Source organism: Mauremys mutica, chromosome 6, assembly GCF_020497125.1.
Source record: "Mauremys mutica isolate MM-2020 ecotype Southern chromosome 6, ASM2049712v1, whole genome shotgun sequence".
Lineage (NCBI taxonomy): Eukaryota > Metazoa > Chordata > Testudines > Geoemydidae > Mauremys > Mauremys mutica.
In genome coordinates, this window is record NC_059077.1 from 125063228 (window position 1) to 125207406 (window position 144179).

General features: G+C 48.3%; 1 protein-coding gene, 1 long non-coding RNA gene and 1 pseudogene across 2 annotated transcripts; 2 read left to right on the top strand and 1 right to left on the bottom strand.

Moving 5' to 3' along the window:
• Nucleotides 1-2775: 2775 nt before the first annotated feature.
• Nucleotides 2776-43016, bottom strand: LOC123372263 (zinc finger MYM-type protein 1-like). The gene is made up of 3 exons (XM_045020268.1): nt 42958-43016; nt 38333-39859; nt 2776-2781 (listed from the first exon to the last, which is right to left on the bottom strand). The coding sequence occupies exons 2-3, from the start codon at nt 39839-39841 to the stop codon at nt 2776-2778; spliced, it is 1515 nt and encodes a 504-aa protein (XP_044876203.1). The 5' UTR covers nt 39842-39859; nt 42958-43016.
• Nucleotides 43017-58571: 15555 nt separating this feature from the next.
• LOC123372264 lies at nt 58572-59480 on the top strand (annotated as a pseudogene).
• A 64261-nt stretch (nt 59481-123741) lies between these two features.
• Nucleotides 123742-128759, top strand: LOC123372359. The gene is made up of 4 exons (XR_006580237.1): nt 123742-124325; nt 125550-125660; nt 126936-127016; nt 128509-128759. It is a non-coding gene; the product is annotated as an uncharacterized LOC123372359 (long non-coding RNA).
• The last annotated feature ends 15420 nt before the right edge of the window (nt 128760-144179 follow it).

The following is a 144179-nucleotide window of genomic DNA, read 5'->3' on the forward strand; positions in this document are numbered from 1 at the left end:
AACCTCAACCACCTGCATCTCCGAACCTTGGACCTTCCATCAGCCTTATCAGATGGCACTTCATACAAATGAAGCTCTTTTCAGGTACCTGTTCCAGGATAAGGTACATTCCACAGCTTCCACATCCAATCAGCTTCATTGTCGCTTCCCTTCCTGGGGTCTCTACCACTGCTGCCTCGGTAGCTGTCACAGCCTCCCACCTAAATGCCTGTCAAGGAGAAAAAGGGAAAACACACACACAAAACAAAACCAGAACACCACATACTCCCTTCCCCACACTCCCCTGACAAACTCCCACTCCAACTCCCCTGTGCCCACCTATGTTTGTGACTCCTGGACTCCTGCCCTGCTGGCTGACTCCTCTTCTGCCTTTATAAGCCCCATAATCAGGGCTCTGCTGTGATCAAAGGCTCGGCTATTCTCAGAGCACACTGCCCCCTACCAGTCCCTGCAAACTAAAACACACACACACACACACACACACACACATACCACTCTCCTGGTTTTGGGAGGGGAACAGGAGAAAGGACAAACGAAGCAAGAGACGACGAGAAAGGAGGGAGGGAGGCAGGGAGGGACGAGGAAAAGGTGAAACAAAAAGGACAAACCCTAATGTCCCCAGTGATTCTAAGGGACAAAATCTCAGGTGCGGAATAAAATTCTGCCTCCTTAAGCTCGTGTTTTCCTTGCCTAGTATTCAACTGTCACCAGATGGATCAGACTGAAAAGGTTTCAAACCTCGAGGAGGCTCTTACCTTCTAAACAGGGACATCTGTTTTCTAGTAAAATCACTAAAAGGAAGGAGAAAACTCGAAAGAGGTTCCTCCTGGCGCTCCCGTACGTGAACCCGAATACTCTCTTAGTCCTCAAAGCAACACCTCGAGAAGGAGACTTGCTAAAGCAAAGCCACGGGAGTCTCTGAGGTTTCCCTGGCCCCTCGCTGCTGTCCTGCCTGGCTGATGTCAGCATCTCTCTGTGAGGTCACCACCTCCCCACCACCATTGACCAACAGCCTGAGGTCCTGCAAAAGGCCTTTGTGATGTCACTGCCACACCTCTGCCTTGCTGTGCTAATGTCCTGCCCCTGGCCAGGCACTTTGGAGGTTTGTGCTACTTCCTGTGGATCACCCCACTCAAAGAGTGTTCATTCTAGGAAGCAAGCCAGCTAGACAGTAAAACATCAGACGCTGCTCCCAATGCGGCACTCAGTTTTTCAGAAATTAGTCAACTTGATGGCCAGAAGAGATCATTAGAGCATCTAATCTGAGCCCCTGCATATCACAGGCCTCCTGTATGACACAATAGCTTCTTTTGGGGCAAACACATTCCAGAATTCTCCGGTTCTCCATATGAACCCAACAACCAGCGCACACAGGTCCAGAAGTGGGCAATCTCTCCTATGGTCACTAGATGGCGATGCAGCCTGGCACTTTCCCATTCATGCGATGATCCGACCTTTTGGTTAACCAATCTGGCCCTGGTCCCAATTCGATGGGATAAAGGGGGTTCCGCTCTCTTTGTGAGCGATCGTTTGATGCAGGGGATCTTCTGCTGGTGTTATTCCTTGTGGAAAAGTACAAATTGCAAAACTTTTTAGTCATCCCTGCTAGGACCCCGTCAAAACTGTTCGAATTGGGCCCCGCACATCCTAAAGCCAGCCCTGCCTGTACCATCACTCCCCTGCAGCTACACTGGTGCTGTATCTGGCTGTGGCAAGCAGTACAGCTCACTGGACATGTACCCCACGATTCGTAGCGCCACCACTCGCTGCGTTGCTCAGTGCTTGGTAGCAGACATTGTTCTGCTGCTTCAAACCCTACAGGTGGCTGAAGTGGGCGAAACTGCAAATGGGACACTGAGCAGACTCCTTAGTGGGCCATCAAGCAGGCTAGGCAGAACTGACACCAATTTGTCTGGGGTGTTCCCTGGAAGCATAACACAAGTTTGAAATACAGACAGTATAAAGCCAATATTCATAACATCAACGACAAAAATGATACACATAAACAGATAGCATAATTCTAATCAGCCAATCATAACCTCTCCATAGACCCCTTACACGACGACCTTTATGCAATATTGGCTGCAAATCTAGAATAGTGGTCGCAACGGTGATCTATACAGTTACAGTTTATGTCAATAACATCACAGGAGGTAACACGGCATCAGTGAGCCTGATAATGGAATACAGCCTCCAGTTTTGGTGTCCTCATTTGAAAAAGATGTTGTGAAATTGGAGCTGGGGCAGCAAAGAGCCACCAAATGTTCTGAGGGCTGGAGAAAAATGCCTTCTAGTGAGCTATTGAAAGAGCTCAACCTGTTTAACTTATCAAAAGAAGATTGAAAGATAACTTCATTGAAGTGTTGAAGTGCCTTAATGGAGAGAACATATTGGGCATTAAAGGGCTCTTTAATGTAGCAGAGAATTATTATTATTATGCTTCCCCACTGCAGAACTCCAGTTTTAGGCTGTGCAAGAAGCCAGAGCAGGCATGAGGGTTTCACCCATAGTTTTAATAGAGCTCCCGCTGCTTAACTTTGCTCTTCATTCATATCTCCTCAGTTAATATACAGTGACCCAGTGTGAACATAATCTTACTGATTTCAACAAGAATGCTGGTTCTTGAACGTAATCAGAGTTCATTCCTAGTTTGTAGTTTTTATTTACTTCTTATAAATAGCCTAGCTCCTGGCTTAGTTATGTAAAAGTAGGTAGACAGGTAGACACTAGAGAGACGGATTATTTTTCAATGGGGCTAGATAGAGAGAGACATGGTTATGTCTGGGGTTAGAGAGACAGAAGCACGTCATTAGACAGACACAGGAGAAAGGAAGGATGGTCCAGAGGTTATCGCACTCGACTAAGACTTGAGGGGTCTGAGTTTAAGTTCTGCCTTCACTGCAGACTTCCTTTGCGACCTTGAGCAAATCACTTGGGGCCAGATTTTTTAAAGGGATTTCAGTTCCTAATTCCCATTGAAACCAATTCAGGCCTCAGATCAGGAACAGGGGCTGTCTTACAGTCCTCTGCAAAGAATAGCATCTTGACAACGGCTTCACTGTTGTGATGCACTTTTAACCTGTTTCTATGCACATTCCGAGGTGCGTCCCTGCTGCGGGGCCTGTGTACATTGCAGGTAACAGCGTGACCCCTCCCTACCACCTCAGAAGGCCCCTCCCATCACTTTTGCAATTTGTACTTTTCCACAAGGAATAACACCAGCAGAAGATCCCCTGCATCAAACGATCGCTCACAAGGAGAGCGGAACCACCTTTATCCCATCGAATTGGGACCAGGGCCAGATTGGTTAACCAAAACGTCGGATCATCGCATGAATGGGAAAGTGCCAGGCTGCATCACCATCTAGTGACCATAGGAGAGATTGCCCAGTTCTGGACCTGTGTGCGCTGGTTGTTGGGTTCATATGGAGAACCGGAGAATTCTGGAATGTGTTTGCCCTAAAAGAAGCTATTGTGTCATACAGGAGGCCTGTGATATGCAGGGCGCCAGATTAGATGCTCTAATGATCTCTTCTGGCCATCAAGTTGACTAATTTCTGAAAAGCTGAGTGGTGCATTGGGAGCAGCGTCTGATGTTTTCCTGTCTAGCCGGCTTGCTTCCTAGAATGAACACTCCTTGAGTGGGGTGATCCACAGGAAGTAGCACAAACCTCCAAAGTGCCTGGCCAGGGGCAGGACATTAGCACAGCAAGGGAGGGGTGTGGCAGTGACATCACAAAGGCATTTTGCAGGACCTCAGGCTATTGGTCAAAGGTGGTGGGGAGGTGGTGACCTCACAGAGAGATGCTGACATCAGCCAGGCAGGACAGCAGCGAGGGGCCAGGGAAACCTCAGAGACTCCCGTGGCTTTGCTTCAGCAAGTCTCCTTCTCCAGGTCTCTCTTTGAGGACTAAGAGAGTATTCGGGTTCACGTACGGGAGCGCCAGGAGGAACCTCTTTCGAGTTTTCTCCTTCCTTTTAGTGATTTTACTAGAAAACAGATGTCCCTGTTTAGAAGGTAAGAGCCTCCTCGAGGTTTGAAACCTGTTCAGTCTGATCCATCTGGTGACAGTTGAATTCTAGGCAAGGAAAACACGAGCTTAAAGAGGCAGAATTTTATTCCGCACTTGAGATTTTGTCCCTTAGAATCACTGGGGACATTAGGGTTTGTCCTTTTTGTTTCACCTTTTCCTTCGTCCCTCCCTCCCTCCGTCTCTCCTTTCTCCTCGTCTCTTGCTTCGTTTGTCCTTTCTCCTGTTCCCCTCCCAACACCAGGAGAGTGGTGTGTGTGTGTGTGTGTGTGTGTGTGTGTGTGTGTGTGTGTGTGTGTGTGTGTGTGTTAGTTTGCAGGGACTGGTAGGGGGCAGTGTGCTCTGAGAATAGCCGAGCCTTTGATCACAGCAGAGCCCTGATTATGGGGCCTATAAAGGCAGACGAGGAGTCAGCCAGCAGGACAGGAGTCCAGGAGTCACAAACATAGGTGGGCACAGGGGAGTTTGAGTGGGAGTTTGTCAGGGGAGTGTGGGGAAGGGAGTATGTGGTGTTCTGGTTTTGTTTTGTGTGTGTGTTTTCCCTTTTTTTCCTTGACAGGCATTTAGGTGGGAGGCTGTGACAGCTACCGAGGCAGCAGTGGTAGAGACCCCAGGAAGGGAAGCGACAATGAAGCTGATTGGATGTGGAAGCTGTGGAATGTACCTTATCCTGGAACAGGTACCTGAAAAGAGCTTCATTTGTATGAAGTGCCACCTGATAATGCTGATGGAAGGTCCAAGGTTCGGAGATGCAGGTGGAAACTCTGGTTGAGGTTTGAAGGGGATTTGAGCAGATGGCTGGGGGGAAGGAGAGAGGAGGCTGAAGGGAAAAGTGAAGACTCGCAGATACAATCCGGACTGGAGAACTCTGAGGGGAGGCTGCTGGGTGAGGAAAGTGGCCCGTGGAAGCATGTGACTATGAGAACCAGGTGGAGGACAAGATCTGTGGATGAGGGGAAAGCAGTGGACATGTTATTCCTTGACTTTAGCAAAGCTTTTGATACAGTCTCCCACAGTATTCTTGCCAGCAAGTTAAAGAAGAATGGGCTGGATGAATGGACTATAAGGTGGCTAGAAAGCTGGCTAGATTGTCGGGCTCAACCCGTGGTTATCAATGGCTCCATGTCTAGTTGGCAGCTGGTATTAAGCGGAGTGCCCCAGGGGTCTGTCCTGGGGCCGGTTTTGTTCAATCTCTTCATTAATGATCTGGAGGATGGCGTGGATTGCATCCTCAGCAAGTTTGAAGATGACACTAAACTAGGAGGAGTGGTAGATACACTGGAGGGTAGGGGTAGGCTACAGAGTGACCTAGACAAATTGGAGGATTGGGCCAAAAGAAATCTGATGAGCTTCAACAAGGACAAGTGCAGAGTCCTGCACTTAGGACAGAATAATGCCATGCATTGATAGAGACTAGGGACCGAATGGCTAGACAGTAGTTCTGCAGAAAAGCACCTAGGGGTTACAGTGGACAAGAAGCTGGATATGAGTCAACAGTGTGAACCTCGTTGCCAAGGCTAATGGCATTTTGGGCAGTATAAGCAGGGGCATTGCCAGCAGATCGAGGGACGTGAAAAAATTGGAAAGAGTCCAGCGGAGGGCAACAAAAATGATTAGGGGGCTGGAGCACATGACTTATGAGGAGAGGCTGAGGGAACTGGGATTGTTTAGTCTGCAGAAGAGAAGAATAAGGGGGGATTTAATAGCTGCTTTCAACTACCTGAAAGGGGGTTCCAAAGAGGATGGATCGAGACTGTTCTCAGTGGTAGCAGATGACAGAACAAGGAGCAATGGTCTCAAGTTGCAGTGGGGGAGGTTTAGGTTGGATATTAGGAAAAACTGTTTCACTAGGAGGATGGTGAAGCGCTGGAATGGGTTACCTAGGGAGGTGGTGGAATCTCCATCCTTAGAGGTTTTTAAGGCGCAGCTTGACAAAGCCCTGGCTGGGATGATTTAGTTGGGGATGGTCCTATCTGAGCAGGGGGTTGGACTAGATACCTCCTGAGGACTCTTCCAACCCTAATCTTCTATGATTGTAAGTAGAAATTACCACATCCAATGTAGAAGTCAAACTCAAGCAGCTTAATGGGACTAAATCAGGGGGCCCAGATAATCTTCATCCAAGAATATTAAAGGAACTTGCATATGAAATTGCAAGCCCAATAGCACGGAAAGGAAGGATGGTCCAGAGGTTATCGCACTCAACTAAGACTTGAGGGGTCTGAGTTTAAATTCTGCCTTCACTGCAGACTTCCTTTGCGACCTTGAGCAAAACACTTAGGGCCAGATTTTTTAAAGGGATTTCAGTTCCTAATTCCCATTGAAATCAATTCAGGCCTCAGATCAGGAACAGGGGCTGTCTTACAGTCCTCTGCACAGAATAGCATATGACAACGGCTTCACTGTTGTGATGCACTTTTAACCTGTTTCTATGCACATTCCGAGGTGCGTCCCTGCTGCGGGGCCTGTGTACATTGCAGGTAACAGCGTGACCCCTCCCTACCACCTCAGAAGGCCCCTCCCATCACTTTTGCAATTTGTACTTTTCCACAAGGAATAACACCAGCAGAAGATCCCCTGCATCAAACGATCGCTCACAAGGAGAGCGGAACCCCCTTTATCCCATCGAATTGGGACCAGGGCCAGATTGGTTAACCAAAAGGTTGGATCATCGCATGAATGGGAAAGAGCCTGGCTGCATCGCCATCTAGTGACCATAGGAGAGATTGCCCACTTCTGGACCTGTGTGCGCTGGTTGTTGGGTTCATATGGAGAACCGGAGAATTCTGGAATGTGTTTTCCCCAAAAGAAGCTATTGTGTCATACAGGAGGCCTGTGATTTGCAGGTGGTCAGATTAGATGCTCTAATGATCTCTTCTGGCCTCAAGTTGACTAATTTCTGAAAAACGGAGTGGCGCATTGGGAGCAGCGTCTGATGTTTTACTGTCTAGCCGGCTTGCTTCCTAGAATGAACACTCCTTGAGTGGGGTGATCCACAGGAAGTAGCACAAACCTCCAAAGTGCCTGGCCAGGGACAGGACATTAGCTCAGCAAGGGAGGGGTGTGGCAGTGACATCACAAAGTCATTTTGCAGGACCTCAGGCTATTGGTCAAAGGTGGTGGGGAGGTGGTGACCTCACAGAGAGATGCTGACATCAGCCAGGCAGGACAGGGGCGAGGGGCCAGGGAAACCTCAGAGACTCCCGTGGCTTTGCTTCAGCAAGTCTCCTTCTCGAGGTGTTTCTTTGAGGACTAAGAGAGTATTCAGGTTCACGTACGGGAGCGCCAGGAGGAACCTCTTTCGAGTTTTTTCCTTCCTTTTAGTGATTTTACTAGAAAACAGATGTCCCTGTTTAGAAGGTAAGAGCCTCCTCGAGGTTTGAAACCTGTTCAGTCTGATCCATCTGGTGAGAGTTGAATTCTAGGCAAGGAAAACACGAGCTTAAGGAGGCAGAATTTTATTCCGCACCTGAGATTTTGTCCCTTTGAATCACTGGGGACATTAATCATAGAATCATAGAATTCAAGATCAGAAGGGACCATTATGATCTAGTCTGACCTCCTGCAAGATGCAGGCCACATAAGCCGATCCACCCACTCCTTTAGCAAGCGACCCCTGCCCCATGCTTCGGAGGAAGGCGAAAAACCTCCAGGGCCACTGCCAATCTACCCTGGAGGAAAATTCCTTCCCGACCCCAAATATGGCGGTCAGCTGAACCCCGAGCATGCGGGCAAGACTCTCCAGCCATACCCTCTGAAAATAGGTTAAGAATATCATATCATTGACCCATTGTACTATTTACCAGTGTGGCACTTAATTGACCTATTGACTAAGCCCGTTATCCTATCATACCATCTCCTCCATAAACTTATCTAGCTTAATCTTAAAGTCATGGAGGTCCTTCGCCCCCACTATTTCCCTCGGTAGGCTGTTCCAGTATTGCACTCCCCTGATGGTTAGAAACCTTTGTCTAATTTCAAGCCTAAATTTCCTGACTGACAATTTATATCCGTTTGTCCTCGTGTCCACATTAGCACTGAGCTGAAATAATTCCTCTCCTTCCCTGGTATTTATCCCTCTGATATATTTAAAGAGTGCAATCATATCTCCTCTTATCCTTCTTTTGGTTAAGGAAAACAAACCGAGCTCCTCAAGTCTCCTTTCATACGACAGGCTTTCCATTCCTCGGATCATTCTAGTGGCCCTTATTTGTACCCGTTCCAGTTTGAATTCATCCTTCTTAAACATGGGAGACCAAAACTGCACACAATACTCCAAATGAGGTCTCACCAACACCTTATATAACGGGACTAGCACCTCCTTATCTCTACTAGAAATACCTCGCCTAATGCATCCCAAGACCGCATTAGCTTTTTTAACGGCCACATCACATTGCCTACTCATAATCATCCTACGATCAACCAAGACTCCTTGGTCCTTCTCCTCCTCCGTTACTTCCAACTGGTGTGTCCCTAGCTTATAACTAAAATTCTTATTAGTCATCCCTAAATGCATAACCTTACACTTCTCACTATTGAATTTCATCCTGTTACTAATACTCCATTTACAAGGTCATCCAAATCTCCCTGGAGGATATCCCGATCCTTTTCGGAGTTGGCAATACCTCCCAACTTGGTGTCATCCGCAAACTTTATCAGCCCACTCCTACTCTTGGTTCCCAGGTCAGCAATAAATAGATTGAATAAAATCGGACCCAAAACCGAACCTTGAGGAACTCCACCGTTAACCCCCCTCCAACCCGACAGTTCCCCCTTCAGTACTACCCTCTGCAGTCTCCCCTTTAACCAGCTCCTTATCCACCTCTGGATTTTCATTTCGATCCCCATCTTTTCCAATTTAACCAGTAATTCCTCCTGCGGTACCGTACCAAACGCCTTACTGAAATCCAGATATATTAGATCCACCGCATTTCCCTTGTCTAAAAAATCTGTTACTTTCTCAAAGAAGGAGATCAGGTTGGTTTGGCACGATCTACCTTTTGTAAATCCATGCTGTAATCTATCCCAGTTGCCATTGGCCTCATGCTCCATAACCACTCTCTCTTTTAAAATTTTTTCCATGATTTTGCATACTACAGATGTTAAACTAACTGGCCTGTAGTTACCCGGGTCACTCTTTTCCCCCTTCTTGAATATAGGAACTACATTAGCTAATCTCCAGTCAAACGGTACAATCCCCGAATTTAGGGATTTATTAAAAATCATCGCTAACGGGCTAGCAATATCACTCGCCAATTCCCTTAATATTCTAGGATGAAGATTATCCGGGCCCCCCGATTTACTTCCGTTAAGCTGTTCAAATTTGGCTTCTACCTCAGATACCGTAATGTCTACCCCCATATCTTCATTCCCATCAGTCCCTCTATCACTATTCCTTAGCCCTTCATTAGCCTCATTAAAGACCGAGGCAAAATATTCGTTCAGATATTGTGCCATTCCAAGATTATCCCTAATCTCCACTCCGTTTAAAGCTTTAAGCGGTCCCACTTCTTCTTTCTTAGTTTTCTTCCTATATATATGGCTAAAACAACTTTTGCTATTGGTTTTAATCCCCTTCGCTAGGTCCATCTCCACCCGTCACTTTGCCTTTCTCACTGCTTCCCTACATCCCCTGACCTCAATAAGGTAGGTTTCTTTGCTGATCCCTCCCATTTTCCACTCCTGGTACGCTTTCAGTTTTTTCTTAATGACCCCTCTAAGACGCTTGCTCATCCAGCTCTGTCTAAAACTGCTACCTACAAGCCGTTTTCCCTTTCTCGGGATACATGCCTCTGACAACTCCTGCAACTTCAACCTGAAGTAACCCCAGGCGACATTAGGGTTTGTCCTTTTTGTTTCACCTTTTCCTTCGTCCATCCCTCCCTCCCTCCCTCCTTTCTCGTCGTCTCTTGCTTCGTTTGTCCTGTCTCCTGTTCCCCTCCCAACACCAGGAGAGTGGTGTGTGTGTGTGTGTGTGTGTGTGTGTGTGTGTGTGTGTGTGTGTGTGTGTGTGTGTGTGTGTGTGTTAGTTTGCAGGGACTGGTAGTGGGCAGTGTACTCTGAGAATAGCCGAGCCTTTGATCACAGCAGAACCCTGATTATGGGGCCTATAAAGGCAGACGAGGAGTCAGCCAGCAGGACAGGAGTCCAGGAGTCACAAACATAGGTGGGCACAGGGGAGTTTGAGTGGGAGTTTGTCAGGGGAGTGTGGGGAAGGGAGTATGTGGTGTTCTGGTTTTGTTTTGTGTGTGTGTTTTCCCTTTTTCTCCTTGACAGGCATTTAGGTGGGAGGCTGTGACAGCTACAGAGGCAGCAGTGATAGAGACCCCAGGAAGGGAAGCGACAATGAAGCTGATTGGATGTGGAAGCTGTGGAATGTACCTTATCCTGGAACAGGTACCTGAAAAGAGCTTCATTTGTATGAAGTGCCACCTGATAAGGCTGATGGAAGATCCAAGGTTTGGAGATGCAGGTGGAAACTCTGGTTGAGGTTTGAAGGGGATTTGAGCAGATGGCTGGGGGGAAGGAGAGAGGAGGCTGAAGGGAAAAGTGAAGACTCGCAGATACAAGCCGGACTGGAAAACTCTGAGGGGAGGCTGCTGGGTGAGGAAAGTGGCCCGTGGAAGCATGTGACTATGAGAACCAGGTGGAGGACAAGATCTGTGGATGAGTGGAAAGCAGTGGACATGTTATTTCTTTACTTTAGCAAAGCTTTTGATACAGTCTCCCACAGTATTCTTGCCAGCAAGTTAAAGAAGTATGGGCTGGATGAATGGACTATAAGGTGGCTAGAAAGCTGGCTAGATTGTTGGGCTCAACCCGTGGTGATCAATGGCTCCATGTCTAGTTGGCAGCTGGTATTAAGCGGAGTGCCCCAAGGGTCGGTCCTGGGGCCGGTTTTGTTCAATATCTTCATTAATGATCTGGAGGATGGCGTGGATTGCACCCTCAGCAAGTTTGAAGATGACACTAAACTAGGAGGAGTTGAATATACACTGGAGGGTAGGGGTAGGATACAGAGTGACCTAGATAAATTGGAGGATTGGGCCAAAAGAAATCTGATGAGCTTCAACAAGGACAAGTGCAGAGTCCTGCACTTAGGACAGAATAATGCCATGCATTGATACAGACTAGGGACCGAATGGCTAGACAGCAGTTCTGCAGAAAAGCACCTAGGGGTTACAGTGGACAAGAAGCTGGATATGAGTCAACAGTGTGAACCTTGTTGCCAAGGCTAATGGCATTTTGGGCTGTATAAGCAGGGGCATTGCCAGCAGATCGAGGGACGTGAACAAATTGGAAAGAGTCCAGCGGAGGGCAACAAAAATGATTAGGGGGCTGGAGCACATGACTTATGAGGAGAGGCTGAGGGAACTGCGATTGTTTAGTCTGCAGAAGAGAAGAATGAGGGGGGATTTGATAGCTGCTTTCAACTACCTGAAAGGGGGTTCCAAAGAGGATGGATCTAGACTGTTCTCAGTGGTAGCAGATGACAGAACAAGGAGCAATGGTCTCAAGTTGCAGTGGGGGAGGTTTAGGTTGCATATTAGTGTGGAAACAGGGATAGAATTAATAAGGATTTGAAGGGGATCTTAATGCATGTCAGTCAGTTAGCAAGAGTTAGCCCAGGTGTAACCCTAATGACGTGAGACTTCTAGAAGCAAGGATAGTGTGAAGCAAAGGGAAAGAACTGTGTAAAAAGTTATTATGACCTTGTAACTGATAACCAAATTTGCAGCCTGGTGTCTTCTAGGAGTGAGAAAACAAGATAGCAGAATGGCTTATGTATGGCTCCAGTATGAAACTGCAGAAAAACCTGAGTGTCTCTGGATTAAATTTAGAAATATGAACTACAAGGGTAATGTCGTGGTGGGAGTCTGCTACAGACCACCGGACCAGAGGGATGAGGTGGACGAGGCTTTCTTCCACCAACTAACAGAAGTTGCTAGATCACAGGCCCTCGTTCTCATGGGTGACTTTAATCACCCCGATATCTGCTGGGAGAGCAATACAGCAGTGCACAGACAATCTAGGAAGTTTCTGGAAAGTGTAGGGGACAATTTCCTGGTGCAAGTGCTGGAGGAACCAACTAGGGGAAAAGCTCTTCTTGACCTGCTGCTCACAAACAGGGAAGAAATAGTAGAGGAAGCAATAGTGGATGGGAACCTGGGAGGCAGTGACCATGAGATGGTCGAGTTCAGGATCCTGACACAAGTAAAAAGGAAAAGCAGTAGAACAGAGACCCTGGACTTCAGAAAAGCAGACTTCGACTCCCTCAGGGAACTGATGGGCAAGGTCCCCTGGGAGAATAACATGACGGGGAAAGGAGTCGAGGAAAGCTGGCTGTATTTCAAAGAAACCTTATTGAGGTTGCAGGAACAAACCATCCCGATGTGTAGGAAGAAAAGTAAATATGGCAGGCGACCAGCTTGGCTTAACAGTGAAATCCTTGCTCGTCTTAAACACAAAAGAACAGCTTACAAGAAGTGGAAGATTGGACAAATAACCAGGGAGGAGTATAAAACTATTGCTCAGGCATGCAGGAGTGAAATTAGGAAGGCCAAATCACACTTGGAGTTGCAGCTAGCCGGAGATGTTAGGAGTAACAAGAAGGGTTTCTTTAGGTATGTTAGCAACAGGAAGAAAGTCAAGGAAAGAGTGGGCCCCTTGCTGAATGAGGGAGGGAACCTAGTGACAGAGGATGTGGAGAAAGCTAGTGTACCCCTTGCTTTTTTTGCCTCTGTCTTCACAGACAAGGTCAGCTCCCAGACAGCTGCACTCTGCAGCACGGTATGGGGAGGAGGTGACCAGCTCTCTGTGGAGAAAGAAGTAGTTCGGGGCTATTTAGGAAAGCTGGACGAGCACAAGTCCATGGGGCCGGATGCGCTGCATCCGAGGGTGCTAAAGCAGTTGGCCGATGAGATTGCAGAGCCATTGGCCATTATCTTTGAAAAATCATGGCGATCGGGGGAGGTCCCGGATGACTGGAAAAAAACTAATGTAGTGCCCATCTTTAAAAAAGGGAAGAAGGAAGATCCAGGGAACTACAGGCCAGTCAGTCTCACCTCAGTCCCTGGAAAAATCATGGAACAGGTCCTCAAGGAATCAATCCTGAACACTTAAAGGAGGGGAAAGTGATCAGGAACAGTCAGCATGGATTCACCAAGGGCACGTCATGCCTGACTAACCTAATTGCCTTCTATGGCGAGATAACCGGCTCTGTGGATGAGGGGAAAGCAGTGGATGTACTATTTCTGGACTTTAGCAAAGCTTTTGATACAGTCTCCCACAGTATTCTTGCCAGCAAGTTAAAGAAGTCTGGGCTGGATGAATGGACGGTAAGGTGGATAGAAAACTGGCTAGATGGTCGGGCTCAACGGGTAGTGAGTCTAGTTGGCAGCCGGTATCAAGTGGAGTGCCCCAAGGGTCGGTGCTGGGGCCGGTTTTATTCAATATCTTCATTAACGATCTGGAGGATGGTGTGGACTGCACCCTTAGCAAGTTTGCAGATGACACTAAACTGGGAGGAGTGGTTGATACGCTGGAGGGTAGGGCTAGGATACAGAGGGACCTAGACAAATTAGAGGATTGGGCCAAAAGAAATATGATGAGGTTCAACAAGGACAAGTGCAGAGTCCTGCACTTAGGACGGAAGAATCCCATGCACTGCTACAGACTAGGGACCGAATGGCTGGGCAGCAGTTCTGCAGAAAAGGACCTAGGGGTTACGGTGGACGAAAAGGTGAATATGAGTCAACAGTGTGCCCTTGTTGCCAAGAAGGCTAATGGCATTTTGGGTTGTATAAGTAGGGGCATTTCCAGCAGATCGAGGGATGTGATCATTCCCGTCTATTCAGCACTGGTGAGGCCTCATTTGGAGTACTGTGTCCAGTTTTGGGCCCCACACTACAAGAAGGATGTGGATAAATTGGAGAGAGTCCAGCGGAGGGCAACAAAAATGATTAGGGGGCTGGAGCACATGACTTATGAGGAGAGGCTGAGGGAACTGGGATTGTTTAGTCTGCAGAAGAGAAGAATGAGGGGGGATTTGATAGCTGCTTTCAACTACCTGAAAGAGGGTTCCAAAGAGGATGGATCTAGACTGTTCTCAGTGGTAGCAGATGACAGAACAAGGAGTAATGGTCTCAAGTTGCAGAGGGGGAGGTTTAGGCTGGATATTAGGAAAAACTTTTTCATTAGTAGGGTGGTGAAGAACTGGAATGGGTAACCTAGGGAGGTAGTGGAATCTCCTTCCTTAGAGGTTTTTAAGGTCAGGCTTGACAAAGCCCTGGCTGGGATGATTTAGTTGGGTTTGGTCCTGCTTTGAGCAGGGGGTTGGACTAGATGACCTCCTGAGGTCCCTTCCAACCCTGAGATTCTATGATTCTATGATAAACAAAATGAAGTTGTTGCTCTTTATTGTCTGTATTATTGCTAGTTATTGTCTGTAACAAAAGTATAAAGGCTTGCTGTAACTGTTTACCAGTTGAGAGACCTGTCCGGGACTGGGGAAACCCTGTGTCCTATGGCACTCTCTCCCTCCATTGTAATTACTGGAGAAATAATAAAGTATTTGATTTTGCTGCACCCAAAAGAAAAAGAGAGAACTGAGTTTTTCTCTGACATTAGGAAAAACTATTTCACTAGGTGGATGGTGAAGCCCTGGAATCGGTTACCTAGGGAGGTGGTGGAATCTATATCCTTAGAGGTTTTTAAGGCCCAGCTTGACAAAGCCCTGGCTGGGATGATTTAGTTGGGGTTGGTCCTACCTGAGCAGGGGGTTGGACTAGATACCTCCTGAGGACTCTTCCAACCCTAATCTTCTATGATTGTAAGTAGAAATTACCACATCCAATGTAGAAATCAAACTCAAGCAGCTTAATGGGACTAAATCAGGGGGTCCAGATAATCTTCATCCAAGAATACGAAAGGAACTTGCATATGAAATTGCAAGCCCAATAGCACAGAAAGGAAGGATGGTCCAGAGGTTATCGCACTCGACTAAGACTTGAGGGGTCTGAGTTTAAGTTCTGCCTTCACTGCAGACTTCCTTTGCGACCTTGAGCAAAACACTTAGGGCCAGATTTTTTAAAGGGATTTCAGTTCCTAATTCCCATTGAAATCAATTCAGGCCTCAGATTAGGAACAGGGGCTGTCTTACAGTCCTCTGCACAGAATAGCATCTTGACAACGGCTTCACTGTTGTGATGCACTTTTAACCTGTTTCTATGCACAGTCCGAGGTGCGTCCCTGCTGCGGGGCCTGTGTACATTGCAGGTAACAGCGTGACCCCTCCCTACCACCTCAGAAGGCCCCTCCCATCAGTTTTGCAATTTGTACTTTTCCACAAGGAATAACACCAGCAGAAGATCCCCTGCATCAAACGATCGCTCCCAAGGAGAGCGGAACCCCCTTTATCCCATCGAATTGGGACCAGGGCCAGATTGGTTAACCAAAAGGTCGGATCATCGCATGAATGGGAAAGTGCCAGGCTGCATCGCCATCTAGTGACCATAGGAGAGATTGCCCACTTCTGGACCTGTGTGCGCTGGTTGTTGGGTTCATATGGAGAACCGGAGAATTCTGGAATCTGTTTGCCCCAAAAGAAGCTATTGTGTCATACAGGAGGCCTGTGATATGCAGGGGGTCAGATTAGATGCTCTAATGATCTCTTCTGGCCATCAAGTTGACTAATTTCTGAAAAACTGAGTGGCGCATTGGGAGCAGCTTCTGATGTTTTACTGTTCAGCCGGCTTGCTTCCTAGAATGAACACTCCTTGAGTTGGGTGATCCACTGGAAGTAGCTCAAACCTCCAAAGTGCCTGGCCAGGGGCAGGACATTAGCACAGCAAGGGAGGGGTGTGGCAGTGACATCACAAAGGCCTTTTGCAGGACCTCAGGCTATTGGTCAAAGGTGGTGGGGAGGTGGTGACCTCACAGAGAGATGCTGTTGGAAAATCATAGTGCTAATGAAGCCTTTCCGTATTAGGCCTGAGTAAACCAAAGTTATGTTATGCTTGTCCAAACTGTGTTGGAAAGCTTACAGAACTCATTAGACTGAAGGCCGTGTATCTACCTAAGTCAGCTATTTTGCTTATCAGTTTTGTTTGGCTCCCCAAGTATATGTTGGCTCCCCAAAAGTATGCAGCTGTGTTCCCATGTAAGTCTCCAAAGTATTTAGTACAAAGGGTCAATAGATGTATCCTGTCTCCCCCTTATCGTAATAAATGTATCCTCAACAGCTGTGCCCTTCAGAATGACAAATGTATCCTCAACAGCTGTATGTATCTTGTGTCCCCCACAAAATGATATATGTATCCTGCGTACCCAATTATCCCCTAACAGATACATATACAGGTTCTACAGGTCAACCAAATGACGTAAACGAACGTAGGCTAAGTTGTTTGTTACTGGGTATAAAGGTATGCCCATCTGGCCATGTAAGGTGTGCCTCTCTTCTGGCACTAGCCGATCAGAGCACCCGCTCAGCTGACCAATCAATAAAGGGTGTGGTACTCGTCTTCCTGTCTCCGTGCCTCCTTGGAGTAATTAGGTAAGCTCCAGGGGGAAACGAGCCCTTTTGGCTAACAAATGGCGACCCAGATGGGACTTCTCTCCCTGTAGGGGGCGCTGACCGGCGGTCGAGGACGACTCTGGAGAGTGGCCACCTCGGGCTGTTGGTTTGCTCGAGCTCCGAGTCGCCGCAATCGACCGGGACGGCTGCGCCCCCTCTATAGAGAACTCCAACCGACACGGAGACAAGACGGTACCAGAAGAGGGGAGTCCACCTGCCGGACGCGGCCACTCCGGGCGTGGTAAGTGCGTTACCTCCTGGGTTTTGAGGATTAATGCCCCCGAAGTGCGGGTTGGACCTTAGGCTCCTAACAGGTTTTTGGTTAAGATACCTAGGTACAGCCACGGCTAATGAATAATTCTGTTAACTCCACTAGTTCGGGGGCCGTGCCGAACGACTATGGGAATGTGACTACTACGCTGTTGTTTTTATTCCTGGTAGGGGTACTTTTGTTTTTCGTTATATTGATGTACTGGAAGCCGAAACTGTGATAACCGGGTCTAGGAGTGTGTGAACCCATCTTCTCTCCCCCCCTTTCGTTTCTGTGTGGGCTACTGACAGTCTGATCATCTCACTGGACGCAATCAGAGTAAGCGGCACCGTCTCCCAGAGACTAGCCGACGCTCTTTGCTGAAGGGAGGTGTAGGAGAGTCGTGGTCTTCATCGTTAGTCTCTCCTGTATGAGTGCCCTGTAGGGAGAGATCCTTAGTTTACGAGCCGCTAGCGCGGACAGGGCACCCTCTCTGCGTGTGTAAGTAGAAAATGGGTAAGGGACAGTTTAAACATTCCACCTCACCCCCTAAGGGTACCCCAGCATATTATATGTACGTACATTATGGTCCTAAAACCTGCAGGTATTTAGAGAATTGGAATCTTCACACGCGTGAAGATCCATCTAAACAATGCCCATTAGAAGGTATCTTCAATCTAAATAAGATTATATCTCAGAGGAGCTTTTAATCACCAAAGAAAAGCCTCTGACATAGTAGGAGTAATTTGTCTAGGAACGGGTTAATTTGAAATTCAGCTTGTCCCAGAGATAAAGGGAAAGCTGCTCTATGTACAAGGTCAAAATCAATGCAGACTATGCTAAGTATAAAGAAAAACTGCTTTCAGCCCCAGCTGGCTGTGGAAAAATAGAGACAGGCAAACCAAAGGCAGTACAAGTTACAGAACTGAGATTACATTTGCAAAGCTTAACTGTTCGGTGAGATCCAACAGTCTGACTTTGTGACGGATGCCGGTGTTGGTGTGGCTTGGTGACACTGGAGAAGCCACAGGTAGCTGACCTGGACTGGAATCTCTGAAAGAGACACCGCAGGAGATTCCAGGGTGTAAAAGAACAGCCTTCCAAAGAGCGGAAGCATGTTGGAAATTCTGAACAAGCTGTATACAGGATAATCTCCCGTCCACCTATTCCCCTTTTCTGAATGTTATATACAGACGTGGCCAGTCTGGATATGTGTAAGTATGGGGCATTCATATTTTTTTATGAGTGATGTGGAAGCGTTCCCAACACTCTCCATTGTTGTTTTATTATTTGTAATGAAGCTTTAAAATTTGGTTATATGGTGTGTTTTCTCTATCCTCCCACAACGTCCTGCAGTGTCAGTCTGATCACCTGACATGAGGGATAAATTGGTAACAGAAATTTGTCACAGTTTGGTGAGCAATAGAAAATGGGGGAGCCCTGCAGAATTTACACCATCTATTTGTTTTACCCTTGTTATTTTATGTTTGTTCTGTTTGGTACTGTTGGTGTTATATGTTAAGGATTGCATAATTAAAGGTGTGCCCACTCTCAGCTGCAGTAAGTCTGAGAACTGGAGAAGGGTTTAGCATTCCTCTCTCCACCCTGGTTGACCAGGAAGGGTGGCAGGTGAAAGGATCTACCCCCAGTCGTAGCAGGACTGGGCAATAGAGTAGTTGGAGAAAAGGAAAAAAAATGTGTATTTGATAACTAGAATTGAGCAATTAAGAGCATAGATCATGAACCAGGCAGCAACTCAAACCTGCGCCAGGCCAAGTTGCAGGCCTTGAGACAGGACTTCCAGTTACAAAAGGAAGCCCTGGCTAAGCAAGTACCAGTCCTTCAGGGACTTGTTAAAATTTAACCAGTTGTGCTCAGCATACGCTGTAACAGCAGTGTGTTTGCTACAAGAGGAAATTAAATAGTTAAACGCCAGTGGGCCATGTGTTTTGCCCAGGTGGCGAGCCTCACACGGGAGGACTCGGGTAGTCTTGTGAATAAAATGTTTTAGGGAAAAGACCAGAAGGGTGGGGGCAGAAGCCCATGAAAGGGACGGTTCAGAGAGAGAGAGAGAGAGAGAGAGAGAGAGAGAGAGAGAGAGAAGAAAAAAAGGGATCGGGCCCAGGCGGGCAGGCAACAGACAGAGAGCTTGGAAAACAGGTTGGAAACTTTTGAAGGTGTAGTGGAAGGAAGGAGTAAGTATAAGCATAAGCATGGGGATTTCAAATACTCAGGAGGATATTTGGAATGGTGATTTAAGGGAGATAAGCAAGTGATTTAAGGGAAGAGCAAGTGATTTAAAGGAGAGTGAGGAGTTAACTCTGTAGTTGCTGGAGGGAACAGCAGTTGAACTTTGTAAAAATGCTAAAAAGAAAAGTTTTTGGTATCTTTAAAATGTTTGTAAATAAATTCAGCCAAAGAAATTATTAGATTGCAATCATTTGGCTATAAACAATTTTGTTAAATTAGCTGAAGAATGTATACAGTGCTATGTAAATGAAAATTTATTAGGCTCTAAGGCACTATAAGTGGTGATTTTTTTTCAGTGTTTAAAAGCAGGAGTTAAAAGTAAATAGCAAACCAGAAAGCATCTGTATTAATGCAAATTATCTAACTGATAAGGTAGCGGCCATTGAAATCTGGGCTGTCTATGAAACACATATAAGAAAATATGGGGTAATTCCCCTGTTTTGCCTGAAATCAACAAGGGTATTTGTATATTTTAAGCAATGATTGACTGCCCAGAAGGGGTAGACCTTTGTTTTTGTCTTTCAGATAATCAAAGAAAACTAATGCCAGCTAAACAGCATACAACATACCATGATTTACTGGCAGAGTAAAAATTATGTTTTATGTTCTATGTTCTGTCTTGTGGTGTTTGTCTCGTGGCCAGAATTGTTGTGTTTAATATTTTCATGGGATGGTCTGATTTGAAATCAAGCGGAAGTGTTGGATTGAAATGCAGATACTTGTTTTGTTCAACTTAGAATACAAAGTGTTTGGATACATCAGAAAAATGTGATCTATTAAAGTCTAATATATTTTCTTAAGTAAGAGAAAGAAACTACATTGGCCAAATCTTTTAATTGAAAATTGTTGTTAAAATTTGCATACTAACAGTCTTTGGAAGCACGGACATGAAAAGTTAACCCACTCCCCATATTGTGCATGGCATCCTTCTGGCTACCTCAAACTTCTAGCCAGAGGGCTGGGGATGGTGGGAAGCTATTGGACTAGAGGTTGTATTGAATGAACTCATCAAAGTGGGTGTGCTTGTCCTGGCTTGTTGTTCCAAAGCTCTGTAATAAGGTTATTTTCGTGAAAGGGTATATGTGGCATACATTAAATACTAAGACTAATGTACTGTATTACAGCAATGTGTATGTGTTCATTGTTAACAAAAGGTGTATAAGTAAAAAGTAAAAGTTTCCTTTGTAGGTTAAAAAAGAAGCCAGAAAGAGGAAAAGGAAAAAGAACGAGTTAACTGAGAAAAACTTTAATTAGCAAGCTCAGTCCAAAAAAAAAAAAAAAAAAAAAAAAGATGCACTGACTTCCTTCAAGGACACTGTTCACAGTTAAAACTTGGCTAACAACCAGAAAAGGGAGGCTTGAATATACCCAACCAGCTGTACAATCTGCAAAGACACTAATGCAATGTGTTAGGTTTCCTTTTTACACAGGTAAAGACGCACTACCCGAAGACCCTAGCAGCCCTGCGACTCCATGGAACCTGGAGACCGGATCAATGTATAGGTCCACCAGCGAAAGACTGCTTTGGCTCCACGCTGGAAAGGCCCTTATTGAGTCCTGCTGATTACCAACACCGCTGTAAAGTGCCAAAGACTGACTGCTTGGACCCATGATTCTCACTGCAAAAAGACCCGTCCACATCAGGAGAACTCTCCTACTGATGATTAGCCTATTCCTTCTTCTAGCTCCACTGTGCCTTCTGGACAGCAGGGAAAAACGACAAGGTGACGTGCTAGGAACCTCTCCCTTGTCCGCTGACAGACCTACTGTGCCTTTGAACTTTTCTAGAAGAATCAAAAACCATTACAGGGTGATGTGCTGATAATCTCTCCCCTGGAGAATGCTAAACTACAATTGTTTCGGGAAAGGAGAAGGAACACTCACTCCACTGACATTGCCAAAGTCCAGGAATTCCTGACTAAAAAGGACATTGAGAACTGATCCTGGTGAAGAAACAAAAATTCTACACTGGCAGGAAAAATTTGTGAGACCCCTGCTTGGGAATGTGGTATTAATTGTATTTTGGGGTTTATTCTACAGGCTGCGCCCTGTGTTTTGGATAAATCCTTCAGTATGTATTGCCCTCCCTAATTGGATTTTAAATGACATTGCCTTTATCCAGTTTTCAGATCACTTTTACATACCCAGATTGCTCACAAGGGACTGCCATTAGATTAGCACAACAAAGAGCCTGGGTTATTTCCTCTGGAAAAAGGGGGAATGGACCTGATCCTTGTGGGCTGGGGCCAATAGTATAGCAGTCATTTGAAATATTTTTTTAAAGCTGAGAATATGATAAAAAATTGGGCCAACTAGAAAAGGCCACTAGCCTTATTTTTAAAGCTCAGCTATCCCAAGTACAGGCTGGAGCTGGTGAGTTACATGTCATTTCCACCCTTAGTTCTATGACCCAGAAGTTACTGACAGAGATGGTGCTGAATATCACTGAGGCTGGGAAGGCATTGCAGTGGGATCTAGTATGTTTAGAAATTCAGGATTTCCTGAATGACCAGCTGATGGCCATTCAGAGTGATCTTGAGCACCAGACTTGGCCCACTGCCCTTACAGACACATCAGAAGTACCATCTGATCTGTGGTCATGGAGACATACTTGGACACTTTCTAAATGGAAGTGTGAACATTTACAGTGCTCCTTCCAAGCATTTTGGACCGGTTAGGGTGGGTGTGGGCTCCCACATACCAAACCCTGCTGGGTCCTTGGGAAGGATGAGTGTGGAACTAAATACCCCCTCATTAACCCCAGCTCCCTAGAGCTTAATTGCTTTTTGGCCTCAAAGTGTGAGAAAACTCAGCCAAAAGGTTTGGTGAGTATTCTCAAAGGGGGGAGTTGCTGGAAAATCATAGTGCTAATGAAGCCTTTCCGTATTAGGCCTGAGTAAACCAAAGTTATGTTATGCTTGTCCAAACTGTGTTGGAAAGCTTACAGAACTCATTAGATTGAAGGCCGTGTATCTACCTAAGTCAGCTATTTCGCTTATCAGTTTTGTTAGGCTCCCCAAGTATATGTTGGCTCCCCAAAAGTATGCAGCTGTGTTCCCATGTAAGTCTCCAAAGTATTTAGTACAAAGGGTCAATAGATGTATCCTGTCTCCCCCTTATTGTAATAAATGTATCCTCAACAGCTGAGCCCTTCAGAATGACAAATGTATCCTCAACAGCTGTATGTATCTTGTGTCCCCCACAAAATGATATATGTATCCTGCGTACCCAATTATCCCCTAACAGATACATATACAGGTTCTACAGGTCAACCAAATGACGTAAACGAACGTAGGCTAAGTTGTTTGTTACTGGGTATAAAGGTAGGCCCATCTGGCCATATAAGGTGTGTCTCTCTTCTGGCACTAGCCGATCAGAGCACCCGCTCAGCTGACCGATCAATAAAGGGTGTGGTACTCGTCTTCCTGTCTCCGTGCCTCCTTGGAGTAATTAGGTAAGCTCCAGGGGGAAACGAGCCCTTTTGGCTAACAATGCTGAATCAGCCAGGCAGGACAGGGGCGAGGGGCCAGGGAAACCTGAGAGACTCCCGTGGCTTTGCTTCAGCAAGTCTCCTTCTCGAGGTGTTTCTTTGAGGACTAAGAGAGTATTCGGGTTCACGTACGGGAGCGCCAGGAGGAACCTCTTTCGAGTTTTCTCCTTCCTTTTAGTGATTTTACTAGAAAACAGATGTCCCTGTTTAGAAGGTAAGAGCCTCCTCGAGGTTTGAAACCTGTTCAGTCTGATCCATCTGGTGAGAGTTGAATTCTAGGCAGGGAAAACACGAGCTTAAGGAGGCAGAATTTTATTCCGCACCTGAGATTTTGTTCCTTAGAATCACTGGGGACATTAGGGTTTTTCCTTTTTGTTTCACCTTTTCCTCCGTCCATCCCTCCCTCCCTCCCTTTATTCTCGTCGTCTCTTGCTTCGTTTGTCCTTTCTCCTGTTCCCCTCCCAACACCAGGAGAGTGGTGTGTGTGTGTGTGTGTGTGTGTGTGTGTGTGTGTGTGTGTGTGTGTGTGTGTGTGTGTGTGTGTTAGTTTGCAGGGACTGGTAGTGGGCAGTGTGCTCTGAGAATAGCCGAGCCTTTGATCACAGCAGAGCCCTGATTATGGGACCTATAAAGGCAGACGAGGAGTCAGCCAGCAGGACAGGAGTCCAGGAGTCACAAACATAGGTGGGCACAGGGGAGTTTGAGTGGGAGTTTGTCAGGGGAGTGTGGGGAAGGGAGTAGGTGTTCTGGTTTTGTTTTGTGTGTGTGTTTTCCCTTTTTCTCCTTGACAGGCATTTAGGTGGGAGGCTGTGACAGCTACAGAGGCAGCAGTGGTAGAGACCCCAGGAAGGGACGCGACAATGAAGCTGATTGGATGTGGAAGCTGTGGAATGTACCTTATCCTGGAACAGGTACCTGAAAAGAGCTTCATTTCTATGAAGTGCCACCTGATAAGGCTGACGGAAGATCCAAGGTTCGGAGATGCAGGTGGAAACTCTGGTTGAGGTTTGAAGGGGATTTGAGCAGATGGCTGGGGGGAAGGAGAGAGGAAGCTGAAGGGAAAAGTGAAGACTCGCAGATACAAGCTGGACTGGAGAACTCTGAGGGGAGGCTGCTGGGTGAGGAAAGTGGCCCGTGGAAGCATGTGACTATGAGAACCAGGTGGAGGACAAGATCTGTGGATGAGGGGAAAGCAGTGGACATGTTATTCCTTGACTTTAGCAAAGCTTTTGATACAGTCTCCCACAGTATTCTTGCCAGCAAGTTAAAGAAGTATGGGCTGGATGAATGGACTATAAGGTGGCTAGAAAGCTGGCTAGATTGTCGGGCTCAACCCGTGGTGATCAATGGCTCCATGTCTAGTTGGCAGCTGGTATCAAGCGGAGTGCTCCAGGGGTCGGTCCAGGGGCCGGTTTTGTTCAATCTCTTCATTAATGATCTGGAAGATGGCGTGGATTGCACCCTCAGCAAGTTTGAAGATGACACTAAACTAGGAGGAGTGGTATATACACTGGAGGGTAGGGGTAGGATACAGAGTGACCTAGACAAATTGGAGGATTGGGCCAAAAGAAATCTGATGAGCTTCAACAAGGACAAGTGCAGAGTCCTGCACTTAGGACAGAATAATGCCATGCATTGATACAGACTAGGGACCGAATGGCTAGACAGCAGTTCTGCAGAAAAGCACCTAGGGGTTACAGTGGACAAGAAGCTGGATCTGAGTCAACAGTGTGAACCTTGTTGCCAAGGCTAATGGCATTTTGGGCTGTATAAGCAGGGGCATTGCCAGCAGATCGAGGGACGTGAACAAATTGGAAAGAGTCCAGCGGAGGGCAAGAAAAATGATTAGGGGGCTGGAGCACATGACTTATGAGGAGAGGCTGAGGGAACTGCGATTGTTTAGTCTGCAGAAGAGAAGAACGACGGGGGATTTGATAGCTGCTTTCAACTACCTGAAAGGGGGTTCCAAAGAGGATGGAGCTAGACTGTTCTCAGTGGTAGCAGATGACAGAACAAGGAGCAATGGTCTCAAGTTGCAGTGGGGGAGGTTTAGGTTGGATATTAGGAAAAACTATTTCACTAGGAGGATGGTGAAGCACTGGAATGGGTTACCTAGGGAGGTGGTGGAATCTCCATCCTTAGAGGTTTTTAAGGCCCAGCTTGACAAAGCCCTGGCTGGGATGATTTAGTTGGGGTTGGTCCTACCTGAGCAGGGGGTTGGACTAGAAACCTCCTGAGGACTCTTCCAACCCTAATCTTCTATGATTGTAAGTAGAAATTACCACATCCAATGTAGAAGTAAAATTCAAGCAGCTTAATGGGACTAAATCAGGGGGCCCAGATAATCTTCATCCAAGAATATGAAAGGAACTTGCATATGAAATTGCAAGCCCAATAGCACGGAAAGGAAGGATGGTCCAGAGGTTATCGCACTCGACTAAGACTTGAGGGGTCTGAGTTTAAGTTCTGCCTTCACTGCAGACTTCCTTTGCAAGCTTGAGCAAATCACTTAGGGCCAGATTTTTTAAAGGGATTTCAGTTCCTAATTCCCATTGAAATCAATTCAGGCCTCAGATCAGGAACAGGGGCTGTCTTACAGTCCTCTGCACAGAATAGCATCTTGACAACGGCTTCACTGTTGTGATGCACTTTTAACCTGTTTCTATGCACATTCCGAGGTGCGTCCCTGCTGCGGGGCCTGTGTACATTGCAGGTAACAGCGTGACCCCTCCCTACCACCTCAGAAGGCCCCTCCCATCACTTTTGCAATTTGTACTTTTCCACAAGGAATAACACCAGCAGAAGATCCCCTGCATCAAACGATCGCTCCCAAGGAGAGCGGAACCCCCTTTATCCCATCGAATTGGGACCAGGGCCAGATTGGTTAACCAAAAGGTCGGATCATCGCATGAATGGGAAAGTGCCAGGCTGCATCGCCATCTAGTGACCATAGGAGAGATTGCCCACTTCTGGACCTGTGTGCACTGGTTGTTGGGTTCATATGGAGAACCGGAGAATTCTGGAATGTGTTTGCCCCAAAAGAAGCTATCGTGTCATACAGGAGGCCTGTGATATGCAGGGGGTCAGATTAGATGCTCTAATGATCTCTTCTGGCCATCAAGTTGACTAATTTCTGAAAAACTGAGTGCCGCATTGGGAGCAGTGTCTGATGTTTTACTGTCTAGCCGGATTGCTTCCTAGAATGAACACTCTTTGAGTGGGGTGATCCACAGGAAGTAGCACAAACCTCCAAAGTGCCTGGCCAGGGGCAGGACATTAGCACAGCAAGGGAGGGGTGTGGCAGTGACATCACAAAGTCCTTTTGCAGGACCTCAGGCTATTGGTCAAAGGTGGTGGGGAGGTGGTGACCTCACAGAGAGATGCTGACATCAGGCAGGCAGGACAGGGGCGAGGGGCCAGGGAAACCTCAGAGACTCCCGTGGCTTTGCTTCAGCAAGTCTCCTTCTCGAGGTGTTGCTTTGAGGACTAAGAGAGTATTCGGGTTCACGTACGGGAGCGCCAGGAGGAACCTCTTTCAAGTTTTCTCCTTCCTTTTAGTGATTTTACTAGAAAACAGATGTCCCTGTTTAGAAGGTAAGAGCCTCCTCGAGGTTTGAAACCTGTTCAGTCTGATCCATCTGGTGACCGTTGAATTCTAGGCAAGGAAAACACGAGCTTAAGGAGGCAGAATTTTATTCCGCACCTGAGATTTTGTCCCTTAGAATCACTGGGGACATTAGGGTTTGTCCTTTTTGTTTCACCTTTTCCTTCGTCCCTCCCTCCCTCGCTCCTTTCTCGTCGTCTCTTGCTTTGTTTGTCCTTTCTCCTGTTCCCCTCCCAACACAAGGAGAGTGGTGTGTGTGTTTGTGTGTGTGTGTGTGTTAGTTTGCAGTGACTGGTAGTGGGCAGTGTGCTCTGAGAATAGCCGAGCCTTTGATCGCAGCAGAGCCCTGATTATGGGGCCTATAAAGGCAGACGAGGAGTCAGCCAGCAGGACAGGAGTCCAGGAGTCACAAGCATAGGTGGGCACAGGGGAGTTTGAGTGGGAGTTTGTCAGGGGAGTGTGGGGAAGGGAGTATGTGGTGTTCTGTTTTTGTTTTGTGTGTGTGTGTTTCCCTTTTTCTCCTTGACAGGCATTTAGGTGGGAGGCTGTGACAGCTACAGAGACAGCAGTGGTAGAGACCCCAGGAAGGGAAGCGACAATGAAGCTGATTGGATGTGGAAGCTGTGGAATGTACCTTATCCTGGAACAGGTACCTGAAAAGAGCTTCATTTGTATGAAGTGCCACCTGATAAGGCTGATGGAAGGTCCAAGGTTCGGAGATGCAGGTGGAAACTCTGGTTGAGGTTTGAAGGGGATTTGAGCAGATTGCTGGTGGGAAGGAGAGAGGAGGCTGAAGGGAAAAGTGAAGACTCGCAGATACAAGCCGGACTGGAGAACTCTGAGGGGAGGCTGCTGGGTGAGGAAAGTGGCCCGTGGAAGCATGTGACTATGAGAACCAGGTGGAGGACAAGATCTGTGGATGAGGGGAAAGCAGTGGACATCTTATTCCTTGACTTTAGCAAAGCTTTTGATACAGTCTCCCACAGTATTCTTGCCAGCAAGTTAAAGAAGTATGGGCTGGATGAATGGACTATAAGGTTGCTAGAAAGCTGGCTAGATTGTCAGGCTCAACACGTGGTGATCAATGGCTCCATGTCTAGTTGGCAGCTGGTATCAAGCGGAGTGCCCCAGGGGTCGGTCCTGGGGCCGGTTTTGTTCAATCTCTTCATTAATGATCTGGAGGATGGCGTGGATTGCACCCTCAGCAAGTTTGAAGATGACACTAAACTAGGAGGAGTGGTATATACACTGGAGGGTAGGGGTAGGATACAGAGTGACCTAGACAAATTGGAGGATTGGGCCAAAAGAAATCTGATGAGCTTCAACAAGGACAAGTGCAGAGTCCTGCACTTAGGACAGAATAATGCCATGCATTGATAGAGACTAGGGACCGAATGGCTAGACAGCAGTTCTGCAGAAAAGCACCTAGGGGTTACAGTGGACAAGAAGCTGGATCTGAGTCAACAGTGTGAACCTTGTTGCCAAGGCTAATGGCATTTTGGGCTGTATAAGCAGGGGCATTGCCAGCAGATCGAGGGACGTGAACAAATTGGAAAGAGTCCAGCGGAGGGCAAGAAAAATGATTAGGGGGCTGGAGCACATGACTTATGAGGAGAGGCTGAGGGAACTGCGATTGTTTAGTCTGCAGAAGAGAAGAACGACGGGGGATTTGATAGCTGCTTTCAACTACCTGAAAGGGGGTTCCAAAGAGGATGGAGCTAGACTGTTCTCAGTGGTAGCAGATGACAGAACAAGGAGCAATGGTCTCAAGTTGCAGTGGGGGAGGTTTAGGTTGGATATTAGGAAAAACTATTTCACTAGGAGGATGGTGAAGCACTGGAATGGGTTACCTAGGGAGGTGGTGGAATCTCCATCCTTAGAGGTTTTTAAGGCCCAGCTTGACAAAGCCCTGGCTGGGATGATTTAGTTGGGGTTGGTCCTACCTGAGCAGGGGGTTGGACTAGAAACCTAATGAGGACTCTTCCAACCCTAATCTTCTATGATTCTAAGTAGAAATTACCACATCCAATGTAGAAGTCAAACTCAAGCAGCTTAATGGGACTAAATCAGGGGACCCAGATAATCTTCATCCAAGAATATGAAAGGAACTTGCATATGAAATTGCAAGCCCAATAGCACGGAAAGGAAGGATGGTCCAGAGGTTATTGCACTCGACTAAGACTTGAGGGGTCTGAGTTTAAGTTCTGCCTTTGCGACCTTGAGCAAATCACTTAGGGCCAGATTTTTTAAAGGGATTTCAGTTCCTAATTCCCATTGAAATCAATTCAGGCCTCAGATCAGGAACAGGGGCTGTCTTACAGTCCTCTGCACAGAATAGCATCTTGACAACGGCTTCACTGTTGTGATGCACTTTTAACCTGTTTCTATGCACATTCCGAGGTGCGTCCCTGCTGCGGGGCCTGTGTACATTGCAGGTAACAGCGTGACCCCTCCCTACCACCTCAGAAGGCCCCTCCCATCACTTTTGCAATTTGTACTTTTCCACAAGGAATAACACCAGCAGAAGATCCCCTGCATCAAACGATCGCTCCCAAGGAGAGCGGAACCCCCTTTATCCCATCGAATTGGGACCAGGGCCAGATTGGTTAACCAAAAGGTCAGATCATCGCATGAATGGGAAAGTGCCAGGCTGCATCGCCATCTAGTGACCATAGGAGAGATTGCCCACTTCTGGACCTGTGTGCGCTGGTTGTTGGGTTCATATGGAGAACCGGAGAATTCTGGAATCTGTTTGCCCCAAAAGAAGCTATCGTGTCATACAGGAGGCCTGTGATATGCAGGGGGTCAGATTAGATGCTCTAATGATCTCTTCTGGCCATCAAGTTGACTAATTTCTGAAAAACTGAGTGTAGCATTGGGAGCAGCGTCTGATGTTTTACTGTCTAGCCGGCTTGCTTCCTAGAATGAACACTCCTTGAGTGGGGTGATCCACAGGAAGTAGCTCAAACCTCCAAAGTGCCTGGCCAGGGGCAGGACATTAGCACAGCAAGGGAGGGGTGTGGCAGTGACATCACAAAGGCCTTTTGCAGGACCTCAGGCTATTGGTCAAAGGTGGTGGGGAGGTGGTGACCTCACAGAGAGATGCTGACATCAGCCAGGCAGGACAGGGGCGAGGGGCCAGGGAAACCTCAGAGACTCCCGCGGCTTTGCTTCAGCAAGTCTCCTTCTCCAGGTGTTGCTTTGAGGACTAAGAGAGTATTCGGGTTCACGTACGGGAGCGCCAGGAGGAACCTCTTTCGAGTTTTCTCCTTCCTTTTAGTGATTTTACTAGAAAACAGATGTCCCTGTTTAGAAGGTAAGAGCCTCCTCGAGGTTTGAAACCTGTTCAGTCTGATCCATCTGGTGACCGTTGAATTCTAGGCAAGGAAAACACGAGCTTAAGGAGGCAGAATTTTATTCCGCACCTGAGATTTTGTCCCTTAGAATCACTGGGGACATTAGGGTTTGTCCTTTTTGTTTCACCTTTTCCTTCGTCCCTCCCTACCTCCCTCCCTCCTTTCTCGTCGTCTCTTGCTTCGTTTGTCCTTTCTCCTGTTCCCCTCCCAACACCAGGAGAGTGGTGTGTGTGTGTGTGTGTGTGTGTGTTAGTTTGCAGGGACGGGTAGTGGGCAGTGTGCTCTGAGAATAGCCGAGCCTTTGATCACAGCAGAGCCCTGATTATGGGGCCTATAAAGGCAGACGAGGAGTCAGCCAGCAGGACAGGAGTCCAGGAGTCACAAACATAGGTGGGCACGGGGGAGTTTGAGTAGGAGTTTGCCAGGGGAGTGTGCGGCTCCTTGTACAGGAACCAACTCCGGGGCTGGTGCTACAGGCACCAACTTTCCAATGTGCTGGGTGTGCTCACTACTCAGCTACAGGCCCTGCCCCCACTCCACCCCTTCGCCCCCCCCTTCCCTGAGCCTGCAGTGCCCACGCTCCATTCCCCCCGTCCCCGCCCCTGAGTGTCTTGCATAGCATGAGCAGCTGATCGGGAGTGCGAGGAGGGGGGGGTGCTGATTAGTGTGGCTTCCCATGGGTGGGAGGCACTGGGAGCAGGGGCTGGGAGCTGATGATTCTTTAGCAATGTATATTGGTAAATTCTGGCTCTTTCTCAGGCTCAGGTTGGCCACTCCTGGTCTAGATAATACTTCATCCTGCCTTGAGTGCAGGGGACTGGACTAGCTACCTCTCAAGGTCCCTTCCAGTTCTGTGATTCTATGAACCAAAGGCCAGAGATGAGCAGAATCAAAGAAGTCACTCTGGGGATTCTCCCTGTCATTGTCCCCAAGGCAGCTCTCTCAGGTTAACTAAGTTATTTGATGCTCCAGCCTTTACACAGTCTCTCCTGGGAGTGCCCCTTTCATGGGCTGGGCCTAGTTTTAGCTTTGGGGAAGCGTGACCCTGGGCGCTCTCAGACTGGGCCTTCTTGCCTCAGCACACCTTGTTTCTTTCTGTGGCTCCCCAGTGAGTCCAAATGAGTTGATACTCCTCATACAGACTGTGAACATAAGAATGTGTTTTGTGTTTAGACTTTATTGAATGCTTGTAAGTTGCTGCCTGAGTTAACATCTGACTAGTGCATTGTGAGCCTCTGTGGCTCTGTAAATCACCAAACAGGAGAGAGACTTTACCTATGTGAAGTGCTGATTGGCAACAGAATGCATTACACCCTGCCTGGCAGGAAAGGTCCATCAACACCAGAGAGACTATTATGGGATGTTAACAAAGACACAAGACTGTTGTTGTGCTCTTCACTTCCCAGTAGCTAAGTTTCCTGCTCAGAGCACATGGTAGGAAGGGGATGAAAAACCCCATAGAGAACGAACTGATTGTCTGTATGCTGCCTGGACTCGGGGGGGGGGGGGGGCAAAGTTTCTAGGCATAAGCAAGAGATCCCCAGCTGCTTAGCCTGGGTTAGTCCTAAAGAATATGTAGAGCTTGCTTATTACAGAAGCTTCTATTACCTTTGAAATTTAAGACTGCAACTCATCTGCATCTATAGGATTACCTGCTTTAACTTTGTTAACAACTCTCGTTTCCTTTTAAATAAGTCTTAATACAGGTTATGACAGGACAGGCTACAAGTGTCTTTGTTGGAAGATCTAAGATTTAATTGACCTAAGGAAGTGACGGGTCCTTTGGGACTGGCAGTAACTTGAACATTGCTGTGATTCATGCTGTAAGGCAGTGGTTCTCAACCAGGGCCCCCCTGGGGGGCCGTGAGCAGCTTTCAGGGGGCTGCTAAGCAAAGCCGGCATTAGACTCCCTGAGTCCCAGGGCAGAAAGCTGAAGTCCCAGCGCATGGGGCTGAAGTCCAGGGCCCTGAGCCCCATCACCAGGGCTGAAGCCAAAGCCTAAGCAATGTAGCTTTGCGGGGGCCCCTGTGGCATGGGGCCGCAGGCAGTTGCCCTGCTTGCTACCCCTAACGCCAGGCCTGGATTTTATATGCAGAAAACCAGTTATTGTGCCCACATGGGCAGTGGAGTTTTTATAGCGTGTGTGGGGGTGGGAGGTGGGGAGGCTCAGAAAGTAAAAGGTTGGGAACCCCTGGAGTAAGGGACCACCTGTCACAAAGGTGAGCTCACCTGTGTGGTGAGATATATGGGATCACCCAAGAGGACTGTCTGTGATTCCATGTTAATGCTGTTACAATGCCTGAAGTGTTTACACTGGATACTTGGTTGGTGAAATCTCCATACAGACCTCACACCCAATTTGGGGTTTGTGCCCTGCTTCTCACCAGTCTGCCTGAGGCTGGTGCTAGTGCTCTCGAGTCACTGAAGACAGTGTTACAGAGAGAGGAGCTGTGACTTCCCCAAGGTCACCAAACAGGTCCATGACAGAGCCAGGAACAGATCCTGTTAACTCCCGAGCCCCGTCACTCGCAGCTTGGAAAGGTCCCCAGTGCACACTGTAGGAAGAGCTGTGCAGAGATTGCAAATGAGCTGCTCTGCCAAGACAGCCTGCACATCCATGGACAAACCACCTCGCTGGGGGTGTGTCCCCTGGGTCAGGAGAAGTCAGTGTCCAGTCCTGTGGGGCTGTGCTCCTGGCTCATACCTCCAGCACTCACTGCTGCCCCTCCGTTACCAGCTGCACCATTCAGTCAGCCTCAGGCCTCAGGGAGGTCACAGCCCCTCTCCCGACCCCAAACCTTAAACTGGGACATGGTGCACCAGTGCCAGAGTGCACTAGTGTAAATTCTGTCTACACTAAGGGTTTGCACCAGTGCCTAAAACAGCAGTGTGGTAGAGACCTTCAGAAACAGCAGTACGGTGGCACTAGAACCTATTTCTAGCTCGGTCACAGACAGCCTGGGTGACCTTGGACACGTCAATGTTTCTCCTCCCAACTTTAGTCTCTTTATCCAACTGCCCACTCACTGGGGTCTCCTCTCTCTCCAGAGCTGCTCACCACTAAAATCTGTGTGGGTGTCCCCAGAGCTAAGGCAGTTCAGCTCTGGAACAGTCTTACAAGGGGGCTGGGGAGTCTCTTTCCCTGGAAGTTTTTAAGAACAAATAGGACAAAGCTCTGTCAGAGATGATCTACATATACTTGGTCCTGCCTCAGCAGAGAAAGCTGGACTTGATGACATCTTGAGGTCCTATCTAGCCCTACATTTCTAGGATGCTATGCAATATATACATATAAAAACACAACATACAGAATAAAACTCACCACAACATAATGTCAGGCAAATTCAGGGGGCAAAAAAACACAACCTACACTTCACAGCATAAAATGACAATACGAAGGAAAATAAAGCAACACGATGCGAACTATGACATCCTAGGACAAAAGTACACAATGGAAAACAAGCTGAGGCAAAACAATTCATCATAAAACTGCTACACAACATGGTGCCATCACAGTTCCAAATGGCACCATGCAAAACAGCTCAGCGTAGAACATGACGCAGCACAAAAGAGAATTATTTCAATGTAGGCCTGGAAGGGATGTGGGGAAGTCATCTACTCCAGCCCGCTGTGTTGAGGCAGAACGAAGTATCCCTAGACATTCGCAGACTGGCGTATCGCTAACCTGGTCTTAAAAACCTCCAATGAAGGAAATTCCACAGCCTCCCTTGGAAGCCAATGCAAGGCAAACACAAACCAAAACAATGCTGTACACACACACGCTGGGCTTGCGGTTAAGGGGGAGGCAAGAATTGAAACAATCTGGATTCAGTTCCCAGTTTTGCCGCAAATTCTCCACGCAAACTTGTTACACACAGGTGGCTGGCCCGTACCACTGACTTGGGCCCACACGGCTCAGGCTGTGGGGCTGTTTAATTGTCATGTAGAAGTTCCGGCTTGGGCTGCAGCCCAAGGTCTGGCACACTCCCACCTCGCAGGGTCCTAAGGTGAAAAGAGACAAATTCATATTACAATTAAGGCACAAATATTCAACAGCGAGGTTGATTCACCACAGGAACAAGCTACCAAGGAAAGTGGTGGATTCTCTGTCTCGTGACGTCATTTCATGAAGACTAGATGCCTTTCTGGAATGTGTTTACCTCAAAAGTAGCTAGTGTGTCATACAGGAGGCCTGTGATATGCAGGGGTCAGATTAGATGCTCTAATGGTCTCTTCTGGCAATAAAGTCGACTAATTTCTTTAAAACTGAATGTACCATTGGGAGCAGCAGCGTCTGATGTTTCCTGTCTAGCCGGCTTGCCTCCTAGAACGAATGCTCCTTGAGTGGGGTGATCCACAGGGAGTAGCTCAAACCTCCAAAGTGCCTGGCCAGGGGCAGGACATTAGCCCAGCAAGGGAGGGGTGTGGCAGTGACATCACAAAGGCCTTTTGCAGGACCTCAGACTATTGGCCAAAGGTGGTGGGGAGGTGGTGACCTCACAAAGAGATGCTGACATCAGCCAAGCAGGACAGGGGCGAGGGGCCAGGGAAACCTCAGATACCCTGTGGCTTTGCTTCAGCAAGTCTCCTTCTCGAGGTCTCTCTTTGAGGACTGGGGGAATATTGGGGTTCACGTACCTGAGCGCCAGGAGGAACCTCTGTCGAGTTTTCTCCTTCCCTTTTAGTGATTTTACTGGAAAAGAGCCGACCCTGTTTAGAAGGTAAGAGCCTCCTCGAGGTTTGAAACTGTTCAGTCTGATCCATCTGGTGACAGTTGAATTCATGGAAAAATTGATCTTAAGGAGGCAGAATTTTATTCCAAACCTGGGATCTTGTCCCTTAGAATCACTGAGGACATTAGGGTTTGTCCTTTTTGTTTCACCTTTTCTCCATCCATCCCTCCTTTCTCTTCCTCTCTTGCTTCTTTTGTCCTTTCTCCTGTTCCCCTCCTAACACCAGCAGAGGGTGTGTGTGTGTGTGTTTGTGTGTGTGTGTGTGTGTGTGTGTTGCGGGGGAGTGCTCGGCAGCTCTCACTGTGGGAGGTCCACCCAAAACGGTGGAGCTGCAGTAGTGCTGGGGCAGTGATCCCCGCCAGTGACCTGGGCCATCCTTTGAGCTCTCTGGTGAGACCTCTCAGCCTCCCATCCTCAGTCTCTACCCTGATTATCTGAGCAGGGGGTTAATGACAGGGAGGAGACTCAAGGCCTTTTTGTTCTCTTTTAAGACCAAGTAAATAAGTCATAACCACTTATATGTTTGATGGATTTTGCTGCTTCTCTGCATTAATTGTCTCTGAGCAGTTCATGATTCTCTCTAACTTTGCAGTTCTCCTAAAATACTGGATGAATTATTACTGTGCATACTTGTTCCTCTGGAGCTCATATGAGAGCACTTTCTTGAGGTTATTCAATGTATGTAATTCAAAATCCGATGGCTAATTTGACAATCAGGGCTCTGGGGGTCCTATTCCCAATTCTGCCATTGACTGGCTGTGTGACCTAAGACAAGTCAGTTCTCCTTTCTCAGCCTGAGCGTCTCCCTCTTTCAAGTAGGGGTAATAATGATCCGCTCCTACCTACCTCAACACACTCACTCTTCCCCAACACACACACACACACTGTCTCTCCCCACACACAAACAGTCTCCACACTGCAGCTGAAAAGCAGCTGGCAATCTAGTAGGATGACCCTGGAACAATGGGATAGAGAAACCTGCATCACTGAAAGTGCAGCCACAAAGACACCACACACCAGCTTCCCCTAGCTGGCAAGTATCACACCTCCACAGAAAGATCCCTATGGTATCGTAGGCCAGCTTCCTAAGGCCTCAGCCTCAACCACTTAACATAGGGGCCTGTCTACACTCTGGTTCTGTTCTCACTGAAGGATCATTTCCAATTGTTCGCTCAGACCAGCTTGCCCAGCACCCTCACTGCTGTGCAGCTCTATATGTGTGGCCATGGCTGAAAAGCAAGAATTCCTGCCCATTTCCCTTCTGGCTGGAGCATGGTTTGTGGTTAATGATGTTGCTGTAGATTGTTGGCTTCCTGCCTTGGCAATTCAGACAGTCCCTTTTCCCAACATATCTCCAGCACATCAGTCCCTGGCTGGGTCTCCTGGGCAGTGGAAAACATCCCTTGTTTGGTGCTGCCAAGGGGATCGTGCAGAACTGAGATGTCTCTCGGTTTGGATCAAAGGGGAATGTTGGATGGAATATATCACACAACCGTCCCTGCTCCGCAGAGCCCCATGGGGAGAATGTAGAGAAGGGGGAGTCATTTCTCCCCTGCACTCCCAGAAGAGTTGCTAGGACTCCTTCCTGCCAGCTACTCACCCCTGGCTTCATCCTTAGCTCCTAGGATCTTTCTGCTCCAAAGGCTCCATAGTCCTGGGGTGGGGAGGGTGTCACTGCACAGTCTGAAACACAAGGGAGGTTTCTGGAATTGAAGGAAGGAGCAGAAAACGGAGAGGAAAGAAACAGAGAGAAAAAGCCTCGTCTCTCGCCCCTCCCCCTGCCTCCCCCATCAAGAAATGTTACCAAGGACCAGCGTTAGGGGAAATGGTGCCCTGGGCAAAACTTGTACTTTGGCAAAGTTCTTGGTTCAGGCTTGTAGCAGTGATGGAATAAACTGCAAGTTCAAATCAAGTCTCTGGAGAACATCCACAACTGGGATGGGCCATTCAGTCTTTGTACAGTGCAGGGGGTTAATGACAGGGAGGAGACTCAAGGCCTTTTTGTTCTCTTTTAAGACCAAGTAAATAAGTCATAACCACTTATATGTTTGATGGATTTTGCTGCTTCTCTGCATTAATGAGGCAAGTATGAAGCCTCATTCAAAGACCACAGTCAATCAATGCAGTCAATCAATGCGGTTGTAGATAAATCTCTGCATTATGCATTTTTGTATAACTTGTATATGACTTTGTATTGAACCTTGGTAATATGTTATAGAGGGCCCCTAAGGTAGTGTAATTAAGGTAAAAGAAAAGTGTCTTTTTGCTAGTAGTAGAATAAGATCTCCCCCCCACTTGGTAATCAACTGCCCTGTTGAATGAATGAGGTGTGACTGAGCAAGGCGTGGAGGGCAGTACCTCCAGACAGCTGCAATCCTTGGAGATGGTGTGAAATTGGAGTTGAGGCAGCAAAGAGCCACCAAATGTTCTGAGGGCTGGAGAAAAATGCCTTCTAGTGAGCTATTGAAAGAGCTCAACCTGTTTAGCTTATCAAAAGAAGATTGAAAGGTGACTTCATTGAAATGTTGAAGTGCCTTAATGGAGAGAAAAGATTGGCTATTAAAGGGCTCTTTAATGTAGCAGAGAAAGGCATAAAAAAACCCAATGGCTGGAAGGTGAAAAGAGACAAATTCATATTACAATTAAGGCACAAATATTCAACAGTGAGGATCATTTACCACAGGAACAAGCTACCTAGGAAAGTGGTGGATTCTCCGTCTCGTGACGTCATTTCATGAAGACTAGATGCCTTTCTTGAATGTGTTTACCCCCAAAGTAGCTAGTGTGTCATACAGGAGGCCTGTGATATCCAGGGGTCAGATTAGATGCTCTAAGGGTCTCTTCTGGCAATAAACTCGACTAATTTCTTTAAAACTGAGTGTAGCATTGGGAGCAGCAGCGTCTGATGTTTTCCTGTCTAGCCGGCTTGCTTCCTAGAACGAATGCTCCTTGAGTGGGGTGATCCACAGGGAGTAGCTCAAACCTTCAAAGTGCCTGGCCAGGGGCAGGGCATTAGCCCAGCAAGGGAGGGGTGTGGCAGTGACATCACAAAGGCCTTTTGCAGGGGCTCAGACCATAGGCGGCAGGTTTGTATAATTTTTGGTGGGGCCCAGAATGGGTGTAATCTCCCCCCCACCCCCGCCCTGTAAGATGATATATATATTTTATTAAATAGTGTAAAAATGGATTGGAAGCCATAAGCGTTTAAGTTTCTTTTTATTGCATAATATCACTATAATAAAAAATTATTTAACTAAGAATATCAGTAATTAATACTCTTTTGAATATGGAAACGACCATACACTGTTTATTAAATAATCCTCAAAACAAATACTTTCTAAAATTGCAACAAATATAGCCCCTTCTTTTGTGATGTGCTTTAGGAGGCAGCAAACACTTTTTGTCGTTGTTTGGTTCTTGAAATGAAGTCATCCAGGAGACTTGCAATGTCCAATTCAGAGGTAAAGTTTTTATGAACGTGCAGAAATGTCAAGTGATTTAGACGTTCTTGGCTCATTGTTGTTCGCAAATAATTTTTCAGTCGGCGCAAGCAACTGAATGATCGCTCAGCGGTGCAGGTTGTAGTCGGAATTGTGTAGAATAATTTCAGGAGAATTGTAACTTCTGACAGCAGGTCACTTAAGCCTTCATTTTGTTTTAGAAATTGCTTCACTTCACTCACTGAAGTGAGCTGGCAATTTCTCAATCTGCAAATATCACTCAACATTTCTAAATGAAGAAATAGTTTCTCCATGTTGATGTCACCATGGAATGCTTCACTTATTTGGACAATGTCCTGTTTTGAGCCATTTGCTGCCTCAGTTATAAGCTTCTCCAATTTTACTGCGAATGTAAAGCTTTCTGTTGAAAACCTCTGTTCAATTGCAACTTTGCAAGCATCAATGATCTCAACATATTTTTTATGAAAATAATCTTTAGGGTCACTGAAGGTGTGAGGAAGGCTTCCATGGTCGAGCCATCTTGGAGGTTTGCGTTTTCTTGGGAGTGTAGGCTCATCTAAATAAAGATTTCTTGCCTTCTCTACCGTTGTTTCCCAAAAGCGATTGTATGATGAGTCAGCACGCATCCCACTCAACACCTCTTGCAATAGGCCAACTTTCTTCATAACGCTTGTCAATGACACATTTGGGCTTTGAATTTGTGCATTAGCTTCTTCTACCGGACCCATGGCTTTCACAAGAACTGTTAGTATAAAGTATGTTGAAAAAGATTGAAGTTGCTTTGAGAATCCACTACATTTTAAGCCAAATTCATCAGAAGAGTAACTAAGTTCATCTAGGCAGTTCATCATGGCCTTGTAGTTTTGGAGCAGTGATTTAATGCTACTAATCCTTAGTGTCCATCTTGTTGGGCACAATGGTCGTAAAGAAGGTTCTCCTTCACTCTGAAACTCTCTGAATGCTGCCATACGTTTTGGTGACTCCCTGAAGGCATTGATGAGATCTTTCACCATAAAAAACATATAACGACACTCTTGAATATTATGCAGGGCATCCTGCGTGGCAAGGTTAAGAGAATGTGCAGCACAATGCACAAATTCTGCTCTCGGCTCTCGTTCCTTCACTCTGGCTTGGACCCCAGTAAATTTGCCAGACACATTACTGGCTCCGTCGTAACACTGCCCCCGGCAATCAGAAAAGGGCAAATCACACCTGAGAAGTGTATCTTCCACAATTTTGAAAAGAGAAGCAGCATCCATTGTGTCAGTTTGGTAAAACCCAATAAACTCCTCATAAATCTCCCAGTCTTCACTAGAAAAGAACCTTAAAGAAAAACTTACTTGTTCTTTTCTTGACAAATCGGTAGTCTCATCCATTACAATGGCATAAAACTTAGAAGCCTTTATCTTTTGCACAATTTTTCTTAGCGCCATCATTGCCATCATTTCGATTATTTCATTAATAACCTCATGTGATATCCACTTGTATTTTGTGCGATTGAGCCACTGTCTCAGTTCCTCAGAATCTGTACTGCGTAGCAACAAGAGCTGCATCAAATTTGAATCACTGTCATTATGTCCACGTAGTGCTATTCCTTGTTGAGCTAGGTACTGAACACTGGTAAAAATGTTGTGCAGTGCAATCCTAGCTGACTGCGATTCTTTTCTGTAACTGGCTGACACTAGTGCAGAAACATTTACCTGTGATTGCAGAGCAGCATATTTCATTACTGCTTCCTTGTGACAGGAGGATTTTTCGTGTGATGTAAAACCACGCAATGCATGTTTCCAATTTTGAAATCCAGATGAAATAAATGTTGGTTCAGCCTTCGTAGAAAATATTAAGATCTTCTTTTCAGAACAGTTTTTGCAGACTGAGCAAAAAGCTCTGTTTAATTTGATATTGTACTCCAACCACTTAAATCTTGATAGCCAAGATTGCTGAAAACTCCTTTTCTTATCATCTTGTGGATTTGCCACTTCTTTCTTTTGTATAACTTCAGTTTCAAAGCTGGGTGTTGAACTCAGGCCATCACTTGATGAATTACCCTTTTCTTCTTTTTCTCTGGGTAACTTTATTAAGAATTTATCCATTGTTGATCATTAATGGTCCTACAAATCAAGAATTTGTTGTTGGGATAAAATGAAGCTACAACACGTCGGTGCCACAAGATTACAAGGGTCAATTAAAAGTAGAAAGTCAGAAGTAGCACTTGCCTGCTTCAATATATTATACTTTGTTGTACCTGTTGTGATGAAGTGGGAATGTTCTTAATGTTTTCTCTGAATACTGTGTGAGTGCCTCAGTTTCCCCCGCAAGGTGCCAACTGAAGGTGTTGGGATAAAGAAATCAGGTGGCCTCCTGGTCTGGAAGAGACACAAAGGCCAGAGGAGGGGCTAGAGGGACTGTCAGTTTGGAGCTGGCTGGGGAAAGAGAGAGGCACCCAGAACTTGGGCTGGGTTCTGACTGAGGGGTCCTGTTTTCTGTACCTACAAGCTCTGTTTTAGACTGTGTTCCTGTCATCTAATAAGCCTCCTGTATTACCAACTGACTGAGAGTCACGTCTGACTGTGGAGTTGGGGTGCAGGACCCTCTAGCTTACCTAGGAGCCCCACCTGTGCGGACAGCGCATGCTGAATGCTCCGAGGTCAGACCCAGGAAGGTGTAAGCTTCTTGCCCTGGAGACAGTATGCTCAGAGAGAGGAGGCTCCCCCAGAGTCCTGACTGTCTTTGTATGGAGTAGTTCTAGAGCAGGGGTCACCAACCTTTCAGCAGTGGTGTGCTGAGTTTTCATGCATACGCTTTAATTTAAGGTTTCATGTGCCAGTAATCATAGATTATTAGGGTTTGAAGGGATCTCAGGAGGTTATCTAGTCCAATCCCCTGCTTATGGCAGGACCAATCCCCCAATGGCCCCCTCAAGGATTGAACTCACAACCCTCTGTTTAGCAGGCTAATGATCAAACCACTAAACTACGACCCCAACCCTCCCCCCAATACATTTGACTGTTTTTAGAAGGTATCTCTATAAGTCTATAATATATAACAACTACTGTTGTATGTAAAGTAAACAAGGCTTTCAAAATGTTTCAGAAGCTATATTTAAAATTAAATTAAAATGCAGATCTTATTAGTTTACTGTGATCCTTGCCTTTGCTTTTCCTTGTTGAGTTTTCCAATGTCTGGTGGCACCTATTTAGATACTTTAAGTTGCACACAGGCTTCTGAGTTATAATTTGATAACTGGCTGGCAGGAGGTCAGAGGCTGGAACCCCAGATTGGCAGCTGCGGTGAGTGGAGTTGGTGGCTGGTAGGGCTGAGCAGGGCAGGGGGCCTGCGCTGAAACTCCAACTGGAAGCAAGGTGAGTGGGGTTGCGGGATCTCTGGCTAGTAAGGGCCAGCAGAGGGAACCCCAGAACGAGGTTGGGCTGAGCAGCTCAGCCTGCACCACATGCCATGAAAAATCAGCTTGCGGCCAACCCCTGTTCTAGAGCATCCCAGCATCCTCTTCTACACCATGCGCTTCCCGAAAGTCTGCACAGGGCACTGACTCTCCCTCCTCTCTGGCCTTTGTCTTTTTTCCAGGCATTAGGAGGCCACCTGATCTCTTTGTTCTCCAACACCTTCAGTTGGCACCTTGCAGGAGAGTGGCCCAGGCCATCAGTTGCCTGGAGGCAGGGTTGCAGCCCTTCTCTGTGCAGACACCATCACACTGGCCCTCTAGGGCTTTACAACAATCACACCCCTTTATCCCACCATCTAGAGCCTTAAGAAATACATTGGGGAAACTGAGGCACACAGACAGTATTCAGAGAAAACACCTGTATACGACCAGTTACATACTTTGAAGGGTGTAAAATAATCAAATATTGTGCTAAATACAATGATACTCCAAACAGCTTCAGTTGGCACCTTGCAGGAGAGTGGCCCAGGCCATCAGTTGCCTGGAGACAGGGTGTTGGCCATTCTCTGTGCAGACAGCATCACACTGGCCCTCTAGGGCTTTACAACAATCACACCCCCTTATCCCACCATCTAGAGCCTTAAGAAATACATTGGGGAAACTGAGGCACACAGACAGTATTCAGAGAAAACACCTGTATACGACCAGTTACATACTTTGAAGGGTGTAAAATAATCAAATATTGTGCTAAATACAATGATACTCCAAACAGCTTCAGTTGGCACCTTGCAGGAGAGTGGCCCAGGCCATCAGTTGCCTGGAGACAGGGTGTTGGCCATTCTCTGTGCAGACAGCATCACACTGGCCCTCTAGGGCTTTACAACAATCACACCCCCTTATCCCACCATCTAGAGCCTTAAGAAATGCATTGGGGAAACTGAGGCACACAGACAGTATTCAGAGAAAACACCTGTATACGACCAGTTACATACTTTGAAGGGTGTAAAATAATCAAATATTGTGCTAAATACAATGATACTCCAAACTGACCACCAAATTTAAGTTGCATGTTTTTCCCCTCAGGTGAGGGTTCTGGGGTGGGGCTGGGGATGAGGGGTTCACAGTGCAGGAGCGTGCTCGGTGCTGGGGGTGCAGGCTTTGGGGTGAGGCAGGGCTGAGGATGAGGAACTTGGGGTGCAGACAGGCTGCCCCAGGGCTAGGGCCAGAGAGGACTCCCCATCACCACCACTGGCAGCAGCAAGCTCCAGGGGAGGGACCCCTCCTCTCCCCCCTGCCCCCCACAGCACACTCACTCTGCACCACAGTCACTGCATATGTTCCTTCCTAGGGCCCCTCAGGTCCAGAAAGCCCACTCACCTCCCCTGTGATGGGTACTAGGGGGTGGGGGTTGCCATCACAGGTAGCCTTCCATGTTGCTGCCCCTCACCATAACTTCACTGTGGATGGGGCTGCCCCTTGCCCAGCATGGGGCAGAAGTGGGGTCTGCATGGTGATGGCTATGGGGCAGGGGAGCAGGGTGTCATAAAATTCACCCAAGCCCCAGCTGCTCAGGTAGGTCTATGAATCCCCCTCCCCCATCTGCCCTGTGGTGGGTGGATGCTGGAGGGGAGGGGCACTGCCTTCACATATGGCTTCCTGCCTCCCTGACCCCTGCTGCAGCCTGCAGCCCCTCACCATAGCTTCAGTGGGGGGGGGGCGGTGGGAGGGGATGGCATGGGGCTGCCCCTTCCCCAGCGTTGGGCAGGAGTGGGGGCTGGGGGGCGAATCATAGGGTCAAACACTCACGGAAGCCCAGGACCTGCTCAGGTGGGTGAGGTCAGTCTCCGAGTCCTGGCCGGAAGTGCCCTTTGCATCTCCTGCAGGTAGGGGGAGGGGAGGGGAGGGCTGCCGAGCATGGCACAGCCCCCTCCCCCTCCCCCGGCCACTCCGGCCAGTGCTCCAGCAAGCAACAGCAGCCAGCAGCAGCAGAGGCAACAGGCAAGGCAAGGGAGAGAGACATGCCTGCGTTTAAGCCTCCAGCCTCCGGGGTGGGGTGGGGTGGGGTAGAGGAGAGGGCTGCCACCAGCACGGCGGGCCCCCCTCCCCCTCCCCCTCCCCCTCACTCGGAGATGGTACAGTCGAGACACACAGACGCAGCTGCCTGCGTTCAAGCAGTTAAGCTCTCTGGGGCCGGGCGGGGAGGGGAGGGGAGGGGAGGGGAGGGGGGAAGCTCTCCAGCCCTGGCGGCGGCGGCGGCGGCAGCGAACATTGATGGGGCAGAGCCCCTGCTTGGGATTTATTCATGGGGCTAAAGCCCCAGAGCCCCATGTAAGTCAGCGCCTATGGATGCAGGGACGGGACGGAGGGGACGAAGGGGGCAGGGACGGATGGACAGAGGGGACGGGACAGAGGACAAGGATGGAGAGACGCAGGGAAGGGAGTGAAGGATGGACGGAGGGGGAGGGTGACCAGATCGCAAGCGTGAACTATCAGGCCAGGTGCGCAGCCCCGTTGGGAGCCAGAGGCACACTGGTCCGCCTGGCCGTGTGCTACCAGCGTGCCCTTTCCTATGTGCCCTAAGGCATTCCTATGTTATTCCATAACATTCCTATGTGCCATAACATTCTTATGTGCTGAATAAGAGCACATAACATTCCTATGTTCCCCTCCCAACACCAGGAGGGGTGTGTGTGTGTGCCCTTTCCTATTCTTATGTGCTGATCAGTACTGTGGTAGCAGAACTGAAACTGAAAAGGTAGCAGGCAGGACTATGCACAAAGAGAAAAGGGATGTAGACCTGCCCTTTGTACCCTGCAGGACCTGTGGTCACAGGCCCTTCCTAATTTGGGGGGAACCAAGGAATATAAAAAGTAATCTCTTGTAAATTGAACCAATGTTGTCTGACTGCTAGAGTTGGAATCTTGATACTAATTTTTCCTAATGATTGTAAGTTATTTACAGTCACCGGGCTGGCCTTTGAGGACTGACAGATCACAGCCAGAAGCTCTTTGATTTTTGGGAAGGCCCCAGATCATTTTGCAGCTGGAGTGGGCAGCACCACTCAGGCTACCGTTGATACACTAGGACCATCACAAGTTCTTCTGCTGAGCATCCAGCATGACGTTTGACCACAAAAAGGGGCAGACAAATAGAAGAGGCAATATAGTATGTAGTGGGCTCAGGGATGAGAACAAGGGACTAATCCTAGCGTTGACACTGGCTCCCACTGTGGCCCTGGTCAAGTCACATAGGCCAAAATTTCCATACTTGAGTGCCTATAGTTATGTACCTAAATCATTGACTTTAATAGGGTATTAGAGCAGTGGAAGCTACTCCAGCCATTGATCTTTTCCCATTTTGCATACTGAGGAGGGAGAATGCTTCCTTGTGTCCCCCCTGGCAAGGATTCCCAGCACCCACGAGTTACTCATGTGGGTATTGAACATAAAATTTTCCCCATGCAAAAATACATTTTGTTTTCAAGCAATCCAAGGACTTAGTTGACACGGAGAATTTTTTTAGAAAAAGGGCAAAATAGCTTGACATTTCAAAAGAAATCACTGTTTAATTTTCTTTATAGTTCAAACATTATTTTAAAGGAGTTGAACTCAGATGTTCCTGAGGTTTAACAATGACTTGTATACATAGCTCCCAGAATGGAACCTGTGCAAACAAAAAATAAACAATAATAGTGTCTTTTAAATTCACTGTATTTTTAAAGACACACAGAGGAGAATCAGCCAGGCTGATTCATTGTATTTTCCCTGTGCTGATGAAGGAATTAGAGACAATAACAGAGCTTGACAAAACCAGCTAAAGCCACCAAACCAACTGGAGGGTTAAATCTATCAATCAGCAGTAAATATGAAATATAGGGGGGTGGGATCAGGGCAATGCCCTGGGGAGAAGCCCAGAGAACTCCTCTTCCCCAAATGTCAGAAGAGGAAAGGTGCTGGGATTTTTATCAGAATGCCCTCCCTGAGTCCTATTTAGAGATTCAGGTTCTTTAACATTATAGCTGTCCCAAGTTTGCATAGTGTAATGCTTGAATTTACATGAAGAGAAAGTAGAGAGTAAGTAGTAAAGTTCTTCCAATTTTAAACTAGATGTATATTAAATCTGTGCTAATTAATCAGATGCATAAAGAGTATTTAAGACAACAGCTCAGCCCCTCTCACCCACCCTCTCTCCATCACCATTGTCAACTTTCTCTGGATGTGTTTTTATGGATAAACTGAACTGATCTGACTGGCTGAATCAAACAATAAGTTGTTCTAAACGAATCACGATGCTTCAGGTCAATAACTGTTTGGGAAACATCTGTTACTTTACTGCTTCAACATTCAGCTGAGAAAATTATTAGATATATATTCTGATAATTTGAACAGAAAAAAAATCATCGTAACAGAACATTGAGAGAGGATCAAAGCCTTAGGTTTTGAAAATAAATATCACACGTCAACATTTTTTCCACAAATGCTTCGGCAGCGGGAGACCATTATCCTAAGATAACATTCTCCAGCAGAGAGATGATCTCTTAATTAGAGCAATATTTAAACTACTTTAGGATGCTTGATATAAATCCTGCAAACTGATTCATTGATACTTTTACTAAGATGAATTTTGATATCATGGGATGAAATCCTGGCCCTATTGTAGTTTATAGAACGAGGAGTACTCGTGTCACCTTAGAGACTAACACATTTATTTGGGCTTAAGCTTTCATGGGCTAAAACCCACTTCATCAGATGCATGCAGTGGAAAATACAGTAAGAAGATATATATACAGAGAACATGAAAAAATGGGGGTTGCCATACCAACTCTAACAAGATTAATCAATTAAGGTGGGATATTATCAGCAGGAGAAAAAAAACTTTTTGTAGTGATAATCAGGATAGCAAACAGTTGACAAGAAGGTGTGAGTAACACTAGGGGAAAAATTAGCATGGGGAAATTTTTTTGGAAAAGTTATTTTGTTGAAGAATTGCGACTTTTAGGTCTGTAATCAAGCGTCCAGGGAGGTTGAAGTGTTCTCCGACTGGTTTTTGAATGTTATAATTCTTGACGTCTGATTTGTGTCCTTTTATTCTTTTATGTAGAGACTGTCTGGGTTGGCCAATGTATATGGCAGAGGGGCATTGCTGGCACATGATGGCATATATCACGTTGGTAGATGTGCAGGTGAAGGAGCCCCTGATAGTGGGGCTGATGTGATTAGGTCCTATGATGGTGTCCCCTGAATAGATATGTGGACTGAGTTGACAACTGGCTTTGTTGCAAGGATAGGTTCCTTGGTTATTATTGTTGTTGTGTGGTGTGTGCTTGCTTCAGGTTGGGGGGCTGTCTGTAAGCGAGGACTGTCCTGTCTCCCAAGGTCTGTGAGAGTGAGGGATCATCCTTCAGGATAGGTTGTAGATCCTTGATGATGCGCTGGAGAGGTTTTAGTTGGGGGCTGAAGGTGACGGCTAGTGGCGTTCTGTTATTTTCTTTGTTGGGCCTGTCCTGTGGTAGGTCACTTCAGGGTACTCTTCTGGCTCTGGAACACCTGGCATTGGCCACTGTCGGTAGACAGAATACTGGGCTAGATGGACCTTTGGTCTGACCCGGTATGGCCGTTCTTATGTTCTTATACTTGGGGAAAATGACTAGCAACCTGGCTACCATGGCATGAGCTACCTTTGACAACTGATTGCCTCCTTATTACCAGAACATCATTACAGAAAGGAAGCTTGTAATGAAACAGGGCCAGATGTGGATAGCCGGGATAGCCTCCTGCTGTGCTCATTTGGGTTTGTACTGTAGTACGGTGCAGTGTTTCTTTACAAAGGGCAATTGTTTGCTACTTTCCTTAGTAGGGACTAGGTGAAAATAAGATGAAAAATTCCAGTTTTTTGTTGGATATTGTTTATCTGCTCCTTGCACATTCAGGGTAATAGCTTAGAACTTTCACTGAAACTGAAGTTGCATAAAATGAGTTTTGTTTTAATACAGTTTAATTTAATTACTTTCAATTCTCTGATAAACACAGCATTGAGTGGTGAAAAAGGGACTGTCACAAAGATAAGAATGGCAATAAAATATATACTGAAAACAACAGATGAGTAAGAGCTTCATTGTTTAAACAGTACATAGAAAGAAAAAACTATTATATATTAAGAAAAAAATAGGGAAATTAACAAACCAAAAAACCCTTCATTTAACGTTACTTACGTTTGCTTTCATCAATAAAATAAACCATAAAATAATTAGGAAATACAAAGTCAAGATTTTCAAAAACGATTAAAAGGTTACGAAATTTTACGTTCTCTTGTTAGCAAATGTCCAAATAAGTGTTGCCCTGGGCACCCTTAATTCAGTCCTCTTGTGCATTTCCATGATGGTGCAGACTTTCATTACCTGATCCCAGGAAGAAGATCAGCAGGAAGAAATGGAATAAGAGGAAAGAGAAGATGAGAAAAGAGGAAAGGAGGAAGAGGGAAGCCCAAAAGGACAAATTTCAAACACCCGCAGCGAGTCACAGATTCATAAATTCCAAGGCCAAAAGGAACCACTCTGGTCTGACTTTCTATTTAACATCGGCCATTGAATTTCCCTGAAAATAATTCCCACAGAAATTAAAGCAGATTGTTTAGAAAATCACACAATCTTGATTTTTTTTAAAAAAGGCCAGTTGTGGAGGATCCAGCACAACCCTCGGTGAATGGCTCCAAACCCTGAGGTTAAAAATGCGCGCTTTCTCTCTAGTGTGAATTGGTCTAGGCTTCAACTTTCAGCCATTGTCTGCTCTTAACCTTTATCTGCTAAAGTGAAGAGCTCATTAGTAAATATTTCTTCCCTTAGGCTCACCTTCCCTTAGGCTCTTTGAATGAGCTCCTGTACTCTATCAGCACAAGGAGGGTTTTCTAATCCTTTCATCATTCATGTGGCTCTTCTGTGAACCCTGTCCAATGTGAGAGCATCTGTCTCAAACTGTGGACACCAGAAGTGGACACAATTTTCCAGGAGTGGTTGCACCAGTGCTCAGTACACAAATATGGAACCTCTCTATTTCTACTTGAGATTCTGCTCTTTGTATGGCTCCAAGAGTCACATTTGCCCCTTTGGCCACTGGGAACTCATGGGGAGCTGATTATCCCCCATGACCCCAAGTCTTTTTCAGAGTTGGTGGTTCCCAGGTTTGAATCCTCTATCTTGTACACAGAGCCTATATTTTGTCTTACTTTCTACACAGGTGATGACTTCTTTCGACAAAATCTAAACACAGAAATGAAAAAAACTCATAAAGTATCTCCTCCCCACCAATCCCCTTGGTCCTCACAGAGAGACAGCAAAGATGGAGGCTTGCTGCAACCAGGCTACAGGGGTCTCCGAGCTTCCCCCTGCCCCATCCCTGTCCTGCCTGGCTGTTGTCAAGGGAGCTCTGTGAGGTCACATCCGCCTCATCGTCTTTGCCCAATAGGCTGAATTCCTGCCAAAGGCCTTTGTGAAGTCACTGCCACACTCACCTTTCCCTTGCAGGCCTGATGTCTGCCCCTGGCCAGCCCGGTTCGATGTTTGAGTTGCACCCCAAGATCTCCCCACTTGGTCATTATTGATTCTGGGGAGCAAGCAGGCTACCCAGTAAAACAGCAGAGTCTGTTCCTCACCCCACAATGAGTTTTTCACAGAGGTGTCAGTTGAGAAACAATTTGATGGCCTAATCCGGCCTCTGTTTCTCAGGCTATGAAATTTCACACACTTAGCACCATATTAAGCCCAATCGCTTGTAGGAATTCACTAAAAGGCACCTTCCAGAATGACAACAAGTTGTGATGTGAGGATAGCTGGAAACAGAGAATCCACCTTTCCCCTAGGTAATTTGTTCCAGTGGCTAGTGTCTCTCACTGTCAAAAATGTGTGCCTTACATTTCATTTGAATTTCTCAGGCTTCAGCTGACAGCCATTGGTTCTTGTTGTGCCTTTCTTGGCTAGATTGAATTAGCCCTGCCCCATGAAATCCGATCTCCCCGTCCTGCTGGGAGCCCCTCAGGCAGGAGCACCCCAGTAGGTGCCGCCTAGCTGTTTGTCTTCTGGATTTGGGACAGGACTTCCCCTGTATGGATGCTCTCCGTAGGGATATCAGATACACCTCCAGAGGCAGTGCAGAAGCAAGTGCACTGCATCAGCCTGTCATTGGGATCAGGGCTTTGGCCTTGGCAGCTTCTGCTTCAGCCACATCTCTGGGTGCCCAGGCTCAGGGCTTCTGACCCCTGTGGCCACCTCCACATTTGGGAATGTCTTGTAGTTTCAGAACGGTTGGTGGCTCCTTCCCTCCAAGCCCAGGTCTGAAGGCAGGACGGCAGTGAGGGTGGCAATGCTGTGACTCTCCTACAACAACCTTTGAACTCTTCCACTCTTCCATTTTGGTGGGGAAGCCCACCAAACAACATCTCATTGAGATGGACGTGTTCCCAGGGAATGTCTCAATTACAAGGAATCAACATTTCCCAGCTGAAATAAATATTTTGCTGGAAAACGTTCTTTTTTTTTTCTTTCAAAAGGACTTTTGGCTTCAGATTTTTTTTTTTTAGACTGTGGCTTTTCTGTTTTGTGGCACACAAGCAGACAAGTTAGAGAAAACATAAAATATTCTTGCTGAAAGTTTGCAATATCTTGTCAATTTTTTTATTAAGACCAGAACAATAGCACATAAGAACCCAAAAATCAGAGGGAGAGAACATAGGCTACTGCCTATAACAGAGAGGCACTACTCACTGGGTACCTGCTGACTGACTGGTGCTAAGTCCCAAGTTTGTTCTGCCTTACTGAGCTGCCTAGCATGCAAGCACGTACAGAAACGCTGCCCAACATGTAACATCACAGTATTCAATTTTAACACAACTGCAAATACATCAGAGCATCAACATTTTCTGTTTTACAAGGTCTCTCCTTTTTTGGAACCCTTGTTTCTAAAAAAGCCATGCGAGACTTGAATCAAATTTCAGTGACTAATTATCATGTGTGTGGCATCATCATTAATGCGTGTTCTATGTAGTTAGGTTATTGTCTTCTTTAGGAAATTTGGGGAAACAGGAGCCCTGGGAAACCCTGTTCCCCTCCTCCCCTCATACACACTGCACATTTGCTGCTACCTGGTGCTGGCTGAGCAGTAGCATTGTGACATCAGAGAGGATCCACCACTCAGCACCCGTCCCTCCAGTTCATTTGCATACTTGCGGAGAATGAATAGCAACCTGGCTACCATGGCAAGAGCTACCTTTGATGACTGATTGCCCCCTTATTACCAGAGCATCATTACAGAAAGGAAGTTTGTAAAGAAACAGGGCCAGATGTGGATTGCCGCGATAGCCTCCTGCTGTGCTCATTTGAGTTTGTACTGTAGTAGGGTGCAGTGTTTCTTTACAAAGGGCAATTGTTTGCTACTTTCCTTAGTAAGGACTAGGTGAAAATAAGATGAAAAATTCCAGCTCTTTTTCTTGGATATTGTTTATCTGCTCCTTGCACATTCAGGGTTATAGCTTAGAACTTTAGCGGAAACTGAAGTTGCATAAAATGAGTTTTGTTTTAATACAGTTTAATTTAATTACTTTCAATTCTCTGATAAACACAGGATTGAGTGGTGAAAAAGGGACCTTCACAAAGATAAGAATGGCAATAAAATATATATTGAAAAGAACAGATGAGTAAGAGCTTCATTGTTTAAACAATACATAGAAAGAAAAAACTATTATATATTAAGAAAAAAATAAGGAAAGTAACAAACCAAAAACCCCTTCATTTAACGTTACTTAAGTTTGCTTTCATTAATAAAATAAACCATAAAATAATTAGGAAAAGAAAGTCAGGATTTTCAAAAACGATTAAAAGGTTACGAAATTTTTACGCTTCAGCTGACAGCCATTGGTTCTTGTTGTGCCATTTTTGGCTAGATCGAATTAGCCCTGCCCCGTGAAATCTGAACTCCCTGTCCTGCTGGACCCCCCAACCAGGAGAACCCAGTAGGGGCCTCCTAGCTGTTTCTCTGCCCGGCTGGGGGCAGGACTTCCTCTCCGTGGGGATATCAGACGCACTTGCAGAGGCAATGCAGAAGTGAGTGTGCTGCATCAGCCCGGTGTTGGGCTCAGGGCTTTGGCCTTGGCAGCTTCTGCTCCAGTCACATCTCTGGGTGCCCGGACTCAGAGCTTCTGGCCCCCTGTGGCTGCAGCCAGTGCTGGGACACTGGGCTCAGGACTTTCATGCCCTTCCCAACTCCTGACGGCACTCTGGGTACCTGGGCTCAGGGCTTCTGCCTGGCATCTGAAGTGAGAGCTCTGGGCTTCCCTTGCAGTTCCTTCTGGGGCTCAGGGGTCCATTTCTCTGAATGCCCCGAAAATGGTAGGAGCCGAGCTGTTCCCAAGTAATAGGTAGGAGCTGAGGTGCTACAACATGAAACCTCTCTGAGGCTCTTATCTGCTCCACAGGGACGCCTGTCTTCTCACTCAATTAGCAGTGGGAAAGGGGAAAATCCCAAGGAGGCTCCTCCTCGCGCTCACAGGCTGTCAGGGGCAGAGAATTCACCCCAAGGCCATGCTTATGAGTCTGTATCATAACACGCATGCACAACAGCACTGCACAAAGTTTATAAACGTCACCTTAACTCTGATGGTTCCTAACGTTTAAAGGCCCCCAGGGGTGCAACTTGGAGCTGGGGTACCGCTGAGCTCTCTGTCTCCCCAGCCTGGGCTCCCTCTCACACTGCTGCTGGGAGAAGATGCAGCTCGTTCCCGTCCCTGCACTCACACAAACCTTTGCACAGGCAGGGACACACCCAGCTGCAGGGACCAGGAAGCTTCTCCCCAGCTCCCCAGCCTAGGTCCCCAGTGCTGCAGCGTCTTGCCCTGGCCAAAAGCCTGACGGGATCACTTTATTACCCAGTCTGCTCCTCCCTCCAAGTGGAGAGGATCATGCACCAGTCTCTGGTCCTGAGCAGGTGCCCCAAGCACATCTAGCAAAACGAAGAGTTTTAGGGGGAAATAGAACACACATTGATTAACTATGCAAAGATAGGCTTGAAGGGATTGTAAGCAATGAGCGCACAGCTCAATGCAGGTTACCCAAGAACTGAACCAAAAGAACCCTCTGCTTTGGCCTCAGCGGCAGATCTGGGACGGTGAGAGCTGAATTCCAGACTCACTTTCCTGCTCAGCCGCAGCTCTTTCCCCCAGGTCTCTCCCCTCGCCGGCAGGCTCCGGCTCAGCGGCTGGCTCCAGCCACCGCAAAGAGTCCGAACCCTCCCTGCCCCCCAGAGCTGGGCACAAAGGGGGCTAATGCAGATCTCTCCCCCATACAGACCCGGCTGGGGCAGCAGCAGCAGCAGCCCAGGCACCCACCGGCCCCCCAGCAGCTCCCACACTCCAAATGCCCTGCACCGCACACACCCGCCGGCCTCACAGCTCCTCCCCACCCTCCCATGGTCTCATGGGCTCATAGACTCATAGACTCGAAGGTCAGAAGGGACCATAATGATCATCTAGTCCCACCTCCTTCACAACGCAGGCCACACAATCTCACCCATCCACTTCTATAGCAAACCCCTAACCTATGTCTGACTTACTGAACTCCTCAAATTGTGCTTTGAAGACCTCAAGCTGCAGAGAATCCTCTAGCAAGTGACCAGTGCCCCATGCTGCAGAGGAAGGCGAGAAACCTCCAGGGCCTCTGCCAATCTGCCCTGGAGGAAAATTCCTTCCCGACCCCAAAGATGCTGATCACTTAAACCCTTAGCATGTGGGCAAGACTCACCAGCCAGCACCCACGAGAGAATTCTCTGCAGTAACTCACATCCCAACCCATCTAACATCCCATCCAGACCACTGGGCATACTTACCTGCTGAGAAACAAAGATCAATTGCCAAATTCATTGCCAAGATTAGGCTAGCCCATCATACCATCCCCTCCATAAATGTATTAAGCGTAGTCTTGAAGCCAGATATGTCTTTTGCCCCCAATACTCCCCTTGGAAGGCAAGTCTAAACTCCCTAGTGTCCACTTGATAGCCACTGGTTCTTCTTCTTCTGCACAGCATCGCTCGTGGAGAACAAGGACCTGCACATCTACAGTCGTACTCTATCTTTGTTTCAAGAATGAAAACAAACTAGCGCCTCAGAGGACCGGAACGGATTTCAGCTGATGGACAGCTTTGCTCAGTGTTTGTACATTTTAACAGGAATATATTGAAAGATTAAATTCATTTCACGTCCCCGTTCAGCGGAACTCCTGAACATACAGGAGATGGATATGAAAATATAGGTCAATTAAAAAAGAGGACATGTAAGAGAGCAGCTGGACTTGAACCAGAAACCTCTCGATCTGCCCTCAAATGCACCACCACTGAGTTCCCTGAGGCAGCTGAGTGTTGGAGCCAGTGATCTTGAAGAGTATGAAGGGGACACTTATTTCAAAGAGCTTCTCTTCCATTCCCAGACATGAGTGGTTTTAAAAATGGAGTTTCATTACATTTTCTATGTGCATGTAAACACCACAGCTTGCACAATCCCCACAACTGCTCAGTCTCACCAGAGCACAATAACTTTGGAGGCCCCACACCCAGCTACCCAGCTCTGCGGTCTTTAACCTCTTCAGCAGTTCTCCAATGCCTTAAAGCCACAGGGCACAGCATGGAATTTGATCCCATTAATCCTAAATCAATTTGGATGAAAAATCTTTGCAAAAATATTTCATTTTCCAAACCAAAAGCATCTCCCGTTTGTGGCGTCCCCTTAAACTGTCTCTTCGCACACAAAGAGGAGACACTTCAATTTGGAAACGAGATAAGATGCTTCAGTCAGGGTAAGCAGTTGCTCCCCTTCATGATTGAAAGATCATAAAATGCCAGTAAAATTGACTTTCAGCCCTTACACAGCAGACCCCACTGACGGCATCTCCCCGGGGCCGGGTGGAGCCAGCTCACCTTATCAAACCTTCCCATACCCGGGGGAACGGGAAAGTGCCAGGCTGCAGCGCCACCTAGCGGCCACAGGACAAATCGCCGGCTGCTGCACCTGTGGGCACTGGGAGTTCGCTTAACATGGAAAGCTGCCTAATGCAAGTTGGCAAAACGGGGGTCTGCTGCACTACATCATCATCTGCAATGACTCAACCCGATAGGACACCTCCTGTGCTACGCTGCTACTAGTGACCCTCTCAAACAGGTCCCCACAGCTCCCCAGCCTCCCCCCACCAGGAGGCAGCTAGGAGAGGCTTGTTACACTGCTCTACAGCCAAAATGCTTCTGAAATAAATGGAGTCCAACTTTACTAATTCTGGGTCACTGAGAACGAAAATGATGCTTAAAATTCTTGATTGGCTCTAGTTTTCAAGATATGCTATTGAGTCAGTATTTATGACCCTTGACTTGGGAATGGCGGAGGATAAGTGAGTTATAAAGGGACGGGATCTCAATTTAAACCAGTAATGACTAAAATACATCTTTGACTGGATCTATGAATAAATCTATGAATGGCTTTGGACAGTACTTGCTTTTTAGGCAAAACAATGAAGGATACAATCTGAAGCTGGTATTGCCTCATACATGATATGAATTGCATCATGTTATTCCTAGAAGTCATGGATGATGCAATCATAACGAAGCTGAACCAATTGCCCTATATCAGCTCTAGAAATCATACAGTGTCTTGCTCTCTTATTTGTCAGTGTTTGATTTTGCAAAACATCTTTAGCCAAAGTGAGCAGAGATGCCTCGTACTTGTGTGAACAGTGCAGATAACTTGTGCTATGTTTGTGGTGAAGTGACTTTTGCATCACAAAAGTGCAGTATAAACACTATGGTTAAGAAAGCCTATCACTTTTCTTTTGGCTGCAAAATTGGAGATCAGGTGTGTGTTGGAAGCAATGAGTGTGGCAATCTCAGTGAACCGACGGAGGGTGACGGTGGTCAGAGAGAGACAACGGAAGGTTAAAGGGGCACCGATGGGCATAACGATGATGATTGTGTTGTATTTCATTCCTTAGATCTGGTGCCAGCGCCCGTCCCTTTAGCCTTATAGTTTACCAAGAGTAAAACTAAATATCTGTTGAGATACAAGGGAGAGTCTGTGTCCATTCCTGCTAGCTGCACAGGGGTTTGACGTTGCTGCTTTCAATCCTCCGGCTCTGCCGAGACAAGGAACAATTCAGGCGGTCACTGAACTGAAGGAGGGAGACGATTTTCTGACAGGGAGGGATGGCTCCTCTTAAAGGTGTTTGGCAGGCAGCCTCCTTCCCAGGTCTGTCCCGACAACACCCAGTTGAAAAGGGACTCTCCCCAGCCCTCCTCAGCCCGGTGAAAATGAGCGAGTGAGTGAGCATGGGGGAGAGCGAGCGACGGAGGGAGATGGATTGAGCGGGCTGGGACCTCGGTGAAGGGGCAGGATGAGGGTGTTCAGTTTTGTTGGGTCAGAAAGTTGGCAACCTCAGATCCAGGGGAAACAACTCAAACACCCAACGAGTCTGGCCAGGGGCAGGACATCAGCTTTGAGGGGAGGGGTGGGTGTGGCAGTGACATCACAAAGGCATTTTGCAGGAACTCGGCCTATTGGGCAAAGGTGTTGGGGAGGGGGTGACCTCACAGAGAGACCCCAACATCAGCCGGGCAGGACAGAGGTGCAGGGCCAGGCCAGTCTCTGAGACCTCCTGGCTTTGCTGCCGCAAGTCTCCTTCGCGAGGTCTCTCCTCGAGGGCTGAGAGAGAATTAGGATTCAGAGTTGTGAGCATGAGGAGGAACCTCTGTGGAGTTTTCTCCTTTCCTACCAATGATTGTGCCGAAAACAAACTTCCCTTTGAGAAGGTAAGAGGCTCAGAGAGGTTTGGAACCTGTTCCGTATGATCCACCTGGTGCAGGCAGCATTCTAGGCCCAGACATCACTGGCTTCAGGTGGCAGAATTTGATTTCCTACCTAGGGTTTGATGGTTGGAATCCCTGGGGACATTAGGGTTTGTCCTTTTTGGTTTCCCTTTTCCTCTTTCCTCCCTCCTTTCGCCTCTTGCTTCTTTTTTCCCTTTTCCCAGCTTCCCTCCCTCTAACAAGGAGGGACGTGTTAGCCAAAAGGGCCCGTTCTCCCCGGAGCTTACCCAATTACACCAAGGAGGCACGGAAGACCAGGAAGACGAGTACCATTAGCTTTATTGATCGATCAGCTGAGCGGGTGTCCTCGTCTCGGCTAATGCCCGAGAGAGTCACACCTTACATGGCCAGAGGGGCTTACCTTTATACCCCGAAACAAACAACCTTGTTGACGTCTTATTTGCGTTACTTGGCTGACCCTATAGGTCCTGTAAATGTATCTATAGGGAATATTGAAGTACATAGAATACATATATCAATCAAAAAGGAACAAGATATGCATAACTGTCACAGATACATCCATCATGATAAGGGTGCAGCTGTACGGATACATTTATCATTGTAAGGAAGACATAAGATATCTGCTTTGACCTCCTATCCTATCATACTAACTACTTTTGGCTTCATGCATGAGAAGATGACCCATTAGGCTAACTGCTTTTGGCCATAAGCATAAAAAGGACAGCTGCACATATGTTACGCCAAGCGTGGGCCTAGCTGATAAGCATGAACTAGTACAAACCAAGCATAAACTGATAATAGCTGACACAGGCTTTTCTCTCTGCTTGCATTTTAAGGCCTTGATTTTACTTATGCTAAGGGCCTTGATTCTACCTATGCTAAGGGCCTAGTCTTGCTAACAGGCTTGTATTGGCCTATTTTTCTAACAGACGTGTCTGGAGTGCGGGCAGGGGAGGGGTATTGCTCTCATTGCAGAGGTCCTCACCAAGAGGTGGGGCTGGATCTGAGAGTGATCCCGTCTGATGGTGACCTGGGCTGTCCTTTGGGACATCTGGTGAGACCTCTCAGCCTCCCGGCCCTCAGAGTCTCAGTTCTGATTGGCTGAGCAGGGGGCTATCGACACCAAGGAGACTCAGGTCCTTTTGGTCTTTTTACAAATCAGGCAAAGAAGTCACAACCAATCCAATGTACGGGATTAATCTTGCTGCTTCTCTCCATTAATTGTCTCTTAGCAGGTGATGATTTCCTCTAATGTTCTAGGTCTTCTAAAATCCTTGCTGAATAATTACTATGAACCACTGTTGGTCTGTAGCTCACTTGAGAGCACTTTATTCTGATCAGTCAACGTATGAAATTCAAGATATGAGAGAGAGGTTGAAAGTCAGGAGCAGTGTTTCCTCTAATTTGTTATGTCCGTGTGCGGAATGAATTTTGTTGTGTGCACCAATACGGAGGTGAGGTGTGACACCTCACCTGTCTATTGGTGCTCATTCCAAACTTCATTCTGCACATGGATGGTGTGTGACGGGGTGAGGCTGAAGGGTTAGGAGTGTGGAGGGGGGCTCAGGAAGGGCAGAGGTTGGGGTGCCAGGGCTCCGGCTGGGGGTGCAGTCTCTGGGGTGGGGTTGGGGATGAGAGGCTCAGGGCTGGAGCAAAGGGTTGGGGTGCAGGGGTGTGAGGGCTCCGGCTAGGGATGCGGGCTCTGGGTTGGGGCTGGGAATAAGGGGCTTGGGGTGCAGGTTGCCCCAGGGAGAGAGAACTCCCCCGCAGCTCTCTCTCACCACAGCAGATCAGGGTCAGGTGAGAGGGCACCTGTCTCCTGGCCACAGCAGCGCTGGTGGGGCTGGGCTGGGTCGGGTTGGGGCAGCGGGAGGGAACAGGATTTATTTTTCCTAAGTCAAAAGGGGGAAGGGAAGGCGTTATGCTCAGTTTTTACCTTATAAACTTAAGTCCTGTCTAACCCACAGGACACTTTGGGAATAAGATACCATGTTTTGTGGTGACATCACAAGAGCAGAGGATGTGAGAACTACAGCAACAGAGATGGCAGGGAGGTTAGAATCAGATTGTTTCAAATGCTGACATTTAACAGCAACGCTTAGCTAACACAATGGAGAAAGGAATTCTCTGCTAAAGATTCAACCTGACGCGATATATCGATCCCCGAAGGCGTGCCCGTCGACTCCGGAATGCCACCAGGGCGAGCGGCGGTAGTGGAGTCGACAGCGGGGGCTGCGGACGTCGATCCCGCGCCGTGACAAGGGGAGGTAAGTCGAAATAAGATACTTCGACTTCAGCTCCTCTAATCCCGTAGCTGAAGTTTTGTCTCTCTCCTCGGCCCCGCCCCCTAGTGTAGACCAGGCCTAGGTATCTCCTCGCAGTGATCCCCTCCCTGTGGCCACTCTAACGTTACTGGAGAGAAATCAACCTCCCATCCCCCGCCTCCTCTGCTGGGGGATGCAAACAGCCACAGCTGGGGGTAACCTAACCGGAGGAAGATCTGTGACTCCCGGCTCTGGGCCCGATCAGCACCTGCGTTAGGGCAGCTGGATGGGAGGGTCCTCGTAAACCACGGCTATGGCGCTGGACACGATGGAGCTTGTCTGGAACACCATGGGGAGATTTTTCAATCAGTTACTGGGAGACCCCCAAGGAAACAAAACGGTGTGTGAGAGACTCAGGCCCCACAGACCCACAGACACTTCCCAGGGAGGCACCCAAAGTGCTCTGCAGAAACAGCCAGTGTTACCCCCACTCCCAAACAACTGCCCCCCCCCCATTCCTCCCATCCATCAAACTTGGGGAAGGCCTTTGCCTTCGTTTTTCTGGGAAAGGTGTCAGCGACATCCTTGCTGGGCAGAGCGGGCTCCACAGTTGAAACAGTGACATTTAAATGGAGGACTCTTCTGTCTGCCACAGTGGATGCAGCCTTTCACCAAGAAGGAAATCATTGGCTTCACTGTTGGCTCTATCTCCTCCTTGTTGTATCTGTTCTCCCGAGTGCCCCAGATCTACACTAATTTCAAGAGGAAATCTACCGAAGGGGTGTCATACTATCTTTTCGCTTTGGTGATCCTGGGGAACTCGTTGTATGGAATGAGTGTGCTTCTGAAGAACCCAACCCCAGGGCGAGCTGAAGGCAACTACATCATTCATCACCTCCCCTGGCTGACTGGCAGCCTGGGGGTTCTGTCTCTTGATGTGATTATCGCCTTCCAGTTCCTTGCCTATCGGAAGAGAAAATCTCACACGTCTGCTGAAAGAGAGGCCTTGCTTGGCGAGCAAGATGAATGAACCCCTTGACAGCTGACTAAGGAACTTTCCCCAAGCAAGAATGGAATACTGGACTTCAAACTAGGGCACAGCAAGTTGCCATCAGGTTCCTAGACCTGTTTTCTGTTAGCGGGAGTTGCCCTTAAGCCAATGTGTGGTATGATGCTTCCTGCAGAAAGTGCTTGGCCACCTGGCAGAGGACTTTCGTGCTAGATCTCACCTGCTTGGAGTGATGACTCAAAAGGGATGAAAATGAGGTGGCTGTGGTGGGGCTGTGGGGGTTGACTTTGAGGGCTGTGGCAGGGCGCGCAGATGGCTGTGGTGGGGTTGTGGGGGATGAGTTTGAGGGCTGTTGCAGGGATTGAGGTGGCTGTGGTGGGGCTGTGATGGATGGGTTTGAGGGCTTTGGCAGGGAATGGGGGGCTGTGGGTGCGAGTCTGAGTGCTATGGCAGGGCACGGGAGCGCTGTGGTGGGGCTGTGGGGGATGGGTTTGAGGGCTGTTGCAGAGCACGCGGGGTTGTGGTGGTGCTGTGGAGGATGGGTTTGAGGGCTGTGGCAGGGCATGGCGGTGGCTGTGGTGGGGCTGCGGGTAATGAGTTTGAGGGATGTGGCAGGGCACGGAGATGGCTGTGGTGGTGCTGTGGGGGAAGGGTTTAAGGTCTGTGATAGGGGTTGGAGGATGTGGTTGGGCTGTGAGGGATGAGTTTGAGGGCTGTGGCAGGGAATGGTGGGCTGTGGGGGTGTGGGGCTGTGGGGGATGTGTTTGTGGGCTGCGGCACGGCACGGGGGGGGGCTTTGGTGGGGCTCTGGGGGATGGGTTTGAGGGCTGTGACAGGGAATGAGGTGGCTGTGGTGGGGCTTTGGGGGATGAGTTTGAGGGCTGTGGCAGGACGCGCAGGTGGCTGTGGTGGGGCTGTGGGGGATCGGTTTGTGGTCTGTGATAGGGGTTGGAGAATGTGGTTGGGCTGTGAGGGATCGGTTTCAGGGCTGTGGCAGAGAATGGGGGCTGTGGGTGCGAGTCTGTGTGCTATGGCAGGGCACGGGAGGGCTGTGGTGGGACTGTGGGGGATGAGTTTGAGGGATGTGGCAGGGCGCGGAGGTGGCTGGGGTGGGGCTGTGCAGGATGAATTTGATGGCTGTGGCAGGGCACGAGGGGCTGTGGTGGGGCTGTGGTTGATGACTTTGAGGTCTGTGGCAGGGAATGAGGTGGCTGTGGTGGTACTGTGGGGGATGGGTTTGAGGTCTGTGATAGGGGTTGGAGGAAGTGGTTGGGCTGTGAGGGATGGGTTTGAGGGCTATGGAAGGGAATGGGGAGACTGTGGGGTCGAGTCTGAGTGCTATGGCAGGGCACGGGAGGGCTGTGTTGGGAATGTGGGGGATGCGTTTGAGGGCTCTGGCAGGGCACGGGGGGTTGTGGTGGGGCTGTGGGGGGTGGGTTTGAGCGCTGTGATAGGGGATGGGGGAATGTGGTGGAGCTGTGGGGGATAGCTCTGAGCGCTGTGGCGGGGTGGATGGTGTGCAGGAACATGAGCTGCTGGGCCTCATCCTGCACCCACCACTAATTCACATCCCACTGCAGGCAGTTAGCCAGGATTCATGGCAGGATGACAGCTGGCTCTTCCATCCATGACTTTAGCATGATCTACCTGGACTTGGGTGGTGTCCTTCTGCGTGCCCAGGGTGAAGACGGCATGCAGGGCAGCTCGAAGGAGGTGGGTCTCCAGCTCTGGCTCAAGGGCAGGTGTCATGGTGCTAGCAAGAGAGAGGAGCCGGTATAGGCCTGTGCAGTGCGGGGGTGGCACTGGCACCAACACGGCCGCGAAACTGCAGGGAACTAGGCAGAGGCTGGCGAGAATGGAAACTGAGGCACCGAGCCAGGGAATGACAAGGCCAAGGTTTCCCAGGCAGACAGTGGCAGGGCAGGAATAGTGCCTGTTCCATGGACCCTGCTGCCCCTCCTGTATCCGATCCTGGGAGTGAGCCTCTCCCCAAAGCCATTGCTATGTTACTGGAGTGAAAAGAACCGCCCAGCCAGGAGAGAGTGAACCTTTCCACCACCTCTGCCACAGGAGCCACCCTTGGGAGGTGACCTGGGAGCGGGAGGGACATCAACTCCCAGCCCTGGGCCTGAGCAGCACCGGGGTTAGGGGAACCGGGCGGGAGGGTCTCGGTACCTGAGGTTGCCCACAGCAATCAGGGAGTTAGCGAGATGCCGCTGGGTGGAGAGTTATCAGGCAGCTCCTCAATGAGCTCCTTTGAGACCCAAAGGAGCGTGTGAGATTCAGGCCTCACTGACACTTCCCAGTGAGGAGATTACACAGCCAGCACCCCACACAGCCAGCAGGATCCCCCCGCCTGCCTCCCGCTCCTCCGATTCCTGCCCACTAGTGACCAATCTCAGAGTTTCCCCGTCTCTTCTCCCCAATCTTCAGCCACAACAATCCCTGCCCTCAGCGGCCCCTCCAGCACCAGCCATCCCACATCCATTGGCCCGGGGAGACCCCTGCCCCTCTCAGGTCTCTGTCCTCCCTTCAGCTGCTGGGCGCCGTGTCTCGCTCACCACAGTCCTCTCCACCACAGCTGCCTTTTTCCAGTGGAATGAAACAGAGGCTATGTTCCTTGTATCACCATGGCGGGAGGGAGAAAGAATCCCCCCACTTTATTTCTCTCTGTCCACAAGGCCATGATTTCCAACTTTGTGGAATGCTTCGATATCACTCATAAAGTCTCATGTACCCTAGAGTAAGGGTTCCTATGGGTAGGGATCCCCAGCCTAGTGTTAGGGTTCCTATGGTCAGGCTTCCCACCCTAGATTTAGGGTTCCTAAGTGAAGCCACCCTGCCCTATTTTTAGGGCTCCAGGCCCTAGGGGGTAAGGTTCCTATGGGTAGGCCCATTGGCATTAGTGTTAGGCTTGATGTGGGCAGGCGCTGTGAGATGGTGGCTTGTGTTAATCCCCAGATGGCTGGAAGCAGGCCTTGGAGCTCCCTGGCTAAAGGAGGGGGAGATGAACCTTGAAGAAGGAACCTCAGCCCCCCTACCTCCCCGCAGGGAGGGGATTTGGAACGCGAGACAACTACCCTGGTGGCGGTGGGAATTGACTTCGTGACCTCAGTGTTTTGAGTGCATGGCTTGAGCGAACTTCCAGAGGGCTGGAGGCGGACCTTTGTGCACCTAGCATAACCCTATCCTAAAACCAAGTGGCCCATATATGGAAAGAGTTACAATGGCAGGAACCCTAGCCATGGGAATCCTAACCTAGGGCCGGGAGTGAGATCCATAGAAATCCTAACCCAAGCTCCTAATGTCCTACCCATAGAAATCGAAACCCTCTCTGCAAGTGGAGTAAATACTGGACTCCTAACCCCAGCAAGAAGTGGCTTGCCCGTACCAAGCCTGTACCTAGGGAACGGTGCCCACTCGAGAGATGCCCTAACCTTAGGATGGGGAGTGCTACAGATAGGAATCCTAACCTCACCTCCATGTGGCCTTCCCATAAGAACACGAACTCTAGGGTGGGAAGCCCTACTCATAGGCACCCTAAGCCTAGAGCAAGGAGCCCTAACCACGGAAACAGTAGGACGTCGTTCCCTACGCACTTGAGACCCACCAATTTCCCCGAACCGAGCTTTTCTGTGATTGGCACAACATCCTAATGGCAATAAGATGGAGCTTCAATGATAAATTTCTCACACGCAGTGATCAGCAATGTCTTGTCTCGAGTTGTAATGTTCATGAACCGATTTCTTCCAAATGATGAGGGCAGTTTAATGATGGCTTTAATGTGGTTTCCATGTGCTTGTGACGTTTGTCGCAAGCACTGCTCAGGAAGAACATTCTCCTTGTTTGTAATTTTCAGGAACAGATTGCTTCCAAAGGTTCGGTAGAGACTCCCAATGGCTTTTAGCTGACGCTGACCTGGGAAAAGTTTCCAAGTGCCAATTCTAAGAGTCCAACTACATCTTCATTTACACACCTTACAAACTCCTGGAGCCTGCTGCACTTAACAATTTCAAAATAATAAAATACAGATAAAAGAGAATATTTCAGCTAGTCTATTAAGTCATAATCTGATCTGAGTAAACGGGATAGGACACCTCATATTATGCACTGCTCCTAGTGACACTCTCCAATGGATCCCCATCCTCCACCCACCATGAGGGAGGTAGGAGCGGCTTGTTAGCCCTACTTGAAAGGGGGAGAAGCTAAGGCTGAGAAAGGAGAATTGACTTGTCTTAGGTCGTCACAAAGCCAGTCAGTGGCAGAGTTGGGAATAAGACCCAAGTGTAGGAACTTTACACTTCTTAAGCACTAAGGGGGTAGGAAAACCGCCCCCGTATTTAGAGCGGCTGAAGTGGTTCCCCCCTCCCCCACATCCAGTCAGGAGACACTCTGATTAAGCGCCGACCAGGTGTTTACAACTGGAGTACGCAGTGCATAAAGCACCAATCAGGAGCAGGGCCGTCCTTAGGATTTATGGTGCCCTAGGCGAGATTATTAAACTGGTGCCCCTGTGCCTGATCTGCTCTTAGCAACACAAATATAAGCATACAGTATTGGAAAACTTGCCACATTCACGTTATTAAAACCAGTTTAACTTAATTAAGCACACTGTAATGCTGATGCACTAGCACTAAAGAAGTAGCCCTATAGAAAAAATTCTGATTTGACAGAATGATACAAATAATATAATTTTTGTAATTTGTCAAAATTTTATTGGAAATGTATATGAAGAGGTATTGAAACAAAGATTTATTTTTAATTAAAAGCAATCTTTCTGGCTTTTTTGGCTGCAAAATCAGTTTAATAAGCTGGTTTTCCAAACAGTGGGAAAATATAACCCTAGTTTTACTGCTAGGTAAAGCACAAAGTGACCAAAATGAAGTCAGCACAGAATCATCTCATCTAGATTAAGGTAGCACAAAAAAATGTTACAGAAGTCCTATTGTGCCTTATTTTTGTTTGGAAAGACATTGGCAATAGCAGCACATTCACATGATAAAATACATGATAAATCACTGTCTCTAAAGTTCCATCAAAAACTGACATCTTCACAGCTCTAGCATGATCTGCTGTACAGATTCTTCACAAGGAAGTGTCCCTGGCCTTTTTAACTCATATTAACTATGTATTTACTTTATGAAAGTTGGAGAAAACACTGTGAAAATGTAAAACATTGGCTGCCCAACTTCTGGGCTGGCAAAAGCTATACTGACACACAGGAAAAAAAAAAGCAGGAGAATCTTAGTACAACATATGGTCAGTCTATACCAGGGGTCGGCAACCTTTCAGAAGTGGTGTGCCAAGTTCACTGTAATTTAAGGTTTCTCTTGCCAGTAATACATTTTAATGTTTGTAGAAGGTCTCTCTCTATGTCTATATTATATAAATAAACTATTGTTATTATCTGAGGTCCTGCTCAGGCCACTGCCAACTGAATAAATGAAACCCCAGACTGGCAGCGGGCTGAGCGGGACTGGTGACTGGAACCCTAGACAAGGATCCCAGGCCCTGCTCAGCCCGCTGCTGGTCTGGGGTTCTGACCACCAACTCCTGCCACCCAGGATCCCGGCTGCCAACCCCCCTCAACCTGCTACCAGCCTGGGATTCTGCTCACCCAGGCTGGCAGGAGGCAGAGTGGGGCCAGCGGCTGGGCTCCTGACTGGCAAGGGGCCGGCAGCCAGAACCCCGGAGTAGCAGTAGGCTGAGTGCTGCCGGCACCCCAGACTGGCAGCAGACTGAACCACTCAACCCCCCAGCCCGCTGCCAGCTGAGTGAATGGAACCCCAGGCTGACAGCAGGTTGAGTGGTTCAGCTGGCCTGCTCAGCCCTCTGCCAGTCTGGGGTTCCTTGGGGGTCCCCAGGCCAGCAGCAGGTGCTGAGTGGGGCCGGCGGCTGGTATCCCAGCTGGCAATAGGGCAGCAGCTGGAACCCCAGAGCAGTGATGGGCTGAGCCGCTCAGCCTGCCGCTGCGTACCATCAAAAATCAGCTCACCTGCCACCTTTGGCATGTGTGCTGTAGGTTGCCGACCCCTGCTTTATACACTAGTAAGGAGATGAGCATATTACAGTTGTTGGAGGGCTCTTATCAGGAGTAACAGGCTGTAGGAAAGTCAGTCAACATTTTTTGTTTCTATGATGAAACCTGGCCCACTCCCTGCCGCAAACCAAACCTGTCACTAATAATTGTCAACAACTTAATTTTCTGTTTTTGGCTAAGATATTAATTTAAAAAAATATATTGAAATTGGATTCAGGATTGTTAGCAAGAATTTTTGGCAAACAAAGTTGTTAAATGACAATCTAAATGGCAACACAGTACTGCTTTCATGCTTGGCTCACCCCCCAGCCTGCTGGTCCAACAGCTGCAGTAGACCCCAAAATCCACCTCTTGGGGTGCAGAGTGGCAACAGCAGCAGCAAACCCTCAGGTCCAATCACACGCCAATGGGCACCACCACCAGCCTTACGGACCATGGTGAAGTTAGCACAGCATCTGATCTCAGGGACAGGTCACCCATGGAGCCACAGCAGCTCATCCTGCCCTGTGCAGCTCCCCCGGGATGAGATGGATCACTGGCAGCTGCCAGCCCGGGGGAGAGGCGCTCCCCAGCTAGGGTGACCAGATCCAGATGTCCTGATTTTATAGGGCCAGTCCCGATATTTGGGGCTTTGTCTTATATAGGCACCAATTACCCCCACCTAGAGTGACCAGACAGCAAGTGTGAAAAATCAGGACGGGGTGGGGGGTAAAAGGAGCCTATATAAAAAAAAGACCCCAAAATTGGGACTGGCCCTATAAAATAGGGATATCTGCTCACCCTACCCCAACCCCCGTCCTGATTTTTCACACATCTGGCTAACCCCAGCCCAGCCCTGTGAGACATTCCAATCCTGGCAGAGGAAGTGAGTTACTTTCATACTGGACTCCTAACCCCAGCAAGAAGTGGCTTGCCCGTACCAAGCCTGTACCTAGGGAACGGTGCCCACTCGAGAGATGCCCTAACCTTAGGATGGGGAGTGCTACAGATAGGAATCCTAACCATGAGGGCAGAATGATGGCTGGTTTCCATGTGCTTGTGACGCAAGCACTGCTCAGGAAGAACATTCTCCTTGTTTGTAATTTTCAGGAACAGATTGCTTCCAAAGGTTCGGTAGAGACTCCCAATGGCTTTTAGCTGACGCTGACCTGGGAAAAGTTTCCAAGTGCCAATTCTAAGAGTCCAACTACATCTTCATTTACACACCTTACAAACTCCTGGAGCCTGCTGCACTTAACAGGACACCTCATATTATGCACTGCTCCTAGTGACACTCTCCAATGGATCCCCATCCTCCACCCACCATGAGGTGCAGAGTTGGGAATAAGACCCAAGTGTAGGATACACTTCTTAAGCACTAAGGTGCCCCCGTATTTAGAGCGGCTGAAGTGGTTCCCCCCTCCCCCACATCCAGTCAGGAGACACTCTGATAGCGCCGACCAGGTGTTTACAACTGGGCAGTGCATAAAGCACCAATCAGGCCTTAACTGATATTTTTGCCAGGGTAGGTTGGCCCTCCGACATTCTTACAGATTCGGGAACAAATTTCCTGTCAGGGGCCATGAAAGACCTGTGGGAAACGCATGGGGTGAATCACTTGGTTGCCACCCCGTACCACCACCAAACCAGTGGCCTGGTGGAGAGGTTTAACGGAACTTTGGGGGCCATGATCCGTAAATTCGTAAATGAACACTCCAATGATTGGGATCTAGTGTTGCAGCAGTTGCTGTTTGCCTACAGGGCTGTACCACATCCCAGTTTAGGGTTCTCAACATTCCAGCTTGTGTATGGCCATGAGGTTAAGGGGCCATTACAGTTGGTGAAGCAGCAATGGGAGGGGTTTACGCCTTCTCCAGGAACTAACATTCTGGACTTTGTAAGCAACCTACAACGCACCCTCCAACACTCTTTGGCCCTTGCTAAAGAGAACTTAAAGGATGCTCAAGCAGAGCAAATGGTCTGGTATGATAGACATACCAGAGAGAGTTCCTTCAAGGTAGGAGACCAGGTCATGGTCTTGAAGACGCAACAGGCCCATAAGATGGAAGCGTCATGGGAAGGACCATTCACGGTCCAGGAGCACCTGGGAGCTGTTAACTACCTCAGACAGGGGTTGTAACTTGGACAGTGTCTGCGGGGACCTTGGCCTGTGTGGGACAAATGTCCCCACTTTGGGGTGCCAGATAACAGAGGAGATGTGTCCCCCCATTGGGGGTGAGGGATTCTCTGGTACAAGACCCCCTGCCTGGGTGGGGATGGAACAAGGAGCAGGACAGACTGGGTGGCAGCGCAGCTGGGGGATTTTTGTACCTCAGCTCTGCCCTGGAGGTGCTGCTGCATCACCCTGATGGTGTCTTCCTCAGGGGACAAATCCTGCTCCTCCTCCTCCTCCTCAACGCACTCCTCCTCTTCCTCCTCCTCAGCCCACGACACCTGGGCACTGGAGGTGTCTGCACCAGGGAGGGAAGGAGAAAGTTTAATCCCTTCTGCTGCTGGGGGGATGCAGTGGACAGAGAAGGCTCCATGTAAGGAGTGGACAGAGAAGGCTTCTCTGTAAGGAGCCCCATGGCAGCGAGGGCCCCACCCTGCCCCTCCCAGAGACGCCCTCAGCCCCATCAGCCTCAGGGCCCAGTGGCAGTCAGCCCCCCCTCCCCCCAACATGATCAGGGGAGGCTGGAGCTCCCCGACTCCGCCCAGCATCCCCTGCCATGGGGCGTGGTTGTGCCACTCCCACTGGTGTTAGTGGGGCTCACATGGGTCAGTCCCGGCGCCTTGGCAAGCCGATGGGCACAGGGTGTTACTAGTCCCCCACCGCCCCAGTCCTCCTCCCTTTCCGCTGGGTATCTCCTCACCTCCAAAAAGGGAGACTTTAAACTCAGGGCTGCCAGACCCCACGGAGGAGCTGCTGGCCCCGCAGGAGTATGCGGAGCTGCTGGTGTTTGTCGCGCAGTCGGTCAACTCCTGCTCTGGGCTGGCGAGAAGCTCCTCGATGGCCAGGGTGGGGCTGGCTGGAGGCTTCTCGGTCACCAGGGTGGGGCTGGTGGGAGGCTTCTCGATGGCCAGGGTGGGGCTGGCGGGAGGCTCCTTGGTCGCCAGGGTAGGGCTGGCGGGAGGCTCCTCAGGGGCCAGGGTGGGGCTGGCGGGAGGCTCCTCGGGGACCAGGGTCGGGCTGGCGGGAGGCTCCTCAGTTGCCATGGTGGTGGACGGCTCCTGCTGGGCCCTGGGGTGCAGCTTCTGGCATCTTGGCGTCCTGCCAAGGAAGCCCCAGAGCTGCCTTCCCTGGCTCCTGCCCTCTCCTGGCTCTCTCCTCCATAGCTGAACCCGGGGCCACCTCCATTTCGGCCCAGAAGGTGCCTCAGGGTCAGCTAAGGGAGCTGGTGTCTTCCTCCTCCTCCAGCATGCGACGCAGCTCCTCTCCTTCCCCTGGCCACAAGCCTCTTCCCCGCCCGCGGGGACAGAGGGGTTGCTCTCCTCCTGGGAAGGCTGGCTGATGTTTCCTGCTGGCTCTGGAGCCACCTGCCCGCCCTTCCTCCTGAGCATCCGCCTTATTCGCTCCATCCTGGAACTGAGTGGGGAGCAGCCATGAGTCTGGCTTCTCATTAACGAGCCTGCCTGCTCCCCTGCCCACCTCCCCTCTGCTGAAGCAATTTCTCCTCCCGACACATCCCACCCCAGGGCATAGGAACCCTCAACCTGAGGAACAAACCCTGACAAGGGACGGGCTGGGAGCCCTAGTGGTGGGATATTCACACCACACTGGGGATGGCTCTGGAGAACTCTACTTACTTGCTCTAGATCGGATGGAGCTGGATGGCAGATGCTCAGGGTTGCTCCTCCCTTCACCCTACTCGATCTCCTGCACCCAGGTGGCCTGCAACGTGTGCCGCACAGTGCCCTGCCAGCAGAGATCGAAATTGGCTGTGAAAACAATACAATGCCACCAGCGGAACACTCCTGGGACACTCCATAGCTGTACCGGGGGCCACCTCCATTTGGGCCCAGAAGGTGCCTCAGGGTCAGCTAGGGGAGCTGGTGTCTTCCTCCTCCTTCAGAAAGCCAGAGCTGGTAAGTGCCAGCAGGACTTGATTCCCAGTCTCCCTGGCTCCGAGTCTGACCTGTTGTAGTGACTGACGGATTTGCTCCTTGTCCCCCATCCAAAGCGAATAACACAACTCTGTATTTTCAGTCATGAGTTAGACCTTCTCAGCACCCCCCTCTGTCTCCCGCAGCCCTCAGGTGTTCCTTGGATTAGGGAGGCTTGGATGCTAAGAGAACTGGAATTATTTTACTGGCTTCCTGGGTGTTACTAGCCCATGAGTGTCTCAGTCTGGCCTCCAAGGCCTACACTCCCAGTCACTAAAGGTCAGGATGGGTTGATTTCACTCAAAGTTTTTTGTATTTGCATTTTTGAATTATTTTCTTAATGAAAGATTGATTCTCATGAAATCTTAGAGCTGGCAGATGATGGAACAAGGAGCAATGCTCTCAAGTTGCAAGGTGGAAGGCTCGGATATTAGCAAAAACTTTTTCACTAGGAGGATGGTGATGCCTTTGAATCTGCTAGGATAGATTCCCCTATCTTGTACTTAGAGCTTTTTTTTTTCTTACCTTCTACACAGATGACAATGTCTTTGAAACAAATCCACACAGAAATGAAAAAAACACGCACAGAATCTCCTCTACAGCAACTTTCTCTTGGTCCTCAGGGAGAGACCGCGAGATGTAGGCTTGCTGCAGCATGGCTACAGGGCTCTCCGAGCAGGGGCGGCTCCAGGCACCAGCACGCCAAGCACATGCCTGGGGCGGCAAGCCACGGGGGGCGCTCTGCCGGTCGCCGCGAGAATGGCAGGCAGGTTGCCTTTGGAGGCATGCCTGCGGAGGGTCTGCTGGTCCCATGGCTTCGGCGGACCTCCCACAGGCATGCTGCTGAATCCGCAGGACCAGGGACCTCCCGCAGGCAAGCCGCCGAAGGCAGCCTGCCTGCCATGCTTGGGGCAGCAAAATACCTAGAGCTGCCCCTGGGTGTTGGTCCTGCTTTGAGCAGGGGGTTGGACTAGATGACCTCCCGAGGTCTCTTCCAACCCTAATCTTCTATGATTCTATGATTCTATGACAGGAGAGGGGCGTGCAAGTGTCCTGCGCCCTCCAGGAATGCAATCTCAGCCATGCAGGGGAGGCAGAAAGGAGAGGACTGCCCTCCCCTAACACATCTGAGACCATGGCCTTCTGGCTTTTGTGTGCATTGAGAGGGGTTGGAAGGGATCAGTTCTTGGCCCTGTGCTATTTACCATTTTTATCAATGGCCTGGAAGACAACACAAACTCATCCCTGATACAGCTTGCAGACTGGGGGAGTGGCAAATAGTGAAGAGGATGGGTCACTGATTCAGAGCGAGCTGGATCACTTGGTAAGCTGGGCGCAAGCAAACAGTATGTGCTTTACTACGGCCAAATGTAAATGCATCCATCTAGGAACAAAGAACGCAGGCCACACTTACACGGTGGTGGACTCCATCCTGGGAAGCAGAGACTCTGAAAAGGGCTTGGAGGTCATGGTGGATAATCAGCTGAATGAGACTCGAAGTGAAATGCTGGGGCCAAAAGGACTAATGCCATCCTGGGATGTACAAACCGGGCAATCTCCAGTTGTTAGAGAGGTTATTTTCCCTCTGTATTTGGCACTGGTGCGACCGCTGCTGGAATCCTGTGTCCAGGTCCGGTGCCCACAATTGGAGAGGGATCAGAGAAGAGCCACAAGAGTGATGAAAGGATTGGAGAACATGCCATATTGATAGAATCATGGAGCTCAATCTGTTTACACGGAGAATAAATATTTAATAATGGGCTGTTCAGTCTAGTAGACAAAGGTGTGATGGATTCACAGGTCCAGTGCTCTCTCACAGCTCTGTAACTGTCCCTGGGAGACCCCCTTTGAGTGTTACCCCCTTAGGGTTCCACTGTTTCACTGGGGTAAACCCCTTGGCTTCACCGCCTCCTGGGGCCTCACCTCTGAGTCTTCAGCACCCCTGCCTCATTCCATGAGCTCCCCTCAGTGAGTTCTCTCAAACTGGACACCTGGGGACTTGAACAGCCAAAGGGAGCAATGCACACCCGACCTCTTGAGACTGAAGCCCAAAGATCTGCGCAGTGCAGGTGCACCGGCAGATGAGGTTGTGGACAGCAGATCGGGGGCAGGAGGGAGACCCACATCGGAGACTCAGAAGGGGAGTCACCCAGAGACCTCTCAAAGGTGGAACTCCGGGAAGCCCAACCCAGGGGTGCCCGTGAACGTCGGGGCACGCTGACCCCCCTCATGGGACTTGAAATGTAATTACTGTGGCCAAAAGGGACACAAGGTGGCGCAATGCCTGAAGATGAAGGAAATGGCGGCCAAGCAGAACCCGTGGGGTGTCAACTGGGTGGAAGCCCACCGAGAGGGGGCACTGCCGGTCCAGTGGGCCGCAGTTGCTAGGGCTGTGCCAGGGGGAGGGGACCATCAGGCCAGGTCAGCTCCAGAACACCCATACTCAATCCACTGGGTGAGCGGGGGACAGGCCCTGGGGGGACAATCACCCCATCATCCCCATTGAGGTGGGGGGAAGACATGTCCAGGGGTTCTGGGACACGAGTGCAGAAGTGACGCTGGTGCAGTCCAAGGTGATGGACCCAGACCAGCTAGTGCCCGATGCCTACATGACCCTGTTTGGGGCCCCCCGCCAAGGTGCCTGTAGCAAAGATACACCTGAAATGGGGGGCTAAGAAGGGACCCAAAGAGTTTGGGGTGCATGATCACCTGCCTACCGAGGTCCTAATGGGTAATGACTTGGAGAACTGGCCAGATGGCACTCAGAGTGCCCTGGTCCTTACCCGGAGCCAGAGTCAGCGAGGGATGCGGGACCTCCCGAAATGGAGGACCGAAGCACCAAGGGTAGGGATCAACAGGGCTGGGCCAGAGCCTCTGTCCGAAGGTGGGGAAACTGAGGCACCGCCAACCAGTGCTGTACCTTCAAACCCAGCAGCTGAATTCCAGACAGGGCTGCAGGAGGATCCCTATTTAGAGAAGCTGAGGGCCCTTGCTGGCCACGGCGGTGCACAGTCCCGGGGGGAGGCCCGCTGGGAGATATTCCTGTGGGAGAAGGGATTCCTGTACCGGGAGTGGCCTGGCCAGGGCCGGCTCCAGACCCCAGCGCAGCAAGCACGCGCGTGGGGCGGCATTTGCCGGCAGGGGCGGCAGGCTGGGCCGGTGGACCTGCCGCAGTCATGCCTGCGGGAGGTCCACCGGAGCCCCGGACGCCGGACCTGCTGCAGGCATGACTGTGGAGGGGGCGCTCCTCCCGCGGCTCGGCTGGACCTCCCGCAGGCATGACTGCAGACGGTTTGCTGGTCGCACGGCTCGGCTGGACCTCCCGCAGGCATGACTGCGGAAGCTCCACTGGAGCCGCCGGACCAGCCAACCGTCCGCAGCTGCAGGAGGTCCAGCCGAGCCGCGCGACCAGCGGACCCTCCGCAGTCATGCCCGCGGGAGGTCCGCTGCTCCCGGGGCTCCGGGGCGTCTCCCGCGCATGACTGCTTGGGGCGGCCGAATATGTAGAGCCGCCCCTGTCTCCGAGGTTCCCCCTGCCCCGAATTAACTAATAATTCCCCATGTGGAACCCTATCAAATGCCCTATTGAAATCGAGGTAAATTAGATCCACTGTGTTTCCTTTGTCTAAAAAAATCTGTTACCTTCTCAAAGAAGGAGATCAGGTTGGCTTGGCACGATCTACCTTTTGTAAAACCATGTTGTATTTTGTCCCAATTACCATTGACCTCAATGTCCTTAACTACTTTCTCCTTCAATTTTTTTCCAAGACCTTACTTACTACAGATGGCAAACTAACAGGCCTATAGTTACTCGGATCACTTTTTTTCCCTTTCTTAAAAATAGGAACTACGTTAGCAATTCTCCAGTCATACGGTACAACCCCTGAATTTACTGATTCATTAAAAATTCTTGTTAATGGGCTTGCAATTTCATGGGCCAGTTCCTTTAATATTCTTGGATGAAGATTATCTGGGCCCTCTGATTTTGTCCCATTAAGATGTTTGAGTTTGGCTTCTACCTCGGATGTGGTAATATCTACCTCCATATTCTCATTCCCATTTGTCATCCTACCATTATCCCTAAGATCCTCATTAGCCTTATTAAAGACTGAGGCAAAGTATTTGTTTAGATATTGGGCCATGCCTAGATTATCCTTAACCTCTATTCCATCCTCAGTGTTTAGCGGTCCCACTATTTCTTTCTTTGTTTTCTTCTTATTTATATGGCTATAGAACCTTTTATGACTGGTTTTAATTCCCTTTGCAAGGTCCAACTCTACATGGCTTTTGGCCTGTCTCACTTCATCCCTACATGTTCTGACCTCAATAAAGTAGCTTTCCTTGCTAATCCCGCCCATCTTCCACACCTTGTAGGCTTTCTGCTTTATCTTAATCACCTCTCTGAGATGCTTGCTCATCTAGCTTGGTCTACAACTCCTGCCTATGATTTTTTTCCCCTTTCTTGGGATGCAGGCTTCTGATAGTTTCTGCAACTTTGACTTGAAGTAATTCCAGGCCTCCTCCACCTTTAGATCCACAAGTTCTTCAGTCCAATCCACTTCCCTAACTAATTTCCTTAATTCTTTAAAGTCAGCCCTTTTGAAATAAAAAACCCTAGTCCCAGATCTATTTTTCTTTATCCTTCCATTTAGTTTGAACGGAATTAGCTCATGATCACTCGAAGCAAGATTGTCCCCTACAACCATTTCTTCTATGAGGTCCTCACTACTCACCAAAACCAAATCTAAAATGGCATCCCCTCTTGTTGGTTCTTCAACTACTTGGTGAAGAAATCCATCAACTATCCCATCCAGAAAAATCTGAGCCCTATTATTATTACTGGCACTTGTCCTCCAGTCTATATCTGGGAAGTTAAAGTCTCCCATGATCACACAATCCCCATTAGTGTTTACTTCATTAAAAACATTAAAGACGTCTCTATACATATCCAAATCAGATCCCGGCGGTCTGTAGCACACCCCAAGCACTATCTCAGGGGAGGCTCTAATAGCTTTCTTTCCCAATGTGATGAGTAAAGACATTTCTTTCCCTGGGTAGTGTGATTCAGTTTTTCCTCTTCTCCTTCTGTGCCAGCAATGAGCTTTGCCTCCTGGCTGTGACGGCCTACGATCGCTTTGTGGCCATCTGCAACCCATTGCTTTATTATGTCATCCTGTCCAAGACAGTCTGCTTCCAGCTGGTGGCTGGCTCTTCCCTAAGCGCCTGTGTCAATGCCACTGTGCATACGTGTACTGAATTCAGTCTGTCCTTCGGCCACTCCAGTGCCCTCGGTCATTTCTTCTGCGATATTCACCCACTCCAAGAAATCTCCTGCTCTGACTTTCGTATCAATAAGCGAGTGCATTTAATCTTTGCAGCCATTGAAACAATAGGCACCGTTTTCACCCTCCTCATCTCCTTCATTTACATCATCTTTGCCATCCTGAAGATCCACTCCATGGCAGGAAGGCACAAAGTCTTCTCCACCTGCGCCTCCCACCTGACTGTCATTTCCTTCTTATATGGGACCCTGATCTTTACATATTTACGACCCTCATCTGGCACTCCATGGACTGGGAGAAAATGGTGGCCATGTCCGATGCCCTTGTGATCCCCATGATGAACCCCCTGATCTACAAGGGGACCCCTTGTTCCCCTGAGGAACAAGGAGGTGAAGGACGCCCTGAGGAGGACAATACACCAGAAAATTATTCCTTGCTGTATGTAAATATGGGGACTGGTTTTTCTGATCAGTACTGGAGTGCAGATATGAGCTAGTTCTCGCTCATTAAGTCATTGTGCAGACATTTCTGTCATCATGTGACTTACAGGAGAAAACAACATGGAAATGGAACTTGAGCCCGATAATGAAGGAAGGCGCCATTTCCCTTGAAAAACAGTGTCCAGTAACTGTGTTACAGCTTCTCCTTTATGCACTGATATGTGATTTCTGCAATATAGGCATCTCCCCCTGCTTGTTCCACTACCTTTTGAACTATGTTGGTTGACTTAGCAGCTGATATAAAGAGGAGATGCTCAGACTGTAATTATTTCCATTTGTCACTGCTCTTATCTCAGTTCGCATAGCCCCCTCCCCACTCCAATCACTGTACAATTAAATAAAGGGAGCTGCACATGGAGAAGTGTTTTTATAGATAGATAGTCAGACAGATGGTTCTGTTCGGGGACGCACAGGTAGACACTAGACAGACGGATGTTTTTCTGTGGGGCTAGGTAGACATGGTTATGTCTGGGGTTAGATAGACAGAAATAGGTCATTAGACACTGTGGCAAAGTACCTGCTTCTCCTCGGCTGGCTCAGTCCCTTTTTTGCCTTGGAGACACAGGCTTGGGCAAAGCAAGGACCTTCCTGGCCACGCAGGGTCTGGCTGATCCTTTTCTCAGTCAGTACCTTGCTGTTTTTTATCCCCTTCTGGGGACAGAGTGCAGTCTTCCTTACTGGAAGAGTTCAGAGTCTTGCTGCACCTACTCGCTGGCAGCTTCTCTGCTTCTCTCTCTCCCCCCTCCCTGCTTCCCTGCCAGGGAGGGTTTAAAAAGGTCTCCAGCAATTGGGGCCAGCTGATCCTAATTAGTTCCCTGGTAACCCCTGTTCCAGCTGAACCTAATTTCTCCATGGCTATCTCCCCTCAATGGATAGGGAGAGGCCTTTTAACCCCTCTGGGACTAATTACTACCCCCTCCCTTGGTAGCCATTTGTCCTGGGTTTGCCATAACACACACAGGAGAAAGGAAGGATGCCAGAGGTTATTGCACTCGCCTAAGACTTGAGGGGTCCGAGTTTAAATTCTGCCTCCACTGCAGACTTCCTTTGTGATCTTGAGCAAATCACTTAGGGCCAGATTTTTTAGAGGGATTTCAGTTCCTAATTCCCATTGAAATCAATGGGATTTATGTGGCCGAAATACCTTTAAAAAACCTGGGTTTAGTCTCCCTTTGCCTCTGTTTGTCTCTTGTAATATGGAGGTAAGAGAAGGAGTGTTGTAAGCAAGAGACAAGAAGTGATTCTTCTGTCCTACTCTGCGCTGCTTAGGCCTCAACAGGAGTACTAGGTCCAGTTTTGGGCACCGCTTTTCAGGAAAGATGTGGCTCAATTGCAGAGAAGAGCGACAAAAACGCGAATCCCCAATCTGGCTTCTATGCATAGGGAAAGGCAGGAGGCTCCACATGCTGCCCGTGCCCCAAGCACCGCCCCTGCAGCTCCCATTGGCTGGGAACCAAAGCCAATGGGAGCTTCAGGGGTAGTGCCTGCAGACAGGGCGGTTTTCTCACCCTTGGTCTAAGGCCACACAGTGTTCGCAGTTACATGGCCCATGATGCCAACCACCATCACTCCCTTGTTAAATCTTCAAACAAGCCCCTTCGTGCTTCCTCCCATTCTGCCCCCCACACTCGGGAGGAGCTTCCAGCAGGGATAGGGGTCGCTGCCCACGTTCTCCACCACTTGTGATCTGTGTCGGTTGGCCCACCGAGCCGCTAGGGGGCGGAGGGGAGCTACTGCCCCACTGGTTTTCCTGGGTCACGCCTCTGTCACTGGGGAATTAGCGGAGGGAGGGGCGCAGGCAAGAGTCTGCAGCGTGCCCCTCAGGCAGGGAAGCTCCAGCAATGGCCTATAGTATGCTATCGGGATTTTGCTACCCAAGGTGGGTAGGCCAGGCTAGGGTAACGCAGGCCCACCCAACTACACTGCGTTCCAACCCAGGGCCCTGACAGTGGTGGGGGCGATGGTCCCGCCACTGGGTCAGCGGGGGTCCTTCCGCAACATGCTGACCAAATAGACTCACCACACTGTGCAGTTCTGTCCCTGGGCTCCTTCCAACTCAGTCCCTTGTGCGAGTCCCTCCGGTCATTCCAGCTCGTCTGGGTATTCTGCTGCTGGCAGCTCCAGCTCCCCCTCCGCCTCAGGTTCCTCCAGCTCCTCCAGGTACTCGGCAGTGGGCAGCCCTGGCAGCCCCTGTCCTTCCTCCAGGTCAGGTTTCTCCTGGTCCAGGGCCTCTGCGGGACCAGCATCAGCGTCTGAAGGGAGCAGTCTGCGTCTGCCTCCCTCCCTGGTGCTGCCCTGACTGGGCTAGGGGCCCCGCCCTTTGTACTTCCTGTTCCACCCCTCCCCTTCCGGGGGGGGTGGAGTAAGCTTGGTCTGGCCCCATCCCCTCAGGCTGAGAGACTGGCTCTTTACCCTCAGGTTCAGAGGGAAGCCACCCTGGCTCCCTACAGGAATGAATGGTTATGAAAACCAATGCCCCAGTAAGAGAAAAAAGATTCTCCCAATCCCAAGGGACCAAGCCCCAGATCCAGGTCAATAGTCAAATGACATCTTACCCACAAATCACGCTGTTGCCAAGCCATTCGAATGTAAAAGTTTATTCATAAAAAGAAGTAACTATAGATGAGAGCTAAAATGACTAACTGTAAGTAATGGCAAAGTTCTTGGTTCAGGCTTGTAGCAGTGATGGACTAAACTGCAGTTTTAAATCAAGTCTCTGGAGTATGTTCACAGCTGGGATTGGTCGTTCAGTCCTTTGTTCAGAGCTTCAGTTTGTAGCAAGGTTTCTCCAGAGCTTAGAAGCAGGATTGAAGACCAAAATGGAGAGGTTTCCAGGGCCTTTTATATTCTCTCTCTCTTGTGGGCAGAAAGCCCTTGGTTCTCCTATGCAAAATCACAGCAACAAGATGGAGTTTGGCATCACATAGGACAAGTCTCAAGACCATGCATGACTCAGTTCTTTACAGGGTAACGCCATTGTTTACATGTTAGTTGGAACGTTCCCGGGAAACTCAGATGTGGATTGGCATCTCCCAAAGCTCATTGTCAGCTAAGTGTTTCTTGATTGGGCACTTACTTTCTCAAGAAGCTGACCAAATGCTTCACTGAGGGTACTTAGAATCAAAACACATTGAGCTACAAGTACATAACCAATATTAATAACTTCAACTACAAAAATGATACATGCATAGAGATTGCATAATCCTAACCAGTAAATCACAACCTTTCCATAAGCACCTTACTGGACCTCCTTTGTACAAGATTTGATGCAACTATAGGACCTTGGTTGCAACAGTGATCTATACGGTCACAGGTCATGTCAATAGTGTCAGAAGGGGAAAAGCCCCATGTCCCATTCCCCAGCCCCCTGAGCCAGCACCCCCTATATTGGACAGGCCTCGTCTCCCATTCCCCACCATTCCCCACACCCCCCACCACCCCGAGACAGCCAGTCCCCGCCCCGGGGCTGGATGAGAGCTGGCACCCTCTAGAGGGGAAAGGACATGGATTTCGTTTCCTGACCCTCTGAGCACCTTGGGCCGGATCAGAGTTGGGGCCCCCTAGCCAGGAAAGCCTCCATACCCCATTCCTTGAGCCAGCCAGTCCCCTCAGACTTAGAGTAATCATATAGCACTCAACCATTCAAGAGCTATCGACACAGCATGGGGGAGACGGATAGAATGTACATTAAAAAAAAATCTCAGGACAGAAAAGGAGAACGGCCATGCTGGGTCAGACCAATGGGCCATCTAGGCCAGTACCCTGTCTTCTGAGAGTGGCCGGTGCCAAAAGCTCCGGAGGGAATGACCAGAACAGGGCAATTTATCAGTCAGACAGTCCCCACTTTCGACTGTAAGCAGTTTAGGGACAAGCAGCACATGGTTGTGTGCCTAACCAGCTTAGTTAATACCATTGATGGATCTATTCTCCATGAACTTCTCGCATGCTTTTTTAAGCCCAGTTACACTTTTGGCCTTCGCAATATTGGCTGGCAATGAGTTCCACAGGTTGACTCTGAAGAAATACTTCCTTTGATTGCTTTAAACCTGCTGCGTGTTAATTTCATTGGGTGTCCCCTGGTTCTGCTGTTATGTGAAGGGGTATTTACATAACACAAGGAGAATTTAACCATCCCGCCTCCCTTCCCCCACCAATTCCTGGTGAGTCCAGATCCAATCCCCTTGGATCTTAACAGAAGGAAAAAAATCAATCAGGTTCTTCAAAAGAAAGCTTTTAATTAAAGAAAGAAAGGTAAAAATTATCTCTGTAAAATCAGGATGGAAAATACTTTACAGGGTAATCAGATTCATATAGCCCAGAGGAACCCCCTCTAGCCTTAGGGTCAAAGTTACATCAAACAGAGGTAAAATCCTCTCAGCAAAAAGAACATTTACAAGTTGAGAAAACAAAAATAAGACTAACATGCCTTGCCTGGCTATTACTTACAAGTTTGAAACATGAGAGACTGATTCAGAAAGATTTGGAGAGCCTGGACTGATGTCTGGTCCCTCTTAGTCCTAAGAGCGAATAACCCCCAAACAAAGAGCACAAACAAAAGACTTCCCTCCACCAAGATCTGAAAGTATCTTGTCCCCTTATTGGTCCTCTGGTCATGTGTCAGCCAGGTTTACTGAGTAAACAGGTAAAAGAGATATTAACCCTTAACTATCTGTTTATGACAGGGCCGATGTAGATGGCATGGAAAAGGGAGGCAGGAATGAGGGCAAGTTTTCGTAAGTGATAGTAATCGTAAATCAACTTTCACAATGGGTAAAGGCCTTTCCCACTGCCCAAGCCACTGCCAAAGCAGTTTGCAAAATACTGCTTAATGAAAGCATGCCAAAATTTGGCCCTCCTGGAAAAATTTATTCTGACCAGGGAACGCATTTTACAGCAAAAATTTACAAAGAATTCACTGAAGCGGTTGGGACAAAATGGGTTTTTCATGCCCCCTGGCACCCTCAGAGTTCAGGCCAGGTAAAGCGTATAAATAGAACTCTAAAAGCCACCCTAACTGAGGGTATGTCTTCACTACCCGCCGGATCGGCGGGTAGCAATCGATTTCTCGGAGTTCGATATATCGCGTCTCATGTAGACGCGATATATCGAACCCCGTCGACTCCGGAACCCCACCGGCGCGAGTGGCGGTAGCGGAGTCGACGGGGGAGCCGCGGACGTCGATCCGGCGCCGTGAGGACGGGTAAGCAATTCGAGCTAAGGTACTTCGACTTCAGCTACGCTATTCACGTAGCTGAAGTTGCGTACCTTAGATCGACAACCCCCCCCCCCAGTGTAGACCAGGCCTAAGTTGTGTAAGGAACTTAAAAATGAAATGGACTAAAGTTCTTCCTTTGGCTTTGTATATTGTCCAGACTACCCCGAAGTCTAGGACTAAGCTAGCGCCATTTGAAATACTTTTTGAACATGTACCCACTTCCTTTACTTCTTTGGGCTCAATACCTAGTGACATCAAACTGACTTGTGAAACAAATGTTTATGTAAAAGCATTGCAGCAGCATTTAACAACATTACACCAGTACTCAGCACAGTCCTCAAGCTTTACCATTGTGGGAAGCTCTTCATTCTGTTTCATCAGGTGACCTGGTGTGACTCAAAACTTATCGAAAAACTCCACTTCAACTCCAGTAGCTAGAACCGTTCAAGACTATCCTGATAAGCCCCATTGCTCTTTGGGTCAAAGAACTTCCCACTTGAATTCATTACACCAGAGTCAAACAGAGCCTCGCTAGGGAGCCCGACTTGGTAAAGGGTTCCCCGGAAGCAGACCACGTCAGACTTCAAGGGAACCACGCATCTTCACCGCACCGCGAACTAGATGAGCCAGAAGCAAACAACCTCCTTGCCCAGGACAAATGGACTGCTACCCCTTTGAGCAACCTACGGCTGAAACTCAAGAAAAAGTAGACTGGTGCCCATTCCCCAAGGGATGGCCACGAATGGTCGCCTGGAGAGTTGGTAAACTCATTTGTGTATTGTTTGTTGTTTTTCTTTTGTGGTGGTTATAACTTCCGTGCAAGGGTGGACAGGTAATAGTTTCCTGGATTTAACACGTGTTTTAGTGCAAAATGTAAATCAAACACTATGCTGGCTTTGTATTCATACCCCCCACGCACTTTGGTCAAGGTGTCCCGTTGTTGGGGAAACCTAGTCCCTCACTTCATAAATAAATGTCACGTCTCGGGACGGTGCTTTCACCGGCTTGTCTGTTTCGTGGAACCAGATTTGGTCCATTGATATGATAGTCCAGGGTTCCTATGCTTAATGCATAAACCGGCACTCCTCAGACAAAAGCAGTTTTGTGGATAATTTTACAAACTGTAATGTCACCAGTCAAACTTATTCCATCTCCTCTTGGCACGTCCTTACTGGATCTGGTTGGTATTGGCTACGTAATCATACAGCTTATAAAATCTTTCCAGCAGGTTGGTGTGGCACACGTACCTTAGAGGCTATTGTCCCTGCTGTCACAGTATATCAAACCTTAACCCAGAAAAAAATTTGCAACCTTGTATGGCGGAACCAACAAAGTGTTCCTTTAAATCCCCTTACTGAGCGTTCTTTTGTACGCTGGTTTTTGCCTTGGTTAGGGGTTTAAAAAAAAGTAGAGTAAACGTATCAGCAGCATTGGAAGTTTTGGCTAATGCCACTGCAGATGCCCTGTCGGCCCTCCAAAACCGAGGTTATATCGATCACTTACCCGTCCTCACGGCGCGGGATCGATGTCCGGGGCTCTCCATGTCGACTCCGCCACCGCCGTTCGCGGTGGTGGAGTTCCGGAATCGACAGGAGCGCGTTCGGGGATCGATATATCGTGTCTAGATGAGACGCGATATAGCGATCCCTGAAAAATCGATCGCTACCCGCCGATACGGCGGGTAGTGAAGACGTAGGCTCAGTTATCGCACACAGCAATGCAAAATCGATCGGCTCTAAATTAGCTCGTTTGTAAACCAACATCGACGAGTGGAAACTGACATCCATGCCATTATGCAGCAAGCCGCCTCATTTCATCGCATCAACGATGAAGCTTATCAAGACACAACAGTTTGTTCTTTGTTCCTCTTTTGTACACTAAAAAAGTATAGTTAAAAAAGTACAGTAATGACGTGACAAAGTGCGTAATAAAGGCAGTCTGAGTCTGCGGGAGGGGGGACTGGTTCTGTATGAAGATGGACAGCTCTCTGTTGTATTGCGTGAGACAATAAAAAGCTTAATAGTTGGAGCTTTGCTGGTCGTTGCCTGTCTTTTTGCGGTCGAACAACAAAACCTAAATTGTCCGGAATAAAAGAAATCCCCTACAGTGAGGAGTCTGCTCACGGCCCACCTGGCTCCAGGCAGGGACGCGCCGTTAACTAGGTCCGTGTTTGTAAGAAATGGTTCCTGACTAGCTGTGGCTAAGAGGGAGACAAGGTCCCTATTATCAAAAGCTACTCGTGTCTCTGGCCAGGAGTGCTGTGTCCTCCTTCATAAGGGAACTGGTTTGTGGATTACTGGAGCGGCCACCCGGTTTCACTGTTGCTCCATGAGGGACACCAATTGGCTCCTGGGGTACTGCATTCAGCATTTCCTTCATGGAGCAACAGTGACACCAGGTGGTCACCCGTGGTAAGACACACTTGCTCCATGAAGGAAATGCTTTGTGCAGTTGCTGAAGTGGCCACCCAGTGTCACTGTTGCTCCATGAGATAAATGCTTTGTGCATTCCCCGACTAGGCACCCCGTGTCACTGTTGCTTCTAATAAATGCTGTGCGCATTCCCCGAGTGGCCTGGTCCACGCTCCACGAGAGAAAGGGTGTATGCATTCCCCTGACCGGCCACCCAGTGTCACTGTTGCTCTATGAGGGAATTGCTTTGGACATTCCCCGAGTAGCTGCCCAGAGTCAGAGTTCCTTTTTAAGGAAACCTTCTGTGATTATCTCGGGTGGCCACCCAGTGTCACTGTTGCTCTATGGGGAAAATCCTCTGGGCATAACACCACCCTTCCACCGGGTGTTACTGTTGCTGTAGGGCAACTGCACCCGGAGTTGCCTCTAAGGAAATGTCTATACGGGCATCGAACAACAAATCTTTTGTCTTTCAGAGCTGTTGGCCTTCCGAAAGACAAAAGTTTTCCCACTACACGTGCAAGCGTGAACGGCGTGTTGTTGGCAGGAGCGCTTTCCCATGGCTCAGGAGCCAGTGAACAGGGGAGTTTGCGTGGGAGAGTTCCCATTGGAGGAGCAGGTATTTGGATTTGCATCTGTCTTTGTGGATTTGCATCTGTCTTTGTAGTGCTTGTATCTCTCGGTAGAGGCCCGTCGGGGCAGACTGCTGAGCGGGCAGCGGCGCCCTGAGTAAGGGGCGGAGCTAGGCTGAGGAGGGGCCTATAAAAGCGGCCGCCCAGCCAGGCAGCGGCACAGGAGCCAGCGAGCAGTGGCACAGGAGCCAGCAAACAGGGACGTTTGCGTGGGAGAGTTCCCATTGGAGGAGCAGGTATTTGGATTTGCATCTGTCTTTGTGGATCTGCATCTGTCTTTGTAGTGCTTGTATCTCTCTGTAGAGGCCCGTCGGGGCAGACTGCTGAGCGGGCAGCGGCGCCCTGAGAGGGGGCGGAGCTAGGCTGAGGAGGCGCCTATAAAAGAGGCCGCCCAGCCAGGCAGCGGCACAGGAGCCAGCAAACAGGGCGGCGAACAGGGGAGTTTGCGTGGGAGAGTTCCCATTGGAGGAGCAGGTATTTGGATTTGCATCTGTCTTTGTGTATTTGCATGTGTCTTTGTAGTGCTTGTATCTCTCTGTAGAGGCCCGTCGGGGCAGACTGCTGAGCGGGCAGCGGCGCCCTGAGTAGGGGGCGGAGCTAGGCTGAGGATGGGCCTATAAAAGCAGCCGCCCAGCCAGGCAGCGGCACAGAAGCCAGCAAACAGGGGAGTTTGCGAGTAGGCAAAGATACCTACGTCCAGGCTGGAGGGATCCCTTTCCGGGATCCCTCCAGCCTGGACGTAGGTATCTGTGCCCCCCATGAAACCCTGTAAGCCTCCCAAGGATCTCTACAGCCTTGATGATGCTATCTGTCCCCCACATAAACCCCCAAAGCCCCCTGGGACCTCTCTTCTCTGTACGTAGGTATCTGTGCCTGCACTACCCCCGTAAGACCCCCAGCTTCCCCTACAGTCTGGATGTAGGTATCTGTGCCCCCCATGAACCACATCAGAGCCCCTGGGACCCCTACAACCTAGACGTAGGAATATGTGCTCCTACCGGACCCCCTAGGACTCCCCCCAAGGGATCCCTACAGTTTGTATACATACAAACTAGGTATATGTAGGTATATGTGCCCCCCTAAGCCCCACCCCAGGACCCCAGAGCCTTGACGTAGGTATCTGTGCCCCCCACAAATACCCTAAGGCTCCCAAGAGCCCTCCAGCCTGGACTCATGTATCTGTGCCCCCACAAACCCCCAAAGCTCCCTGGGACCCCTACAGCCTGGACATAGGAATATGTGCTCCCCACGAACCCCCAAAGCGAACCCTACAGCCTGGACATAGGTATTTCTGCCCCCTACCAGGGCCGGCTCCAGACCCCAGCGCGCCAAGCCCACGCGTGGGGCGGCATTTTTCCTGGAGGGCAGCAGGCGGGCCCAGCGGACCTTCCGCTGTCATGCCTGCGGATACTCCACCGGAGCCGCCGCACCAGCTGCGGGAGGTCCACTAGAGCCGCGGCACCATCGGACCCTACTCAGTCATGTGGGAGGTCCTCTGGTCCCGCGGCTCCGGTGCACCTCCTGCAGGCATGACTGCTTGGGGCGACCAAATTCCTAGAGCCGCCCCTGCCCTCTACGAACTCCCAAAGTCCCCCTGTCATAAATAAACAGATCAGGTTTAAGGTCTCTTTTACCTGTAAAGGGTTAACATGCAGTACCTGATAACCACCTGACCAGAGGACCAATCAGAGACAAGATTTTTTTCAAATCTCTGTGGAGGGAAGCCTTTGTCTGTGTTCTTTGTGAGAACTCTCTTTGGATCTAAGAGAGGTCAGTCATGTCTCCAAGTTCTCCTGGAGTAGTTTCTACTATTCAATAGTGAGTATTAATTAGAAAGGCGAATTAGTCTTATAATTTGATTTCTACATTTGCAATTGTGTGTTTTGCTGAAGGAAATTCTTTATTCCTGTTTGCTGTCACTTTGCTTTCACTGAGAAAGAAAGGGGGAGGGGGGATTCTCTCCAGAGATTGATAAGTTTAGACCCTGTATTGTTCTATCTTGGATTACAGAGACAAGTTACTTTCTTTTTATTCTTTAATAAATTCTTTTCTATTAAGGACTTGTTTGGTCTTTCCTTGGGTGGATTCTCAGGGAAAGAGAAGGGGGAGGTATCCCTCTGTAGTTAGATCCCGGTATCTCTCCTAGGAAAAGGGAGAGGGGAGGAAGCAGGGGGAATGGTTTATTTCTCCTGGGTGTAAGAACTCCATGGATTTGGGGCTCTTGGAATCCCTAGGATTTTGGGGAACAACTGTATCTCAATCCACATTTCCTGACTGAGTGGTGGCAGCTTACTAGATCTAAACTAGGATTTTAGTTTAGAGGGAAACCAAGTCAGGTCCCCACATTGGAACCCAACATCTCCAAGTGGGGGTGAGACCTATGACACCCCCAGAGACCCCTACAGCCTTTACGTAGGTATCTGTGACCCCCACAAACCCCCTAAGTCCCCCAGGGTTGCCTAAACCCTGGAAGTTGCTATCTGTGCCCCCAAAAAAGATTCTAAGCCCTCCAGGGGCCCCTACAGACTGGACATAGGTATCTGTGCCCCCCACAAATCCTCTAAGCCCCCCAGGGACGTCTAAAGCCCAGAGATAGGAATCTGTGCCCCCTCCCGAAACCCTAAGCCCCCGCTCTGGGACCCCTACAGCCTGGACAGAGGTACCTGTGCACCCCTGAACTCCATAAGCACACCCGGGACCCCTACAGCCAGGACGCAGGTATCTGAGGCCCCCACAACCCTCCTAAGGCCCCCGGGATCCCTCCAGCCTGGAAATTGATATCTGTGCCCCCCCAAAACCTCCTAAGCACCCTGGGAGTCCTCCAGTCTGTACGTAGGTATCTGTGCCTCCTACAAACCCCCTGTTGCCGGCTCAAAGGGCCCGAGGAGGAGCAACAGCGGGGGTTCGTTGCCCGGTGTGCGTCGCACTAATTAACACACCAGGGTGGAGAAGCAAACCAAGTTTATTTGAGCTCAAAAAAAGGTGCCAGGGAGAAAAAAGCATTCTCAAATCCTGCACACCCGCGCGCAGGCAGGGTCCCAGCATTTATACCTCCGTTGTTTTTTCCCCCTTCCTCCCTCCTGCTTGCAACAGTTACACTTAACACTATAATGTAGCTTGTTAGAACTGGTTTCATTTGCATATTTATCTATCTATGGTCTTCACAGTACAGACGCATGCAGATTTTCCTCCCCCTTCTCCCCGCTGCTTTTTGCTGTTTCAAACTGTCCAGCAAGCTAAGACAGCTGACAGTTACACATTTTGCTTGCTGTTTGTTAGCATCTTAGGCTGGTTAAAGTTCACAGCATGGAAGAACTTTGGTTCACTCAGGCCCAAAGTCACAATTCCCCCCTTTGAGAATACTCAACAAACTTTTGGCGAGTTTTCTCAAACTTTAAAGACAAAAAGCAATGAAGCTCTGCAGAAATATGTACAACTTCTCTTTTGAGCTTAGTCACCCCCAACCCAGGAATGAATGCATGGACAAAAGACTGGAACCTAGTTCATTTAACAACTAAGGGATTGGGGCACTGACTATAAATCAAGTAGGTATACCAAGTGGTTTAATTTCCCAGATGTCTCGGTGAATAATGTAGTCTCATATGCATCCTCCCCATGGACCCAGCAGGATTCGGTATGTGGGAGCCACACCCACCCTAACCGGTCCATATGCTTGGAAGGAGCACTGTGAATGTCCACACTTTCATCCAGAAAGTGTCCAAGTATGTTTCCATGACCACAGATCAGATGGTTCCTGATGTGTCTGTAAGGGCAGTGGGCCAAGTCTGGTGCTCAAGATCACTCGGAATGGCCATCAGCTGGTCATTCAGGAAATCCTGAATTTCTAAACATACTAGATCCCACTGCAATGCCTTTCCAGCCTCAGTGATATTTAATACCATCTCTGTCAGTAACTTCTGGGTCATAGAACTAAGGGTGGAAATGGCATGTAACTCACCAACTCCAGCCTATACTTAAGATAGCTGAGCTTTAAAAATAAGGCTAGTGGCCTTTTTTAGTTGGCCCAACTTCTTATCATGTTCTTGGCTATTAAGAATATTCCAAATGGCTGCTGCACTATTGGCCCTAGCCCACAGGGATCTGGATAATTCTCTTTCTTTCCATAGGAAATAACCCAGGCCCTCTGTTGTGCTAATCTAATGGCAGTCCCTTGTGAGCAATTTGGGTATGTAGAAGTGATCTGAAAATCTGATACGGGCAATGTTATTTAAAGTCCAATTAGGGAGGCCAATACATGCTGAAGGATTTATCCCAAACACAGGGCGCAGCCTGTAGAATAAACCCCAAAATCCAATCAATACCACATTCCCAAGCAGGGGTCCCACAAATTTCTTCCTGCCAGTGTATAATTCTTTGTTTCTTCACCAGGGTCAGTTCTTAATGTCCTTTTTGGTCAGGAATTCCTGGACTTTGGCAATGTTAGTGGAGTGAGTGTTTCTTCTAGAAAAGTTCAAAGGCACAGTAGATCTGTCAGTGGACAAGGGAGAGGTTAAGCAGCACGTCACCTTGTCCTTTTTCCCTCCTGTCCAGAAGGCACAGTAAAACTAGAAAAAGGAATAGACTAATCATCAGTAGTAGAATTCTCCTGAGGTGGAGGGGTCTTTTTGCAGTGAGAATCCTGGGTCCAGGCAGTCAGTCTTTGGCACTTCACAGCGGGTGTCGGTAGTCAGCAGGACTCAATAAGGGCCATTCCAGCATGGAGCCAAAGCAGTCTTTCTTTGGTGGACCTTTACATTGATCCGGTCTCCTGGTTCCAAGGAGTGGCAGGGCTGCTAGGGTCTTCGGGTAGTTCTTCTTTACCTGTGAAAAAAGAAACCTAACACATTTCATTAGTGCCTGTCAGTGATTTGCAGACTTTACAGCTGCTTGGGCATATTCAAGCCCCCCTTTTTCTTGGTTGTTAGCCAAGTTTTAACTGTGAGGAGTGTCCTTGAATGGGGCCAGCGCCTTATCCTTAGACTGAGCATGTTAACTGAGAAAAAAATAGTTAACTCGTTCTTTTTCCTTTTCCCTTCTTGGCCCCCCCCTTTTTTTTTAACCTACAAAGGAAACTTTTACTTTTTACTTATACACCTTTTGTTAACAATGAACACATATACATTGCCGTTGTACATTAGTCTTATTATTTAATGTATGCCACATATACCCTTCTAGTAAAATAACCTTATTACAGAGCTTTGGAACAACAAACCAGGACATGCACACCCACTTTGATGAGTTTATTCAATACAACCTCTAGTCCAATAGCTTCCCACCATCCCCAGCCCTCTGGCTAGAAATCTGAGGTAGCCAGAAGGATCCCATGTACAATATGGGGAGTGGGTTAACTTTTCATGTCCTTGCTTCCAAAGACTGTTAGTATGCAAATTTTAATAACAATTTTTAATTAAAAGATTTGGCCAATGAAGTTTCTTTCTCTTACTTAAGGAAATGTACTAGACTTTAGTATATCACATTGTATCCTAAGTTGAACAAAACATCAGGAAAAAAGTGTTTGGATACAAGTATCTGCATTCCAATCCAACCCTTCCAAACTTGATTTCAAACCAGACCATCCCATAAAAATATTAAACACAACAATTCTGGCCACGAGACAAACACCACAAGACAGAACATAGAACACAAAACATAATTTTTACTCTGTCCGTAAATGCATGGTACATTGAATGCTGTTCAGCTGGCATTAGTTTTCTTTGATTATCTGAAAGACAAAAACAGAGGTCTACCCCTTCTGGGCAGTCAATCATTACTTAAAATATACAAATACCCTTGTTGATTTTAGGTAAAACAGGGGAATTACCCCATATTTTCTTGTATGTGTTTCATAGACAGCCCAGGTTTCAGTGGCTTCCACCTGATCAGTTAGATAATTTGCATTAATACAGATGCTTTCTGGCTTGCTTTTTACTTTTAACTCCTGCTTTTAAACACTGAAAGAAATCACCACCACTTATAGTGCCTTAGAGCCTAATGAATTATCTAAAGAATGTATGTAGTGCTATGTAATTGAAATTTTAACTAAATGGTTCATAGCCAAATGATTGCAATCTAATAATTTCTTTGCCTGAATTTATTTACAAACATTTCAAAGACACCAAGAACTTTTCTCTTTAGCATTTTTACAAGGTTCAACTGCTGTTCCCTCCAGCAACTACAGAGTTAACTTTTCACTCTGCCTTAAATCACTTACTTGTTTTCCAACAGCCACTTTTATCAACTCAAATCACCATTCCAAGTATCCTCCTGGGTGTTTGAAATCTCCATGCTTACACTTACTTACTCCTTCCTTCCACTACACCCTCAAAGCGTCATTAAAAATAATAAAACAACAATGGAGAGTGTTGGGAACGCTCCCACATCACTCAGGAAGAACATGAATGCCCCAAGCCTGTTTTCCAGTCTCTCTCTCTGTTGCCTGCCCGCCTGGGCCCGATCCTGCTTTTCTCGCTGAACTGTCCCTTCCATAGGCACCAACTTGTTCCACTACCAGTTTAGCTAGGAGGGTGGGCTTCTCAACTAGCCACCACCCTTCTGGTCTTTTCCCTAAAACATTTTTACTCACAAGACTATCCGAGTCCTCCCTTTTCTCCAACTACTTTATTGCCCAGTCCCGCTACAACTGGGGGTAGATCCACATGCCACCCTTCCCGGTCAACCAGGGTGGAGAGAGGAATGCTAATCCCCTCTCCAGTTCTCAGACTTCCTGCGGCTGAGAGTGGGCACAGCTTATATGTTGAGGATTGCATAAAACACCAACAGTACCAAACAAAGCAAACATAAAATAACAAGGGTAAAACAGATAGATGGTGTAAATTCTGCAGGGCTCCCCCATTCTCTATTGCTCACCAAACTGTGACAAATTTCTGTTACCAATCTATTCCTCATGTCAGGTGATCAGGCTGACACTGCAGGACGTTGGGGGATAAAGAAAACACACCATATAACCGAATTTTAAAGCGTCATTAAAAATAATAAAACAACAATGGAGAGTGTTGGGAACGCTCCCACATCACTCAGGAAGAACATGAATGCCCCAAGCCTTAAGCCACTTTAATACTCACACATGTCCAGACTGGCCACGTCTGTGTATAACGTTCACAGAAGGGGAATAGGTGGACAGGAGATTATCCTATATACAGCTTGTCCAGAATTTCCAACATGCTTCCGCTCTTGGGAGGGCTGTTCTTTTACACCCTGGAATCTCCTGTGGTGTCTCTTTCAGAGATTCCAGTCCAGGTCAGCTGCCTGTGGCTTCTCCAGTGTCACCAAGCCACACTGGCTTCGGGGTTGCAAAGACTGTTGGATCTCACTGAACAGTTAAGCTTTGCAAATGCAATCTCAGTTCTGTAACTTGTACTGCCTTTGGTTTGCCTCTGACTATTTTTCCACAGCCAGCTGGGGCCGAAGGCAGTTTTTCTTTGTGCTTAGCATAGTCTGCATTGATTCTTGACCTTGTACACAGAGCACCTTTCTCTCTATCTCTGGGCCAAGCTGCATTTCAAATTAACCCGTTGCTAGACAAATTGCTCACACTGTGTCAAAGGCTCTTCTTTGGTGATTAAAAGCTCCTCTGAGACGTATGATCTTATCTAGATTGAAGGTACCTTCTAATGGGCATTGTTTAGATGGATCTTCACGCGTGTAAAGATTCCAATTCTCTAAATACCTGCAGGTTTTAGGACCATAATGTACGTACATGTAATATGCTGGGGTACCCTTAGGGGGTGAGGTGGAATGTTTAGACAGTCCCACCCCCATTTTCCACTTACACACACAGAGAGGGTGCCCTGTCCACGCTAGCGGCACATAAACTAAGGATCTCTCCCTACAGGGCACTCACACAGGAGAGACCAACGAGGATGACCACGACTCTCCTACACCTCCCTTCAGCAAAGAGCATCGGCTAGTCTCTGGGAGACGGCGCCGCTTACTCTGATTGCATCCAGTGAGATGATCAGACTGTCAGTAGCCCACACAGAAAGGAGAGGGGAGGGAAGATGGGTTCACACACTCCTAGACCCAGGCAGCTTCCTCGCCGGACTATGCCAGGCCGAGTCAGCCCATCGTGGGTCGGATCTCCTACAGAGCCACTAGTTAGAGTAGTCGTGGTCACGAGCTTTCGCTTCACAGGGTACTCTGGGCATCTTCTGGTAACAGTCACTCACACTGGTATACACACACACACACACACACACACCAAGGCCATTATTTCCTATTAACACAATGCATCTTATCTTGCTGCACAGTCAATAAGTTCAGATTGCGTGAGCCCAACAGAGACAGACGTCCCCACGAACAGTTCTCCTCCCAGTGCAGCTCTGGGGCATATGATGGGGGATTTTTACAAGAGCTCTCCATATAAACAGCTTCAGAAGCTACCTGTTCAATTACTTCTGTTTTGTCAGCGAAGGATCATGTTATAATTAAGTGATCCTTCCAGTGGCCACCTTTCCTGGCTGTCTAGCTGATATTGAGGCCAGTCAACTGTACAGAACCTTTTCAGTTTGCTTTTAGTCAATGGATCTGATTCAAACACTTTCCAATCCGTCAGAATGCATTCTAAGGGCGTACACCGTGCCCTGCCGGCTGTACCCTGTCCCTGCCCCATACCACGGGCTTGCCCTTGACCCACTATAGGACGCTCTCTCGTCTAGTGGGAATTACAACGGCTGGGCGTCCCCAGCCTCAGGCAAAAGTCCACACCACTGGACTCCTCCTACCTGATCCACAGGACCGGTTCCCCACCGTCGCCCGCAGCTGCTTCTCCAATACTTGAGCGCGTTGCACCGTTGTGTCCTCCAAGGTCAGCCTGACGCGACTCTGCCGAGGCCCCCGGTAAAGGCACCGGTGCGCGCTGGGCGTCGGCTGTGACCATCGTCCGCCGGCCATTGGAGGAGTCCGGGCAAGGCACAATATTGCCTCGAGCCCACCCAGGGACGCCAAAACTGTTGCCAGCACAGAATGCTCGAGGCAGCAAACAGTGGTTCGTTGCCCGGTGTGCTTCGCTCCAATAAACACACCAAGCTGGAGAAGCAGACAAAGTTTATTTGAGATCTCAAAGCTAGATGCTCGGAGACACACATGTCTCAAATCAAGCACCCAGATACAAGCAGCTTTCTCTCTTTATACATGATTTCAGCTAAGCATTCTCATTACCCCCCACTACTCATCCCCCCCTCCTATTTCCCATATAGCGGATACATTATAAAGTAGCAATTACACTAAGCAATTTAGGGGGGAGGGTTAGCTCAGTGGTTTGAGCATTGGCCTGCTAAACCCAGGGTTGTGAGTTCAATCCTTGAGGGGGCCACTTAGGGATCTGGGGCAAAAATTGGTCCTGCTAGTGAAGGCAGGGGGCTGGACTCAATGACCTTTCAAGGTCCCTTCCAGTTCTAGGAGATTGGTATATCTCCAATTATATTCTATATATAAGCAGGTTAAATCATTCTTGGCAGCAAACAATTCATCTCGTTAGTGACTTTTTCTTGACCCTTTATTTTGTTTTACTCCCTTTGATTTGTTATCCTGCCCCCCTTAGCCAGGTGCAAGCAGGCCTCATTATTGCCTCCTGGTATCAATGTTGCACTGATAACTAGCTGCTACACATTCCATTCTCGGTTACTGGCCTGTAAGGTCGATTAGAGTTTAACATGGAGGCACTCTGGGCAAGCATAGAATAACTTTGGTTCATTCAGGCCTAATACAGATGCCTGATGACACCAACACCCCTAACCAGGGCAGCCATAGAGAGGCTGCTGGCCTTGTCCATGCCTCCTGCTCAGCAGATTCCCAGTCTGGGGGACCGGGGGATGATTTATTGCCCTCATCAGCCCTGGCGGTTAATGTTCAGCCTCAGCTGTGCCCCACCACACGCTTTAGCCCCTGCCTTTTCTATCCAGCTACCTTAATGGGTCCCATCACCCTCATACCGGGGAGCAGCCATATCCTCCTCTCACTTTTCAGCACTGAAGCCCTCTAGGTCCCTCTCACAACCTACCATCCTTTTTCTTGTTCATCCCACTAAGTCATGGAGCCAGTACCTGGAACATGTCTGGGGAGAGGAGGCGATGATACACGTTCTGCTCCAGCTACTGCAGCCCTTATTGTAAGTTACTGTAAGAACACCCCTAAGTAATTGTCGTCTGGCTTTGACCAAACTGTTGCCGGCACTCAGTTCCCGAGGTGGCAGTGGTTGAGTTCGTTGCCGGTGTCCACCGCACCAAAAGGACACACCAGGATGGAGAAGCAAACAGAACTTTGATATCTCAAATAAATAGGTGTAAGGAGCCAGCGAACAGGGGAGTTTGCGTGGGAGAGTTCCCATTGGACGAGCAGGTATTTGAATTTGCATCTGTCTTTGTGTATTTGCATCTGTCTTTGTAGTGCTTGTATCTCTCTGTAGAGGCCCGTCGGGGCAGACTGCTGAGCTGGCAGCGGCGCCCTGAGTAGGGGGCGGAGCTAGGCTGAGGAGGGGCCTACAAAAGCGGCCACCCAGCCAGGCAGCGGCACAGGAGCGAGCAGCGAACAGGGCGGTGAACAGGGGAGTTTGCGTGGGAGAGTTCCCATTGGAGGAGCAGGTATTTGGATTTGCAACTCTGTCTTTGTAGTGCTTGTATCTGTCTGTAGAGGCCCGTCGGGGCAGACTGCTGAGCGGGCAGCGGCACCCTCAGTAGGGGGCGGAGCTAGGCTGAGGAGGGGCCTATAAAAGCGGCTGCCCAGCCAGGCAACGGCACAGGAGCCAGCAAACAGGGGAGTTTGCGTGGGAGAGTTCCCATTGGAGGAGCAGGTATTTTGATTTGCATCTGTCTTTGTGTATTTGCATCTGTCTTAGTAGTGCTTTTATCTCTCTGTAGAGGCCCGTCGGGGCAGACTGCTGAGCGGGCAGCGGCGCCCTCAGTAGGGGGCGGAGCTAGGCTGAGGAGGGGCCTATAAAAGCGGCCACCCAGCCAGGCAGAGGCACAGGAGCCAGCGAGCAGCGGCACAGGAGCCAGCGAACAGGGGAGTTTGCGTGGGAGAGTTCCCATTGGAGGAGCAGTGTCAGAGTCTACCCTCACTTGAAACTGGGTGGTTTCAAAGTGAGGACCCGCATGTCTTCCCCCACCCCAAAATCCTAGGGTAGGTCTCCTTCGCTGCCACCAGTCAGGTTAAAGTGTCTGACACACTGCCTGTCCCCCAAGTTTCCCTTGGGGAACCCAGATTCAAACCCCTTGAATCTCTACACACAGGGAAGCAGCCCACTTCCCCCTCCCTCTCCCCTAGCCACTCTGGAGAGAGTTTTGATTCAAACTGCTTGAATCAAACCCAGGAGGACTATCTCTTCCCTCCTCCCCTTCCCCTGAATTTCCCCAAGAGAAGGAATTAACCAAGTCCAAAGAAAAGAATTTATTAAGAGAACAAAAAGAAAATACAGAATCTCTATGAGCCCAAGCTGGACACTCATAGGGTATAACCTTATCAATCTCTGGAGAGAATCCCCTCTCCCCCTTTTCTCAGTAAAAGCAATATCAGCAAACAGGAATAAAGCATTTCCTTTAGCAAACACACAATTGCAAATATAGAAATCAAATCATAAGACTAATTCGCCTTTCTAATTAATACTCACTATTAATTAGTAGAAACTACTCCAGGAGAACTTGGAGACATGACTGTCCTCTGTTAGATCCAATAAACAGTTCTCACCCAGACAAAGGCTTCCCTCCACAGAGATTTGAAAAAATCTTATCTCTGATTGGTCCTCTGGTCAGGTGGTCACCAGGTACTACATGTTAACCCTTTACAGGTAAAACAGACCTTAACCCTTAACTATCTGTTTATGACACGCCCCCCAAATCGCCAACAGTGGGAACTACTGGTGGTGATTTCCTTCTAGAACTGTAAAATAAACAGATAAACAAAACACATGCACTATTACATATACTACTAAGTATGTAAACAACAAGATATTTGACACTGAAGAACACTTTGTATGCATTTGAGCGGACATACTTGGCAACGTCCTTGCCCATCCTCTCAGTGGAAGGACTTTCCCAACCTGTCCTTGGTTCTGTTCACCCCAGAATGACCACTGGGATGTCATGGCCCAAGCTTAAGAGCTTGTCCCAGTACTTAGTTGGAACTACCAACTGTCTTTGAGGATGCTGGCCTTCCTGGTGTTCACCAGAAAGAATGTCCTTATATAAAAGTCCTTGTTTTACAACAAACTGCTATTGGGTAGAAGAGCTGAGAGGCGGTGGGTTGCTTCGTGCCGCCGCCCAAGCTTTCTTAAGGCTGTCATCGGCTTCCTGCTCTGTCTGGAACTGTTCCCTTGAGGCGGGAGACACCAGTTCCTCTGGGAGTGATGTAGGTGATGAGGTTGTTTCCGTTGACTGTGAACCGCTCTCCGCTGGTGCACAAGGTGATATATCAGGCTCTGGCTGAGCCTCTTGGGTAGAGTTGTTTGCTGCTTCTGCCAGTTTAGGCCCGTTGGCGCCCCCTGGCGGTGGAGTTGCAAGCGCTGGCGTCAGTGCTGGCGCTGGTTCTGCCGCTGGTTGCTTTTCCAGTTCCGGTCCTGGGACTGGATGTACTATGGCTGCTGTAGTTGTTGGCATGAGATCCGGTTCCACCACCTCTGTCTGGGTCTCTGGTAACACAGACGGGGTCTTGGTGGATGGCTCAGGAACAGGGATGGGAGTGCCTGCTTGTTTGGCCTGGCCGCGGGTGACCACTCCCCCCCTCTTGGCCAGCTGCACATGGTTGGTCAAGTCTTTCCCCAATAGCATGGGGATGGAATAATTGTCATAGACAGCAAAAGTCCACTTTCCTGACCAGTCCTTGTACTGGTCTTCAGGGATGCTGTACCCATGGCAGGCCCTTTTAACCTTTTTGAAGAAGGCCTTAGTGTCCTCACCTGCCATGTAGGTGGGAAATTTCTTGGGATGGGGAACAGTGCCTTCTGGTGTTGGCCACACCCCTCTGCAGTCAGGGAATTGGGTTGCTTGCTTCCCAATTCCTAACCCTTTCTATTCCCGAGAGACTGAATAGAAAAGAAACAAAACCTTTTCATTTGCAAATGTGTAGTTACTGTTTGCTGATATACTGAGAAGACCAAAAAAACTGGTTTGTCCTGTTTCTAGCACTTGCTAAGTACCTCACAGTGGGGGTCCTTTCTAACAAGCCTCCTAGAAAACTTGCACCTCTTCCCTAGCTGTTTTTAAGCGGACAGAAAGAAAAAAGAAAAGAAGAAGAAAAAAATCCTTTTCTAACACAGCCCGTTAGAAAACCTTTTTCCCTCAGCTAAACCCAGCTGAAAATTTGTTTCAAAGAAAAACAAAAAACAATCTCCCTCTCCTGGCTCCCAAGAAGGTGGAAACCTGCCCTGCAACTCTCCCTTGCAATTGCTAAGTACTCTCTGAGCAGGGAGTTCCTTGCCTCCAGAGAATTTTAAAAGACACAGGGAAAAAAAATGTGGCTGGAGGGTTTCTGTCTCCCCCCCCGCCCCCCAAACCTGTTTTCCCCACTGGATGGGAATGTACTTTGTCGAGCACTTCCCCCCACCTTAGGAATCCTGAGTGATACCTGATATCACAAAGGAAGGACACACCTTTAGGGAAGAGTTTTTCCTCAGCATAGCCAGCAGAGAAAAAAAACTCCTCCTAACCCTGAAAACTACTTGAAACTGCCTTTTCCTGAAGCTGCCTGTCCAAGCAAACAGAAGAAAACTGCTTCCAACAAAGCCTGCTGGAACTTAATTTCCTCCAGCCAACCTGGCTGAAACTGTAAACTCCCTCTTCTCTCAGGTTGCTTTCCTGCTCTAGAAGAAGAGAATAGCTCCCTTCAGCGTAGCCCAGCTGAAAAAAACTCCTTGTAACAATGGGTTCGAAACTCCGCTGCCACCATGTCAGAGTCTACCCTCAGTTGAAACTGGGCGGTTTCAAAGTGAGGACCCGCATGTCTTCCCCCACCCCAAAATCCTAGGGTAGGTCTCCTTCGCTGCCACCAGTCAGGTTAAAGTGTCTGACACACTGCCTGTCCCCCAAGTTTCCCCTGGGGAACCCAGATTCAAACCCCTTGAATCTCTACACACAGGGAAGCAGCCCACTTCCCCCTCCCTCTCCCCTAGCCACTCTGGAGAGAGTTTTGATTCAAACTGCTTGAATCAAACCCAGGAGGACTATCTCTTCCCTCCTCCCCTTCCCCTGAATTTCCCCAAGAGAAGGAATTAACCAAGTCCAAAGAAAAGAATTTATTAAGAGAACAAAAAGAAAATACAGAATCTCTATGAGCCCAAGCTGGACACTCATAGGGTATAACCTTATCAATCTCTGGAGAGAATCCCCTCTCCCCCTTTTCTCAGTAAAAGCAATATCAGCAAACAGGAATAAAGCATTTCCTTTAGCAAACACACAATTGCAAATATAGAAATCAAATCATAAGACTAATTCGCCTTTCTAATTAATACTCACTATTAATTAGTAGAAACTACTCCAGGAGAACTTGGAGACATGACTGTCCTCTGTTAGATCCAATAAACAGTTCTCACCCAGACAAAGGCTTCCCTCCACAGAGATTTGAAAAAATCTTATCTCTGATTGGTCCTCTGGTCAGGTGGTCACCAGGTACTACATGTTAACCCTTTACAGGTAAAACAGACCTTAACCCTTAACTATCTGTATATGACAAGCAGGTATTTGGATTTGCATATGTCTTTGTGGATTTGCATCTGTATTTGTATCTCCCTGTAGAGGCCCGTCGGGGCAGACTGCTGAGCGGGCAGCGGCGCCCTGAGTAGGGGGCGGAGCTGGGCTGAGGAGGAGCCTATAAAACCGGCTGCCCAGCCAGACAGCGGCACAGGAGCCAGCGAAGACAGGCGTTTGCGTGGGAGAGTTCCCATTGGAGGAGCAGGTATTTGGATTTGCATCTTTCTTTGTGGATTTGCATCTGTCTTTGTAGTGCTTGTATCTTTCTGTAGAGGCCCATCGGGGCAGACTGCTGAGCGGGCAGCGGCGCCCTGAGTAGGGGGCGGAGCTAGGCTGAGGAGGGGCCTATAAAAGCGGCCGCCCAGCCAGGCAGTGGCACAGGAGCCAGCGAGCAGAGGCACAGGAGCTAGGGAACAGGGGCGTTTGCGTGGGAGAGTTCCCATTGGAGGAGCAGGTATTTGGATTTGCATCTGTTTTTGTGAATGTGCATCTGTCTTTGTAGTGCTTGTATCTCTCTGTAGAGGCCCGTCGGGGCAGACTGCTGAGCGGGCAGCGGCGCCCTGAGTAGGGGGCGGAGCTAGGCAGAGGAGGGGCCTATAAAAGCGGCCGCCCAGCCAGGCAGCGGCACAGCTGCGAGCAGCGAACAGGGCGGCGAACAGGGGAGTTTCCGTGGGAGAGTTCCCATTGGAGGAGCAGGTATCTGGATTTCCATCTCTGTCTTTGTAGTGCTTGTATTTCTCTGTAGAGGCCCGTCGGGGCAGACTGCTGAGCGGGCAGCGGCGCCCTGAGTTGGGGGCGGAGCTAGGCTGAGGAGGGGCCTATAAAAGCGGCCGCCCAGCCAGGCAGTGGCACAGGAGCCAGCTAGCAGCGGCACAGGAGCCAGCATACAGGACGGTGAACAGGGGAGTTTGTGTGGGAGAGTTCCCATTGGAGGAGCAGGTATTTGATTTGCACATGTCTTTGTGTATTGGCATCTGTCTTTGTAGTGCTTGTATCTCTCTGCAGAGGCCCGTCGGGGCAGACTGCTGAGCGGGCAGCGGTGCCCTGAGTAGGCGGCGGAGCTAGGCTAAGGAGGGGCCTATAAAAGCGGCCGCCCAGCCAGGCAGCGGTACAGCTGCGAGCAGCGAACAGGGCTGCGAACAGGGGAGTTTGCGTGGGAGAGTTCCCATTGGAGGAGCAGGTATTTGGATTTGCATCTGTCTTTGTGGATTTGCATCTGTCTTTGTAGTGGTTGTCTCTCTCTGTAGAGGCCCATCAGGGCAGACTGCTGATGGGGCAGCGGTGCCCTGAGCAGGGGGCAGAGCTAGGCTGAGGAGGGGTCTATAAAAGCGGCCGCCCAGCCAGGCAGCGGCACAGGAGCCAGTGAGCAGCGGCACAAGAACCAGCGAACAGGGGCGTTTGCGTGGTAGAGTTCCCACTGGAGGAGCAGGTATTTGGATTTGCATCTGTCTTTGTGCATGTGCATCTGTCTTTGTAGTGCTTGTATCTCTCTGTAGAGGCCCGTCGGGGCAGACTGCTGACCGGGCAGCGGTGCCCTGAGCAGGGGGCAGAGCTAGGCTGAGGAGGGGCCTATAAAAGCGTTCACCCAGCCAGGCAGCGGCACAGGAGCCAGTGAGCAGCGGCACAGGAGCCAGCGAACAGGGGAGTTTGCGTGGGAGAGTTCCCATTGGAGGAGCAGGTATCTGGATTTGCATCTGTCTTTGTGGATTTGCATCTGTCTTTGTAGTGCTTGTATCTCTCTGTAGAGGCCCATCGGGGCAGACTGCTGAGCGGGCAGCGGCGCCCTGAGTAGGGGGCGGAGCTAGGCTGAGGAGGGGCCTATAAAAGCGGCCGCCCAGCCAGGCAGCGGCACAGCTGCGAGCAGCGAACAGGGCGGTGAACAAGGGAGTTTGTGTGGGAGAGTTCCCATTGGAGGAGCAGGTATTTGGATTTGCACTTGTCTTTGTGGATTTGCATCTGTCTTTGTAGTGCTTGTATCTCTCTGTAGAGGCCCATCGGGGCAGACTGCTGAGCGGGCAGCGGCACCCTGAGTAGGGGGCGGAGCTAGGCTGAGGAGGGGCCTATAAAAGCGGCCGCCCAGCCAGGCAGCGGCACAGGAGCCAGCAAACAGGGGAGTTTGTGTGGGAGAGTTCGCATGGGAGGAGCAGGTATTTGGATTTGCAACTGTCTTTGTGTATTTGCATCTGTCTTTGTAGTGCTTGTATCTCTCTGTAGAGGCCCGTCGGGGCACACTGCTCAGCGGGCAGCGGCTTCCTGAGTAGGGGGCGGAGCTAGGCTGAGGAGGGGCTTATAAAAGCGGCCGCCCAGCCAGGCAGCGGCACAGGAGCCAGCATACAGGGCGGCGAACAGTGGAGTTTGCGTGGGAGAGTTCCCTTTGGAGGAGCAGGTATTTGGATTTGCATCTCTGTCTTTGCAGTGCTTGTATCTCTCTGTAGAGGCCCGTCGGGGCAGACTGCTGAGCGGGCAGCGGTGCCCTGAGTAGGGGGCGGAGCTAGGCTGAGGAGGGGCCTATAAAAGCGGCCGCCCAGCCAGGCAGCGGCACAGCTGCGAGCAGCGAACAGGGCGGTGAACAAGGGAGTTTGTGTGGGAGAGTTCCCATTGGAGGAGCAGGTATTTGGATTTGCAACTGTCTTTGTGTATTTGCATCTGTCTTTGTAGTGCATGTATCTCTCTGTAGAGGCCTGTCGGGGCAGACTGCTGAGCGGGCAGCGGTGCCCTGAGTAGGGGGCGGAGCTAGGCTGAGGAGGGGCCTATAAAAGCGGCCACCCAGCCAGGCAGCGGCACAGGAGCCAGCAAACAGGGGAGTTTGCGTGGGAGAGTTCGCATGGGAGGAGCAGGTATTTGGATTTGCAACTGTCTTTGTGTATTTGCATCTGTCTTTGTAGTGCTTGTATCTCTCTGTAGAGGCCCGTCGGGGCAGACTGCTGAGGGGCGGAGCTAGGCTGAGGAGGAGCCTATAAAAGCGGCCGCCCAGCCAGGCAGCGGCACAGGAGCCAGCGAGCAGCGGCACAGGAGCCAGCGAAGAGGGGCGTTTGCGTGGGAGAGTTCCCATTGGAGGAGCAGGTATTTGGATTTGTATCTGTCTTTGTGGATTTGCATCTGTCTTTGTACTGCTTGTATATCTCTGTAGAGGCCTGTCGGGGCAGACTGCTGAGCGGGCACCGGCGCCCTGAGTAGGGGGCGGAGCTAGGCTGAGGAGGCAGGGAGCTGGCCAAGAAACTACAGCTCCCAGGGCCCCTTGGGTTCCCAGCTCCCATGCTGGATCCCTGCTGTTCCGAGGCTCACTCTCAGGGCCTCTGCTTCTGCTGAGCTGCGAGAGAGGAGGAAGTGAGTGTTATGGGGCGCCCCTCGTCTGAGCTTGGGCCCTGCACTATGGAGCCACTGGCACCATGGTAAATCCGATACTGGAGTGAGAGCAGCAGAATAAGGACAGTACACTTCAAAAAAGGAGACTTTAGCAAACTCAGAAAAGTGGTAGGTAACGTCTCATAGGAAGACAATTTAACGGGAAAAGGAGTTCCTGAGAGCTGGTAGTTTCTCAGGGAGATAATATTAAAGGCCATACTGCAAACTACTCCTGTTGAAGGAAAGACAGGAATAATAGTAAGAAGCCAATAAGGCTCCAACAGGAGCTCTTTAATGACCTGAAAATCAAAAAGGAAGCCTACAAAAAGTGGAAACATGGACAGATTGCTAAGGATGAGTATAAAAATAGCATAAGCATGTAGGGACAAAATCATAAGTTTAAGGCACAATGAGTTACACTTGGTAAGGGACATAAAAGACAATAAGAGGGTCTTTAAATACATTAGGAGCAGGAGAAAGACAAAGGAAAGTGTGGGTCCACCACTTAGTGGGGGCAAAGAGCTAGTAATGGGTGAGTTCGAGGAGGCTGGGGTGTTTACTGCCTGGTTTGCATCAATTGTACAGTTTTATTGTAGTTTTGCGTGACAGTAAATATCTCCCTACCCCTTTTAGCTTGGGAAACAGCTTTCTCCATTCACTAGGCAAAAACGAATAATGCCATTGACCCCAAATAGCAGACATGCTGGGCCTGATCTCACATCAGATTTTACATCTCTGTGTAATGCCATACACTTCAGTTACTCCAGCTTCACACCAGGTTGAGAAGAGAATCACACCAGCTATCTCTTGCTATAATTAGCTCACTTTTTTTTTTAGTGAATGTTTTTGGTTCTGAAAGCTTCCTAGCTGACAGCCCTGGAAATTGCAGTCCTATATATAGCCACAGCACAGGTACAGCATGGACAGCATTATAGTAAGCTTTCTCACACTGCTCTCTGCCAATTAGCTGCAGTGCTTGAAATGAATGCAGTCTCTGTGTGCGTGTTTGTTCTTTATGAGCCATATCTTCAGCTGGTGTAAAGCAACGTAGCTCCACTGAAGCCAAGAGAATTGTCAGTTTACACCACTGGGGGATCTGGACCAATACATGCTGTCTCCTCCTTCTGCATAAACAATTTTTGATATACAGGAAGGGGGGACACCCAGAGACAGCTGGATTTTGTAATTACTATGGCACTTGTATCATGTAAAATAGCCCACCTTTAACATTTTGCAGAAACAAATGATATTGCTGCCAATGCAAGTGACCATTTTCAGCCCCTGCACTAATGCCTGAGTTACAAATCTCTAAAAATCGGGGTTTGTGTCGAACAGCGATACAAACTTAATTCTAGCACTGTGAAGGGGGAACCCTTTCAACAGTGCTAAAGAGCCATGCGGATGCTCAGGCTCTGAAGCCTCCCTTCAGCCTGAACCCAAATATCTAGGCAGCTATTTTTTTAGCACCGTAGTGTGAGCGCAAGTCTGTAGATTCACGCCACAGGATTCTGCTTGCTGTGTAGACAGACCCTTAGTGACTTAGAAGTACGTGTCCTGTTGAAAGCCTGTGGGACTTGTGCTTCAAGTCATTAGGCCCAGATTTTTAAAGGCATTTAGGCATTGCTGCACTTAGCTTTGCAACACCTAAATCTCATTTTCAAATGGGATTTAGGCACTCAGGAGGCTGTCAATGAGATTTAGGATCCTAAATCAGTTATGTGTTGTGACGCTGAGCCCAGCAAGACCTGAATATCTTTAAAAATCTGGGCCTAGTGCCTTAGAAGCACAAGTCTTATTGGCTTTCACCTAGGATTTGTGCTCTTGAAAATCTCACCCGATAACCCTTATTGATTATGTGGATTGCAGTAGTACCTGGAGGCCCCAGGCAGGGATCAAAGTCCTTGTTCTGTAAGTGCTGTACACACATGTAAGACAAAGATGGTCCCTGCCCCAAAAGGCTTACAACCTACATTTATGTCAAGTGAGAATGGGTGGATGCTATGAAGGGATGGGAGGAACACAAAGAAACAGTAAGACAATTGAGATGATGAAATATTTTAACAAATCACACTATGCCAGGCCAGGATGTACCATGCGCCTCCCGTGTTTACCCTGGAAATGTGAACAGGTACAGGGGATTTGACAGTGGTTTCAAAATTAAGGGTATAATGAAAAATGAGTCATCCTTGCTTTTCAGGCTGTCATTAATGGGCCCAATCCTGCTGCCATAGAGGCTCGGTCAATGCTGCAAAGTTTTGACAGCAGAGCTATGGAAATCAAGGTGTGAAAAAGCCACATCCTCCAGCCAGCTGTGCTGGGAAAAACCCCCAGTGTAGATGCAGCCACTCTGCTGACAGAAGAAGCTTTGCCTCTATAACTACTAACACACACATGCAGTCCAGGCAAGCTAAGATAGTAACCTCATCCTGCCGCATGTAATTGATCATTTCCGGAGTCAGGAAGGAAATCTTTCCCCATATACATCATATGGTATTGGCAAAATACACTGTGACGTGTTGGGTCACAGAGACTCCCTTGGGACTGCCACCTGATGTGCTAAGACTACCTCTGAGCTCGTTTTCCCTGCCAGCTTGGGACTTCAGTACCTTATCTTGCTGAGCCAGACATGCTTGCCTGCTGCAAACACAGACCCAGGTCTGAACCATGTCCCCCAAAAACTGCAGACTTAACTGAAAACAGCTTAAGAAGCACTCCTGTCTCCAGCACCCAGATACCCAGTTCCCAATGAGGTCCAAACCCCAAATAAATCTGTTTACCCTGTAAAAGCTTTATACAGAGTAAAACTCATAAATTGTCCACCTTCTATAACAGTGATAGAGAGAGATGCACCGCTGTTTGCTCCCCCAGGTATTAATTACTTTGGGTCAATTAATAAACAAAAGTGATTTTATTAAATATAAAAAGTAGTATTTAAGTGGTTCCAAGTAATGACAGAAAGAACAAAGTACAAAGAACAAGTACAAAGAACACATAACAGACAGAACAAAGTAAATTACCAAGCAAAATAAAAACAAAACACGCAAGTCTAAGTCTAATACATTAAGAAACTGAATACAGGTAAATCTCACCCTCAGAGATGTTCCAATAAGCTTCTTTCACAGACTAGACTCCTTCCTAGTCTGGTCCCAAACCTGTCCCCTGGTACAATCCTTGTTAGCTTCAGCTCAGGTGGTAACTAGGGGATTTCTCGTGACTGGAACCACCTTTGTTCTGTTCCACCCCCTTATATGGCTTTGGCACAAGGCGGGAATCTTCTGTCTCTCTGGGTCCCCACCCCTCCTTCTCAATGGAAAAGTACCGGATTAAAAATGGATTCCAGTACCAGGTGACATGGTCGCATGTCCTGTGAGACCCCCAAGCCTTCATTCCTCACAGCCTGACTCACAGGAAGGCTTGCAAGTAAACAGAGCCATCCACAGTCAATTGTCCTAGTTGATGGGCGCCATCAAGATTCCAAACCACCATTAATGGCCCACACTTTGCATAACTACAATAGGACCTCAGAGTTATATTTTATATTCCTAGTTTCAGATACAAGAATGGTACATTCATACAAATAGGATGAACACACTCAGTAGATTTTAAGCTTTGTAATGATACCTTACAAGAGACCTTTTGCATGAAGCATGTTCCAGTTACATAACATTCACACTCATTAGCATATTTTCATAACATCATATGGAGTGCAACGTCACATACACTATAAGGGCTCTGTCCTCTCTCTGAAGAATTAGATATTGATGACGTCCAGAGACAGGCTAGTGGAGGGATTGGACAAATGCTCTGCTATAGCATGGCAGATTCGAGTTTCCCAGCACTGCAGATAGTGGTACAGTGATAGGCATTCTCTTCTGCACACCTTTACTCATTGGAAAGATGCCTTGGGCTCTCTCTGTTCAAGCTGCAGACACAGACTATTGCAATTGTAGGAAATGGCTCTTTTTCACTCTTCACCCCTTTTCTCTGTCCCCACTTCCCTCCTGGTATTTTCCCCAGTTCAGCCATGCTTTGTCACACTGTTCTGATCCTTACCTCTTTACGGCTCTAGAGTTCATTAAAAATCTGGGGGGAAATTTGCAAAAAAGTGTCATTGAAATTTCCAGCCCCCCCCCCAAATGTTGAAAAATTCCAACCTCTCAAAGCATCCCCCTCTCTGCCTCAGTGAAAGCACGACAGTTGGTCACAACACTGGGAATCAAAGCTTGCTTCACAGTCAAGCTGCTTCAGTTTACACCAGCTGAGGCTATAGTCAGATAAAAGCAGGAGCTGGGAAGCTCACTCGAGCTGTAGAAATGCTTTATTTCCACTCCAGATCTCTAGCTGCACGCTGGGCTGCACTTCGAGTGATGCTGAATGATGATTATTCATAAGAACAGTACAATGTCACTACAAAACAATGATGCATCACGGCCTGTATGTTACCCAGCAGGCAGACGGGAGTCTTGTGCTCTGGCGATGCACTAGGCTGTCTCACGACGCTGCTGACTCACTATTTTTCTAGTAACAAAAATGAGAGGTTAAGCTTTTGTTTCCTCTTCCATTGACTTCCTTTACCCTCGCTAAATAGTTTCATTAGTCGTGCTCCGCAATTATGTCTTCATACACAAACACACTTGTAATAGTATGTTCACCCTCTTGCTCTGTCATGCTTCTTGCATACCATCAGGCTATTTGCATACCAGTATATGAGGCGGGGGGTTCTCCCCCAATGTGCTTTTCCAGGGCTTATCTCTGGATGAATTGAGCTATGGGGAGATGAATAATTTATTTTTTGAAAGCCTAAAGGAGTTCAGTTAATCTTCTTGTAGGCTTTAAATGGCCTTTTTAAATCAACCTCCTGATTTAATTCTACAGCTAAGCACCTTGTAATTCTGTGTCACTTTTGAAATATTTCAAGTTTCTTTATTTAATAAGAAAATAAAGCTCTATTGCTAATAGGGGGTAAAATGGGTCTGAATCCAAAAAAATGACAGAATGGGCCCGATCACCAGCTGGTGTAAACTGGACTTCAAGGGAGCTTTTCTCATTTACACCTGCTAAAGTACTGGCTCCAGATCCTTGGAATCCTCCATGGAATCCTCTTTTATCTCCATGCCAGAAGGCTGGTGTCAGATTCAGAAGAAACAATAATGAGGAGCTGACTTAGGAGGACAGGTTTAAAGACAATATTTCTATTTTGTATAATAATAACCAAGGGGGGTACAGGAATAATCAAGAAGTATCTAAAGTGAGTATAAACAAGAAAAGGGAGGGGAGTGTTTGGAGTGGCCCGGGAGTCCTTGTGCTTCTCCTTAATCTACTACAGTGGGCCTCAACCTTATGCATTGTGGTGGGACACTAGGCAGTGGAACCCCTATTTTATTAACTAATTGAAGAGTCAGGAGTTCATAAAATTCAAAAGTTCATACAATTAAACGTCTCAAGATTCCAGTAGGCACAGTACATAAATTCCATATGGTGCACTGCATTGCTGTCTTCTCATCCTTCGAACTACAAGCAAAGTGGTTGCCAATGCATTGAAGGCATCAGAATTTGAAGGGATGTTGATTTATTCTTCATCAATATACTTTTGTTACATGATTCCCTCCCCGTCGGAAAAATGGTTCACTTGTAAGACTATCCAGCCTTTTGCTTCCTTTTGCTGTTGGGAACTTTGGCATCATCCTTATCCCTGAACTCTTTCTTCACCTACAAATCTGCCTCTGTTCACACCCACCTGCTTCATTGCCTCAGCTTTACTCTGCTGAAATGCTTGTTTGCCCTTTCATTTCCTCTGGAGTCTATTACAATTCATACATACAATAGTGAGGGGCATGAAGGACTCCCATGTGAGGAGAGTTTGAAACTATTAGGTTGTTTAGAGAGGAGAACATTAAGAAAGGAGATAATATAGATATATCAAATAACGAACCATGATTAAGCAACTTCATCCAGGAAATGCTGTTTGCCCTCTCCCTGGATACTAGAAAAGGGGGACATCCAATGAAAGTGAAAAGCAACAAATTTAAAACTGATATGAAGAACTATTTGGAGGCAACACTTAATTACCCTGTGGAGCTTATTGGCACAAGCCAGCATTGAAATGAATTGCTTAGCAGGATTCCAAAGAAAATAGATAGTGGTTTACTAGAGTTTTCAAAGACCTCTAGGGTGTCTAGAATTTTTAATGGGAAATGTGCCTGAATTCCCCTAAACTATGTAGAAAATCACAACCCTTTATGCATTAGAGCATCCACAGTTACATAGATAGGATAAAGATTCAGGGGCACATCCTCAGCTGGTGTACATTGTCCTAGTACCATTAAAGTCAGTGGAACTCCGACAACTTAGATCAGCTGAGGGTCTATCAGTGAGGATATAAACCATCATGCTCCAGACATCAGGCAACCATGAAGTGTCTAGGGTTAGGTAGAAACTTTGCCAGTGGGAAGATTGTTCCATAATCCCCCATTATTGAGCTGCTCACACCTTTCTGTGAAGCATCTGGCCACTGCTGGAGAGAGGACATTGGACAAGATGGACCATTGGTCTGACCTAGTACAGCTGTTCCTATGTTCCTTTCGTCCTGTCTTTGAAGCCTCCCTAAAGCCCAGTTTTCCAGAGTGCAGTATGTGCAGAAGACTCTTAACCGGCTTCTTCCCTGCCTGAATGTGACTGCATCTCAAACCATTCCACCAATGCCTCACCGACAGCAGGATCCAGCTCCACGCTGCTTTCTTCTCAGAACTGCTCCCTCTCTCTGTCCTCCCCTGCCTGGTGCTCTAGCACTGCATCTCGCCTGTCCTCTCCCATCCCATCACCACTGCTGGAATGGGAACCTCCTCTTCCTCACATCCTGGGTCAAGGACAATCTGTGTTTCTCTGCCTTGTTGTTTTCCTTTAAAAAAAAAAGAAAAAGCTGAAAATATCCCTTCCCTGACCTATTCAGTACCTCAATTCCCACCCACATTCCCTCAGGGATCTGCCTAAGTGCTTTAATTTATTCATCAGGCAGCATCTCTACACTACGGATTGATGTAACTTGCACCACGTGCAGCCGTGTGCCCCTTAGCTACAGAGTGTTTTGGGACACGCTTTGCATGAGGGACACTAGACACAACATTGCTAGAAACAGGGGAGTGAAATTAACCCTGTCTTATCTGATTATTTTTTTTCCTCCAGGTTCAGGACTTGAGACGAGGGTGGGTGTGCGAGCAACCAAGCAGGAGCTGGGAGGCTGTGGGTAGGGGTGGGGGTGAGTAGTGACAGGGAAGAGGGAAAACGGGGAGAGGCAGGTTTCTGGGGAGATCTGCACAGGCAGCTGGCCTGGAAGGAGGAGCTAATCTGCTTGTCCTCCAAGTGAGGGAGAAGGAGCCCATGTTGAGTCTGTCCCTCTGGCATGTCGGCTGGCACAGCGTTCAGGTGAGTGGTGAGAAGGGGGGAAGCCTTGTGGTCCGAGCAGCAGGTTACAGCACAAGGGGAATGCCACCATGGGAATTCAACAATCAACTCAGCATGTTGCTACAATCGCACGTTGGGGCAAAGGGCGGCACAGAGGAATCTTTAAGAAGCGTCTTGGGGACCATTTCCAGTAGAACAACTTTCCCAAGGTTGTGGTGGGTTCTTAGTCACTGACCATTTTTAAATTGAGATGGGATGTTGTTTTTCTAGAGCAGCTCTAGGTGCAAACAGGAGTCGATTCGGGGAATTTTTGGGGCCTGCCTTATACAGGAGGTCAGACTAGCTGATCACAATGGTGACCTCAGAATATATTTCCCAACAGTGAGGTCTGTGGAACTGGGGAATAATGAGCCCCATTACATGAGAAGTTAAAGCTAAAATGAACAAAGCATTAGAGAAACGGACTGGCAGGAACAATCCTGCATTGGCAGGGCCCTGGCCTAAGAGGTCTCCTCGTTCTCACACTTCTGAGAGGACTCTAGAAGAGCAGAGAGAATGGAGTGTTCTTTCCAAAGACACTGTTGCTAACATTGTTTGTTTCCTTTTTAGCTCCTATTGGCATGGGATTTTCAAACGCTTCTGCATGACACAGGAGCACAAATCCCTTTGAAAGTCAATGGGCGTTAGGTGCTTCACTTGCGTAGGCCCCTTTGAAAGCCCTAGTCACAAGTCCCATTGATTTTCTTTGGTGACATGTGCTCCTATATCACTTAGGGGCTTTGACGATGCCACCATAGTTAACATGGTGCTTCCTTATAAGTTTGAAGAGAAGGAGCAAGATTACATCCAGCCATGGGTAGGTGGGTGGGACAGCAGAGGCCCAGTTCACAGATAGGCTCCTTGTACGCTCACTCACAGCAACACAAAGTGAGTGTCTACTCCAGGCCCAGCTTGAGGCAGATTGTTGAGGGAGCCGAGTGAGGACTCGTGCACTGTGTGCTTTCTCTGGGAATAGGCAGAGAATTGCATTGTCCAGGGCTGTCGGCTCATCACCTTAGAGCGCACAAGCAACTGCGCACTTGCCTAAATCTGCTGCCATTGAAATAATTTTATTTTACTCCTGAGATCAGTCAAAGAGTTAAGTCAACACTGAGTTATTCTGAAAATTCCGCCTTCTATTTATAGACGAATGTAATGTTCATGCTACTTTTCTAAAAGCCCTTCCGAAAAGATGGAATTTGAAATGGACTGAAAGGAACAAACGTTAGTTCATGGCTCCGAAGCTGACCCTAGATCTGGCCCAACAATGCTGATGTGCCATTTTTCCCCTGAGAATGATATTGTAACTGCCTGTTAGACACTGTGCCTGCCTAGTAAGTGATACATGATGAATTACGGACAATAGAAAAGCAGGGAATCTACACTGACTGAATTTGTTTGTTATGAAATTGTCTTTCTGTTGCAATGTGATAACATAAAATTATTTCATTTCTCGATTAAAACAGACAGAATAATTGGCCTTGTAGTTGTAAGCTGGAAGATAATGGTTTTCTGAGCAGTTGTTGCTTTCATAACACAGACAAAATAATTTTCAAAGCACAAATGTTGAGTATCTCTTAAATGGTCACAAGTACATTACACATTTATATAGTTACGGGACTGGATGCAGGAATCCATGAGAGGAACAAGGGTGTAGTCCTGAATGGGCAAGTACTGGTACTACCAGAACACCCTGCCAGCATCACCAGGCACGCATGGTATGATGTGTGGAGGATGCCACTTTGCTCTGCAATCTCTGGCCTGTTTGATGCAGGAATTCAGATCATAACGGTTCCTGCTGGCTGTAAAATCTAATGAAACATCGATGAGTGCATCGATAGCCATGGAATGGCTGATGCTCATAGCCCTGCAGCACTACATTCACTAAAATGAATCTTTCTCCAGTCATTGCTTAGTGATGCTTCAAACATGCTGAACTGTTCTTGACTGGCCTGATTCTGTTTTGCACAGTTGTGAATTTCATCCATTGCATGCATCTCCGTTCCTAGCCACACCTAGACATATGAAACCCCATATTTCCCACAGTTCTCCACTTTTTGTGCCTCAAAACCATCTCCTCTTCACACAGGTTATCTTCTGGCCATGATGACTTGGCATTAACAGAAACAGTTGTTTTAGGTTTGGTGGGTCTGTAAAGCCACTTCTCTTTTTGGCACTATTGTCTGTTCTCACCTCTGCTCACTGCTTTTATGATGAGGGCTGATCCAAAGGAGTCTGATATCAGAAGGTGCACCCCTGGCACTTTTACAGTGTCTGTTACAGACCAGCAAGGCGTTTGGCTGTTTCAGTGAAGGTCACTGCTCTAACAACTGCAACTGCCTGCCTACCATTTGCTGTCTAGGATCAGAAGAGAGATGAAAATCCCTTCTCTTTGAGGAGGCTCTGAGCGCTCCTTTGAATCCACAGAAGTCCATCTCCTTTGTTTCACTGGCTTGGTCTGCTTCTAAGACAGTCTTTGGATCCAGCTCTTACTCACCAATCCCATGCAAACAGTCCCCAGCACCTCTGTAATCAGTGCTGAAGGGCTCAGTGATGTTGGTGACCTTGGGACAGGATCTCAGGGCATTTTGCCTTGAAGACTCAACTCACAGAATCACCTTGTCCCTTTTACAAGAACCAGGAGAGGGCCTCATTTTTAGTTATACAAAGGCCCCTTTGCATGGCTCTAAGGGGCCTTTAAAGAAGGGGATAAATAAGATCTCATCACACTTCCATAGCATGTAAAGATGCCTTTGTGCAAATGAAAGTCAGGCCCAGGGTGTGAATTTCTTCATTGCTGTTGGAGATTTGATGCGTGCTGAAGAAGATGAGGTTTCTAATCCTAGCACGATCTGCCTCGCCACTTCCACGTTTCCTGAGTGCTATCCCGTACTTTCCACTGTGGTCTCTGGCTCTCTACAAGGCAAGGAGAATTCATATAACCCCTGCATTTGTATAGTTGATCTGGTACTTTAAGAGATCCTGGCAATGTGGTAAGAACTTCCCTTTTTCACACAAGTAACACCTGATTTCCTCTCCCAAGCAGTCATCTGGATCTGATATCTGGCAGCTTTTATTTATTAGGAGGGAGAAAATTTTAAATGGCTCGTGTGGTGGAGCTTCCATATCCTTCCCTTGGAGATTGTTTCACTGTGGAGGTCTGTAGGGTTGGGGAACTGTCTCTGAAATTTTGCCGGAATGCCTCCTTATGTAGAACTCTTCCATTGCCAGTAACCTCAGAGATTAGTAATAGCACAGGTATGTGGATTATGTAGCCAGTTGACTCTCCCCAACAACAGTGGCCAACTCTGGCTGTTGTACTGTTGAAATCTCATGCTGTACTAGGGCCTCTCTCAGGCATTTCAGAGGCAAAGGATCTTCCAACTTGCTGGGTACTGATAAGATGCCCAAGTGCTTGTTTGACTGATTTATCTGCTCAGAACTGACTCTGGTAGCAGGTTGGGTCTGGAGGGATGGGAGAAGATATTTATCGTGCCCTAGGTAAAGCAGCTCTCTTTTAGCTCAAGTGGTAGAGGGTGGTATTTTTGATGCTGAAGATTCTAGGTTGGGTCCCTGCCACTGTAGTGTGTTACAGAAGGCTTGAGTGATCTGGTTGGGATGTGTGTGGAATTCCTGGATTTCATCCTGGGAAGTATTTTATCCTTGAAACGTCACAGATCTCGCTGACTCAGGAAGACATCTTTTGAGGAAGCCACCTTGTGAAAATTGTAGCAGAAGAATCACCAGGTTAGCACTGTCATTGACACTGCAGTCCCTTTATTGTTGTGTGTGTTGGGCAGAAGGGAACGGAGAGCCATGATAGGAGGAGGGAAATTAGTTGGTGCTCAACAGGGTTAAATGCCACGTGTGGGGTAGGTACTGGAGAGCTCCTGAGTGAGCTCTGTGATCCTCCATCCCTCTCTTCTCATTCTTTCATTCCTTTGTGGCACTGGCATAATCCAGTCTAAATGGGGCTGGGGAAGGGGGTGGGGAGGGAAGAGTACTAAGAGGGGAAAATTTCTTTACCTGAGACCTATACTTTTTTCTCTTCACCACCAGAGGGCACTATTGGTTTACTTTTACATTAGAGACTGTCCCCCTGCTGGCATGTCACAATTCTGGAAACATCCATGGCAAGATTTATCTCCTGAGGAGTTCTCTCCTTCCCTATAAGGGATGGATTCTGGTTTAATTGCTAATTGGCAGCCCTGACTATACTCCTGCTGTCGTATTCATGGTGGGCTTGTTCTACCTGTCAGCAAATGGGCCTGCTTTTGGCCTGCCCTACAGCAGGACGGTCCAGTGACTTGTCGTTTGCTGCTGCCCATTCCATCCAGCTTGTTCTACCTTGTGAACGTAAGACTGGCTGCTCTACTCCATGTGGAGCCAGAGGACTTTCGCTGCATGTTGTGGGGCAGCTTCAAAGATTTTTTTCACTTTGTAAACCTGTTTCCAGCACAAATACCAGAGGGTCTTGCTGGCAACAACCTGTGTGACAACACTAGGGGGATTGACACAGTTGGGTTTGCGCTATCTCCGTGTAAATAGTAATGACTGATTTTTATTTTTCATGACTGAATAACTTCAAGTGATCAAATTAGATTGTACCCAGACTCCCTCACCCTTAGGCTCAGATGGCCCTGGAGAAATTACAGACCAAAGGGAAGTTTTCCTGAAATGTTATCAGCCCCCAAGAACTGGCTGAGAGCCTGCCGCCGAACATGTTGGGAAGTTCTGAATAAGTGTCTAGCTTCTTAGCCACACCCCAGAACTGTCCTCTTTGAAAATCATGGTCAACTCCATTGAGGAACCTAGAGTTGTCCATGGCCAGCTATCACAATTGTAAAGGTGATGGACCCAGCAATAGCAGTAAGATCATGAGGTTATTAGTGTGTAGCATGGTGGAGTTGGGAGCGGAGAGCTTAACTGGCTAACTTCTTGTAGGTTCATGGAGAAGGTGGTCATGAGCAGGGACTTGAATGTGGAAAGGATGTTGAGCTTGCAGCCTAGCTTGGGAAGATAGTTCCAGTCATAAGGGGCAACTTAGAAGGGAACCTGGAGAAAGCTATGTGAAAAAAAGTATTGAGTGTGATGTCATTAGTGGAGCAAAATAGGTAGGCAATGCAAAGAGAGCTCTGATGTAGCTGCACCATGCCTGAAAAACGGGTACTAATTTTCCTATTGTAGGAAACGCCCACACGTTTCATTAAATGATGCAATAGTGGTGGCTCACCTGGGTGTGAATTCTCTTACTTTGTTCACTTGGTTAAATAAAGAAAACTGATCCATTTTCTCCTTGGTTCTGATCTATACTGGACCCATCATTCTAAAAGCCATAAAACGAGACAGAATCGTGAACTTGCACAGAGTATTGTTCAGTCAGTGTTTGTTGGTGTAACATAGCGCCATCTTGTCGATGCTGTGAGTATCTAACAGGAAGTAGAAGTAGTCTAGAGGGAGACAGAGTTGAGAAGTCCTCTGCAGAAGAGACTAAATCTGGTTTCATCCACCACTTTGTTGATGTAATTCTTAAATAAAAGCATTTTGCTGAAACCTAAGACTACCTACCTCCTCGAATGAGTTTTGATTCCTCTCCAGCAGCATGTGTTATTTGGCTCGCCTTCCTTCCTGAATCCTGTTTTATTCTCTGTTTGGAAATAAACCTTTGTTTGTGCAGCATTGTAACTGGTGATATTAGCTCTGAGTGGCATGCTCCATTCTCCGAGATGCATTTAGTGGATGTTGGGGAGTGCTCAACGTTGTTTTTCCCCCTTTGGCCATTCTTGATTTGTCTTTGAAACTGTCTGGATGAGATACACCACTGCATCATGTTACTAGAGTGTATTCCTGGAGATGCAGCCTCGTATTTTTAACAGTGGGGGAGGTTCATAACAGACAAGCTAATTGCTGCATTCATCTATGGTTTTCTAGCTTCAAGCAGCAGGAACCAGTGGAAAAGACGCATGCACCACATCACAGTACATCTTACACAGTCAGCTTAACATCTGGCACTGGGTGACAGATCCCAGATCAACCAGACATCATTAGTAATGGCAACACTGGATCAAGTTAGCACTAGCTATTAACATCACATCCCAGATTCCTTCTTTTCTGAAGCTTCTTTTTGGTGATATAACGATGGTAAATGTAACACAGTTCAAAATGGAGCTTGATAAAGCTAGAATGATGAGCCCAAGTGGAAATGTTCTGTCTTAGAATCTGGAGAGCAGGGGCTGTTTTTTTTTTTGTTTTTTTTTGTTTTTTGCACAATGGCTTGTGGGTCTCCTTGGCTGGAAAGATGATTGGGCACCAGTTACCTACATTGCAGCTGCATGAATGTCAGGGAGAGAAAAAAATGCCGATTCTAAACTCCCCAGGGCTATTTTTGCAGCCTGTGAATCCTTAGGAGTCAAAGATCAAATTTTAACTGTTGCAAGAGGAACGGATTCCTAGATGTCTGCCAACTCCAAAACAAGGCTTTGCTAATGCCAGATAACAGTTGTGGGATTTAGGATTGAAAAACATTGCATTTGATCCAACAAAATACAGGGCATGCTTCCATATTCAAATTTTTGCCCATGATTCAAGAGGAAGTGAGGGTGTTTACTGAGCAAAATAAGCTTGAGGTCCCAGCTGTTTCAGATGTTTTACATAAAGACTGTGGTTCTGATCCAAAATCCACTGAAGCCAATAGAAAAACTCCTCATGACATGAATGGGCCCTTAATACTACCTTCTGTTTACCTGAGGAACTTCTGTGGCCCCCCATCACTTCCTGCCCGGGTCTGGCTGCCAGAGACAGGGGTTGAAGCGAGCTCGAGCCCCCATCTTCCCCTGGCACGTTTCTGGCACACTCGGCCCATCTCCAGCAGCCGGGCCTTGACAGGGAGCAGAGGGGGCAGGCTGCAGTCTCCCCAGCCAGGCTTTTGCAGGCAACCACTGCACTGCACAGAGCAACAACCTGGGGCTGTCACCCTCATGCGGTGTGAGAAGCAGTTCCATCCCACCCCCTCCGCTCCCAGCCTGGGCCTGGCTGCAGAGATGCTGGAACAATTTATAGTGTGGGGGAGCTGAGAACTATTGACCCAAACTGTGTAAACCCTTTTATATAATGGAAACCACTTCAAGCCAGCGGGTGCAGCAACACCTCCAGCACCTATGCCTGGCTGCCAGGGACAGGGCCGAACGAGCCAGGGGGCTGGCGTAGTGAGAAAAGGACAGAGACCATCTCCCTCCCCCGCAGCAGGCTAAGCAGAAGTCTGGCGGGTATTAGACCCCGCATGTCCCACCTCTGTCAGCTATGGCTCCCGGGCAGCCCTGGCTCTGTGCAGCTCCCAGAAGTGGCCGGCATGTCTGGCTCTAACAGGTCGGACTCACCCCTGCGGCGCCTCCTGCTGGTGACTCTGGGAATTAGCTCTGTTTCCAGCGCTGGAGCGCCCTCTGCAGGCTGGTGATCCACCTGTCTTCTGCCCCCCCGTGTCCCTCCCTGGACCCGGTGCCCTCTTACATGGGGTGCTGCCCCCTAGCAGTAACCCCTTTCTCTCTGGGTCTCCCCTCCTTAGGGAACCTTCACCCTCTATCCCCACCTTGCCTCAGTAGTGGCTACTGCCAGTCATTGTCTAGCCCCATACTCTGGGGCAGACTGCAGTATCAGCCTATTCATCACTGGCAAAGGGGTTTGGACCTGCTGCCTTGGCCTACACCTGGGCTGCCCTCTGCAACCCACAGTACCTGTTGGCCCACTGCTAGGCCGCAGCCTGGGGCTTTCTAGGCTGGAGCTCCCCGGCTCCTCAGCCTTTTCCCCAGCCCTGCTTCACCCTAGGTACTTATCTCAGCTCCTAAGCAGCCAGGCCCATCTCTCTCTGAAGGCAGAGAGAGACTGTCTGGCTCCTGGCTTCCCTGCCTTCTTATAAGGCCCTGTTGCTCTGTTTGGGGTGTGGCCCCCAGCTGGAGCTACTTCCCCAATCAACTCAGCCTTGAGAGCCACTGCTCTCAAGCCCTGCCAGGCCACTTTTTAAACCCCTTCTCAGCAGGAGCAGGATCCACCCTGCTACAGGCTCCAAGGTGGAGGGATGGCCACGAGGGCTCAATACACTGCCCACACTCCTGAGCGCCAGCTCCACAGCTCCCATTGGCTGGAAACCATGCGCAATGGGAGCTACAGGGGCGGCACCTGCGGATGGGGGCACTGTGCAGCACCACCTGGCCACACCTCCACCTAGGAGCCAGCAGGACATGATAGCCACTTCCAGGTGCCGCCTGAGTTAAGTGCAGCCCGGATCCCACACCCTGAGCTCCCTCCCACACCCCAACTCCCTCCTGGAGCTTGCATCCCACATCTCCTCCTGCACCCCAATCCTGAGCCCCCTCCTGCACCCAAACTCCCTCCCAGAACCTACACCTCAAACCCCTCCTGCACCCCAACCCCCTCCCCTGAGCCCCCTCCTTCACCCCAAACCCCTCAGACCGAGACCCATCCCAGAGCCTGCGCCCCCTGCTGGAGCCCTCTCCTGCACCCCAAATCCCTCATCCCTGGCCCCACCCCAGAGACGGAGCCCCAACCCCCTGCCCCAGCCCAGTGAAAGTGAGTGAAGGTGGGGGAGTGCGAGCGACAGAGGGAGGGGGATGGAGTGAGCAGGGGTGGGGCCTCAGAGGGGGCAGGGCCTCGGGGAAGGGGTGGAGCAGGGGGTAGGGCAAGGGTGTTGTTATCTGCAATCAGAAAGTTGGTAACCCTACTACAGCATCATTCACACTCATTCCCTGCAGCCACTGACTCTCTGTTGGAAGCTGTTCCACTCTGTCTAAATACTGAAGGAGGGACACTAGTTTGGGAGTCAGGGGTTCTGTTTGCTGCTCTGCCATTGATCTGCAATGTCCACTGGGCAAGTCACTTCACTTTCCTATGCCTCTGTCTACCCCCCGTTTGCGTGCCTTGTCTCACTAGCTTGTGAGCTCCTCGGAACAGGGACTGTCATTTTGTTTTGTCTGAACAGTGCCTAGTTCAATAGGGTGTCAGTCCCTGACTAAGGCTCCTAGGAGCAACCACAATAATAATACTATACGCTCACCATTATCAAGCCTCAGTAAAGTTTCATGCTAGACTCCAAAGGATTTAATTCAGAAGAGCAAATGCAGTAAAGGTGTCAGTCCCCTGGTGTAAATTAGTCATATGATGCATCAGTTTTTGTGTGTTTCTTATGCACTGATGAAAATCCCAGGGATGAGGGCAGAATGACAGTCTTGGAGCACTGCCCACCTTGGCTGGCTAAGGCAGATAGGACAACTGTAGCATGTGCAGCCTCAGTGCCTGTAATCTTTGCTGTCATGACATGACATGGGTCTGACTGCATGCATCTCTTTTCCCATATGGCTTGGCAGTAACCAAACATGGGACCTTTGGCAACCTGACAGTAATGGTAATAGATGTAGTGTGGTCATTGGAATGTGGTGCTATCAGGAATGGGGATTGATAGGCTTACATGTGTCATAGGTAGCCTTGGAAGAATTCAATTAGTGTTTACTTTTAAGCATTTTTTCTATTTTTATCCTTTTTTTCCCCCAATGTTCAGTTACAGGAAGTTGGGGGGTCAGACAATAATTTGTTAATGACAATGGATGATATGCAAGAAGTTAAAGCTATGCAGCCATAAAAACATGAACTGTCAACATCACATATCAAAATATACAAAGTAAATATCCTTCTGTCAAACTCTTAATTCTCTAGCAGCATTTTTCTTTCATTTTTCTTTCTTTCTGTACATTTCTGTTAACAATGGGGATATTTTTTTCAGTTTGTGAACAGTGAAATGGATATTTACTGACATTTACTGACCAATCTAATCCTCCAAGCCTAATCATAAGAGACTAGGACAGTTCAGCTGTATGGTAAAGTGTTCCAACTATGTCAGGATAACAACCTCTTAAAGTAGGCAAATATTCCTAAGGTTAATGTATCAGAAGACAGTTTTGCAAGCCCAGCATGCAGAATGTGAACTGCATGCAGAGAGGAGCTCAGATTCATCGTGGTAATCCATATCTCTTCAACACGTAACACTGTAAGGTCTTTGTTGTCCCATACTAGAGATTTCTATACAGCCTGAATTTGCTTTCTCCCAAAATGTTTGTGGGTCCCCCTTCCATTTCAGGCGGCTACACAACATGCATCTTTTAGCATACCTAAATGAATGCAAGATTTGGTCTGAAAATTTGCACCACCATGACCACTGATGTGACTTCTCAACTCCTTCAATGGAGATGACTACATCACACACTGCACAGTGACGTCTCCATGTTTCCATGGAAACCAAGCACCCCAGGCAAGAATCACTATGGCCTCACATCTTTTCAGTGGAGATGAGGCAGCATTAACATGCTGCACCTCAAAGCCATGGCTTCATGTTTCCATGGAAACAGAAGAGTTTCCTCCCTCCTCATCGTCTTTGATTAGCTGTCACTAAACAGGTCCATAGCTGTGTTATTGGGATGGACTTCTACCTATTCCACAGTCATGTTGGAAACTATGATAGGAAACTTCTCTCCAGACAGCCATTGTGGGCTGAGCGCGCGTGCACACACACACACACACACACACCTTCAAAGCACATGCTACAGTACTTGATCATTCTTGAATGTAATACAAACTATTATGACAAGCTCCTTGGTTTTCAACACATCAATCCATGCAGAACCATTGCCTAGATGCTCACAGAAAGGGGTTTATATCTTTTATGTTCTGTGTCAACATCAGTCAAGCATAGTTTGTGTTTAGATGCAGCTTTAGGGGAAAATCCCATTTCTCTTATAAGTCCTCGAAATCCAACATGGTAGCCCACTGACTGCACCCATTAATGGTCAAAGCTTAATGAATGTGAGGCTGCATAATGGTCTACTTTTAAATATGTTACCCCCTCCGCAGCATAAAGGAAGCATACACTGGAGAATGGGTCTCGGATATTATGAGACTTTGTGGTGTCATGAACCTGACTGGGTAGGACCCTCCCCATGTTCTGCTTTGCCTAGCTGTAGAGCTGACCAGGATCACAACATGCCCCATCATCAGTAAGGATTTCGGAGATCTCTCTGAATGATCTAGAGCTGGTTGGGAAAATGTCCTCAAACATTTTTCCATCTGAAAATTCCGATTTGTCAAAAATCAATGCGTTCTGAAGGAACTTTTGATCAAAAATTGACAAAGGCATTCAGACAGTCAACAGTCTCCCTTTTCCACCTGCAGTTTGCACCTACAACTGAGTCCTGGGTTGAAATCAGATCATTAGAGGTGCAAGCATTCCCATTTGCCCCTTCAGTTCCTTCGTTTTGGGACTGCAGAAGTGTGCATGCTCTGTCTGCTGCACTGAGGACGTGCTCTCAGGCTTTATCATATCTGGATGTTTGTGCAGGAGGTATGTCCGTACACCCATTTTTATTAGAGCTTCTTCACAAAATTGAATGTTCATCCCTTGGGAAATTCCAGTTTTACAACCTTTTGTCTTCATCCTGCAACAGGATGAAAAGTGAAAATATCAACTTTTTGCACATCAGTAAGTTCCAGAAGATTTTCACTTTGGAAATGTCTAAAAGAAAATGTCAATTGGAATCAAAATGTTCAGCTTAGAAATGTTGACATTTCAAAATCCCGAAGTGTTGATTAGAAACAAAGTGTTTTGCATTTTCCTGAGGAAGTTTAGACTGTGATTAAACCCTCTATTTTGTCAGGAAAATTTCAGTTGAAAAATGTAGATCTGCTCTAGTTTTACAGTAGGGTCCTAACACTGCACAGCACCAGAAGGGGCAATTGCGAATATATTTTGTTACAGAAGAGTTCGCTGTTCCAATTTGCTTTATTTTGCGCTACTTGTTTATTGACCATACAGCATCTTATTGCACAGATTTAGTGGCGCTTCCTGTATTTTGTAGGGGAAGCATGGCCTTATGGATGGAAGGCAAGAGACTGAACTCTTTGTCTCAGCTCTCCCCAGAATTTGCTTAGTGACCTTTTGCGAGTCACTTAGTTTCTCTGTGTGTCAGTTCCCTTCGTCCAATGGGAATAAGAGCACCTCTCACTGGTGGGCTGTGTCATGATTCACAAATATCTGTAATGCACTTTCACACCTTGTAAGGAAGGCAAAGGATTATTTTACTGAGGCCATGTCTACGCTACAAACATCTGCCAGCATAGTTACGTGAGTCGGGGGTGGGACTAGGTGCACTCCCTGACCGACATAGCTGTGCTGGTGAAAGCTTCAGCTGCAGCTATTGTTAGTGACAACACTGTATTTGTGGCGGTACAGCTATGCTGGAAAGGGCTCCTAGTGTAGACATGGCCTAAGAGTGTGTATAGTCTCTGAAATGCTACTGTGTTTTTATGGTGTATTTTTAATATGATACTTCCTGAAAGAGGAAGCTATTGATGAAACTCTTTGAAGCAGGGTCAGCTTCATCTTTTCTGCCGCCCCAAGCGGCCAAAAAAAAAAAAAAAAAAGCCAATCGGCGGCAGCTCAATAATCGTGCCACTTCATTCTTCGGCGGCAATTCAGTGGCGGTTCCTTCAATCCCTCTCTTCCTCTTCGGTGGCACTTTGACAGCAGCTCAAAGAGGAAGAGAGAGACTGAGGGACCCGCAGCCGCCTCCCCTCTGTATTGGCCGCCCCAAGCACCTGCTTCCTTTGCTGGTGCCTGGAGGCAGCCCTGCTTTGAAGTACATGGAGACTCCCATTGTCAGCCCAGGAGGGAACTTCTCTGATCATCCAGTCTAACCACCTCCATAATAGATGGAGTAAGTTAGCACATTGTGGGGGCATCTTTTACACAGTTGACTTGGTAACTGTTCTTTTCTAATCTCTCACGTTGCCAGCACTAATGGCTTGTCACTCATTCACATACTAGGCAAGAGCCCAGATTTCTGCCCAGAGCAGGCAGAGGTTGGACCAGTATGCTTCCTCTGCTTGCACACATCTGCCCTAGAGGCTAGATCTGCACACAGGAGGCCTGCTGTAAAGCACCACTCTGAGCTGATAGTTTCACCTCTGACCCATCCTCAGCACGTTCCCAAAGAGCATCTGAAGCCAGCCCCATGGCAGCCAACAAGATTTATTAGGAACGGAGAGAAAAGCAGCCTGCACAACAAACATGACAGAGACATGATACATGGTGGCTTGTCATTCACAAGCCACTCACTCTGCCGGGAGCCTGGAAGGGCGAGCTGCTGTCAGAGCAAGGCAAGGCTCCCTGGTGCGTGGCTGAATCCTCGGCCAGGTGCAAGAGCGTTCCAGAGCATCCCCTGCGAGCAGGAGAGGGCTTCACTTAAACTAAAGGGTCTGACTCTCCTGCTGAGGTCACCGGAAGCTGCAGGTTCTCACACCTCATTAGCACAGGAGGAAGTTCATTGTTCCATTACTGGGCTTTTATATTGTCTGCAAAAGCATCATCTAGTGCAGGCGTAGGAAACCTACGGCACACGTGCCAAAGGCAGCGCACAAGCTGATTTTCAGTGACACTCTCACTGCCCAGGTCCTGGCCACCAGTCCAGGGGCTCTGCATTTTAATTTAATTTTAAATGAAGCTTCTTAAACATTTTAAAAACCTTATTTACTTTGCATACAACAATAGTTTAGTTATATATTATAGACTTATAGAAAGAGACCTTCTAACAACGTTAAAATGTATGACTGGCACACGAACCCTTAAATTAGAGTGAATAAATGAAGACTCAGCACAGCACTTCTGAAAGGCTGCCGACCCCTGGTCTAGCGGCTTAGCCCATCATGGCCTCAGAGAGCAATTCATAGCGTATTTCAGAAAGGGACTGTACAAATCAGGAAAGTGAATCCTGTGGGTGGGGTCTGACCATCCGCCTGGGCTGATGGACGGAAACATGCCTGTTTGGCTCCTCTCTTGTAAGAGCTGACAGTAACCCCAGAAGATGCCCTCACCCTTTCCTCTAGGGCTGGAGAGCAAACCATTCTATTCTCCTTCCTGCCTAGGGTGGAGAGGTGGTTGTCCCGCTCCCATTCTCCCCACACCCAATTGCCTGTCTCCTGCATTTTCCTCCCTATCCGTCTCCCACTGAATCATGTTACATCAGCTCAGCCGCCCTGCTGGACTAGAGCGCTGCAGACGTTGCAGAGAGGCCACGGCACTTCCGTGCCCGAAGGAAGACTCGACAGACCTCTGACCGCAGCCAGCTGGGTGGTAAAGGGAGGAGGGGGTGACAGCTGCTACAATGGATCACAGCCCCATCTCCATTTCAGCAGCTCCTCCCAATAAGGTGGTTGCCATTTAGGACAACTTACCGCTCGTTTTACAGAGGCTTTATTTCACTTTTGTGCCATAAGAAGATGACAAAACCCCACTTGTGAAAAATATCCCTTAATTAATCAAGGGAGAAATGCAGGGCAAGTAAAGAGGTTACTACCTGACTCCCAAACAAGCAACCAGGCACAAAAATAAGACATGCTTTGTAATCAGTTATTTACCTGAAAAACAGTTCCCTGAGCCAGAGCCCTGGAACCACAATCTCCCCTGCTGCAGTGGGAGACTGGTGCTTTTATACAGACTTGCTAACCCAGCATTCCTGCTTGGAATGTGACTGGCAGAGCTCTCAGCCAATCAGACAGCAAGGGAGACAGCCTGTGCTCAGGAGTTAGCTGGTGACCAGGTTTCCTTTGAGTGGCAGTTTCCTCGCCCAATCAGAATTCACCTAAATCACAATGCTGGTTGGCTGAGGTTGGCAGCCACAGTGAGGCCTCATCTCCTGAGCACAGTGTCCCACCTTGCAATCTGATTGGCTGAGAGTGGTCTCAATCATAGCTGAGTGCCCAGCCTGCCCCATGCCCTGCCTGAGAGGGGGGCTGGCCGGGCTGCACTGAGAGCGCTGGGGGGCAGTACCCCCAGGCTGGCGCCTGGCCTGCGCTGAGTGGTGCAGGTCAATTCCCACGTGGAGAACCCTGCCCAGGCTGCTGCTGGCCTCTGCCTTCTGCACACCTGGCCTGGCTCCGGGGAGGGCCCCACCACAGGGACGTAGCCTAGGGCCTGCCCATGGCCACAGACTTGGAAAAATAGACAGAGAACCCTCCCATCCCCCCTTCCTCCCAAGGCAGGGATGAGTAGCCAGAGCCCCTCCTGCCTTCTCCCAGATAAGGCGCAGCAGCCCGAATCCCCATAGCCAGAGTCCTGGGACTAGCGCTCTCCCAGCCAGGGAGCAGAGCAGCCCGAGCAAGGCACCTAGCTAGGCTGGCTGCTTCCTGCCAGATCCCTCCTCCAGCCCACGGCTACCAGCACCCCAACTACAGCCCTCCACCCATCCAGGGCACGGAGCCACCAGAGTTACCTGGCCACCCGCGGTGGGAGGCGTCAGAGCTGGCCGGCAGCACCACAGGTCAAGCCAGTTCATCAGGACTGGGGTTGGCTGGATAACAGTAAGTATTTTCCAAGACAAACTGGAAAAGAATTACTATTTTTAAATTGCCCTGGTTTTCTACTGAGAAGGATATTTTTCATTGTTGATGGTATTTCAGTACAAAGCTTTTCAGAAAACAGAGTTTCTGCCCTGTGAGAAATTGTGATATTTCGGCATTTGTCTTCATCCCAAACCAGACAAAAAGTCAAAATCGCCAACGTTTGCAGCAAAGAGATCAGAACAGTTTTGCTTCTGCAATGGCTAAATGAATAATTTTGACTTTTTCAGCTGACACAAAATGTTTCTTTTTATCTTTCAAAGGTCCTAATGTTGATTCTAAACTCAATCTTTCAAAATGTCTGAACAAAAATCTTTGTTTAGAATTTTCCTTTTGAAAAACGTAGTTTATTGTAATAGCTGGCTTTGATGTAGGGTTTTCCATGCACAGCTCCAAGGGAGTATTTTATTTTTAGAGATGGGGAAACTGAGGCACAAAGAGGTGCAGCAACTTGCCACGGTCACCCAGCAGGCCAGTAACCGAGCTGGGACTAGATCCCAGGTCTTCTGAGACCTAGTCTAGTGCTTTATCCACTAGGAAACACTGCCTTCTGTGTCATGGGCTTCAACATTTTCCTCTGAAAATTTTTATTTTTGACAAACCTGGTATTTCTTCGGGCAAATATTTCAATTGAAAAACTTCAACCAGCTCTAATATACACATATATGTATACATATGCTCACACGTGTAATATGTATGTCTACATGTTAATTTACACATGCTCTCACACATTGTGTGTATATCTACATGCTATCTTCCGTGCTGCCGCCTTCTTGAAGTTACTGCTGTTACTTTATGCCATAATTAGACTTTTGCAGGAAAAAAAAAACTCCTACTGTCCTTAAAATAGATTAAGATGCCTGTGGTTTCCAGTGTGTCTGTCTAAAAATAGCATAGCAAAAAGTTAAATACTTAATGCAGGGAAAATTCATACAGACCTGGGGGGAGCTATACTGTTGCCCTGCATCCGGATGGTTTTGTACAAGCGTAATTAGTGATGACATATGTAACAACTGATTTTTAAAAAGAAAGGCATGGCTGCCATGCCAGGACTACTGCACATAATGTTATACAGTGAGACGCTGCAAATTACAATTATTTAAAGGATTGATAGTCCCATGTAAGAAGCTGATAACATCATTCTCTTTATTGTCATATGAGAGGGCTGTGTTTGGTTTTTATAAGGTAACTGCCCTCTGAATCCCACGTCCATCAGAACCTTTGATCAGCATCCTTTTCACAACACAAGAAACCAAATATGATCCATGGAGATGCTGGGCTGGGCCTGCCGCTGAGGTAAATGGTAATTTCAAAGGGGCCACTAGGAAAAGCTGCACAGAGGAAGCCATTCTCAGGGTGTGAGTTTTAGCGATTGTGTGAAACCCCAGGATGCCGCTTTGGGGGCTTGAGTGCCATCTGCGAGCACCGGCTCTGTGAACAAGCCATTTCGTGACATGGAACATGCTAGTAACTACTGCTCCCAGTTATGCCAGTGTGGACTTGCCCAGTATTCAGATAGAAGGGGGGATAAGCATAGCATCAATGCCAAGATTCATTACCCTGCCCTCCTCGCAAGGCTGTGTGCCAGGATTCACTCTCTGACAGCTGACACTGGGAGCCCATTCTTCCTTTCCCTGGCTTGCACTTGTTGTTCTGCGCATGACAGACAACAATCGGAAAGAAAAAAAAAGCATTTAAGTTCTCTCTGTTACTCTCTCAGCAAAGCAGCACGTTCACCGCCGACTTCAAAGGTGGGGTTTAGTGATCATTAGCACGATGCCACGCTTCACAGTGATCAAAGCAATCAGCACCGCAGCCCCAATAAAGGAGATGTAGCTCTGATTATATTCTTTCAGAAAGGGTTTTGATAAATAGAGCTGGGGAAAGGGTGAGAGCTGGGCAAATATATGAGGGCACACAGCCGAGGTATCCCTTTATACCAAAACCAATTCTCATCTCCTATCCAATTGTACCTTTGTTCCATTCAATCACACAGTGCTGTCATTTCTAACTTAGATTTGACATTGCAAACGCTGAACGAAAAAGCTGCAGTAAAGCACATCTCACTTCCAATTCCTCATTATGATTGTGGGTAGGTAATTATTTGAGGGATGGGAAGTTGTTTTGGTTGTATTGATGAATTTATATTTGGATATTGTTGTGCTGATTCTCGTTTATTTGAAGGTCCCTTTACAATCATCATGCTGGCAATGTAAATAGGCCTTAAAGTGGCTGTGGCTGGCATGGCGGAAAGGGGCCTTAGTAGGATGAGAATCAGGCCCTGTCCATTCTAATGTATGGAAAGGTATGAATGAGAAATGAGTGTCTAAATGGATGAATGCAGTGGATATAGAATCACAGATAAGGGGCCACTCATCCAACCTAATGTATAACACAGGCCATAGAATTTCACCAAGTAATTCTTACATTAAGACCATAACTTCTGGTTGATTCTTGATTATAAGACTTCAACTGATGGAAGAATCTACCACATCCTTGGATAATTGTTCCAATGGTTAATTACATCACTGTTACAAATTTGCACTTTATTTCTAACTTGACTTTATCTAGGTTCAGCTTCCAGTCACTTGATCTTGCAGTCTTTGCTAGATTAATAAACTGTCTACCATCAGAAATCTTCTCCCCATGTAGGTATGTGTAGACTGTAATCAAGTCACCTTTTCACTTTCTCGTGTATAAACCAAAGAGATTGAGCTTCTTAAGTCTTTCACTGGAAAACTTGACTCGTTCATGCAAAAGATGTAAAAAGTAAGGGACTTCATGAGATTAGAATTAAAACAGACGAGTCTTGGAGTAGAGAAATGCAGTCTAATACATTTAATGGGGTGAGAAACTTGGTTAAAGTAAAGCATCAAGAAACTTAGGAGTGTGAGTGGACAGCAAATTAGACAAGAGTTTGCCATAGAATCATAGACTTTAAGATCAGAAGGGACCACTATGATCATCTAGTCTGACCTCCTGCACAATGCAGGCCATGTGACAGGACAGCAAAAAAGTTGAATACAATGTAACAATAATAATATCTAGCTCTTATACACTAAAGTGCTTTTCATCCATAGATCTCAAAGTACTTTACAGAAGAGGTCAGTGTTATTAAGTGGGGAATTATCCCTATTTTACAGATGGGGAAACTGAGGCATGGAGTGGTTGAAATGATTTTCTCACTGTCACCCAGCAGGCCAGTGTCAGAGGCAGGAATAGCACTCAGGGATCCTGAGTCCCAGCCCATGCTTTAGCCATTAGGTACAATATAATTAGGGCCCTACCAAATTCACAGCTGTGAAAAACATGTCACGGACTGTGAAATCTGGTCTTTTGTGTACTTTTACCCTATACTATGCAGATTTCACGAGGGAGACCAGCGTTTTCCAAACTGCGGGTCCTAACCCAAAAAGAGGAGGCGGGGGAGTCACAAGGTTACTGTAGGGGGGTCACAGTATGGCCACCCTTACTTCTGCGCTGCCTTCAGAGCTGGGTGGCCAGAGAGTGGTGGCTGCTGGCCGGGCACCCAGCTCTGAAGGCAGAGCCGCCACCAGCATCCATGCAGCAGTAAGGATGGCGTGGTCTGGTATTGCCACCTTTACTTCTGCGCTGCTGCCTGCAGAGCCAGGCCCTGGCCAGCAACCACCACTCTCCGGCTGCCCAGCTCTGCAGGCAGCAGCGCAGAAGTAAGGGTGGCAATACCATACCACGCCATCCTTACTGCTGCATGGCTCGGAACTGGGTGCCCAGCCAGCAGCCAACCTTCCTACAATAACCTTTTGACTGACCCCCCCCCCCCCCGGGTCATGGGTGACTGAACTTTTAATGAAGTTTATGGCAGGCTCATGTCAGGAGCAGAGGTAGCTAGTTGAACAATGGCCCTTCCCTGTAGTACCACGGGAAGCTGTTTACGAATGGGGGGAGGGGACATTTTCACTCCCAAATTGCAGAATCTCTCGTGTGGAGCCCCAATCCCCTAACAGCCACTTTAAATTACTTGCCGACCCATGCCGAGCACAGTAAAGACACATTAGTGACCGCGTGGTTTGGTGATCCAGAATGTGAGGGGGTAGGGTGGGTCTGCATGCCCTTTTTTTCATGTAAGAACACTTTTAATGAGAACTTCCCCCGTTTCCCCTAGGCAACCCTATGTGATATCAGTCTCCTGAGGGTAACAGAGGCGGAAAGGAAGGAGATGCTGCAAGTGTCTGTGTATAGACCCAGTCCTTATGCTGCTATGCTGTGTATTGCAATGATGCCAGCAGAATTAATTCAGGAGTTGCATGGGAAAGTGTCCTACCATGGTGGAAGAAGTATGACTTCCCTGCCCAGGAACCTTCTGCAAAGGATTGCAGAGTACCTCCATGAAAGTTTCCTAGAGATCTCCATGGAGGAATCCTGGACTGTCCCAGTCAACATAAACAGTCTTTTCCGGGAGCCACCCTCTACGTAGCTGGGGCGGCTTCTTGTAAGTAGAGAACCACAGCACCTCACTTTTTCTTCACAGTAAAGATGCAATGTGTGTGCCCGCTAAAGTTTAACTGGACTTTGATTGTCACTGTATACTCACCAGAGGTGCCTTCCCCAGCATCATGGTTGGCCACTGGGATGTCCTGTGACCCACAAGGTTTCAGGGTTAAACATCTTTTCTGGCTCTTGGGGAGAATGGATCCACTGCTCGCCTGCCTCCCATTCTCCTCCTCCTCATCCACCATATCGTCCTCCCTGTTGTCCCTAGACTCACACACCTGTGAGGTGTCCACGTTGCTTGTGGGGGTGCTGGTAGGGTCACCCCCAAGAATCACATGCAGCTCATTGTAGAACCAGCATGTGTGGGGTTCAGCACCAGAATGACTGTTCGCCTCCCTTGCCTTACTTGGCAAAGTTATTTTATTTTCACATGGCACTGCTGTGTGTCCCTCGTGTAGCCCTTCTCCCCAATTCCACGAGCGATCGTTTGCATAGGTGTCAGCGTTTCTTCTGCTGGGTCAGAGTTCTGCCTGCACAGATTCTTCTCCCCACACAGCGATGAGATCCACCACCTCCTGTGCAGACCAGGCTGGAGCATGTTTGGGGCATGTAGTCTCCATGATCAGCTGTGCTCAAGCTGGCACGCTCCCAATGCTGATCAAACAAGAAATGGGAAATCAAAAATTCCCGGGGCTTTAACAGGGGAGGGGCTGTTTCCTGTGTACCTGGCTGCAGTGCAGCAGAGCTGAGAATGAGCTCCAGAGTGGTCACATATGAGCATTGTGGGACACCACCTGGAGGCCAATTAAGTCCAATTACACAACGCTGCGTCTGCATTACCTTGCAGTCAACCCATGAAAATCGAATTAAGTGCTGCGTCTCTCACAGAGGTGGATTACAGAAGTCTTGCCTTGACCTTCAATGAGCCTTGGGCTCCTAATTTTCTAAGGCCCAGATCTCAAAGGTATTTAGGTGCCTTACTCCCATTGAAATCTACGCATGTGTCCCTTTTGAAAATGGGATTTACACTTCAAAGCGATTTTGAAAAATTTACTGTAGATTCTCAGCTGGAGAAAACGGGTCCAGCTCCTTTGACTGCAATGGGATGATGCTCATTGACACCAGCAGTGGATCTGGCACTAGCTCTGCCATGTACCATTTGCATTGTTTTTTCCCCAAACTTATCTGGGGTTTGCTTCCACCCCAGCTTTGCTTAAAGCCAGACCATCTATTTCATGTGCATTCACGGGAGAGAGAGGAGTAGTCAGATTTGTAAGTGAAATTAGGGCATAAGGTTGCATTTTAAGATTGTTCTATCATTACAGACTGCACTCTGCCCCAGTGAGCGGGCGCTAGATGACGAATGGCAGTAGCCACTGAGGCAAGGTGGGCTTAGAGGGTTTGGGGTTCCCCTGGGAGGGGAGACCAAGAGCATGGGGTACTGCTGGGGCAGAACCCCAAGGTACCAGGGTCTGGGAGGCACACGGGGCCAGCGGCAGGTGAGACACCGGCCTGCAGAGGGCGCTCCAAACGCTGGCAAAGAGCTAATACCCAGATGACCAGCTGGAGGCCCCGTGCTGCTGAGTCTTCACTTTGCTACAAGGGGCTCTCCACCTTTTTCTTTCTGAGGCCCCCCAACATGCTATAAAAACTCCACGCCCCACCTGTGCTACAGCAACTGGTTTTCTGCATATAAATGCCAGGGCAGGCGTTAGGGCGTAGCAATCAGGGCGGCTGCCTGGGGCCTCATGCCACAGGGGCCCCCGCAAAGCTAAGTTGCTCTGGCTTTGGCTTCAGCCCCAGGTGGCAGGGCTCAGGGCCCCGGGCTTCAACCCCATGCAGTGGGGCTTCGGCTTCGGCTTTCTGCCCTGGGCCTCAGTGAGTCTAATGCTGGCCATGCTTGGAGCACCCCCTGAAACCCACTCACAGCCCCCCAGGGGGCCCCAGACCCCTGGTTGAGAGCCACTGACTTCAGGTGCCTCTCAGACAGCATCTCCTGTGGCTATTCCAAGGACATGACAGATTACAGGCTGTCCATCTGTCTAGCCTAGGCTTTGGAATGAGAAGGGTGTTGCACATTCCTCCACCTGCTTGCCAGGTTTGGCGAACCTGGCCGCCATCTGAGAGGAGACAGTTCAAGTAACACACGTCTCACTGCAAGCACTGTGCTTGTGAGAGAGCCTTTTGGAATGCTCTCTTATCAATATATGAAAGTGGTATTTTCCTGCAGAGTGCAGCAACACAAATGATTCCCAATGAATAATACAGCTGCTGAAGGATTTTCACCTATTTTTCTCTTTGTAAATTGCCCGTGAACAGATTGCAAAATCCTGGAAGGCATTCATTCTCTATGAAGATTTTTTTGCAAATCATTTCAGCAAACACTTCTCACAATTCATACTGTAATGTAGGGAATTAACTCTGTGAACTTGCACCCTGGGCAGTAGCCTTTGAATTTGAGATGGTCTGTTCAGCTGTAATAATGACAGTTTGTACTGTGTTGGTTAGTTCTGTGCCATAAGCCATCCAGTCAGAGAACAGAAACACCACCACAGGTACAAACATGAAAAAAAGTGGCAGGGGACCAAGGGAGTAATTTTTTTAACTGAAAGCTGGGGAGGATGAGGAGCTGGTTCCATGGAGAAGCTCAATCCCCCTCCTTCCAAAAGTGTCCCCCATAGCACCATCTGTTGCATTTAGAGCAGTATGGGTATGCAGGTGTGATTGTTCGTGTGTATGCATGCAGAGAGCTCTCTGTGCCCCTCCCTGTCTAAGCACTCTGTCCTTAGGTCTCCCAACGCTGCAGTACAAAGGCCATATGCCTTAGATTGTCACATGTGCAGGGCATGGACTTCCCTTTATGGGGTCTATAACATCCCCAGGGAGGCATTATGAAATAATGAATGGCCCCATCACTGCAGCCTCAGGACCTCCGTCCTAAACGTGGATAACTAGATAGCACCGGTGACAAAAAATGCCATCTTCCCTCTCCAGCTCGCTACAAAGTTCCACCCCTTCCTCCTGGATCAGGATCTAGCCACCGTGATTCATGGATTTCCCACCTCTCGGCTGAAACTTGATGGGAAAACTACAAACAGGCTCCCACTAGGATAAGATGCAGCAGCTCACCTCCACCTAGATGACCTCCTGAGTCCCTTCCAACCCTGATAGTCTATGATCCTATGATTCCACCGTGGGTCACCAGGGGCACATCAATAGGGTGACCAGATGTCCCAATTTTATAGGGACAGTCCTGATTTTTGGGTCTTTTTCTTATATAGACTCCTATTACCCCCCATCACTGTCCTGATTTTTCACACTTGCTGTCTGGTCACCCTACACATCAAATTCATGTCCTAATTCTACCACTGACTCAAGAGTAAACCATTCCTCCGGCTCCTGTGTGTTGCTTTGAGTTAGTAATCTCTGGGCTGAATGTGAGCAAGAGAGACGTTAACCAGAAAGGTTTGCAGGCTGAATGCAAAATGCAAATGGTCTGTGTCAGTTACCACTGTGTCACATTGCATAGTTCCAGAGAGAGAGAGACAAGCCCAGAGAAGCAGCAGTGCTACTGCTGGAGAAGGAGAACACACTCCATATGGGGTAATTAAGAGACAGCTGGGAATTCCCTGGAACCAGATAGAGAGGTTCTGGTGACATCACCAACTACAATGGTGAATAGTCTTTCAGAACAGTGGTTTGTTTAAAACCTGTTTCCAACTGACCTGACATTCATTTCCAAGGCAACAACAGACGGCAGCAGACAGATGGCTTAGTAATTTCAAAGCCTCTCCAGAGAAAGGAAGAGTCACTTCAGTATAAGCCGACACTTTCCTGGCACTAGGATTGAATAGGATCTTAACATCTGTATTAACTGGAAATACCTCTAAGAAGGTGTGTTACAGGCATGTTATTCCTAGTTATTTTTGTGCTATTACACGGCACAGACCCAAGCTACCTCGAGACAGGCCCAACTCATGGTGCACAAGATTTTCACCAGTTTGGGCCAATATTTCAGGACTGTAGCCCTATTTCCCATGTGATCTTGGGCAAGTCACTTAGGCCTGGTCTACGCTGGGGGAAGAGAGGGGAGAGTGACCTAAGATACACAACTTCAGCTAAGAGAATAGCGTAGCTGAAGTCAACGTATCTTAGGTCGACTTATCTCGCATCCTCATGGCATGGGGTCGACTGCCGCCACTCCCCCCTCGACTCCGCTTCCACCTCTTGCCGTGGTGGAGTACAGGAGTTGACGGCAGAGCGACTGGGGATCGATTTATCGCATCTACACTAGACGCGATAAATTGATCCCCGATAGATCGATCACTACCTGCTAATCCGGTAATCTCGCTCTTTTTCTAAATTTCCTATCTGTAAAAAGGGGTCAATAATTCTTCGTCTGTCTTTTCTCTGGAGCAGAGACCATCTTTGATTATCTGTATGTACAGCACCAGGGGACCCTAAAAGCAGTTGGAACCTCTACCCACTACTGTAATAAATATCCTAATAGGAAGGCAGGGCTGCATGCTTGGTGCTGAGGATTGGGTGAACCCCAGGTTAGAGAATCCTTTTGTTAAGTGTGTTTTGCTTATAATAATTGGGTTTGGATTACGCTGGTACAGATTTGCAGCTGTTTTATTTCTGCTGAATCCACCCCCAATCATACTGGCCCAATTGAAAGAATTCTCTTTGGATGGACTTTGTCCAATGCTTGCGCGCTCTCTCTCTCTCTCTCTCTCTCTCTCTCTTTGTGTAAATTTTTCTTTATTGCTGTAGTGCTTTTAAAGAAAACAAATCTGAAAGAAACAAAAAAATTGGGCTGGTATCACCTGTGAATTCCATCAGACATTAAAACCCCTCAGTAAAATGCTGCTTTGTCTTAGCTAGAAGCAACTTTCAACTTCCAACTACCTGAAAGGGGGTTCCAAAGAGGATGGATCTAGACTGTTCTCAGTGGTACCAGATGACAGAACAATGAGTAATGGTCTCAAATTGCAGTGGGGGAGGTTTAGGCTGGATTAGGAAAAACTTCTTCACTAGGAGGGTGGTGAAGCACTGGAATGGGTTCCCTAGGGAGGTGGTGGAATCTCCTTCCTTGGAGGTTTTTAAGGCCCAGCTTGACAAAGCTCTGGCTAGGATGATTTAGCTGGTGTTGGTCCTGCTTTGATCAGGGGGTTGGACTAGATGACCTCCTGAGGTCCCTTCCAACCCTGAGATTCTATGATTCTATGAACTATTCATTACCAAAGCCAGAGTACAGCCATTCTCCCTCATTCTGTCCCCCAAAGCTTGCAGATGATAACAGAACATGATTAAAATGAATCAAAGGGATCTCTCTGATATTTCCTCTTTACCTTGCCCATTTACGTCTACGTTAAGCAGGTTAAGGAGATGGTTGGCTTATGGTGCAACATATGGTCCCTTTGGGGCGAGATGAGAGGTTGGCATGAGAATCAATGTTTATGGGTTAGATTCTCCTCAGGAGTCACATCAGTGGTGCTACACCAGAGTGAAACTGGTGTGACCCAATTCCCTCTTCATCCAAATCCATAATAACTGAACACACTATCCATTGCGGGGATTGAGTGTAGCTGTCTCTCCCCCATCACCTCACTGACACAGCGGATGAAACACTCTTGGCCAGGTCAGAAGTGGAGATGCCCCCAAAAAGGTGTTAATTAAGCTCATGTGTGTGATCTGCTTTGGCTGTCAAAAGGTGTTGTCCTTGCCCTTTCAGCCAGTGCAGCACATTTATGTCCATAGCACATATGGCAAAATTCAGCACATTCTGTCCCTGATTGACATCAGTGGGTCTCCTCATGTCCTTAAAGTTAAGCACATGCTTAAGTTCCCTGCTACATCGGGTTCTCTGCCATCAGTGTTACTATCCAATAGGACAGCAGAGAGGAGAGCCCTGTTCTTTGAAATCAGTTAGGCATCCCGGCTCTTTCACAGTCCTTTTAAAAGTTGATGTAGCATGCGTCTTCCAGGCTTCCGCCTCTCTGCTGTCTCTCCAGGGTACCCTCCACCTGATGTTTTGTCCTGCTTGCTAGAGCTCTGCCAAGAGAGAAAGCGGAGTTGGAGACAAACTCTGCTTTCCCCACAACAAAGGGATTCCCAAGAAGGAGCAGGGCCGCTAAAGCATTAACCTGTGGGAATGTATGTATGTACTGCTTGTGCTGAGGGACCAAAAGTCGTGATTGGCGGCAGCTCCACCAGGCCGCTTTCTTCTTCAGCGGCAATTTGGCAGCAGGTCCTTCCCTCTGAGAGGGACTGAGGGACCCACTGCCAATGTGCCTCCCTTTCCCCTTGGCCGCCCCAAGCACCTGCTTGCTGGGCTGGTGCCTGGAGCCAGCCCTGTATAGTATTAAAACAAATGCAGGCTCAGAGGTGGCATTAGGCTGTTAGAGAGAGAGAGAGAGAGTGTGCATCTCTAAAAAAGCAGGGTGGGTACAGTAGCTTTTTAAAAGATGTTAAGAGAACTAAAGCAGCTGTGGGGGCTGGGATAGTTAAGTGGTTTGTAAATTGGCCTGCTAAATCCAAAGTTGTGAGTTCAATCCTTGAGGAGACCACTTAGGGATCTGGGGCAAAAATTTGTCTGGGGTTTGGTCCTGCTTTGAGCAGCGGGTTGGACTAAATGATCTCCTGAGGTCCCTTCCAACCCTGATATTCTATGAAACTAATTTTCTTAAATCAAATACCTTGATTAGCTGCCTCCATGAAATCTTTTGCATCCGACGAAGTGGGCATTCACCCACGAAAGCTCATGCTGCAAAACGTCTGTTAGTCTATAAGGTGCCACAGGATTCTTTGCTGCTTTTCCATGAAATCAGATTCTTACAAGGGCTCTCCTTTCCAACAAGCTGTGTAACCTAAAGTTCATTAGACTCCAAGAATGAAATCCAGACCTGGATTTGGTAAATGGCTCCTGTTTGTATCTATAGAGGCACAAATATGCCCCCTGTCACTAGTCTCTGACCACCTTCCACATATGCAAAAATAACATCTTCTTCCCTTTGCAGCCCATAGGAATGATGTATAGGTCTTTCATTTACACTGTGTGCAGAACTAATTGAGTGAAGCTACATCAAAGAAGATGAGTTCTGCCCCTTAGTTCCAATCAGTGAGGCCCAATATTGTTTTTGTCTTGCAGGGGGGAGCTCTGGAGTCTTGGTCAAGCACATGGTCATCAATAGTGTTTTGATTCTATTGGAACAGTTGTGGTAGGACAGGACAGTGGAGGGAGAGCCGTCTCTCGGGTAGCTAGGTTCTCCTCCTGGATGGGCTATAAATACTAGACAGAGGCTTTGAATTGGGCTCTGTATTCAGAGAGGGGCCAGTGCAGGAAGGGTCACATGCTCATTGTGACCTGTGCTGCTAAACCAATGGGCTGCTGCAATTTATAATCTTATCCCTATTTTAGGGATGGGGACTGTAACTGGATGACTTGCCCATGGGCTGGAGAGCCTGGGGCTAAACCAGCCCTGATTATAAGATGAGCCCTACCTCAGGGGAATCGGGTGGTTGGTTGGGAGAAGCTCGGGAATCAGGTGCCGCGATCAGAGGCAGGTTCAGAGGGTAGTGACTGCAGGTGGAGCACTGTGACAGAGGAGAGACTGCGCTGGAGGTGGCTGAAGAACTGGAAGAACTGCTGACTTATGATTTTGGGCTTTATGCTGAGGACTTGTTGAGGATTGTTTGGATTAGTTTGTGATTACGGACTCTGAGCCCTGCGTGAACCTTATTTGATATTAAACTGGCCCCAGAACGGGCTGTTGTGAGCCACAACAGAGACTGTCTGGAGCGCTGGAGGGGCCCAACAGGGGCAGGGTGCCTATAAAGCCACCCTGGACCAAAGACATGAAGTGACTTGCCTGAGGTCACCCAGGATGCTCAGAAAAGAGCCCAGATCATCTAGTACTAGGAGGAGGGATAGCTCAGTGGTTTGAGCATGGGCCTGCTAAACCTAGGGTTGTGAGTTCAATCCTTGAGGGGGCCACTTAGGGATCTGGGGCAAAATCAGTACTTGGTCCTGCTAGTGAAGGCAGGGGCTGGACTCAATGACCTTTCAGGGTCCCTTCCAGCTCTATGAGATAGGTATCTCTCTATGTACTAGTGCCTTAGCCACAGTACCCTGCCAGCCAGAGGTGGGTTATACCTTTCCCCAAGTAAATACTAGGCCTTGTTCCCATCACTCTCAAATAATTAATTAGAGAAATAGAGTTTATTCTTTGCAAGAGTTCTTGTAGCAACCATCTTCCTCAGCCTGCTGTGTGTTTAGACAACTGTCAGTCTCCCAACTAAAATGATACAAAGCTCATGCTGAAATTTAAAATCCTTACAGAAAATAGCAGTTCTAGTTTTCCTGTGTGTACATCTGTTGACTCAACACCCTGCAAGGGAAGCTGACAGCTGCAAGACAATAGCAAGCTTCAGCCCTGAATACACCAGTCTTCCAGTTCGTGGGATGGGCCTCATGAAAACAGGACCACTTGTCATCTAAAAATAACAGTGTACAGGTATATACTACCCCTAGCTCTAACATGGCACTCTTCATCTAGAGAGCTCAAAACACCATCTAAAGGCGGCATGTATCACCACCTCCATTTTACAGAGGAGAAGACTGAGGCACAGAGAAGTGAAGTGACCTTCCTGAGGTAACCCAGCAGCCTAGCTGGGAATATAAGGGGTCTCCTGAGTTGTGCCCTTTCAATCAGCTAGTGCTGCCTCTCATAGAGCATCTTTCCAGACTCACTCAGAGCATCACTGAAATGCACCCACCCCTGGGGAGGAAGGCAGCAGCTGTGTGGTAGAAAGAGAACTTACTAAAGGATGCCGGGGAAGGCAGGGCATCTTACAAATTTGCCTAGTGATCTAATGGTGCTGTTCATGATGAAGAACAAGCAGGGGAAGTCTCCTCAGACAGCCCTCTCCAGTCAAGTGTATGATGACCTATCTGTGTCAAGAAGATAACAGCCCATGTTAACCCCAGCAGGGCTAAAACCAATAGCTTTAAGGAGCTGTTAGCCTGAGTCACCTGCCACTGGGCCATCCTTTGTGCATCTGAGCCTTAGAGAGATGAAGTGGGTGAAGGGAATATCTTTTATTGCGTCAGCTTCTCTTGGTGAGAGAGATGAGTTTTCGAGCCACACAGAGCTCTTCTAGTTGCTCCAATAAAAGATATCCCCTCACCCACCATGTCTCTCTAATATCCTGTGACCCACACGGCTGCAACAATCTCAGATTCTTGTAAGAACAGTTTGTGTGATGGCCAGAAGGAGCTCAGTGAAACAAATGGTGCCATCTACTGGAGATGTGACATCATTACTCTTCTCTAATTATTTCACGGGGGTAGGCAAAATGACAAACTCGTCACATTAATTCTGTGCGTGAAATGCATGTTTTCGGAGAATGCAATTGCATTTTGACCACAGCTAAAATTCCTCCAGTGAGCTGCCCTGGGCTGAGAGTAAACAGCTTCTCCGTAGGCACCACTGTGACCTAAGTCTGATCCTCCTACGTAGACCCTCACTCTGGGGTTTATCACAGCACCTCAGGAGCCCAAAGGCTAGAAAGGACTCCATCAAGTCTTTGGAGCAAGAGGGTAAATGGCCAGGCCATTATGACAGAGTGAAGAATAAAGTTCCAAAGTCTAGAAACGTAGGGTGATTCTGGAGGCCCAAGTAGCCATGGCAATCATGACATTTGCCAGCAAGTCTTGTAAGACTCTCTCGCTCCTTAGTGTTTTCCTCCATTAAACAAACTGAGAGCCCTCAGTTCTGTTAACCTGAATTCTCTCAGTAAACTTGATGAACCTCTCTCCGTTCAACATTCTGTAACATTGGCGTCGCTTTGTATTCTCACAGACACATCAATCATCACCTGGGAGAGATGTGGGGACCATCAGCCCAAGCCCATAGTGCCTCAGCTACAGGAATAATATTAGCTGTCAATAATTAGCAGTCTCTTCTCCTCACTGGGACCTGCCCAAGAGGGCTCAAACACAGCAACAAGTGAATTACAATTGCATAAATACTGAGGGCAGCTCTATCTCGACTTCCCTGTAGAATGGCCCAGAGAGTGTTAGTCCACAGGACAACTTGGCCACTTCTGTACACTTAAAAGAGAATTTCCACTGTGTAAATACTAAAAACTCAGTATTCAATTGCTCCTGGTTATAGGGCAGGAGGGGGAAAATGTGGTACTAGCAATATCATGGTGAACTGTTAGTAGAAGGCCAACTAAACAATTATGAAACCATTCACCATGGAGTCTTGGTGGGTCAGACTTATGGGGCAGCTACGGGAAGCGGCCTTTGCTCTAGCAGTATTACCACTGAAAGCAAATCGTTTGGCAAATCATGCCCCTTCCTACTGGCACTTTTTCTTTGTTGTCAAGCTATAGACCTGGTTTCCTTCACTCTCAGGCAGGAGTATCGGCTTGTTTCTTTCAATGAGTGTAGACATCATGACAGAGACAGAGGGTGCGGAAGTAATGTGATGTGGCACAGCTCCTGTTTCATCAGTTCCCTGCATTTGCTGCCAGTGCTCTTCATGGGCGGAGTTTGGGGGCAGGGAGGGGCATTGCACCCCCAAACTGTAAGCCGCAGGCAGCCAGCCAGCCAGCCTGCGTGTGCAATATAATGAGTTCTTCAGAGGAGACAGGAGACTGCACCTAGCTTGGGCCCCTGAGGCAGGGACTCAGAATTTTGTTTGGCTTTGTCTACACTGACAAGTGAAAGACAAAACTTTTGTCGTTCAGAGATGTTATATACACACACACACACACACACACACGAAAGACAAGTTTTGTCCAGGACAAATGCTGGTGTGAACAGTGCTTTGTCAGCAGGAGCGCTCTCCTGCTGACAGCGCTAATGCCACTCATTGGGGCTGGATGTTTTTTGTCTGCGGAAGAGCTCTCTCCTGCCGACAAACTGCGGCTACACTGCGCACCTTTGAGTGGCATGTCTGTAGTGGCACAGCCATGTCGCTAAAAGCTGCGTAGTGTAGACACAGCCTTTATAAACAGAGTGATTAACAGGGGGTTAAGATAAGAAAGGGCTGTTAGGAGGTTTTCTGAAGTTAAATGATCTGTTCCAAGCGTGGTGAACTGCAAAAAGTAAGTAGCATAAATGATAGAAAGTAATTGTAGATTTTTCGACAGTTGTTTCAATTGTTGGATTCAAGAGGTAGTAACAAAGTTACTAATATCTTTGAGAAGATAACTGGTTTTTTAGACAAAGGAAATGCAGTAGATCTAATCTACCTGGATTTCAGTCAGGCATTTGACACAGATCCATATGAGAAATTATTAGTTAAATTGGAGAAGATGGGGATTAATATGAGAACTGAAAGGTGGATAAGAAATTGGTTGAAGAGGAAACTACAACAGGTCATACTGAATGGTTAACTGCCAGGCTGGAGGGACGTTATTAGTGGAGTTCCTCAAGGATCAGTCTTGGGACTAATCATAGAATATCAGAGTTGGAAGGGACCTCAGGAGGTTATCTAGTCCAACCCCCTGCTCAAAGCAGGACCAACCCCAACTAAATCATCCCAGCCATAGAATCATAATCTTATTTAACATTTTTATTACTGACCTTGGCACAAAAAGTGGGCGTGTGCTAATAAAATTTGCGCATGACACAGAGTTGCCCACATGCTCAGGGTATAACTGATCACCATATTTGGGATCAGGAAGGAATTTCCCCCTGCGTCAGATTGGCAGAAACCTGGGGATTTTTTGCCTTCCTCTGCACTATGGGGCACGGGTCACTTATAGCTTTAAACTAGTGTAAATTCTCTGCAACTTGAACTCTTTAAACCATGATTTGAGGACTTCAGTAACTCAGCCAGAAGTTAGGGGTCTATTACGGGGGGGGCGAGGTTCTGTGCAGGAGGTCAGCAAGATGATCACAATGGTCCCTTCTGCCTTTAGTTAGAGTAGCTGAGTAAGAATAGACATTACAATTTTAAACCTAACCAGTGTCCCTTAAGTGACTTGCCACAAGATGTCAGAACATGTTAATATTAGAGGTGAGTGGGTCTAATATTTCTTTAAATTTCTTTTTTGATCTAGGAATTAGACACAGTGCACCTGTCAGATAATTTCTAAGTTATTATCTGCAAAAAAACCTAGAGTTTTCAGTTGCCTAAGTAGCCCCTGGAATCATGGGTAAAGTTCCACCCGCCCCCAATCTGAAATGGCACCCCTGCAGGCAGGCATGGAATTTGCCACCCTCCCATCCCCACGCACGGCCTGACTGGAGCCGCCCCTCAAATATAGAAGTCAAACTACGCCTATGGTGTTCTTGTGAAAGCGAGAGATGGGATCTTTCCAAACAGCTCAGCTTTGGCCTAAATCTGCCCCCACTGCAGTCAGTGGGAGTTTTGCCATTGACTTCACTGGGAACAGAGTTAGACCAAGACTGGTGAAATTGATCCTTTTTCTCTGACTTGCTGATTCCCTCTAGTTACTATCTGCAAAAATGACATTAGGCGAGTAACATGCTCTTTGAGAGCAGCAGTGCTCAATGTTTCCCCAGGTAGAATGGTCAGATTCAATCCAGATTAGCCCACACAAAAGACACATTTATTTTAAATTACGGTAGGAAAAAAGCTTGTGTAAATTCACTGCAGAGTTACGAGGCAAAGCTTACTGCACCCAGTCAAACTCTTCAAGAAACAGCAGAGCCAATTCCTATTGTTGGCTATGTGGCAATAACCCCCATTGACTCTAGCCAGGTTGCACTCCTGGGACTGAGAATATAATTGGCCTCATGTGATCACATCCTCAGTTGGTGTAAATCAGATGAGTGCTATAGACTTCCCTGGAGCTGGGCTGATTTACTCCAACTGAAGTCTACAGAGCTACTGCGGTCTGTGTTCCAGGCCTGAATCTGGTTTGTATTGGCTTGTCTGCTCCTTGAGTGGATGGACTCTCTCCCTCTCGCTGCCCTGTAGATAATGCAGCGTGTCTCCCTGCTGAAAGCCTTGTCTAGTCATAGTCTGCTGCAATTCTGCTTCGCAGACTGGCATACAGCCAGGGCAACATCTCATTCACCTATGTATAAATCAGCATCTATAGAGACGCGTTGGCTCACTGGCTTACACCCATCAAATGTATCAGTCTCCTTGTGTAAGATCCCCATTACACAAAGAAGTGATTATATTCATCATCTCTTGGAGTCTCTAAAAATAGTAGGGGTGAAATTCTGGCCCTATTCACTTCAGTAGGGCCAGGATTCCACCCAGGACATCTTTCTAAAAGACACTGGCCTTGATTCTGTAGCAGAGAAGAAAAATTCCCACTGCAGGAATCACTGGGGGGAATTCTCTGGCTTGTACTAAGCAGAAGATCAGACTAGATGGTCTTAATGGTCTTCTAGCCTTAAGTAGAGCGATCATAATATACATAGATGTTATTGGAGCCACAAAAAATGTACTTGGAAGTGTTTGAGAGCCATGGGGATGGTCCAGACAGAGATGGCTGGGGGTGTTTCTCCTCCATTCAATAACTGTGGGTATTTTGCAAATTCTGGCTTCTTCATTAATATTCACAATCGCCTGGTGGCCTCCCACCATTGTTCCCTGTAATAAGCCTGTTCACGCTCCCCTCTGCAAACTATGTATTTAAAAATAATTGTTCACGTGACTCTGTTTAGCACAGTCAGTCATTTCTATGGGAATTTCACTCTGAGGCAGGGGTGAGCAAACTTTTTGGCCTGAGGACCACATCGGGGTTGCAAAACTGTATGGAGGGCTGGGTGTAGTGTATTAAATTGCTCCCCGTAGGAATGTGCTACTTATGGTTTACTACTTATGGCTGCTAGTCTTGGTTCTCTGAGCAGCATGGTAAGGGGGTGGGGAGCAGGGGGGTTGGATAAGGGGCATAGGTTCCCAGGGGGCAGTCAGTGGATGGGAAACGGGGGGTGGATAGGTGTGGGAGTCCCGGGGGGCCTGTCAGGAGGCGGGGGTGTGGATAGGGGTCAGGGCAGTCGGGACAGGGAGCAGGGGGTTGGATAGGGGGTGGGGCCCCAAGGGGATGGTTAGGGGCGAGGGTCCCAGGAGGGGACAGTCAAGAGACAAGGAGCAGGGAGGGTTGGATGGGTCAGGGATTCTGAGGGGGGCTGGGAGGGGGCAGATACAGGGCAGGAGCCAGGCTGTTTGAGGAGGCACAGCCTTCCCTACCCGGGTGTAGTGTATTAAATTGCTCCCCACAGGAATGTGCTGCCAGTCCTAGTGCTCTATAAGGGCTAGTCTACACTTACCTGCCGGGTCGACGCGGTGAGTTCGACTTCTCGGAGTTCGAACTATCGTGTCTAATCTAGACGCGATAGTTCGAACTCCCCGCGCGCTCCGGTCGACTCCGGAACTCCACCACTGCAAACGGCGGTGGCGGAGTCGACCTTGGAGCCGCGGACTTCGATCCCGCGGCGTCTGGATGGGTAAGTAGTTCCAACTAGGGTACTTCGAGTTCAGCTACGCTATTCACATAGCTGAACTTGCGTACCCTAGTTCGACCCCCGCCCTTAGTGTAGACCTGCCCTAAGTAGCATGTTCCTATGAGGAGCAATTTAATACACTACATCCTGGTGGCTCTCACAGCCGCGCTGCCCAGCAGGAGCTCCCAACCCCTTCACCCAGAGTGCTGGCGGCACAGTAAGCTGAGGCTGCGGGGGAGCGGGGACAGCAGGGGAGGGGCCGGGGGCTAGCATCCCAGGCCAGGAGCTCAAAGGCCTGGCAGGACAGTCCCGCAGGCCGGATGTTGCCTGTGGGCTGTAGTTTGCCCACCTCTGCTCTGAGGCCTTCTTGTAATTTGATTTTTGCCATGAAGGGCTTTAATATGGGCTTTATATTTTGACATAATGGCATGGGGTCTCCTCAGCCCTGTCATGTTATATTATTACTATTTTTGCTTGGTGAGGCCCAGAGGAAAGTAAAATGTGAATGCCTAGATCCTGCCTCCACGTGTACATGTGAGGCTCTCGGTGCAGTCACATGTGGACATCACACAGCCCAGTGTGCTGTTTGACAACTCTAAGCCAGAATTTTCAAAAGAGCTCAGCTCCTACACAGACAACCAAAACAATGGGCAGATTTTCAAAAGCAGTCAGCGTCAACGTGCGTAGCTCTTTGGAGAGTCTGGTCACTTATTCTGGTGCCTAAGTGAGAACGAAGCCCTCTTGAAATTTCTGGCCCAGGCATAGAAAGGAACTGCTATTCCTGCAGTGCAGGAGAGTGAACTATAACTTCAGCGGCTGGAGGGAAGACTGAGAGGCTACCTCTCCCTTGCAGATGCTCAATATAAACTTCTGAGTACTCATGAAAAGGAGGTGCC

What these genes read in the sequence shown, in the direction of transcription:
- LOC123372263 (XM_045020268.1), bottom strand. Translation starts at nt 39,841, where the DNA reads ATGGATAAATTCTTAATAAAGTTACCCAGAGAAAAAGAAGAAAAGGGT.